This window comes from Panulirus ornatus, chromosome 4 (assembly GCF_036320965.1).
Source record: "Panulirus ornatus isolate Po-2019 chromosome 4, ASM3632096v1, whole genome shotgun sequence".
Classification (NCBI taxonomy): domain Eukaryota; kingdom Metazoa; phylum Arthropoda; class Malacostraca; order Decapoda; family Palinuridae; genus Panulirus; species Panulirus ornatus.
The window spans coordinates 10576180-10705513 of NC_092227.1; the positions used below are offsets into that span (position 1 = coordinate 10576180).

At 40.5% G+C, this 129334-nt stretch overlaps 4 protein-coding genes across 9 annotated transcripts; all 4 read right to left on the reverse strand.

Moving 5' to 3' along the window:
• Positions 1–18352: 18352 nt before the first annotated feature.
• LOC139765804 (uncharacterized) lies at positions 18353–53669 on the reverse strand. Its single transcript, XM_071693601.1, has 6 exons — positions 53462–53669; positions 41334–41479; positions 40977–41120; positions 36057–36271; positions 30894–31019; positions 18353–19262 (listed from the first exon to the last, which is right to left on the reverse strand). Exons 1-6 carry the CDS (start codon positions 53613–53615, stop codon positions 19103–19105), a joined length of 945 nt encoding a protein of 314 aa, XP_071549702.1. The 5' UTR covers positions 53616–53669; the 3' UTR covers positions 18353–19102.
• A 4592-nt stretch (positions 53670–58261) lies between these two features.
• On the reverse strand, positions 58262–83993 carry Rab19 (RAS oncogene family member Rab19). 4 transcript variants are annotated; one of them, XM_071693631.1, is made up of 6 exons: positions 83888–83993; positions 78607–78862; positions 73827–73911; positions 71486–71584; positions 70771–70928; positions 58262–65754 (listed from the first exon to the last, which is right to left on the reverse strand). In XM_071693631.1, the coding sequence occupies exons 2-6, from the start codon at positions 78817–78819 to the stop codon at positions 65647–65649; spliced, it is 663 nt and encodes a 220-aa protein (XP_071549732.1). In that variant the 5' UTR covers positions 78820–78862; positions 83888–83993; the 3' UTR covers positions 58262–65646. The 4 variants fall into 4 exon arrangements, with proteins under 4 accessions (XP_071549732.1, XP_071549713.1, XP_071549724.1 ...); XM_071693612.1 differs by lacking the exon at positions 83888–83993 and adding an exon at positions 83014–83246; XM_071693623.1 differs by lacking the exon at positions 83888–83993 and adding an exon at positions 82977–83102.
• A 4853-nt stretch (positions 83994–88846) lies between these two features.
• Spase25 (Signal peptidase complex subunit Spase25) lies at positions 88847–103359 on the reverse strand. 2 transcript variants are annotated; one of them, XM_071693676.1, is made up of 5 exons: positions 103206–103359; positions 98716–98810; positions 97516–97649; positions 95338–95499; positions 88847–89984 (listed from the first exon to the last, which is right to left on the reverse strand). In XM_071693676.1, exons 2-5 carry the CDS (start codon positions 98791–98793, stop codon positions 89804–89806), a joined length of 555 nt encoding a protein of 184 aa, XP_071549777.1. In that variant the 5' UTR covers positions 98794–98810; positions 103206–103359; the 3' UTR covers positions 88847–89803. The 2 variants fall into 2 exon arrangements, with proteins under 2 accessions (XP_071549777.1, XP_071549785.1); XM_071693684.1 differs by lacking the exon at positions 103206–103359 and adding an exon at positions 102919–103060.
• Positions 103360–109463: 6104 nt separating this feature from the next.
• On the reverse strand, positions 109464–118098 carry LOC139765832 (uncharacterized). Of its 2 annotated transcripts, XM_071693653.1 has the most exons (3): positions 118034–118098; positions 113713–113843; positions 109464–112396 (listed from the first exon to the last, which is right to left on the reverse strand). In XM_071693653.1, exons 1-3 carry the CDS (start codon positions 118040–118042, stop codon positions 111286–111288), a joined length of 1251 nt encoding a protein of 416 aa, XP_071549754.1. In that variant the 5' UTR covers positions 118043–118098; the 3' UTR covers positions 109464–111285. The 2 variants fall into 2 exon arrangements, with proteins under 2 accessions (XP_071549754.1, XP_071549763.1); XM_071693662.1 differs by lacking the exon at positions 118034–118098 and having other exon boundaries at positions 109464–112443.
• Positions 118099–129334: the final 11236 nt, after the last annotated feature.

The window sequence follows — 129334 nt, forward strand, 5'->3', positions numbered from 1 at the left end:
AAAATGACACTGAACCTTATCTTTATGACCCCCCCCCCCCTTTTACACTGAGGTGTCTCCAGGGGAATACATTTGACTCATGGAAGTGGTGGAGTTATTTTCATCCACTGACTCCACTTACCTCGATTGAGAGAGATTTGGTCAAGATACTCTTCTTCACCGGAGCCACAGGAACGATGGAGTGCGATTTTTTGTTTCATGTTTCATTAAGTTATTCATTATCTTAGGGCAAACACAGGAGGTGGCTTTGGACTCGTCCCTGCCGGAAGACATTCCGAGTTAGTCTCATTGCGTTTAGTTAAGGATTCGCCTGGAGTTTGCGTGTTAGTCGTCACCTACATAGTTTTAATTTTGTGTTGTAGTATATATTTCACTCTGTTTGGAAAGTCTTGTAAGTCTCCTCCCCTCCTCCTCTGCAATCGCATTTGGTAATTTCGACTTCCCAAAAGTTAGATTAATTCGCGGGGTTCTACGTCTGAATTTAGGGATGAATTTGGTGATGACTCGAGCCGTGATCACCTCTTCGTCAATAAGTCCCTTTGCGATGTCGTCTTTACATTTGTATATAGCTTTCTACCCTGCATGAATTCAAGATCACATGAATGGGAGACACAACATTATATGAAGAAAACTTCAGTTACTTTTTATTAGCAGGTCCGAAATATGATTCGACAACTTAAGTATTGACAAGCTACCAATTGCTACTTTTCGTCATTTCAATGACCAACCTGGTTGACTGCAATCAAAGGAAGCAAAAGTCGTTGAACCTGTTGCATACTTATGAGTAAACACTTCAGCATTTCTCGATTTATTATTTCACCTCTTCGTCAATAAGTCCCTTTGCGATGTTGTGGGGATAGGTCCCAGCAGATTCTTGAAGAAATGCATTGACACGCTGAGAGCGATGAGATTAATGTGAAAAAGGGGAAACCCTTCTTCACCACACTTTCCGACATATCACGCCAAAAGTGACCAGATCATGTAGTACCTCTGACGCAGCAGAGAACGCAAGGGGAAGGGTAAAGGGAGGTAGTGGATGGCGAGCAGCGAAGTGGTAGTGAGGATGGTGCTTGTGGAAACATCTTGGAGGACCTGTGGCAGTCGCTGGAGGAGGTAGGTATATTCGGCGTTGAGGATATATTTGAATGTTTATTAATACTCAGCGACAGTTTTATTATAGTAGGAGGTTGCTATAAGAAATTTAGCCTTATATTTGCTTTATCGAAGCCACTCTTGGTATAACTCGTTCCTATACACGCTTTTCTAACTTTAACTGGCTTTCACAAACACCCTAACTTTATTCTGAAATGGTCGCGCTGGTCACGTGAATTACCCTCCACGTTTTTCCTGTTATATATTTACTTAGCATACCTCTTCATTTAACACCCAGAACCCCTTCCTTCTCCAGAGATTCTTGCAGTTTCAAGGCGCCGTTGGAGTGAGACCTGTGATGGGTTGAGTTCGATGACATAACCTCGCCTTCGGTAATATCGCTGAGGGTGACTCACTTGTGGCAGTTCTGGTTCCAGAACGTGTCTGTTACGTACAGTACATTTTGCTGCAACCACAAGGTGTAACGTATACACTTGCACTCTTCTTCTTCATTGGTGCCTCTGGCTCTTCAGATGATTTTCTTGATTATTATGCTTGCTTGGCTGATTACCTGTATGTTGTGTACCTTAAGTCCTTCATGTGAGAGGGTGACCTGAGGCATATTAAAAAACGTAAAATATTTTCAAGGTTTAAATGAGAATATTATCAATAAACTTGTATTTTTGAAAAATCATTACTGAAGTTGTTAAAGTCTGAGATAATGTGTATGTAATATTGTTAATTAATGCCTACAAATTTGTCGCCATTTACAAATGATAACATTGTAATGCACCTGACCGTATTGTGGATGGTGCCCCTTTTCTTTCGAGTATAAAGTTTTGAAATCTGATTTAAAGCTTTCTCAGGGATGGGCTTAAGCACGAAGGAACTACCAAGATGCAGGAAAAGTCTGGGGTTTTAGGTGATGAGATTCGTGAACGAGGATTGATTTCTCGAGGTATAACCTTTCTGGACTTGAGTAAGTCATCCGAGTCATACGCCTTACTCACCTGGAGCTGGAAAAGTACTTCGAAGTCTCTCTGCAGGGAAATAAAAGGGAAATAATAGGTTCAGTGGGAGGAGATACGAGAGGTGGTCTAGACAATGAATCATCTAAAAGATGAATTACAGGTATGTGAGGTACCATGTGGCTTTATCAGTTGGAGAATCAGCAATAGACATCACACTGGAAGAGGGCAGATTAAGTTTCAGAATTTTTTTTATTTTCCTTTTGGCTAAGGAACAATGTAGACTAGAGCTAAAGAAACTTTTGTGAAATCTACAATAAAGGGGACAGGACACTGGTACCTCTGGAGACCAATAGAGGAAGGATCAAATTGGAGAGAGCTTTGGCTCAACAAGAGGGCTCAGGTATGCACTATAGAGGAGATATACGCCAACCAACATTTAAAAGATACACAACAGTAAAGAATGAATACTGCTAAGTACAGAGAACAGAAATTTTTTGAAAAAGGCATTGTGCAAAAAGCAAAATATTTCCATAAATTTATCAGGAACAAACTTTCAGTTAAGGAGCAGCTAATCAGTCTATGGGACTCAAAGGGAAGAATTTATCAGGATGATGAAAGAGGTGAGGAATTGAATGTCAAATTCTTTGAGTTAAATGACAAAGTCAAGTATATTCACTGGGGAGGATGGTGTACCAGCATTATCAAGATAGAGGGGGTTGAAGTCTTGGAATTATAGTATTTGACTGTAGTGATATACTCTGGCGGGAAAATAACTTGCCTCATATAAGGATATAAGGCCCATGGTCCTAAGGAAGTCTCTGTATCCATGAATTGTGTGCAGTGGTATTTCCTACACCACTATAAATATTCAGTAAGGCATAGGTGGAAGTGGTAGTTCCAAAGATGTGGAAGAGGGTTAAAGCCTGCATTCACGAAAGGTATCATGAAACTGCGTGGAACTTGAGGGCAGTTCAGTAACAACTGCAGTTTGCGAGTGGGATAATCAGAAAGCAAATGTCAGTCACAAGTGTGGTTTGTAAAACACTGGTAAAGATTATCAGAAAGCAGTTATTACTTTCAGAGGAAATACTTTCTAACTAGAAGGTCATACTATACATATATGACAGGGAAAGTGCCATTCTAAAGCAAAGAAAGGGATCAGTAGACTGTGTGTCCTTGGACTGTCAGAAAGCCTCTGGCACTGTTTGACATCATTGTTTGATTAAAATGCTACATCTACAGGAAGCTTAAGGGGAAGGTTCCTTCATTGGAAAATAGATGACTGTTAAAAGTGAGCAAAGAACTTGGGTAAAAGGTGTATCCCTTAAGTGGGCTTGGGCTGAGGTAAGAAATGGTGTGCTAGAGGGTCTGCTCTTGAGCCCACTGCATTCTTGGTGTATTAAATGACTTGCCCTGCCCAGTGGACTGGAATATTATCTAAACATGTTCGTGGTCAATGCCAAGGTCATTAAAGAAATTATTTCCAATATACGTGAGGTCCCACATAAACACCAAAACTGGTCGGATAAGTGGATCGAGAGATTCAGTCCAAGTAAGTGAAAGGTAATTGAGGATGGAATGAACCATCAAAAGGCCTCTGTGCAATTATTACATTGCAGGAAATAACTTACAGGAATCTGCATGTGAGGACCTGGAAAAGGAAAGAAGTGAATGAAAAAGTGGAAATGTAAATGTGAGAAGTATAGGGAAGTTTTTGAATCAAACGGATGAAGTAAAGGGAAGCTGGAAAGAGTACTTTGAAGAACTGACGAATGTGATAGAAGGTGAGACAGCAGCTGTTACATGCATGGGTACGAAGAGTGGAAACAGAAGAATACTATAGGATTATAGCTGAAATGTTGAAGTATGGGGGAGAAAGAGCAATATGCAGTTAAGTATGGAAGCAGAAGGTTAAGCCCGGAGATAAGGTAAAAGCTATTATTGTTCCTTTAATCAAAGGAAAAGGTGCTAAACATGTACATAGCAATTATAGGGGAACACACTTGTTAAATATACAAAGAAAAGTGTATACAAAGATGTTGATTGATAAGAGTAATAGAAGTGAGTGAATGCAGAAGTAGTGAGGAGCAAGGGTGTTTTAAGAAAATTAGGGGATGTGTGGACCAGAATCTTGCAGAGAATTGACTGTGAAGTATACATCAGAAAGTTAGAAGTGTATGCAGCTTTTACGGACCTGGAAAAAGCATCTGATGGAGTCAAATGGAATGCTTTAAGGGATGTGTTATGGATATATCAAGTATGGGGACAACTGTTGGATAGTGTGAAAGCCTTCTATAGAGGAGCAAATGGACATGTAAGAGTGAATAGAGAGTCGAGTGAAAGTTTCTGTATACACATGGGTGTGAGGCAGGGCTGTGATGTCAGCGTGGACAGAGTGATAATAGATATGAAATCAAAACTAGGGAAAAAGGGTGTAGAGATAGATTAAGGAGGCAAGGTATGATGGCTTTTGACAAGCCTGTTTGAGGATGATATTGTGTTGTTTGCAGAGAGTGAAGAGTTGTAGAAGGTTGTTGTGTGATTTATGTGTGATAGGGTATGCAACTGAGGGTAAATTTGAGTTAAAGTAAAGTAATGGTATTTGAAAGGAAAGGGAGTGAAAGGATAGATCCTGCAAAGTCTTTTAGAGTGAGGGAAGAAAGTGTACTATATTGTGTTATAGATATGAGGGGAGAAAGACTGGAAGAGGAGACAGAATTTAAGTATTTGGTTGCTATTTTGGATAAGTTTGCTGATATGGAAGAAAAGGAAGAAAGCAGTACAGGGTGGAGGTGTATGTAAGTGAAGAAAGAATTAAGGGACAGCACAGTCTTTCCAACCCCAACTTATGTAGCGGAACATTCACATGGTGTAGTCACAAAGGTCAAGAATCCAGGCTGTGGAAATGAGTTACCTGAGAGGAGTGTGTGTTATGACTAATGGAATGAAGAAAGTAATGCAGGGCTGTATGAGATTTGGTATGGCAAGGAATGCAAAAGGAATGAAGTGTAGATTGGTAGGGTGGGAGAAATGCAATACTTTGAAGTGGCTTGGACATGGAAAGAATTTGGGCATGTGAAAAGAATGCAAGATGGGAAGTTTACCACAAGAATGTATGATAGTCCAATTTAAGGAGTTGGTGTGAGAGGAAGACAACCTGTGATATGGGGAAAGAGAGTGGAAGAGAACTGGAGAAAGAAAAATGGGAGAAAGTGAGGAATAGTGTCTGAGGGAACCATGTAAAAACAGGGCTAAGTGGAGAGACTTTTGCTGTGGCTTTCCCTTTGGCAGGAGTTCCCAAATGGAATAGGCATCAATGCACAAAAACCTAAGGATAGATATTGTGCCTAATCTATTACCACAGTTCCACATTAGGAGGTTTGTGAAAAGGCAAACTGTCTGCTGGTAAATATAAGAAGCACATTCAAGTGTATGGACAAGGATCTATCCATCTATCTGATGCCCGTTTCCTCCGGGAACTCCAATCAAAGGGTGGCCACGGCAAGAGTGTCTCCACTTATCCCTGTTCTTAAATGCCTCCCTTGCATACATCATTCCACGTGTTCTTCCAATATTTCTCTCCCTCTTGTAAACTATTCACTCAGTATATCGGATCAAAACTGGGTTATGCTTTCCAAGTCTGGTCATTGCACCAAAAGAATAAAAAATATCTGACAAAGGGTACAGAGGAAAGCAACTGAGATGGTACCAGAATTAAGAAGATTGAGTGATAATGAGTCCATGATGAAGAGGAGAGAGAAGAGAGGACCTGATAACAGCCTTAAAGTTTCCAAATCAGTTGGACAGTAATGATCATGAACCTTTGGAAAAGATATTCAGCACCAGAGTAACCAGAGGTCATGACAAAAATTTTGCAAAAGGCTAGTTAGAAAAGATGTTACTAAGTACTGATTTAGTGTTATGGCATTGAGTGGTTGGAATAAACTAACCAATAAGACAGTGAATGCTTTTAGTTTTTACAAAGGTTTCAAAGGCTACCTGATGTGTCCTCACGAGTGCCAAATAAAACTCTTCCCATACTGTACAAATAAGGTAATTTTATCCATCCATCTATCTACTTATATCTGACACTTGTTCCCTTCAGGAACCCCCGCAAGGGAGTGACCATGGCAAAAGATTCTCTATTACTGGTGAACTCCAGTGTCGCTTCTTACCCTCAATACCTCAACCGTAACAGGCCACAGGCAGAGGACTACTCTGGCACAGTGTTTTCAGAGGCTACTTGTTCCTACCAAATACTTCTATCTGATGTTTCTTCCTAATATACCAACCTACTACTCCTACCCAATGTTCCTACTTACTGTTTCTACCCAATGCTCCTGTCTAATGTTCCAAATTTCTACTTCTATATACTGCTCCTACCATTTTGCCAAACAGCAGGGATAGTGCATTGCACACATTGCAGAAAAACCTAGTTACAAGAATAAGTTGTACAAGGTCAGTGTTGTCAAATGTGTGTGACAAGGAAATATTGTATGTTTGTGCAAGCGAGGCAGAAAAAAATACACCTATATGGGGCCAGAGGAGTGCAACTTTACAACCACTAAAGTGCTAGCTCACTACACAGCCATCACTAACCATCCCGAAATCCAGGCAGGTAGCAGCAGTAATAGTACCTGGCTGATGGCTGCCTACAAATTAATTACAAAGCTTTTTTTCTTTTAAGTCAGAGAGTTTATGAAAAACAGCCTCAATTGCTTATATGCAATCTCTAGCTAACATACACCATGCACACAAAACCAGAGCCTCCATCCACAGATCTTTCCATGGTTTCCCCATATCCTGGTTCAGCCCACTGACAGTACATCACCCCTTTTACACCACAGTGCTCCAGTCTACTTTTATCCCATACATGCCTCATACCCTCCTTCATGTTCAGGCCTGATAAAGCATCTCTCACTACATCCTTCCATCTCATCCTCAATCCTCTACTCCTTATTCCCTGTGCTTTTGACATGTATACCCTCTTAGTCAGTCACTCCTCTTTCCTTCCCTCCATATGTTCTCACCATTCAACACATGTTCTTCAGCTACTCTTTTTACTATCACATTTCTCACTGTTAGTTATCACTTGATCAACCCTTCTCACATAAAACATTGGAAAAAAGAATCAACTGTGCTGAAACACTGGTTGTGATGGTTGGAAACTTATCTTGGATGTTTTATTTTTGTTACACATTATGGAGAGAAAAGAAAGGGTTTTGCCTCCACCAAGATCATCCCAAGAAGAGCATAACCAATCTCTGTGGCATACAATGCACTATCACCAACATAGAGAATTCCAACACTTAGTTGTATAGAGAATAATGCTTTATGACAGAGAGTCAAGTATTTCCCTATAATCAAATCTATCTTTCTATTTATGTCTCTGATGCCCTTTCCCTTTGGGAACTCCCTTAAAAGGGTGGCCATGGCAAAGGAGTCTCCATAACTACTGCATTCCTGAAACCCTATTAATTTCCCCGAATAGCTGAGTATGGTAATACAATATAAAGTAACCTCATTTAGACTTCAATCACAATGCAAAACTTTTTCCCTAACTTGAGTGAGCTTTGTAGGTTACCATAACACTTTATACACAATCATGCAAATATGAACTCTGCATTGTAGCAACAACTAGTATGAAAATCAAATGGTAATGTTCATTGTGCTGCATTTGAATATCCAGGATAAACATGCACATTAAATAACAAAATATAGTTTATTTTATTCACAACAGATGTCCATCACCTACAATGGAATGTGCAAAATCTAAATACAAAAAGTAATACTAATATCACTCACTTCAGATCACACGGCTGTTTATATTTTGTTTCCTTTGTCTTTTATGTGTGATGTGAATTCATATATGAATTCATATAATATCCATATATCCTTACTGCAAGCTATTTCATACAACATTTCACAGAGGGCAAGCATAAATATGTAATATATTTAGGCCTTCAAAAAGGTGAAAACTTAGCTGTAATCATCAACTCTGTTCCTTTATACATCTGGGAAGATTAATGGCATTCAACATACACTTTTTAAGTGAATTAATTTTGCAGACGTCCCAAACTCCACAAGCTGCAAAGGGTAGGAAGACCCTATTCCCCTGGGTAGACTATATCCTGCTACCCACCATGGGTTACAGAAACAAAATGATCTTTTGCAGAAAAATAAATATAAAATATAACACACTATTAGCAAGCATATATATATATATATATATATATATATATATATATATATATATATAGACAGCGACAAAGCAAAAAAAAAAAAAAAAAAAAAAATATATATATATATATATATATATATATATATATATATATATATATATATATATATATATATATATATATATTTTTGCTTTGTCGCTGTCTCCCGCGTTTGTGAGGTAGCGCTAGGAAACAGACGAAAGAAATGGCCCAACCTACCCCCATACACATGTATATACATACGTCCACACACGCAAATATACATACCTACACAGCTTTCCAAGGTTTACCCCAGATGCTTCACATGCCCTGATTCAATCCACTGACAGCACGTCAACCCCGGTATACCACATCGATCCAATTCACTCTATTCCTTACCCTCCTTTCACCCTCCTGCATGTTCAGGCCCCGATCACACAAAATCTTTTTCACTCCATCTTTCCACCTCCAATTTGGTCTCCCACTTCTCCTCGTTCCCTCCACCTCCGACACATATATCCTCTTAGTCAATCTTTCCTCACTCATTCTCTCCATGTGCCCAAACCATTTCAAAACACCCTCTTCTGCTCTCTCAACCACGCTCTTTTTATTTCCACACATCTCTCTTACCCTTACGTTACTTACTCGATCAAACCACCTCACACCACACATTGTCCTCAAACATCTCATTTCCAGCACATCCATCCTCCTGCGCACAACTCTATCCATAGCCCATGCCTCGCAACCATACAACATTGTTGGAACCACTATTCCTTCAAACATATATATATATATATATATATATATATATATATATATATATATATATATATATATATATATATATATATCCCTGGGGATAGGGGAGAAAGAATACTTCCCACGTATTCCCTGCATGTCGTAGAAGGTGACTAAAAGGGGAGGGAGCGGGGGGGCTGGAAATCCTCCCCTCTCGTTTTTTTTCTAATTTTCCAAAAGAAGGAACAGAGAACGAGGCCAGGTGAGGATATTCCCTCAGAGGCCCAGTCCTCTGTTCTTAATGCTACCTTGCTAATGCGGGAAATGGTGAATAGTTTGAAAGAAAGATATATATAAAAAATATATATATTTGCTTTGTTGCTGCCTCCCACATTAGCGAGGTAGCACAAGGAAACAAACGAAAGAATGGCCCAATCCATCCACATACACATGTATATACATACACATCCACACATGCAAATATACATACCTATACATCTCAACGTATACATATATATACACACACACAGACATATACATATACACATATGTACATAATTCATGCTGTCTACCCTTATTCATTCCCGTTGCCACCCCGCCACACATGAAATGAAAACCCCCTCCCCCGCATGTGGGTGAGGTAGCACTAGGAAAAGACAACAAAGGCCACATTCATTCACACTCAGTCTCTAGCTGTCATGTATAATGCACCGAAACCACAGCTCGATTTCCACATCTAGGCCCCACAGAACTTTCCATGGTTTACCCCAGACACTTCACATACCCTGATTCAATCCACCGACAGCACGTCGACCCCAGTATACCACATCGTTCCAATTCACTATATTCCTTGCACGCCTTTCACCCTCCTGCATGTTCAGGCCCCGATCACTCAAAATCTTTTTCACTCCATCTTTCCGCCTTCAATTTGGTCTCCCACTTCTCCTTGTTCCCTCCACCTCTTGACACATATATCCTCTTTGTCAATCTTTCCTCACTCATTCTCTCCATGTAACCAAACCATTTCAAAACACCCTCTTCTGCTCTCTCAACCACACTTTTTATTACCACACATCTCTCTTACCCTTTCATTACTTACTCAATCAAACCACCTCACACCACATATTGTCCTAAAACATCTCATTTCCAGCACATCCACCCTCCTCCACACAACTCTATCAATAGCCCATGCCTCGCAACCATATAACATTGTTGGAACCACTATTCCTTCAAACATACCCATTTTTGCTTTCCAAGATAACGTTCTCGACTTCCACACATTATTAAATGCTCCCAGAACTTTCGCCCCCTCCCCCACCCTATGATTCACTTCTGCTTCCATGGTTCCATCCGCTGCCAAATCCACTCCCAGATATCGAAAACACTTCACTTCTTCCAGTTTTTCTCCATTCAAACTTACCTCCCAATTGACTTGTCCCTCAACCCTACTGTACCTTGCTCTTATTCACATTTACTCTCAGCTTTGTTCTTTCACACACTTTACCAAACTCAGTCACCAACTTCTGCAGTTTCTCACCCGAATCAGTCACCAGCGCTGTGTCATCAGGGAACAACAACTGACTCATTTCCCAAGCTCTCTCGTCCACAACATACTGCATACTTGCCCCTCTTTCCAAAACTCTTGCATTCACCTCCCTAACAACCCCATCCATAAACAAATTAAACAACCATGGAAACATCATATATCCCTGCCGCAAACCTACATTCACCGAAAACCAATCACTATCCTCTCTTCCTACACATACACATGCCTTACATCCTCAATAAAACTTTTCACTGCTTCTAACAACTTGCCTCCCACACCATATATTCTTAATACCTTTCACAGAGCATCTCTATCAACTCTATCACATGCAGTCTCCAGATCCATAAATGCTACATACAAATCCATTTGCTTTTCTAAGTATTTCTCACATACATTCTTCAAAGCAAACATCTGATCCACACATCCTCTACCTCTTCTGAAACCACACTGCTCTTCCCCAATCTTATGCTCTGTACATGCCTTCACCCTCTCAATCAATACCCTTCCATATAATTTACCAGGAATACTCAACAAAATTATACCTCTGTAATTTGAGCACTCACTTTTATCCCCTTTGCCTTTGTACAATGACACTATGCAAGCATTCTGCCAATCCTCAGGCACCTCACCATGAGTCATACATACATTAAATAATCTTACCAACCAGTCAACAATAGTCACCCCCTTTTTAATAAATTCCACTGCAATACCATTCAAACCCGCTGCCTTGACAGCTTTCATCTTCTGCAAAGCTTTTACTACCTCTTCTCTGTTTACCAAATCATTCTCCCTAACCCTCTCACTTTGCACACCACCTCGACCAAAACACCCTATTTCTGCCACTCTATCATCAAACACATTCAACAAACCTTCAAAATACTCACTCCATCTCCTTCTCACATCATCACTACTTGGTATCACCTCCCCATTAGCCCCCTTCACTGATGTTCCCATTTGTTCCCTTGTCTTACACACTTTATTTACCTCCTTCCAAAACATCTTTTTATTCTCCCTAAAATTTAATTTGCATTATTTCCCTGCAAAAATTGTCCAAATGCCTCTCTCTTCTCTTTCACTAATAATCTTCCTTCTTCATCCCACCACTCACTACCCTTTCTAATCTGCCCACCTCCCACACTCCTATTGCCACATGCATCTTCTGCACATGCCATCACTGCTTCCCTAAATACATCCCAGATATATATATATATATATATATATATATATATATATATATATATCCGACACATATATCCTCTTGGTCAATCTCTCCTCACTCATTCTCTCCATGTGCCCAAACCATTTCAAAACACCCTCTTCTGCTCTCTCAACCACGCTCTTTTTATTTCCACACATCTCTCTTACCCTTACGTTACTTACTCGATCAAACCACCTCACACCACACATTGTCCTCAAACATCTCATTTCCAGCACATCCATCCTCCTGCGCACATCTCTATCCATAGCCCACGCCTCGCAACCATACAGCATTGTTGGAACCACTATTCCCTCAAACATACCCATTTTTGCTTTCCGAGATAATGTTCTCGACTTCCACACATTTTTCAAGGCTCCCAAAATTTTCGCCCCCTCCCCCACCCTATGATCCACTTCCGCTTCCATGGTTCCATCCGCTGCCAGATCCACTCCCAGATATCTAAAACACTTCACTTCCTCCAGTTTTTCTCCATTCAAACTCACCTCCCAATTGACTTGACCCTCACCCCTACTGTACCTAATAACCTTGCTCTTATTCACATTTACTCTCAACTTTCTTCTTCCACACACTTTACCAAACTCAGTCACCAGCTTCTGCAGTTTCTCACATGAATCAGCCACCAGCGCTGTATCATCAGCGAACAACAATTGACTCACTTCCCAAGCTCTCTCATCCCCAACAGACTTCATACTTGCCCCTCTTTCCAGGACTCTTGCATTTACCTCCTTTACAACCCCATCCATAAACAAATTAAACAACCATGGAGACATCACACACCCCTGCCGCAAACCTACATTCACTGAGAACCAATCACTTTCCTCTCTTCCTACACGTACACATGCCTTACATCCTCGATAAAAACTTTTCACTGCTTCTAACAACTTGCCTCCCACACCATATATTCTTAATACCTTCCACAGAGCATCTCTATCAACTCTATCATATGCCTTCTCCAGATCCATAAATGCTACATACAAATCCATTTGCTTTTCTAAGTATTTCTCACATACATTCTTCAAAGCAAACACCTGATCCACACATCCTCTACCACTTCTGAAACCGCACTGCTCTTCCCCAATCTGATGCTCTGTACATGCCTTCACCCTCTCAATCAATACCCTCCCATATATATATATATATATATATATATATATATATATATATATATATATATATATATATATATATATTTTTTTTTTTTTTTTTTTTTTTTTTTATACTTTGTCGGTCTCCCGCGTCTGCGAGGTAGCGCAAGGAAACAGACGAAAGAAATGGCCCAACCCCCCCCCCCATACACATGTACATACACACGTCCACACACGCAAATATACATACCTACACAGCTTTCCATGGTTTACCCCGGACGCTTCACATGCCTTGATTCAATCCACTGACAGCACGTCAACCCCTGTATACCACATCGCTCCAATTCACTCTATTCCTTGCCCTCCTTTCACCCTCCTGCATGTTCAGGCCCCGATCACACAAAATCTTTTTCACTCCATCTTTCCACCTCCAATTTGGTCTCCCTCTTCTCCTCGTTCCCTCCACCTCCGACACATATATCCTCTTGGTCAATCTTTCCTCACTCATTCTCTCCATGTGCCCAAACCATTTCAAAACACCCTCTTCTGCTCTCTCAACCACGCTCTTTTTATTTCCACACATCTCTCTTACCCTTACGTTACTTACTCGATCAAACCACCTCACACCACACATTGTCCTCAAACATCTCATTTCCAGCACATCCATCCTCCTGCGCACAACTCTATCCATAGCCCACGCCTCGCAACCATACAACATTGTTGGAACCACTATTCCTTCAAACATACCCATTTTTGCTTTCCGAGATAATGTTCTCGACTTCCACACATTTTTCAAGGCTCCCAAAATTTTCGCCCCCTCCCCCACCCTATGATCCACTTCCGCTTCCATGGTTCCATCCGCTGACAGATCCACTCCCAGATATCTAAAACACTTCACTTCCTCCAGTTTTTCTCCATTCAAACTCACCTCCCAATATATATATATATATATCATATATATATATATATATATGCAGTCTATTCGGGATGAGAGAGCTTGGGAAGTGAGACAGTTGTTGTTCGCTGATGATACAGCGCTGGTGGCTGATTCATGTGAGAAACTGCATTAGCTGGTGACTGAGTTTGGTAAAGTGTGTGAAAGAAGAAAGTTAAGAGTAAATGTGAATAAGAGCAAGGTTATTAGGTACAGTAGGGTTGAGGGTCAAGTCAACTGGGAGGTAAGTTTGAATGGAGAAAAACTGGAGGAAGTAAAGTGTTTTCGATATCTGATGGTGGATCTGGCAGCGGATGGAACCATGGAAGCAGAAGTGAATCATAGGGTGGGGGAGGGGGCGAAAATCCTGGGAGCCTTGAAGAATGTGTGGAAGTCGAGAACATTATCTCGGAAAGCAAAAATGGGTATGTTTGAAGGAATAGTGGTTCCAACAATGTTGTATGGTTGCGAGGCGTGGGCTATGGATAGAGTTGTGCGCAGGAGGGTGGATGTGCTGGAAATGAGATGTTTGAGGACAATAAGTGGTGTGAGGTGGTTTGATAGAATAAGTAATGTAAGGGTAAGAGAGATGTGTGGAAATAAAAAGAGCGTGGTTGAGAGAGCAGAAGAGGGTGTTTTGAAATGGTTTGGGCACATGGAGAGAATGAGTGAGGAAAGATTGACCAAGAGGATATATGTGTCGGAGGTGGAGGGAACGAGGAGAAGTGGGAGACCAAATTGGAGGTGGAAAGATGGAGTGAAAAAGATTTTGAATGACTGGGGCCTGAACATGCAGGAGGGTGAAAGGTGGGCAAGGAATAGAGTGAATTGGATCGATGTGGTATACCGGGGTCGACGTGCTGTCAATGGATTGAATCAGGGCATGTGGAGCGTCTGGGGTAAACCATGGAAAGTTATGTGGGGCCTGGATGTGGAAAGGGAGTTGTGGTTTCGGGCATTATTGCATGACAGCTGGAGACTGAGTGTGAGCGAATGGGGCCTTTGTTGTCTTTTCCTGGCGGTCTCGCACACATGAGGGGGGAGGGGGATGTTATTCCGGGGTGGCGATGGGGGTGGGTAGGAGCAGACAGTGTGAACTGTGTGCATGTGTGTATATGTGTGTGTCTGTGTGTGTATATATGTGTGTACGTTGGGATGTGTGGGTGTGTATGTTTGCATGTGTGGACGTGTGTGTGTGTGCATGTGTGTGGGGGTGGGTTGGGCCATTTCTTTGGTCTGTTTCCTTGCGCTACCTCGCAAACGCGGGAGACAAAAAAAAAAAAAATATATATATATATATATATATATATATATATATATATATATATATATATTATCCCTGGGGATAGGGGAGAAAGAATACTTCCCACGTATTCCCTGCGTGTCGTAGAAGGCGACTAAAAGGGGAGGGAGCGGGGGGCTGGAAATCCTCCCCTCTCACTTTTTTTTTAATTTTCCAAAAGAGGGAACAAAGAAGGGGCCCAGGTAAGGATATTCCCTCAAGGGCCCAGTCCTCTGTTCTCAACGCTACCTCACTAATGCAGGAAATGGCGAATAGTATGAAAGAAAGAAAAAGAATATATATATATATATATATATATATATATATATATATATATATATATATATATATATATATATATACACACACACACACATGGGGATGGGGAGAAAGAATAGTTCCCACGTATTCCCTGCGTGTCGTAGAAGGCAACTAAAAGGGGAGGGAGCGGGGGGCTGGAAATCCTCCCCTCTCGTTTTTTTTTAATTTTCCCGGGGAATAAATGTGATTTTGTATTTTATTGTTCCTGTGGGCGAGATGACGTGCACTACACCACCAGCCCCAAGCAACGGATGCCATGACTGAATCTCTCTCTCTCTCTCGAAGGAACAAAGTGGGGCCAGGTGAGGATATTCCAAAAAAGGCCCAGTCCTCTGTTTTTAATGCTCCCACGCTAATGCGGGAAATGGCGAATAGTTTAAAAGAAAGAAAGATAATATGCATGGGGATAGGGGAGAACGAATACTTCCCATGTATTCCCTGCATGTCGTAGATGACTAAAAGAGGAGATGGCAGGCTCGAAATCCTTCCCTCCTGTTTTTCACTTAAAAAAAAAAAAAAAACAGGAACAGAGAGCAGGGCCAAGTAAGGATATTCCCTCTAAGGCTCAGTCCTCTGTTCTCAATGCTACCTCGCACATGTGGGGAATGGAGAATGTGTATGGAAAAAAGAATATACATACAATTTATTGATTTACTTATGTATTTATTTATTATACTTTGTTGCTGTCTCCCGTGTTAGCGAGATAGCGCAAGGAAACAGACAAAAGAATGGCCCAACCTACCCATATACACATGTATATACATACACGCCCACACACGCACATATACATACTTATACATTTCAAAGTATACATACACAGACATATACATATATACACACGTACATATTCATACCTGCTGCCTTCATCCATTCCAATCTCCACCCCGCCACACATGAAATGACACCCCTGGAGGTAGGGGATGGGGGAGAAAGAATACTTTCCACATATTTCCTGCATGTCATAGAAGGCAAGTAAAAGGGGAGGGAGCAGGCGTTGGAAATTCTTCCTTCCCGTTTTTAACTTCCCAAAAAAAGGAACAGAGAAGGGTGCCAAGTAAGAATATTACCCCTAAGGCTCAGTCCTCAGTTCTTAACACTACCTCGCTAACTCAGGATATGGTGAATATGTATGAAAAAAAAAAATCTTCTATACCTGTTCATTATTTCTCATGTTAACAAGGTTGTGCCAGGAACAGATGAAAAATGAACACACCCACTCGTCCATTTTCTAGCTGTCGTTTGCAATGCACCAAAACCACAGTTCCGTATCCACAACCAGGCCCTACAGACCTTTCCATGGTTTACCCTGGACACTAAACTTATCCTGGTTCAGTCCACTGACAGCACGTCAATCCCAGTATACCACATCCTCCAATTCACCCTAACCCATGCAAGCCTTTCACCCTCCTGCATGTTCAAGCTCCGATCACTTAAAATCACTAATGGCAGATTTGAATGAGAAATTACAGAAGTTGGTAACTGAGTTTGGAAGAGTGTGAGAAAAAAAGTTGAGAGTGAGTGTGAATAAAAGCAATGTTATAATGTTTGGTACAGTTGAGGACAAGTTATTTGAGGTGCAAGTTTAAATGGATGTAAATTAGTGGAAGTGAGTCATAAGGTAGAGATGGGGTAAAGTTTCTGGAAGCAATGAAGACTGTGTGAAGAGAGAACATTATCTTGGAGGGCAAAAAATGGGTGTGTTTGGAGGAATAGTAGTTCCAACAATATTACAAAGTTGTGAGGCATGGGCTATAGACAGGTATGTGCAGAGGTAGGGGGATGCATTGGAAATGAATTGTTTGAGAATTTGTGGCATGAAGTGGTTTCATTGAGTTCAGTAATGAAAGAGTAAGAGAGATGTGTTGAATTAAAAAGAGAGTGGTTGAGAGAGCAGAAAATGGTGTGTTGATATGGTTTGGACATATGGAGAGAATGAGAGAGGAAAGGTTGACAAAGACAATGTGTGTCAAAAGTGGAGGGAACAAAGAAAACTAGGAGACCAAATTGGAGATGATAGGATGGAGTGAAAAAGATTTTGAGCGATCAGGGCCTGAACATGCAGGGGGGTGAAAGGTGTGCACGGAACAGAATGAAGTGGAACGATTTGGTATACTGGAGTAGATGTGCTGCCAATGGACTGAACCAAGGCATGTGAAACATCTGGGGTAAATGATGCTGTTTCCTGTGGGGCAGGGTGGTACCACGAATGGATGAAGGCAAGCAAGTATGAATATGTACATGTGTATATATATATCTGTGTATGTGTATTTATATGCTGATATGTATATAAGCGTGTATGGGCATTTATTACATGACAGCTAGAGACCGAATGTGAACAAATGGGGCCTTTGTTGTCTTTTCCTAGCGCTACCCCGCACACGAGGAGGGAGGAGGTTGTTATACCATGTGTGGCGAGGTGGCGATGGGAATAAATAAAGGCAGACAGTATGAATTATGTAAATGTGTATATATGTATATGTCTGTGTTTGTATATATATGTATACAGTGAGATGTATAGGTATGTATATTTGCGTGTGTGGACGCGCATGTATATACATGTGTATGTGGGTGGGGAGGGCCATTCTTTCGTCTGTTTCCTTGCGCTACCTTGCTAATGCGGGAGACAGCGACAAAGCAAATAGATAAATATATGTGTATATGAGTGGATAGGCCATTCTTCGTCTGTTTCCTGTTGCTACCTTACTGACATGGGAAACAGCAATTAAGAATAATAAAAAAATAAAATAAAATATATATATACACATATATGAGAGAAAGAATACTACCCATGCATCTCCTGTGTGCTGTAAAAGATGACTAACAGGGGCAGGAACTGGGGCTGGAAATCCTTCACTCTTGTAAAAAAAAAAAAAAAAAAAAAAAAAAAAAAAAAAAAAAAAAGACTAAAGATCCTGCATCTGTTCCAAATCTTCCTTTACTCAAAAGGGCAACTGCAGACACATATGAAGGAAAAACAAAAGAACATTTATATTGTTTTCATAAAAAAATACACATATACATACAAAATTTGTCATTTTCTTGTTATAAATAGACTCCAAATATCCATTAAGTAATGATGAAACCTTGCCATTCCCAAATATTTATTATTTGGCAGAAACCCAGTTAAATAAATATAAATGTTAGTTTCCTCATTAATCAAAAACTATGTCCTTTCAAAAATAATACCTGAAACTGAATCTATAGAAGGTGACATGGCCAAAAATCTAGTGTATCTTATAATCAAGAATAAGAGATAGATACCAATAGATTACCAATCAAAATTTATGAACAGAAACTAAAGCATCTTTCTATCACACTAATTTTCTTACAAAAAATCTGAAAAACAATACAATGTACATACATTTCATAAGCATATACAATTTACATATTTTATAGGCAATACTATCAAAAGCTGAACATTCTTGGTTTACACTTCAAAAAGTATGGGACATTTATATAGTAAAATCTAAATATGAATACTTAGAAAATCTAAAGCCTTAGCTATACTTCTAAGACGAAGAAAAGTTTACATTACTTCCATACATTCTGATGAAATTATATGCAATGTGATGAAATATTAAGCACCTACAAAAATTTCCTTTAAAGTGATCAAACAGTATCAAAATCTGTTAAAAAAATTTTGGTGTTCTTTTCAATTTACAATACTCAAGTTCAAGACTTGACAGAACATGAGATACAGAGTTTCCTTCAATGTTACTGTCTCTTCTTGGTCAGCTTTTTGGTATTGGCTTTTGATGACCACATGAGCAACCCACCTATTGTTAGAATGCCCACTACACACACAGCAGTGCCAGTATACACAACATTTGGATTTTCTCGTAACCAGTCAGCTATACATTCAGTGTAGTCATCACTGAGGAAGAAAAAATAAATCTGCGTGTTATTATAGATTGTCGGTGCACAGCATTACCATAATTCAACATACAATTTACATTGATACATATAAAACACTGCTCCACACCAATGATACATTGTTTATTCTCAACATTTTTATGACATACCATTTAAAAGTGAAGATCCTTCACAATCTTACCTAAATATTCCAGTAAACACACACCTCATGAGCTGTTTAAAATTACTCCAATTTTTTCATGTACAATAATCCTCTGGCGTTATGCTACATACCTACTCTCCAATTTCATACGAGTCTCCTGTGTCATTTTTCACGTTACCCTTACTTTATCATCATTCTTTTCCTATCCTACTTGCAAACCTCATACACTGTACTTTAATGACTCATGGGAACATACTGCTGGAAGTTGGCATGAATAAGCACATTGTACTATAAAGTAACTACTTCATTTATTTATGTACCCAAACTACACTGCAGTGTTTGAGGACCAGTAATACCTTCTTCATATGTATATATACCCAACACCTAAGCAGTGTTTTAGGACCAGTAATATCAGCAAAAACACAATCTCAGTGTTGATCAATGGCTATGGGAGTTCTTGAATCTATGGGGATTTTTACCACAAACTTCTAAGAATTTTCCTATGAACCCTAATATTTCCTTAACTGTAAAAAGAAAAAAAAGAGCTCAAAGTACCATGGGAAAATTTCTCTGTTTTTACACTACATCTCTTAAACCAAAAAAAAATATACTAATAAGCCTAATATATAACAACTTTGGTTCAGCTCACAGATATTCCTGGCCATCCTGTCAACACATATCTTTACAAACTCAAAAGATGTAGTTTTGTAATAGTGTACAGAAGCTAACACTGATTCCAGTTCTTTCTTTTTTTTTTTTTTTGCCGCTGTCTCCTGCGTTTGCGAGGTAGCGCAAGGAAACAGACGAAAGAAATGGCCCAACCCACCCCCATACACATGTATATACATACGTCCATACACGCAAATATACATACCTACACAGCTTTCCATGGTTTACCCCAGACGCTTCACATGCCTTGATTCAATCCACTGACAGCACGTCAACCCCGGTATACCACATCGATCCAATTCACTCTATTCCTTGCCCTCCTTTCACCCTCCTGCATGTTCAGGCCCCGATCACACAAAATCTTTTTCACTCCATCTTTCCACCTCCAATTTGGTCTCCCACTTCTCCTCATTCCCTCCACCTCCGACACATATATCCTCTTGGTCAATCTTTCCTCACTCATTCTCTCCATGTGCCCAAACCATTTCAAAACACCCTCTTCTGCTCTCTCAACCACGTTCTTTTTATTTCCACACATCTCTCTTACCCTTACATTACTTACTCGATCAAACCACCTCACACCACACATTGTCCTCAAACATCTCATTTCCAGCACATCCATCCTCCTGCGCACAACTCTATCCATAGCCCACGCCTCGCACTATTCCTTCAAACATACCCATTTTTGCTTTCCGAGATAATGTTCTCGACTTCCACACATTCTTCAAGGCTCCCAGGATTTTCGCCCCCTCCCCCACCCTATGATCCACTTCCACTTCCATGGTTCCATCCGCTGCCATATCCACTCCCAGATATCTAAAACACTTTACTTCCTCCAGTTTTTCTCCATTCAAACTTACCTCCCAATTGACTTGACCCTCAACCCTACTGTACCTAATTACCTTGCTCTTATTCACATTTACTCTTAACTTTCTTCTTTCACACACTTTACCAAACTCAGTCACCAGCTTCTGCAGTTTCTCACATGAATCAGCCACTAGCGCTGTATCATCAGCGAATAACAACTGACTCACTTCCCAAGCTCTCTCATCCCCAACAGACTTCATACTTGCCCCTCTTTCCAAAACTCTTGCATTCACCTCGCTAACAACCCCATCCATAAACAAATTAAACAACCATGGAGACATCACACACCCCTGCCGCAAACCTACATTCACTGAGAACCAATCACTTTCCTCTCTTCCTACACGTACACATGCCTTACATCCTCGATAAAAACTTTTCACTGCTTCTAACAACTTGTCTCCCACACCATATATTCTTAATACCTTCCACAGAGCATCATGTGCTTATAAAATCACTGTACAAATATTTTTCTAACAAAGGGTCAAGTTTTCTCTAACTGAATGCTTATTTTCTATTCCCAACTATAGGCATGAGCTTAAAAACATACAGTCCAGTTTTCTAGTTAGCAGGTACATGCTCAACTTAGCAGACATTTAATTTTTTTTTTTTTTTCAATTCTGTGCAGTACAGAGCAGCATCATTCAAGAGAAAATAGTTAGATGATTTAAGGATATGCGAGGAACTGAAGAGCAGTTCAAAAGTGTTTTCACAGTGAAAGACACTACAGCCCCGACACCAGAGAAGGATTTTTATTCATTTATTTTACTTTTAGAAATTTATGAGATATCTAGAAAAGATATACAGACAATACTAATTGAAGGCTATTGGCAACTCAAGGGTGGGCCACTCTGATAAGTGTGTCGTTCCTGAAATCACAAAGTTCTGGAACTCAACCTTCTCATGTCTTTGCCAACAAACAATGACTTGGCACATTTTAAGAGGTTTTTCACTTCCTCCAAAATTCGTAAGTACTTCCCCTTATCTCTTCTTTTTTTCCTTTCATTAATCTCTATATTTCAATGATGGCCCAGCCTTGAAGTAGACTCTTTCTGTGACTAGAGCCTCCAATATAAAAATAAGAGAAAATTTAAGTATTTAAAGACTGTGATCAATCACTTTGTAATTATTCAGTACTTATTAGTGCGCTTAAGGGAGCATTATTAGATACTTTTCATGATTATTTCAAGGGTTGGAGGGTTTCACTATGTTACAATTCAAATTTAAATAAAAAATGTATTTGGGATGAAAATATATCCTTAGCTATCTACCTGCAATTTTTCATATTCATCTCAGGATAATAGATTTGTTTGAATGCCTCCAAGTATGGGCAGTTTTTCATGGTAATCATGAATTTTGGGTTGAAATACTGTTTGAGGGTCATTAAGGCCAGTAATTAACAATATAAAAAACTGTGATTATTTGCTCTGTATTCAATGAGAATCTATTGGCTTGGGGAAAACACTATGAGATATTTTCCATGATTTTTCAAGTACAAAGGTGTTCCATTGTCATATTTTAATTCTACGACAAAAAGTTTTTGAGCCAAAAAAATACCGAACTATTTATTACCTGCAATTTTTTGTACTAGTCTCCGGAAAATAGATTTAATTGAAAACTGCAGTAAACAGACTAATTTTCATGATGAATACGAATCTGGAGTTGAAATATTGGTTGATAGTTGCTAAAGCTTGTAACTGAACAGTTAAAGATTGTGCAATTAATTGCTTCTTATTCAATGAGTATCTGTCAGATTGGAGAAAGTCGGAGATATTTTCCATGATAATTTCAAGTACAGAAGGGTTTCACTGTCATAATCCAATTCTAAAACCAAGTTTTTTGGGCTAAATAATACACTGAGCAACAAATAATACTGAGCAATATTTTGTATTCTCTCAAGGTTATAGATTTCTTTGAAAGCCTCAATAAAAGGACTATTTTTCATAATGAATTCAAATCTGTGGCTGAAATACTGTTTGGGGGTCTTTAATGCCATGAATTAAGAATACAAAGAGTCTGTGATTATTCATTTCATAAGTATTTAGTATCATTGGGCTTAAGGAACCATCACCAGATATTTTCCTGATTATTTGAAGTACAGAATGGTTTCATTAAGGTATAATTCAATTTTAAAACAAAACGTTTTTGTGATAAGAAATACCTTGCAATTTCCGATATGTATTCATAAGGGTAATAAATATCTTTGAAAGCCTCATTTTATGGACTTTTTTTGTAATTACATATCTGGGGTTGAAATACTGTTTGGGGTCATTAAAGCCTGTAATTATGAATTTAAATATTCTGTTATTATTCACTTCATATCTAATGGGTATCTATCAGCTTGGGGAAACAGTCTGATATTTTCCAAAAATTTTCTCAAGTATAAGAAGCATTTCATTGTCATATTTTAACTAAAACAATAGTTTTTTGGGCTAAAGCATACCCTGAGCTATTTATTACCTGCAATTTTTCATACTATTCTCAGGGAAATAGAATTAATTGAAAACCTCAGTATACAGACTATTATTCATGCTGCATATGAATTTGGGGCTGAATTATTAAAGATTGTGTAATTATTCGCTTCATGTTTAATGGGTATCCGTTAGATCAAGGAAACAGTCTCAGATATATTACATGATAATTTCAAGTACAGAAGAATTTTAATATGTCATCATTCATTTCTTAATCAAAAAGTTTTTTGTCTAAAAAATTCCAAGCTTTATCCTGCAATTTTTTTGTACTTTTCTCAAGGTAATGGATTTCCTTCAAAATCTCATATATGGAAAATTTTTCATGCTCAATAAGAATCTGGGGTTGAAGTATTGGTTGGGGGTCACTAGGCCTGTAATTAATTATTTAAAGATTGTGTAGTTATTCACTTCGTATTTAATGGGTATCTGTCTGATTCGGTAACCCATCCGAGATACATTCCAGGATTATTTCAAGTACAGGAGCATTTCATTATTTCATAAATCAATTTCAAAACAAAAAGTTTTTTTGGGCTAAATAACACCTAGAGCTATTACCTACAATTTTTTGTATTCTTCTCAATGAAAGAGATTTGTTTGAAAGCATCAGTATAAGGATTTTTTTGTGGTTATTACAAGACTTGTTAAAATACTGTTTTGGGGTCTTCAATGCCTGTAATTAATCATTTGAAAGATTCTGTGACTTCGCTTTGTAATTATTTGGTATCAGTGGGCTCAAGGAAACATTACCAGATTTTTTCCACGACTACTTCAAGTACAGGAGGAGTTCATCATAATTCAATTTTAAAACAAAAGTTTTTTGGGCTAAAAAATACCCTGCAATTTTTCATATTTTCCTAAGGGTAAGAGATTTCTTTACAAGCTTCATTGTATGGGCTGTTTTTCATGGTAATTACAAATCTGGAGTTGAAATGCTGTTTAGGGGTCATTATGGCAAGTAATTAAAAATGTAACAAATTAAGTGATTATTCACTTTGGAATTAATGGGTATCTATCAGCCTGGGGAAACAATGAGATATTTTCCATAATTTTTTTCAAGTACAGATGCATTTCATTATGTCATATCTTAATTTTAAAACAAGTCTTTTGAGCTCAAAAATACAGAGCTATTTATTACCTGCAATTTTTCATATAATTCTCAGAGAGACAGAATTAATTGTAACCCTCAGTATACATACCATTTTTCATGCTCAATACAAATGTGGGGTAGAAATATTGGTTGGTGGTCACTAAGGCCTGCAATTAAGTTTTCAAAGATTGTGTAAATATTTCCTTTGTATTTAATGGGTATCTGGTGGATTGGGGAAAAAGTAAGAGATCTTTACATGATACTTTCAAGTACAAAAGCATTTCACTGTCATTTATAATTATCAAAACAAAACTTTTTCTTAGTCTAAAAAATTCACAGGAATTTCTTGTTCTTCTTAGGGTGATTGATTTCTATGAAAGCCTCATTATATGGACTTTTTCATGGTAATGACAAATCTGGGATTGAAATACTGGGATTATTCACTTCATATTTAATCAGCTTGGGGAAACAGTTTAAGATAATTTCCATGATTTTTTTCAAGTACAGAAGTGCTTCAATATGCTAATTTGATTTCAAAACAAAAAAGTTCTTGGGCTAAAGACACCCTGGGCTATTACATACCCACAATTTTTTATTTTACTCAGGGATACAGATTTGCTTGAAAACCTCATTGTATGGACTATTTTTCAGGCTGAATATGAATCTGAGGTTGAGATATTGGTTGAGGGTCACTAAAGGCTGTAATTAGACATTTAAAGATTATACATTTAAAGATTATGCTAGTATTCACATGGCATTTAATGAGTATCTGTCGGCTTGGAGAAATAGTCCAAGATATCTTGCATGATTTTTATCATGTAAAAAAACATTAATTATGTCATAATCCAATTTAAAAAAAAAAGCAAAACAATGTAAAAAAAAATTGTATTTTTCTCAGTCTGACAGATTTGCTCTGAAAAGCTCAGTAAACAAAATATATCTTATGTTCAGTACAAATCTGGGATAGAAATATTTGCTGGGGGTCACTAAGGCTGTAATCAGACATTCAATGATTGTGCAATTATTCATTTTGTATTAACTCGGAAAGCAAAAATGGGTATGTTTGAAGGAACAGTGGTTCCAATAATGTTATATGATTGCGAGGCATGGGCTATGGATAGAGTTGTGTGGAGGAGGGTGGATGTGCTGGAAATGAGATGTTTGAGGACAATATGGGGTGTGAGGTGGTTTGATCGAGTGAGTAAGTAATAATAGGGTAAGAGAGATGTGTGGTAATAAAAAGAGAGTGGTTGAGAGAGCAGAAGAGGGTGTTTTGATATGGTTTGGTCACATGGAGAGAATGAGTGAGGAAAGATTGACCAAGAGGATATACGTGTCAGAGGTGGAGGGAGCGAGGAGAAGTGGGAGACCAAAATGGGGGTGGAAAGACGGAGTAAAAAAGATTTTGATTGATCGGGGCCTGAACATGCAGGAAGGTGAAAGGTGTGCGTGGAATAGAGTGAATGGGAACGATGTAGTATACCGGGGTCGATGTGCTGTCAATGGATTGAACCAGGGCATGTGAAGCGTCTGGGGTAAACCATGGAAAGTTCTGTGGGGCCTGGATGTGGAAAGGGAGCTGTGGTTTCGGTGCATTATTACATGACAGCTAGAGACTGAGTGTGAATGAATGGGGCCTTTGTTGTCTTTTCCCAGCGCTGCCTCGCACACGTGAGGGGGAGGGGGTTGTTATTTCATGTGTGGCGAGGTGGCGATGGGAATGAATAAAGGCAGACAGTATGAATTTATGTACATGTGTATATATGTATATGTCTGTGTGTGTATATATATGTATACGTTGAGATGTATATGTATGTATATTTGCGTGTGTGGACGTGTATGTATATACATGTCTACGTGGGTGGGTTGGGCCATTCTTTCGTCTGTTTCCTTGCGCTACCTCGCTAATGCGGGAGACTGCAACAAAGCAAAATAAATAAATAAATAATTTAATTGGTATCTGTTGGCCTGAGGATACAGTCTTGGATGTTTCCCATACTAATTTCAAGAATAGAAGCATTTCATTGTCACAATTCAATTTTAAAACAAAAAGTTTTTTGGGCGAATCATTCGTATTTTTCTCAGCGTACTATATTTTCTTGAAAACTTTAGAATACAGACTATTTTTCATGCACAGTATGAATCAGGTTGAAGAGAGAGAGAGAGAGAGAGAGAGAGAGAGAGAGAGAGAGAGAGAGAGAGAGAGGAAAAAAAGCCCCTTACTAGGCTAATAAAATTTCATCTTTGTGCTCAAGAGATGTGCAGTTACACTTTGTAATCCACTTGTATTACTGTCCAGATTTCATTGGAGAGAAGCATAATGCTATGGGAATGGAAAAAGGCAAACATCAAACCTATATATAAGAAAGGAGACTGGAAACAGGTGTTGAACAAAAGACTGGTATCACTAACAAGTATAGTGTGTAAGGTTCTGGAAAAGACTATAAGGAGAAACTTCCAAAGTGAAAGCATTGTTTTAGGGAGTTCATGTGTAATTAACCTCTTAAAGTTTACGAAAAACTGTGAGATCAGTCATGTACAGAAGGGAAGGCTGGGAGGACAGTCTGTATCTGGACTGCCAGAAGGTATCTGACACTGTACAACATAGGAAGCTAATTAAGAACCTGGATCACCAAGCAGGAGTCAGGGGGAAATTCCTTTATTGGATATAAGATTAACTCGGTGGGAAGGAACAAAAGGACACATCTCAAAGAAGCCTTTTACAAATGGATTGAGGTAACCAGCTGAGGGCCAAAGGTTTCAGTCATGGGACCATTACTTTTCTTGATCAATTTAAATGACTTACCTGAAGGCATGGATTCCTACCTGAATATATTTTGCATGAGGGAAGTGCAAAACAAAGATAATTGCGTCAGCTTACAAGGAAACCTAAACAAACTTCAAAATTGGTCTGAAACATAGTTCATGAAATTCAACCTAAGCAAATGTAAAGTAATAAGGATGGGACAGAGTGAAAGACAGCCTCAATATGACTATTACCTAGGAAACACGCTGCAGGATTCTGCACATGAGAGAGGTTTGGGAGCAAATGCCGTCCTTAACCTGTGGCCATAGTCCCATACTAGAAGAATAGGTAAGGAGATTTATGTATCAGCAGGCAAATATCAAAACAGTTTTCATGCATATGGATAATGATATACCTAGCAACATACATAAATGTATGAAAGAAACAAAGTCAAGAGATGGGGCCCTTTAAGTATAAAACTCCCTCCCTGTATAGTACAAAGAGGTATTTACTAAATTCTGACATTGCCACTCTCCACTAACATACCAGTGGCCAACTTCCTACAGTTGTTCCAAAGGAACTTGATAACTGTACTGTTTCCTTTTCTCTAGCTACTAACATTGAATGGATAAAGCTTTGTGTTAAGGACTACAATCTTGTTGTTTATGACGAGTGCTATCGGCAGAGATTCAGCAAGGCGACAGAAAATCCCTTTTCTGCTGGGTTGTGTAATTCCACCATTACACCCATAAGAACCAAATGGTTTCACCATGTAGATGATGTCATTTGCATATGGCTGAGCAATAAAAACATCAGCAAATTTCTCCCTAAACTAAAGAGCATACTCTCTTCCATAAATATTCCTGTTTAGAGGAAAATGAAGATACCTTGATTTTCTTGGATGACACAAGGTGCAACAGACATGAGAACGAGTTCAAGGTCAACATTTTTAGAAAACATACAAGCATTTGCTCAAATAGACACCAGGATAAAGTAAAACAATGTGTATACCTCAATGTTACTCCATGTGTACAGCTTTAATAGTCCAGAATTTTTTGATGGTGAAATCAGCAAAATTAATGAATATTTTGTTCACAAAGTACCCCAAAGACCTTCACTGACAAATCTTTGTATTCAGCCAGAAAAATATTTTTCAACTCAAAAGCCAAGGAAGCTTATAGCACTCGAACCTCCTAGTACTACTATATCAAAACTTCCTTGGTCTGCCCAAACTACATAAGGAATTCATGATCAATATTGCATTCAGTAACACCAATGCTGAGATGAACTTGCTCATAAAATAATAGTCTGAAAATTTATAAGTTATGTTTATCAGATAATATGCAAAGAGCACAAAGTTTACTTGGGACAAAGGGGAAAAATGAAAATTCAAATGTTTTAAGTTTATTAGATAACAGGCAAAAAGTGCAATAAAGTTTACTTGGGATGGGGAAAAGAACTGAATAAAAGAATAAACCAACTCCAGTGTATTGCTCATATGGGACAAGAATCCACAGTTTTATTCCTGCACAGGAGACTGTCAGCCACCCTACTGATTGGAAAAATGCTCAAAAAAGAGTACCTGGTCTTTCAATTGTAGATAGAAATATCACAGAATCTATGCATGTAATAATCAGATCCATTCATGATAAAAAGAATTCTCATCATGTACAAGTTTATGATCTGACTCTTGCCTTTGGTCACCAGTCATTTGCCTTGCCAAGGTGAGAGTAAATAAAGCAAGAGGAGTGGGTGAGGAATGAAAGTTACATAAGGAAGCAGTGCTGGCACGTGTAAGAGAGGTGTGTAGGATGAAGAAGGTGGAAGTGGGTAAGTGAGAAAGGGTAGTGTGAGATGAGATGATGAAGTGAAGCTGATAATCAAAGAGAAAAGAAAGGTGTATAGACAATACCTACAGGGAAGGAATGCATACGATAAGAAGACATGCCAGAGGAAGCAGCAGGAAGTCCAGAGGAAAGTGCAGGGGTTGAAGAAGAGAGAAAATGAGAACTGGGGTGAGCAATTACCTGTAAATTTCTGAGAGAACAAGATCTTTCAGGAGGAGGATATTACTGTGAGAAAAACATGAAAAGGGACAAATGGTGAAGTAGTAACAGGTATTGATGTGGCGAGGAGATAGAATTACTATTTTGAAGGATTCTTGAATGCCTTTGATGACAGGGTGACAGATGTAGGGTATTTGGGTTGGGGAAGTAGGCAAAGTGAATGAGTCTAGGAATGTGGTTTACTGAAAAAGATGCAGTGAAAGCAGCAATTAGGTTGATTTGAATGGTACTACAATTATATTTCTTAAGAAAGAGGGTGACAGTGGTGCTCAATTATTAGTTAGGATTTTCAATTTATGTATGAATCATGGTGATGTGCCTGAGGACAAGCAGAATGCATGTATAGTGCCATTAAATAAAGGGGGAACAAAGGTAAGTGTTCAAACTACATAGATATAATTCTATTCAGTGTACCAATGAAAGTGTAGATTTTGCAAAGGCCTTCAGAGAAAGAAGAAAGTGGACTAAACTGTGTTACAGATATGGGAAGAGAAACACTAAGTGAGCGGATACAATTTAAGTATTTGAGAACTATCTCGGTGAAAGGTAAAGGTTCTGGGAGCATTTGAGGAATAAGTGGAGAGTGGAAGATATCTGGGAGGACAAAAAAGATTTGTCTGATCTTTGTATGGATGTGAGGCATGGGGTACAGATGATGAGGGGAAAAGGGTAGATGTACTGGAAATGAAATGTTTAAGGTCAATACGTGGCATGAGGTGAGCTGAGTAAGTAATAAAAGGGTAAAAGGAAGGTGTGGTAATAAGAAGAATGTGGTAAACAGAGCTGAAGAGTGTGTGTGCTGAAATAGTTTGGAAATATGGAGAGTTAGAGTGAGGAGAGAGCGACAAATATGATGCAAGTGTCAGAAATGAAGGGAAAAAGAGGGGGAGACCAAACTGGAGATAGAGGGATGGAAAGAATAAAATTTTGATTGCTTGAGGTCTGAACACGTAGGAGGAAGAAATGTGTGCATGGGATAGAGTTAACTGGAGTGACATGGTATACAGAAGGCAACGTGCTGTCAATGAACAGAACAGCATATGAAGCAGCTGAGGACGATATGTGATGTGAAGTGGTTTGATTGACTAAGTAGTTAAAGGGTAAGAGAGAGGTTTGGTAATAAAAAGAGTGTAGATGACAGAGCTGAAGAGGATGTGCTGAAATGGTTTAGACATGTGGACAGAAAGAGTGAGGAAAGAACAACAAAGAGAATACATGTATCAGAAGTGAAGGGGAAAAAGGATGGAGAGACCAAACTGGAGATGGAAAGATGGAGTGTAAAAGATTTTGAGTGCTGAGGACCTGAAAATGCTAAGGGTGAAAGGCATTCATGGGTTGGAGTGAACTGGAATGAGGGGATATACAGGGGAAGACATTAAATCAATGGATAGAACCAAGGCTTATGAAGAAGCTGGGGAAGCCCCAGAAAAGTGTAGGGGTCCTCATTGTGGATGGGGGCTGTGGTTTTAGTGGATTGCATATGACAGCTGCAAAATGAATTTCAGTGAATTAGGCCACTTTATTTATTCCTGGTAATATCCCACTCATCCAGGAAATGGTGAACAAGTATGAAAAAATATTACTCACAAAGGTGCCTTTGGGTGTGGAATATCTTCTGCTCGAACATTTCTGAAGCCTTCTAAAGCAAATGATTTCAGGGTCTTATCATCAATCACAGGCAAGTTGTAGCGGTACATTCGACCTTGACGGAATCTGAAAAAAAAAGAAAGGAAAGATGTTAAGATATAAAATGTTGTTCAAACACATTTTGGTAATATATCTTTCTCTTCCTGCTTCTACTCCTTGGGTCTCACAGCACTCAAGAAGCCAGCCACATCTACTGGATGGGACCACAAGTAAAGAAGTTTGGCAATTATATGTGTGTTTTTGTCGAGTGAACACAGATAACTGAAGAAGTGTTCAGTGTCTTCTGTGGAGAAACTGCATCCTGGACATGACAGGTCTTGTGATATGCTGAATTAGTGTTTGATATGCCAGAGAAATGAGAGGTGTCCAGACTGCAGATGAAAAAAAATAACTCATTCATGTTTGGGAGGTACAGTTTCAGATGGTACAGGTCTGGTGAAGTACTGAAGACTAGGTTGGATAAGCAGTTATTTTGTGCTTGTCAAGACATTTCAGTTTGTGCGTGTTTTGTCAGTCATGCCTGTTGGGGAAATGGGGAATCAGCAGGTACAGGAGGAAGTGTGAGGCATTGTAAGCTTCTTATTTTTTACTTGGGGGTTAGTGGATGGTTATGGAGTGCTTTAGATGGGAAGGGTCAAGTGCTGGAATAAAGAAATAAGTGCCAAACATAATGAAGTTAGACTATATTGGAAGTATTTTTGTTTCACTGTGCAGGGATTGAATGTTTGAGGATGTTAAACAACCAATGATTGTTTTGAGTTCTCTGGTTTGAGTGCTTTCCAGCTTCACTGTATTTACTTCAGACGGGATGGACAAAGGAGCAGGTAATGCTTAGTTTTGTGTAAGTGCATGAATTGTTTCTAGAGGAAAAGATAGTAAGGGATTCCTTCTCTTGCTTTAATGTAGTACCAAAAGTGTTCTGAGGGAAGTTAGTTTGTCTAAGGTTAAGGGCATGACAAGATTTCTACAGCAATGCAGTTATTCTGTTTCAAGTGAACCATACATAGATATTTATTTTATTTATCATACTTAGTTGCTGTCTACTGCGTTAGCAAGGTAGCACAAGGAAACAGACAAAAGAATGGCCCAACCCACCCACATACACACGTATATACATAAACTCCCACACACACACACATATACATACCAATACATTTCAACGTACACACACATATACATACACAGACATACACATATACACACGTTCTATCCATACTTGCTGCCTTCATCCATTCCCGTTGCCACCCCGCCACACATGAAATAACACCTCCTTCCCCTGTGCACACAGGAAGTAGCACTAGGAAAAGACAACAAAGGCCACATTCGTTCACAATCAGTCTCTAGCTATCATGTGAAATGCACCGAAACCACAGCTCCCTTTCCACATCCAGGCCCCACAAAACTTTCCATGGTTTACCCCAGCCGCTTCACATGCCCTGGTTCAATCCATTGACAGCACATCGACCCCAGTATACCACATCGTTCCAATTCACTCTATTCTTTGTACGCCTTTCACCCTCCTGTATGTTTAGACCCCGATCGTTCAAAATCTTTTTCACTCCATCGTTCCACCTCCAATTTGGTCTCCTACTTCCCCTCGTTCCCTCCACCTCTGACACATATATCTTTGTCAATCTTTCCTCACTCATTCCCTCCATGTGACCAAACCATTTCAATACACCCTCTTCTGCTCTCTCAACCACACTCATTTTATTACAACACATCTCTCTCACCCTTTCATTACTTAATCGATCAAACCACCTCACACCACATATTGTCCTTAAACATCTCATTTCCAACACATCCACCCTCCTCTACACAACCCTATCTATAGCCCACACCTCACAACCATACAACATTGTTGGAACCACTATTCCTTCAAACATACCCATTTTTGCTCTCTGGGATAACATTCTCGCCTTCCACACATTCTTCAATGCTCCTAGAACCTTCGCCCCCTCCCCCACCCTGTGACTCACTTCCGCTTCCATGGTTCCATCCACTGCCAAATCCACTCCCAGATATCTAAAACACTTCACTTCCTTCAGTTTTTCTTCATTCAAACTTACCTCCCAATTTACTTGTCCCTCAACCCTACTGAACCTAATAACCTTGCTCTTATTTACATTTACTCTCAGCTTCCTTCTTTCACACACTTTACCAAACTCAGTCACCAACTTCTGCAGTTTCTCACCAGAATCTGCCACCAGCGCTGAATCATCAGCGAACAATAACTGACTCACTTCCCAAGCCCTCTCATCCACAACAGACTGCATACTTGCCCCTCTTTCCAAAACTCTTGCATTCACCTCCCTAACATATATATTTTTCTTCTTTCTTTCAAACTATTCGCCATTTCCCGCATTAGCGAGGTAGCGTTAAGAACAGAGGACTGGGACTTGAGGGAATACCCTCACCTGGCCCAATTCTCTGTTCCTTCTTTTGGAAAATTAAAAAAAAAAACGAGAGGGGAGGATTTCCAGCCCCCCGCTCCCTCCCCTTTTAGTCGCCTTCTACGACACGCAGGGAATATATATATATATATATATATTATTATATTATATTTATTATACTTTGTCGCTGTCTCCCGCATTTGCGAGGTAGCGCAAGGAAACAGACGAAAGAAATGCCCCAACCCACCCCCATACACATGTATATACATACGTCCACACACGCAAATATACATACCTACACAGCTTTCCATGGTTTACCCCAGACGCTTCACATGCCTTGATTCAATCCACTGACAGCACGTCAACCCCGGTATACCACATCGCTCCAATTCACTCTATTCCTTGCCCTCCTTTCACCCTCCTGCATGTTCAGGCCCCGATCACACAAAATCTTTTTCACTCCATCTTTCCACCTCCAATTTGGTCTCCCACTTCTCCTCGTTCCCTCCACCTCTGACACATATATCCTCTTGGTCAATCTTTCCTCACTCATTCTCTCCATGTGACCAAACCATTTCAGAACACCCTCTTCTGCTCTCTCAACCATACTCTTTTTATTTCCACACATCTCTCTTACGCTATTATTACTTACTTGATCAAACCACCTCACACCTCATATTGTCCTCAAACATCTCACTTACAGCACATCCACCCTCCTGCACACAACTCTATCCATAGCCCACGCCTCGCAACCATACAACATTGTTGGAACCACTATTCCTTCAAACATACCCATTTTTGCTTTCCGAGATAATGTTTTCGACTTCCAAACATTCTTCAAGGCTCCCAAAATTTTCGCCCCTTCCCCCACCCTATGATTCACTTCCGCTTCCATGGCTCCATCCGCTGCCAGATCCACTCCCAGATATCTAAAACACTTTAATTCCTCCACTTTTTCTCCATTCAAACTTACCTCCCAATTGACTTGACCCTCAACCCTACTGTACCTAATAACCTTGCTCTTATTTACATTTACTTTAAATTTCTTCTTTCACACACTTTACCAAACTCAGTCACCAGCTTCTGCAGTTTCTCACATGAATCAGCCACCAGTGCTGTATCATCAGCGAACAACAACTGACTCACTTCCCAAGCTCTCTCATCCACAACAGACTGCATACTTGCCCCTCTTTCCAAAACTCTTGCATTCACCTCCCTAACAACCCCACCCATAAACAAATTAAACAACCATGGAGACATCACACACCCCTGCCGCAAACCTACATTCACTGAGAACCAATCACTTTCCTCTCTTCCTACATGTACACATGCCTTACATCCTTGATAAAAACTTTTCACTGCTTCTAACAACTTGCCTCCCACACCATATATTCTTAGTACCTTCCATATAGCATCTCTATCAACTCTATCATATGCCTTCTCCAGATCCATAAATGCTACATACAAATCCATTTGCTAAGTATTTCTCACATACATTCTTCAAAGCAAACACCTGATCCACACATCCTCTACCACTTCTGAAACCACACTGCTCTTCCCCAATCTGATGCTCGGTACATGCCTTCACCCTCTCAATCATTAGCCTCCCATATAATTTACCAGGAATACTCAACAAACTCATACCTCTGTAATTTGAGCTCTCACTCTTATCCCCTTTGCCTTTGTACAGTGGCACTATGCAAGCATTCCGCCAATCCTCAGGCACCTCACCATGATTCATATATACTTTAAATAACCCTACCAACCAGTCAACAATACAGTCATCCCCTTTTTTAATAAATTCCCATACATGCACAGACATATACAAGTATGGATATGTACATGTGTATATACACATGTACATATCCATGCTTGCTTGCCTTCATCCATTCATACATGCTTGCCATTACCCACATGAGTGAGGTAGCATCAAGAACTTACAAGTCTTAAAAGGTAAAGTCCTCACTTGGCTCCTTGCTCTGTTCCTTCTTTTGGAAAGTAATACAGAAAAGAGGATTTCCAGGCACCCACTCCCATCCCTCTTAGTTGTCTTTTACAACACATAAGGGACACATGGGCAGCATTCTTTGTACCCTATCTCCAGGGATACCATAAGAAATTTCTCACATTCCTTCCATTGTTATTTTATAATTCATGTACGACTCTGAAACTCCTACATTTCTGGCATTTCATTAGGATATGTCCTACAGCTACACTGTACTTGGAGGTGTCATATGTAGGGGCAGGTCTTCTCTCCATATAGTGACAATAGGTCATCATTATATGAACACGCCTCAGTCGACAAGTGCATGAACAATCCTGAGTAGATGAAGAATTGTCTTATAATGGTAATTCTTGAAGGAGGAGGGATGCCATACTTCAACAACTTTCTTTATTCTCTGTAGTTTGTTATTCTTTCTGTATTCTAAATTCCGGCTTGCATACCACATACATCTAACATGATTATTAATTTTCCTAATAAAATCATTGTAAGGTACATAAAAAACACTCTTAAAGAATCACATGCAAGGATGTAAAGGGTCTGGGTTGTAATGCCTATCAACACTAGTTTGGCTCAATTTCAAAAGTATCACCCAAATACCAAGCTAGAATCCCCATCCTACCACCCACAGAACATGCCCATTTGGGATTTATGCCCCCATGCACTGAGATTGAAAAGCCTACCAAAGGAAAAAAGCATTATACTTACAGTATGAATGAAGGGAAAGTCTTTACACCAAATCTTCTTGTTGTCTGACCACCATCATTATCACGATCAATAATTGCTACATTTTTCTGGTTTTGCAAGTTAACAGCAACAGCCTCAATTGTGGCACGCAGCTGAGTACAGGTGTCACACCCTGAACGACTGAACATCACCAGCCAATCTCCAGTTGTAGCTCCAGTTGCTGCTTGAGTTAAATGCTGTGAAAGAGGAAGAAATAGAATTGCAGATCAAAATTGAACAAAATAAAGCCAAGAATTATATGTAAAAGAGCAATATAACAATAATCTCATAAGTCATGAAAGGCAAGACCTGTTGTACAATGGCTTATGTCCAGATTCCCATATGTAATAGAATGACACAAATCCTGCAACTGCAAAACCTCACTCAACTTTATATTCAAGCAAATATATTTAAATGCAAGGAACTAATCCACAGACAATAAACAATACTTTGGGATTTGCACATGGAATCACGTTCTTTTCCATACTTTCTTGCAATTTCCCACATGGTTAGAAAGAACTAGGCAGTGCTCTCTGTTTTTTCAAAACTTTGGAGGGTCTACATCTCATGAAGCCTATTATGTACAAATAAGGTCCCTAAGCTTGATTAAATGCTCCTTAACTGGAGGAATTTAAGAAAACATTCAGGGAGTTCAGCTACTTTATCCACAATATTCTTTTCCAAAGATTCACTGTTCCTCTTTTCTTACCCTGCTACACTAGTTCTATGTTTTCTTATAGCTTGCAAATGCTTGCTTCCTTGAGCGCCATCTGTATCTTCACCAATGCACACCTCATTTGCTTTGTGACATCTTTCATTAAACCATTCCTTCCTCTTTCTTATCAATCCTCTGTATTCAAAGGCTTGAGGTACCCATGCCTCTACACCTTAACTTGTAAATTTCACACAGCCTCTCAACACAACATCATGGCTCCTGAATTCTATTTACAAATGCATATTCCCATTGAAATTTCTGAAGTTTGTGTAGTTTTCATAGTTATATCTCCCCTTTAATTCCTGTCTCACCCGTTCTTTTAATGCCATCATTAACCTTATATTCAAACTTAAGCATTACATGAACACTTCTTCCAAATGGTGTATCACATGTGATGGTCTGAGTGCCAATGCCAGTACAACTGAAGGTAAGATCCAATAATGATGGTGCATCAGTTCCCCTTATCTTAGTAAGTCCCTCTCATCCTATTAAGTTCCATGACATGTTGGTGCAAGAAATTTCCCTCTTTGCACTTCAGTAACAGTGACCTATATTGGTTCCTCTGTGTATCTCTTTAAATTAAGACCATTCATTTATATATCTTTATTTATTTATTCATTTTACTTTGTCACTGTCCCCCGTGTTAGCGAGGTAGTGCAAGGAAACAGACGAAAGAATGGCCCAACCCACCCACATACACATGTATATACATACACGTCCACACACGCAAATATACAGACATATACATCTCAACGTATACATATATACATATATATATACACACACAGACATATACATATATACAAATGTACATAATTCATACTATCTGCCTTTATTCATTCCCATTGCCACCCTGCAACACATGAAATAACAACCCCCTCCCCACGCATGTGCACAAGGTAGCGCTAGGAAAATACAACAAAGGCCACATTTGTTCACACTCAATCTCTAGCTGTCATGTATAATGCACCGAAACCACAGCTCCCTTTCCACATCCAGGCCCCACAGAACTTTCTCTGGTTTACCCCAGCTGCTTCACATGCCATGGTTCAATCCACTGACCACACGTCGACCCTGGGATACCACATCGTTCCAATTCACTCTATTCCTTGCACGCCTTTCACCCTTCTGCATGTTCAGGCCCCGATCACTCAAAATCTTTTTCACTCCATCTTTCCACCTCCAATTTGGTCTCCCACTTCTCCTCGTTCCCTCCACCTCTTACCCATATATCCTCTTGGTCAATCTTTCCTCACTCATTCTCTCCATGTGACCAAACCATTTCAAAACACCCTCTTCTGCTCTCTCAACCACACTCTTTTATTACCACACATCTCTCTTACCCTATTATTACTTACTCGATCAAACCACCTCACACCACATTGTCCTCAAACATCTCATTTCCAGTACATCCACCCTCCTCCGCACAACTCTATCTATAGCATACGCCTTGCAACCACATAACATTGTTGGAACCACTATTCCTTCATACATACTCATTTTTGCTTTTCGAGACAATGTTCTCAACTTCCACCCATTCTTCAACGCTCCCAGAACTTTCGCCCCCTCCCCCACCCTATGATTCACTTCCGCTTCCATGGTTCCATCCGCTGTCAAATCCACTCCCAGATATCTAAAACACTTTTCTTCCTCCAGTTTTTCTCCATTCAAACTTACCTCCCAATTGCCTAGTCCCTCAACCCAACTGTACCTAATAACCTTGCTCTTATTCACATTTACTCTCAACTTTCTTCTTTCACACACTCTACCAAACTCAGTCACCAGCTTCTGCAGTTTCTCACACGAATCAGCCACCAGCGCTGTATCATCAGTGAACAACAACTGACTCACTTCACAAGCTCTCTCATCCGCAACAGACTGCATACTTGCCCCTCTTTCCAAAACTCTTGCATTCACCTCCCTAACAATCCCATCTATAAACAAATTAAACAACCATGGAGACGCCACAGACCCCTGCCATAAACCAACATTCACTGAGAACCAATCACTTTCCTCTCTTCCTACACGTACATATGCCTTACATCCTCGATAAAAACTTTTCATTGCTTCTAACAACTTGCCTCCCACACCATATATTCTTAATACCTTCCACAGAGCATCTCTATCAACTCTATCATATGCCTTCTCCAGATCCATAAATGCTACATACAAATCCATGTGCTTTTCTAAGTATTTCTCACATACATTCTTCAAAGCAATCACCTGATCCAAGCATCCTCTACCATTTCTGAAACCACAATGCTCTTCCCCAATCTGATGTTCTGTACATGCCTTCAACCTCTCAATCAATACCCTCCCACATACTTTACCAGGAATACTCAAAAAACTTATACCTCTGTAATTTGAGCACTCACTTTTACCCCCTTTGCTTTTGTACAATGGCACTATGCAAGCATTCCGCCTATCCTCAGGCACCTCACCACGAGTCATACATACATTAAATAACCTTACCAGCCAGTCAATAATACAGTCACCCCCTTTTTTAATAAATTCCACTGCAATACCATCGAAACCCACGGCCTTGCCGGCTTTCATCATCCGCAAAGCTTTTACTACCTCTTCTCTGTTTACCAAATCATTCTCCCTAACCCTCTCACTTTGCAAACCACCTTGACCAAAACACCCTATATCTGCCACTCTATCATCAAACACATCTCCTTCTCACATCCCCACTACTTGTTATCACCTTCCTATTAGCCCCCTTCACTGAAGTTCCCATTTGCTCCCTTGTCTTACACACTTTATTTACCTCCTTCCAAAACATCTTTTTATTCTCCCTAACATTTAATCATAATCTCACCCCAACTCACATTTGCCCTCTTTTTCACCTCTTGCACCTTTCTCTTGACCTCCTGCCTCTTTCATTTATACATCTCCCACTCATTTGCATTATTTCCCTGCAAAAATCGTCCAAATGCCTCTCTCTTCTCTTTCACTAATAATCTTACTTCTTCATCCCACCACTCACTACCCTTCCTAATCTGTCCACCTCCCATGCTTCTCATGCCACAAGCATCTTTTGCGCAAGCCATCACTACTTCCCTAAATACATCCCATTCCTCCCCCACTCCCCTTACCTCCTTTGTTCTCACCTTTTTCCATTCTGTACTCAGTCTCTCCTGGTACTTCCTCACACAGGTCTCCTTCCCAAGCTCACTTACTCTCACCACTCTCTTCAACCCAACATTCTCTCTTCTTTTCTGAAAACCTCTACAAATCTTCACCTTCTCCTCCACAAGATAATGATCAGACATCCCTCCAGTTGCACCTCTCAGCACATTAATATCCACAAGTCTCTCTTTCGCGCGCATATCAATTAACACGTAATCCAATAATGCTCTCTGGCCATCTCTCCTACTTACATACGTATACTTATGTATTACTCTCTTTTTAAACCAGGTATTCCCAATCACCAGTCCTTTTCAGCACATAAATCTACAAGTTCTTCTCTATTTCCATTTACACCACTGAACACCCCGTGTACACCAATTATTCCATCAACTGCCACCTTACTCACCTTTGCATTCAAATCACCCATCACTATAACCCGGTCTCGTACATCAAAAACTACTAACACACTCACTCAGCTGCTCCCAAAACACTTGCCTCTCATGATCTTTCTTCTCATGCTCAGGTGCATATGCACCAATAATCACCCATCTCTCTCCATCCACTTTCAGTTTTACCCACATCAATCTAGAGTTTACTTTCTTACACTCTATCACATACTCCCACCAGTCCTGTTTCAGGAGTAGTGCTACTCCTTCCCTTGCTCTTGTCCTCTCACTAACCCCTGACTTTACTCCCAAGACATTCCCAAACCACTCTTCCCCTTTACCCTTGAGCCAAAACATCTAGGTTCCTTTCCTCAAACATACTACCTATCTCTCCTTTTTTCTCATCTTGGTTACATCCACACACATTTAGACACCCCAATCTGAGCCTTCGAAGAGGATGAGCACTCCCCGCATGACTCCTTCTTCTTTTTCCCCTTTTAGAAAGTTAAAATACAAGGAGGGGAGGGTTTCCAGCCCCCCACTCCCGTCCCCTTTAGTCGTGTGGGAAGTAAGTACGGTAAATATGGTAAATTAAACTTTCCACCCTGCATATAAGCGGTCTGAAAAAAAAAAAATCACTACCTTTGTTCTTTAAAAGTATCATCTTACCTCAAAGTTGACATCACTAAGACTGTGAACTTTTGACTCTGTGTTAGTAACCAAGTAATGCAACATGAAGTCATCATCAGAGGCATGGCCAGTGTACAGCAGGGGGATCCCTTTTCGTATGAAAACAACTTCAGAGCCCACTTTCTGTAAGAATTAACCATAAAATTTAAACAAATTTAATACATGTACTTTGAGTGAGATCTATTAGCTCTGACATATTTTGAAATTAAAAGCTCATATATTACTAAATTCACCATAAAGGTCAAAGGTAAGACAATATAATTCCTAATTAAAAGTCCATCAAACCAGCTACTAATGAGTGATCATCAAAAACTATGCAACATTAGTGAAGCCCACCTTGTTGTTCAGTCCATACTCTTCAGCAAGCGCTGGAGAGTGTGTGCGTACCACCCAAGCATTAAGTGCTTCTACAACATCTTCTCTTATTAATGCCAGAGTATCCTCAAGATCTTCACATCTTCCAGTGCATTCAACTTTATTACCTACCACACATAATAATAAATTATCTTCATGCTTGATTCATGCAAAACCAATGATATGAAGAATTCTAAAAATTTCTAAATATTCTGATGATAAAAGGATTAATTTGCCTGCCAATGTTCTACTAACACAAAAATTTTACATACTTTTATCATCATCCCTAAATAGTGGTGGTTACTAAAAAAAACTGTCTATCAGATACAGTGTACTTTGACTTAAATCAATATGTAACTTCTTTAATATTGATAATGTCCAAACTGTCCATAAACACTAAAATAAGAATAAAATCATAGTAGCAAGTGGTTAAAGCTGATAAATGTGATGACTAAAACAAAAGTAAAGGCTGTGAGACTTGTAATAATAATAGTAGTACTAACAATAATAATAATAATAATTATAATAATAATAATAATTGTGATCACTGAAACTACTAGGATGTCTGTGATGCTTGTAACAACATTACTTGTGATGACCAAAATAGCAACAAAGGCCATGAGGTTGGTAAAGGTAAAAGTGGAGGAAATCACATTTTACTGGTGTATGCTCATCTCATTATTCAATCCCTTAAGAAGCTCACAGCAAATGAATCCATATGACCTTAGAGAAATAGTGCCTATCCAAAGCAGGGCCTGTAAATGAACTTTCCCGAAAGAACTGATGCCCAATCACACACACTTCAACAGATGTCAAAAACTAAAAGGTGAATGTACTGAGGAAAATATATAAGCAAAATAACAGCCAAACAACATGACAAAGGTATACAGGAGCATGAAAGGAGCAACATAAAATGAAATTAAAAAAAAAAAAAAAATCTGGGGGAAAAAGAAAGGAAAGCAATTAACCTATCGATATTCTAGAAACTCATCAGCAGCAAATTATTAACCGAATTTCAAATAATCAAACAGAACTCAGGGAATGGGTTCTTGAAGCCAGAATTATATGAGGAGCTGAATGCAAAGTTCCAAAGTGTACTCAGTTGAGAACAGGTTACCCTCAGCACTTATGAAAAAGATGGGTAAGAAACCATTAGGACTGTTACATACAGCTCTAAATCCAGATCAGGCATATGAACTTAACGAAATATCTCAAGTACTGAAGGAGCTACCTAAAATGACATTCTCGAAATCAATGGAAGAGTATCAGTGCAACATGAGAGGACGAGAGCAAATACACCCATTTTCAAGAGTTGAGATACAAGCATAGTCAGTATAATAGTGAACTGATGATTAGAAAGCAAATGGATGTTCACTAGTATGGTTACTCAGAAATACAAATGATGCTATTTTGTTGTGATGGTAGGGCTAACAGTCACAGTCTGTCTTGCTTACTAGATTTTGCTATTTCTCTTGACTGTCAGTCCTTAGCTCACAGCATGCATTGCTTTTTAGACTCCTGGAAATAAGGGGCTTCATATGAAGACCTTAGTAAAGATGTAGGCAATACCTGAGGGGATTCTTATATAACACTATCTTTTATGCAGCTTCTTTGATATTGTTATCTATCTGGAGTTCATCCAATTTTGTCTTCACCACTGGTCTAATCTTCTTTTGAATGCTTCTGTAGTCACTACATGCATATTTCCTGGTTCTGGTACTTATCAAATAAGGGTTCTAGTTTCCTCACCAGTTTCATGATACTACATTCCCAGGTATTACACGTGATATAATCATTTTGTATCTTCCTTGCTCATATGCTTTCATATCTAAAACAATTCTCTTTATAATTCTTATTTGCTGCTAAACATGTATCATCATGTACCTCTTTCTTCTTCAATTTTGCTGGTATAACCTTTTGTAAATTTTCTCAAATCTGTGTACTTCCACCAGCTTAACTGGTAGCATTATCAGAGCAGAATTCAGTTCTATCTTTTATAAACAAATTTGTCATCATTTTCTGCCTCTTGTTGAAAAAGTTCTCAACAGCATACCATTTAATATTTGACTTAAAAGTGTTATCAATGTAATCTTGAAATTCAAGATTTTCATCTATAATAATTCCCAAATCCTTAACATTCACTTCACACGCTATTTCTACTTCTGTAGACCCCTTGTAATTACCTACTTGCACTGAAAAGGGAGCAAGATTTACACTCGTATGGCCCATCTCTTGAATGGTCTCAACCATCTTAAACCTCTTAAATCTCTGTATGATGTGTGCATTAACCACATCCACAGTCAGTCTGTTCCATTCATTCACTACTCATACTATAAAAATATTTCTCAATATCTTTTTTCACTCATATTTTTTTCATACATATTTGCCATTTCCTGCCTTAGCGAAGTAGCATCAAGAACAGACGACTGAGCTTTAGAGGGGAAATCCTCACTTGGCCCCCTTCTCTTATGTCCTCTGGTTGCTTTATCACCATCTGTCAATACTGTCACTGTCCACATCACTGATCTATTTTAAAAACGTTTGTTAGAGATCACATCATTCCTCACTTCTCTATTCCAAGGTAGGTAAACTGAAAGCCTCTAGCCTTTCCCTGCAACTTGGCTCTCTTAATTCTGGTACCATTTTTGTAGTATTCCTGTGGACCTTCTGTATTAGCTCTTGGTGCTGCTTTACGAGCTTGGCCAACCTGAGAAGCATATTCTAAATCTGGCCTTCTGTAAGATATATGAATGGCTTGCTAAATATTCCCTTAGAAGACTATTCTCATATATGCCAGAAGACAGTTTGTCTCCTTAACTATTTTCCCCATATGGGACTCCAAGGACAGGTTAGAGATGATGTCTACTACAAAGCTCTTCTCTCACACACACAATCCTGAACCTTATTTCCTGCTTGACAATAATCGTAAAGGGGTCAACTTTTGTTTAGTCCCATCATCAAGACTACATGAACTCAGGTTGAATTTTATCAACCATGTTTCAGACCAACTTTACATCTGTCTATGTCCCTTTGTAAGCTGATCTAATCATCCTCACTTTTCACTTCCCTTATGACCTATGCATCATCTGCAAGCATATATATGAGCCCATACCACAGTCAATTCAATGCTGAATGAGAAGAGTAATTGTCCCAGAACCAAACCCACTGGCACTACCCTAATCACCTCCACTCATTTGGAAAAGGCTCATCCAATATGCATCCTTTGCTCCTTCCTAATGATAAGCTTCTATCCATTCAAAGATTTTCCTCATTATCTCTGTCAGGTGATCCAACTTAATCAGCCTACCAGACATAAACAGTCTACCCAGCCTTCTCTTTTGTCCAGGACTGAACTCTCTCAAAGAACCCTAGTAGGATATTTACTTAAGACCTCCTTTTCCTAAAACCATGCTGTCTCTCACCTACTTCATTTTACCTCTTTAGAAAGTCACCTGCTTGCTTTCTAATAGTCTTTTCCAGAATCTTACCCACCACACTCATTAGTGAAACCAGTCCATAATTCTGCGCATTCCTTTCTTAAGTAATAGGTATTATGTTTGCCCTTTTCCATTCACTAACATTTTGCCTCTCTACAGTAAAATGTTGAACAATAATACAAGTGGTATATCTAGGGTATCTGGCATTTGCCTCTCCATTAACATCTTGAACAGTAATAAAAGTGGTTTACCTAATGAATCTGCAAACATCTTCAGCACAGAGAAATTTTTACAGCACTTTGAGCCTCATATGGGTCAAGTTCTTCTAACAGTCCATTAAAATCTTTTCTAGATATCTCAATGATTTCAAAAACCTATCTTCATCCCATCCCTCTGGTTTTCAAGCTATGGTGTCTTCCCCTGTAAACATTTCTGAACAAATTCATTTCCTCATGTATCCTTATAACCTCGACAATTGTTTCCATGATCCCTTGGCCCATTTAGCCATTCTGTAACAAACAAATGACTCCTGATGAATTACAATCTTTATTGGGGGGATTTCCAGTTGCTTTTCTGCATTATTCTTAGTAGTTTCTTTATTCCTTCTTCCTTATCCTGTCATACTCATTCCTTGCAATTGCTGACTGGCTCCATTACTTTTTTGACATCTTTTATTAATCCTTTCTTTTCTCCGCATTTGAGGCTTTAGTTACCCATGTCCATACACATTCATTATAAATTTCACGGAACCTCACCAGAAATCCCTGGTTCTTGGCAAATGAACTCCATTTCCCATGTTACCACAGAAATTTTTGAGGTCTGTGTAGTTTCCACAATTATATCTCAGCTTTATGTCCTGTCTTACATCTGCTCATTTAATGTCCTTGTTTACCACAAAGTCAAACTTGAGCATCACATCATCCAATACGTGTATTTTGCATACTACTCTCAACATCCATGCTAGTATGTGTGAAGAGATCAAACAATGATGGCATTCAGTCCTCATCCTAGTATGTTCCCTGACATGTTGGTATAGGAAATTCTTCAGTATACATTCTTAAAAACTTGTCTCTCCATGACTTCCACCACCAAGAGAATCCAAATTCCCTGTCTATCTCTTTATAACTGAAATCCCTCATCATCAGTACTTTACCATTAATCTCTAAAAAATGAGTCTTTCTCTGCTCCATGTACCATCTTGGATGTTCCTTCATTTTTATCACTGTATAACTGTTCTAGGTTATTGCAGTTATTTGGAGGATTATATAAATACCACTGTACATTTCCTCTTTATGTTTACTCTTCCCATTATGTACTACCTAAATAGGCAACCCTCTACAACTTCTTGAAACTCAAGGCTATCTTTTATCAAGAGGGTTAATCCTCCCCATTATTTATCTTTTCTTTCCTTCCTTGTTATTATCTACCCCTCTGGGCACGAGAGATGAGACTTTTACCTCTCGTAAGCTTAATTTCCGTGACTTCAACCATGACAGGAGCTCTTTCCCCACATAGTTCTTGAATTTCAACATTTTTCCATAAACTATTAATCCATCAACATTTTAATATACTACCTTCTGTCTGATACCACCATCTTTTAAGACTCCTGCCCATTCTGCAATGCAACCAGAGCTGCTCCATCCTCTTGGCATGTAAGTTTTCATCTTATGACTATACTTTTTTTTCATGTTGCAAGACTCCAGGCACAGAGAGAAGTCCACATTAAGGCTGGCCCTTAATCAAAATAGAGAGAGAATTATGAAGAGCAAAAAGAATAGACACGGGGAAAGTATTCATGAATTTTTGAGGACATGAAAGACCTGTCTTTTGAAATGTGCCAGGTCACAGGTATTGGGAAAGACATGAGAAGGTAGAGAGTTCCAAAGCTTTTCTCCCTCTCTTTCTTTGACTTAACACATATGATGAATATTCCACCGAATTTCACCTTGCCTTTAAGTTTCTTAGCTTTTCTAAGTACTTCCTGGCTTGATGAATCTGTGTCAAATTTAACCGTAACTGGTTGCCCCCTTATATCTTTGTTATAACCACCTATATTTCTTTCCTCTATCATCAAAATTGCACTTGGCAATAACATAACACCTTCAAATTTCAAAAATGCATTTCCTGCTCCTCTATTCTTGCTTCTTGATCTGGTGTATGATCTTCCAAGTCAAAATTTATCAGTAATGCATGTCTATCACCTTCCCACTTTACTAATCTTTCTAACTATGGTGCCACTCACTTTTCGGTTAGATGTATGAAGGTGTGAAACTATTGTAAACAGTTTCATTATTCAAATGCTCAAATTTTTTCCTCAATAAATTCCATGAAGTTCTCTTCCCTCCATTTTTTTTTTAAAGTTAAAGAGAAAGGAGAAATCAATCAGGGCTCTGCAAGTGTTTGTACACCTGATTTGGTAAGAATGAAAAGTTAAATGAACAGTGACACAGTAGTGAATTCCAAAGCTTAGCAGTTTGAGTGAAGGAGGAGGCATCCTAAGAGCCAATCCTCGAAGGCTGGTCTCCACACAGAAGCTGTGGGAAGGGGCCACCAAAATCTTGCTACAGTTCCAAACATTGGGGATGGGGTCACATGCAGAGAGTTAACAAGAACAATGGACAAAATAACTACAAAGTAGAGACGCAGACAAACATCATGGTGTATGGAATGAGAAGGTTGAAGAAAGTTGGCACCAGGAAAAATATTGAAATGGAAGGCTCCTGATTCCACTCTTTAATAGTAGACAGCATCCTATATCTCTGCATTTTTTCTTGGTCTTCTTCATCTCCCACTGTTATACTTTCATGTCATCTGTAATACACCTAACTCTGTCTAAACTATACCGAAAACTTCTCCTTCAGCAGAAGTGCTAGTCCTCCCTTCGATATCACCTTCACATTAACCCAAATTCATCCCACCATCATCAACTCAGAGCAGAAACATCCAGGTTCCTCTCCTCAAACTTTTTACCAGTTTTCCTCCTTTTCATCTTGGTTAAATCCACAGAAATTCCATAAGTATCATTTCCATGCTCCTATTTTTACACATATTCTTATATACCATACAAATTAGTTACACACACACAAACACAGATCATTCAAATGAATCAATGAAAATTACAGTCTGGTTTTCATAATCTATAACAAGTAATACAGGAGAAATTAATTCATTAAATTGAATATAACAGTTGCTGTATAAATCTGGCTTCCCAGCACTCAAGATGCAATCACACCAAGTATCTATGGGTAACTCAAATGTGTGAAAATTTTTTCTAGTTATGTCTTGAAGTTGCTAGTGACATGTTTGAATGAGAGAGGGAATCATACATCAGTTGGAAATTTAAACCATTGCTGCAAAAATCTGTGGCAGTCTTGTGGTATGTTGCAAGCTGAAGAATGGATCATTTATCTCTAAGGAGGGTAAGACTAAAGTTGGTATGACCTGAAATCAACTAAGCAAAGCTCAGCATATGGCTGCTGAGATATACCCTTAAAAATGTCTCTATTGGGGCAATACATTATTGCTACCTAAGTTTGGTGACTAAAAGCCTGATGCTACAATCTCCAAAGTGACTTACAAACTCCTTTTGTACATTATGTTTTGGAAGTAATATAGTAACTCAGTTTAAGGTGTTAAACGGTGCTTTTAGCTCTGCATGTACTTGTAACTTAGTGTTTCTTATATGGTGTACATTGCACAAAGATTGTAATCTGTATAATCTGTATAGGGCTTTTCTTAATTCAAAGTTAATATCTCATGTACAGCATGATTGCATATACTTATCAGGTCATACTTTATGATCCACTTTATAAATGAAGAATGTAAAAGACTTTTCTTGAGATCCAAAGGCTACAGGAAGCTAATCATGGTTCTCATTCTCTATTCACCTTAATAGGTGTATGAAACCAGACATTCCATGTATATAATACATCCTTTTTGCATAAATGTATATCCTGTACATTATATATATATATATATATATATATATATATATATATATATATATATATATATATAATGTACGCGGGAGACAGCGACAAAGCAAAAAAAAAAAAAAAAAAAAAAAAAAAAAATCATCCCTGGGATAGGGGAGAAAGAATACTTCCCACGTATTCCCTGCATGTCGTAGAAGGCGACTAAAAGGGGAGGGAGCAGGGGGCTGGAAATCCTCCCCTCTTGTTTTTTTTTTTAAATTTTCCAAAAGAAGGAACAGAGAAGGGGGCCAGGTGAGGATATTCCCTCAGAGGCCCAGTCCTCTGTTCTTAATGCTACCTTGCTAATGCGGGAAATGGCGAATAGTTTGAAAGAAAAAGAAAGAAAAGTTTGGTTACATTATTAAGTTAGTCTGATTAGGTTAGGTAACGTCAAGTTTCATTATATTACATTGCTCCTATGTTACATCAAATGAGGTTACTCCAATGTTAGGTCATATGAGGTAAAGTTAACCCTATGTTAGGTTAATTTTGGATTGTGGTGTAATTCTAAGTTTCATATACAGTGTTTTTACCCCACTACTTCCCTGTTTCAAACCCCAGCCCACTCTAAGGAGACTCAAACTTCTAGTAATTAGCCAATTTTGAATGCCATTTCTAAACCTAAAAATAAGCTTCATTAACAAAAGTAGCACTAATGGCTGAATGTCCTTCTTCATGTCTGCAATGAAACAAATTTTTTCTTGTATGAAATGATAAAAAGCATTAAAAAAAAAAAAAAAAACTCAAGTTATATGAATACCTTATATAAGCTCTGGCCTGGTACACATCTAACTTAGCAGTGGTCCTGTCCACTGGTGAGCAAGGGGTGGAGGATATTTCTGCCTTTCTGTTCATCTTTATTTCACACTCTACTCTTATTTCCTACACAAGTGCAATATCTATGATCAATAGCAGTTACATACAAGTGCAATGTTTATGATCAATAGCAGTTACGTACATCATGAAATATTACACATAATACACTAAAAATGACTGTGATGAGAGAATGGCTAACAGTTCCGAGAAGGTTATTGTAGGTTTTGTTTCTTTCTTGAGTTTGGTTTTAAATCTTCTTCTGACTTCATACACAAACACAGCACTGGTGACATAAGACAATTTATTTTTTGTGTTTCATATACCTTTACTTTAATTAACCTTATATTCTTACACTAATTAACCTTATAGTTTCCGATATTCATGACCCTCTCCACTATCATTTTTATCTAATATCACAAGATAAACCAAAAATTCTCAAAAACATTTCTCTCCACATCTGTTATTCTTCATTTTCCTTGCAAACTAATAAATAAAAGTGTTCCTTCTCATTATTTAGGTAATTTAACAAGTTTAACAAGCTTGGGAAGTGAGTCAGTTGTTGTTCGCTGATGATACAGCGCTGGTGGCTGATTCATGTGAGAAACTGCAGAAGCTGGTGACTGAGTTTGGTAAAGTGTGTGGAAGAAGAAAGTTAAGAGTAAATGTGAATAAGAGCAAGGTTATTAGGTACAGTAGGGTTGAGGGTCAAGTCAATTGGGAGGTGAGTTTGAATGGAGAAAAACTGGGGGAAGTGAAGTGTTTTAGATATCTGGGAGTGGATCTGTCAGCGGATGGAACCATGGAAGCGGAAGTGGATCATAGGGTGGGGGAGGGGGCGAAAATTTTGGGAGCCTTGAAAAATGTGTGGAAGTCGAGAACATTATCTCGGAAAGCAAAAATGGGTATGTTTGAAGGAATAGTGGTTCCAACAATGTTGTATGGTTGCGAGGCGTGGGCTATGGATAGAGTTGTGCGCAGGAGGATGGATGTGCTGGAAATGAGATGTTTGAGGACAATGTGTGGTGTGAGGTGGTTTGATCGAGTAAGTAACGTAAGGGTAAGAGAGATGTGTGGAAATAAAAAGAGCGTGGTTGAGAGAGCAGAAGAGGGTGTTTTGAAATGGTTTGGGCACATGGAGAGAATGAGTGAGGAAAGATTGACCAAGAGGATATATGTGTCGGAGGTGGAGGGAACGAGGAGAAGAGGGAGACCAAATTGGAGGTGGAAAGATGGAGTGAAAAAGATTTTGTGTGATCGGGGCCTGAACATGCAGGAGGGTGTAAGGAGGGCAAGGAATAGAGTGAATTGGAGCGATGTGGTATACAGGGGTTGACGTGCTGTCAGTGGAGTGAATCAAGGCATGTGAAGCGTCTGGGGTAAACCATGGAAAGCTGTGTAGGTATGTATATTTGCGTGTGTGGACGTGTGTATGTACATGTGTATGGGGGGGGGGCATTTCTTTCGTCTGTTTCCTTGCGCTACCTCGCAAACGCGGGAGACAGCGACAAAGTATAAAAAAAAAAAAAAAAAAAAAAAACAAGTTTTTCCACTTTCACTAAGTACTTGTGACTTCCAAGTTGATAGCCATGAACCTAAAATGAGCAAAGTATATTTCCCTACAACTTCACAGCAATAGAATACACCTCTATTGGCTACTAAAGACAAATGAAGAGGCCAGATATTTAGAAGCATAAAGGTAATATAAAACTATGACAATGTAGGACCTTTATGGATAAGATGTTGACAGGTGCATTTTAAGGATTGTCTTGAGTCTCCTCACTTTAGCATGTTTGGCCAGATATAATGATACACAGCTATACTGAAAAATCATCCTGTCCTTGAGCTTCATAATCATCCCACTTTCCTTATAAAAAAACTGCAGAATAAGAAATAATAACACCCCAAATCATGCAATGCCAGTATAATTTATCAGTACTAAGCCAAACTGAATTCACTGACATGCAATGTTTCTCAACTGTTAAGTCATTTCCAAGCTGTCACTTAAGTAATATTTTACCCAACTCTCCTTCATAATAAAATTAATAAACTGGTAATTTGCAAGTTCATCCTTGCATCAGAACGAGCTATGGGAAGTGAGTAGTTTTGTTCTGCAATGCAACTGTAGTTTTGGAGAATACGTTAGGAGTTGCTGAGAACAATTCTGAGCAATATTCTGTAACCTATAATGTGGCATTAGATGTGAAAACAGTGGTGAGGGTTACTAATATTAGGGCAAATACTGTTAAGCAATGTAGAGTATGAGAACTACACATAAAAAGATCAACATACAAAAATCAACTTAATCTCCCTGGTATTTTAGACTCAATATTCAACATTCTTTGTCAAAGTACATAAATCATGCCCATGCACAACTTAACAGCCAACAAGGTCAACAAACAAAAAGTAACAGACTAAGCAGGCAGCTGTGCCACCACCCTATCTCCTCAATTAGCCATTTAAAACAACCTCCAGCAATAAACCATATCTAAAATTGGTATATTTCTCCTTTCAGTGCATTATACACAGCAGCTAGAGAGTAAATGTGAGCAACTGAGGTCACTGTTTCTTGTATGTTTCTGGTGCTACTTTGCTAAAGTGGAGAACAGTGAAGTATGAAGAAAATTCTACAATATATCTCAGCTACAAATGGGGGTTACGTGAAGTTTTCACGAGTTGTATATTCTTTTTTACCTGTGATTTACTAAACTCTACAATTGTTGCCAATAAGGCAACTGTCTAGAATAGCTAACAACTTTGAATACTTTGTGTAATGTCTAAAGAATACAATAACAATGACAGAGCATAATTTGGAGAACTAAAATATGTTTACCAATATCTAACAGGAGTTGTGTATTAGGGAAAAAATGCAGTTAACTTATGTGCGAGTAGGTAATACACTTGTTCAATATTAAGAGAACTTATAAAAACCTAACAAGCTCACTTTGTAGCCAACATGACAACAGAAATATACTAACTTTGTATCTATTTCCTGCTAAGGATCACATGGCCATTTGCCGTACTGACTACAAGCTGCCATCTGGTGATTTCACGAGTCTGACTGGTATATCTCGCGAGTATATTACAATAATTCTTGACTGCTAGGATGAGGCTTTCTTAGGTTTTGTTGATTTTTTTTCGAAATCACCTTGTACTTTACCATTAATAAACCACAGCTTCAATGCTAAACTTTTAAGTTTTGTCCTTAAAAGTTGTTCAATATGAAAGATGAGACATATCGATGCACCACACATTTTTATTATCACAAACATTATAAAACACCTAAAACATACAAAGCCATTTCCTAAAGATGGTTTCACTATAGAGCTAAACCAGATTTACCCCCACCCACGTTTTCTCAAGTATACATAGCCCTCACCACTGACACCTATGTGGAAAAAAATCGAAATGTAATGCTTCAAATCACATTCCTATCTCTTACTATATATCTAAGCAATACACTACCAATGAAAAACAATATGTAAGGCTAGTATCGATGGAAAGGATGAATAATCAAGTATATAGAGGCACAAAAAGGGAAATTCTAAACCCAGTCTAATATCAAATCGCTTGCTCTGTGACATATTTCAAAATCTAATTAATAAGTTGGCATAAAAAGTAATCATTTTCGCTAAATATTGAATAAGTGCCAGCTAGATGCTTTTTCCTCAATATATAATTGTCAATTTAGCTACGAAAGCTGTTTTAGTACAAGCAAGTCCAAATTGTCTGTACATTCCACTGCTCACTCAATTTTAGCCTAATGATCTTAAATACTTCTGAGTAACCTCGTCTGAAACAAAGTGGTGTATCACAGATGTCAAATTTGACATATTAGTTTCTAAAATATTGCCTAAAGCTCTCATGAAACATTCAAGCGACTTACTAAATAGTACGACCACATCATTTCCGTCCGAGATGAGTTGCTTTACTTCCTCCTCGCTCAGGATTTCCAAGGGGCTGGCCCAAATGAAAGGACAGGTTAGCATCAAGAGGAAAACGAAGGGAGAAGAGACCAGCTTAATTGCAGCCGACGCCATGGTTGACGTGTATCAGCTCAGCTGTAGACACCAGCGCCAGCGATCCAGCATGGGAATACAACATACACACTAAGACGGTAATTCGACCCATTGTGAACATGTTAGCTGGAAGTGTCTGGAACTTATTCACCTTAAATTGCAATAACTAGATGTCGTTGCATTCGCAAATACTAGTCTGCTATATTGATTACATACCGTTGCATTTGAACATTCAAATTGATAATATATACATATATCAAGATTTTGCAGGGTATATGAATTGGCAATTGACCATCCCATTTGTAACATAGAAACTGTCAGGATAAGATAAATGCTACGTTATGTCTAGCCATTAATAATGCAGCGGGTAAAATTCTTATGCATTAATGTGTACAAAGGAGTTAGTCTCTAGTTTACTATTTAATTCATTATGTATTAATTTTGCCGACTAATAATCGTCGTTGGGTCTAACATTATTTTACCGACTAATTTATTTTAGTCAACTTTATGAAAAGGTACAGTAATTACTTACGTCCAGTTATTTCTTGTAAAACCATAATTGCCTATTTTACACACGCGTAGAATAAGGGCCCTTGTCCCTCCCTTAGTGTCACTACAGCTATATAATCTAGTTTAATTTGTATCACCCATGTTCCTGAACATTGTCTTTCTCAAGCTGCATTTTCACTGGGATCTTCAACACTTGATACCATTAAACTGTTTCTTCTATTTTTCATCTTACTTTGATAACTAATGTACCATCTATCTGTCATTTGTCTACCCATTTCTAGATTTATGAAAAATCAAACTTTCTTGATTAAGCCCACTGTAACCGAGAACTTGTTTATATTCTGAACGTGTTTCTACAAAAATCTCAGACATGTGACCCAGCTGTCATCATCTTGTCCCTTTTGTCTTCGTTTTGATATGCATCACCCGGGTAAAGAAAACACTACAGGGATTTTTCTCTCAACCCACTGTTGATGACATGCCACCTTTCCTCTTTCTGACATCCCAGATATTTACTTTTACAATTATTTCATTCCATCTGTTAACACTCCAAGCATCCTTCAAACAACTCATTACACCTCCATTGTTTTCTTTTTTTTTGTTTTTATCAATAGGTTAGGAAAGACAGACTTAAGCTGTGACTCAATTCTTTTTAACTCATCCAGCCAAAAGTTATGTAAGCTCTTATTATTACCTGGGATCCATTGTCTGTCTGTTGACTTTTGACATTTCAGTTTCTCTGAAATTTCAGGGCCAATACGAATCGAAATTTGGAGGGATGTGGCCCTTTTAAAATCAATGTTCAGTAACCTCAACCACCACACAGGATGGCCTCTTACTGACAATAATCCATGGATTCACCTTTCACAGAAGTCTTCTCTTCTAAAACTGCCAAGCCAAGATGAACCAACCTTAGCAGTAATGGTTTTTGGATGGTCCCTCTTCAAACTGTCTGTTGAACATGACCACCATCCAAGATGGCAGCTGTTTAAAATAAATTGTCCCACCATTATTTCTCTTATATCAATCACGTTTAGCGAAACTAATGGCCAGTCAGAATTTTTTTTTCAAAATAGCTGTTGTTAATGAATTTTTTCCAAAATGCTTCAGCTTTGTTTTAACACGAGATACAGCAATACTAGTTTGCAATGCAGTTCCCCAAATGGTGTTATTTTACTCCTTGAATGAGTGTTAATTTTTTGTATTCTTTTCAACATATGACCATGGGGTTTATGTTACTGATAAAAAGATGAAAAAAAAAATAGATACATATATTACCTCAAATCCTGATATTTTCCCTTCAGAAAATTTTTTCATTAGTTTTAAATTATAAGCTAAAACTGAGAAAACACTTCAAAATGATGCCTAATGTGTCCCAACATTATAAAATTCTATCATATACATGAAATTTTGATGTAATTTAGGTGAAACTCTGCATTGTACAAATACTTAAATACCTTACTGTGAAAATTACACTGGTCAGTAGTTTTTATCAGTGGACTCCATCAAAGCATGACAGGATCTTGGGACTCATTTCAAACTCAGAGATCATGGATATTGATGTCCTGATGAAAATTAAATTTTCAAATCCCAGTAAATAAAGTCAAAATATGACCTACGGGCACTGAAAGACCAATTCGACCATAGATGCATAATATGTTAAAGGGTTAGGGCAAAATTGGCTCAAAATTCAACTGAAGCTAAAGAATCATCAGTTATCTTTCAAGATATAGGTTTGTACTATATGTTTAATCTGTAAAATTTTGTTGAATATATCTCTGAAACTACTGAGAAGGTCCCTATTCAAAATTGGCCCTAGGAACCTCAGTCACAATCCAAGACAGTTATAGTTACAAAGAATGTTTTCTTCTTCAAATAAGCAAACTTTATTTTAAAGCAGATTTCTCTCAAATTTGATCTCTAACTTCAACATTTTAAGTTGCTTAACGTATTTCTTCTGAGAAATATAAAGTTTTGACCAACTTTCTCAATACTCAAATTAGTCAATCATTGACTGTAAAGATTTTGTCATATCAAAGGTCGGGGAGCAACATAAGCTTATATGAGCCTCTAGTTTAACTTGATTGACAATATTTTTCTTTTTTCATAATTTTCCCTTAGAAAATGATCATCTTTCTCTCTTAGGCAGTTCTTTCTCTCTTTTCTTTCCAATGCACCAGATGCACATGATAAGGAACCTAAATACTTCACTTCTTAAATCTTTCCTGAACCTTGCATTTCACCTTACATTTATTCATAGTGTATGACACAGCCAAGTCTACTGCTTCACTCTTCCTCCTTTCAAAAAACCTTAACCTACCAGTGTAAAATTCTTTTACTGCCTTCATACTTTGCCCTCATAGCAACATTGAGTCAACCAACCTTTTCATTCACTTCAAGCCTTGCTTCCTTCTTTCTACTCTTATTTTCATTTCTCTCACAGCCACATCTATGAATATAATGGAGAGCCAAAGTGTCATCTTACCCTTGTCTCTCCTATGCTTATTGCAAAATTTCATCCAATCTACCATCCACTTTCACCCATGCTTTACTACTTTTGCAGTATGACACTGCATCCAGATATACAGGTACATCACCAATTATCCGGCACTCTTTGTTCCAAAGCCTTGCTGGATTACCCATTTTGCCAGACCAACCATGGTGACGTAATAATAATTTATCAACACACCTCTAACCTACTAATTATACATTTCCCATGTGTCTAAAGAATACCATGGACTGCTAGAAATTTAAATTAAACAAATATTAGATGTAAATTAAACGAATAAAGGAAATACAGGTGCTTGTGCAATAGTACATTAGTGAAACAATTGCTATCTGCAGAGAATTTCAATATTTTCTCCCTTTACTTCTTTATATCATAAACAGTTGATGAACCAATACTGTAAGATGTCACACAGCTTATGCATCAAAACACTAAAGTCCATTTTTGCAACAGTTCTACTTCATCTTGGATCGATATGGACTGATGTTTACGTTTGACACCACGACTGACACTCTCACATGTCTTAGAAGCCATAGCTAGGGTTAAATTTAAGCAAAATAAGCTAAAAATCTCACAGAATTGCAGTACCACCAACAACAAGTGCAGTGTAAAGAATGTAAATATGTGTGCCATCTGTGGCTGCCCAGTAAACTAGTCTGGTGGCCACAGTAATTTCAAGTTCCCTCACGTAATTTTGTCCTGACTAAAGAAGGTGCCGAACCATCAGTTGCAGGAAATTCGGTGGTGTACCTGTACTCCTAAGCAACAGAATCTCACTACCTCCAACACATTCCCATCCACTTTATCTCATGGTTTTTTTAAGGTCCATGACTGCTACATATAATTTTCTCTTCTGCTAAATATTTTTCTGCTACTTTTTCTTTTTTCTTTCAAACTATTCGCCATTTCCCGCATTAGCGAGGTAGCGTTAAGAACAGAGGACTGGGCCTTTGAGGGAATACCCTCACCTGGCCCAATTCTCTGTTCCCTCTTTTGGAAAATTAAAAAAAACGAGAGGGGAGGATTTCCAGCCCCCCGCTCCCTCCCCTTTTAGTCGCCTTCTACGACACGCAGGGAATACGTGGGAAGTATTCTTTCTCCCCTATCCCCAGGGATAATTTTTCTGCTACTATCTTCACAAAGAAAATTTGATCTGCACATCCCTTACCTTCCCTATAGCACTTATTGATCTAGCCATCCTATTTTCTTTGCCCTCTCAGTAACAATCCTCCCTGACACCTTCCCTGGTATGATCAATAACAAGATTCAGGTGTATATGTTGCACTCATCCTTACCACCATTTCTTTAGTCTAAGGGCAATTTCACTGCTCCTGGCCACTCATCTGGCACCATCCTACTTTCCACACACACACACACACACAAACTTTTTCATAAAATACATGGAGCTTTTCCATCTTTAATCTGCTTATGCACTACACTAAAGTATAAAACTTTTCAATAATGCTTATGCCTTCAGTATTTCCATCATTTGCCAACTTGAAAGTAGAGATTTAAATTCAATGCCCAAAAATACATCTAAAATACATTGCATGTCACTTTCAGCATATAAGTATAAAATAACATAAAAATTGACATTGGAAATTATTCATGATACACAGATTTGGGTTGTAGAGGATAATAAGATCAGAGGAACATCAAAGTATTTATTTACATGTCCTCAGAAAAATATATTGAAATTATAAGCAAAGATATACATTATATCTTTAAAAATATACTTACTCTTAGTGTTTCTACATTGTAATAAGTATGAAAAGATCTAGAATGGGCGGAACAATTGCTGAACATGCTGAGATTCCTAAATTTGGCCTAAAACTAACCTTAATACAGAACTGATGTAAATGCAAGTACAGAGCTTTTACCACTAGTATTACCTCTTTAATACAAAATTTTGAAATTCATGATGGTATCTCACCATTTGTACTTGAGGAATGTGCAGATGGTCCTAGACTGGTGATGTTTTAGATCTCTCTAGATGATAGGTTTCTCAAAATGCTTAAGAAAGTGCAGTGCAGGGCCAATATCTGAGAAAAATAAGGTAAGTAGTCTGGAATTACAGACCAGTGTCACAGATAAGTGTGGTCTCTAGGAGCTAGAAAAAGTATTCAGATTATAGATAAGGATTAGCTAGAATACAAAGGTGACAGGAATGGATGAAGGAAAGCAAGTGTGAATATGTACATGTGTATATATGTATATGTCTGTGTATGTGTATGAATATGTGATGTGTATGTGTGTATATGGGTGTTTATGTATATATACGTGCTTATGAGTGGATGGACCATTCTTCGTCTGTTTCCCGGCATTACTCACTGATGCAGGAAACAGCGATTCTGTATATGTTTAATATATAAGGTATAATGTATAATGCACTGAAACCACAGCTCCCTTTCCATATCCAGGCCCCACAAAACTTTCCATGGTTTACCCCAGACGGTTCACGTGCCCTGGCTCAATCCATTGACAGCACGTCGACCCCGGTATACCACATCATTCCAATTCACTCTATTCTTTGCACGCTTTCACCCTCCTACATGTTCAGGCCCTGATCGCTCAAAATCTTTTTCACTCCATCCTTCCACCTCCAATTTGGTCTCTCACTTCTCGTTCCCTCCACCTCTGACACATATATCCTCTTTGTCAATCTTTCCTCACTCATTCTCTCCATGTGACCAAATCATTTCAATACACCCTCTTCTGCTCTCTCAACCACACTCTTTTTATTACCACTCGACATATATAGATATATATATACTTTTATTTATTTATCTATTTTGCTTTGTCGCTGTCTCCCGCGTTAGCGAGGTAGCGCAAGGAAACAGATGAAAGAATGGCCCAACCCACCCACATACACATGTATATACATACACGTCCACACACACAAATATACATACCTATACATCTCAATGTACACATATATATACACACACAGACATATACATGTACATAATTCATACTGTCTGCCTTTATTTATTCCCATCGCCACCTCACCACACATGGAATAACAACCCCCTCCCCCCTCGTGTGTGCGAGGTAGCGCTAGGAAAAAACAACAAAGGCCCCATTCGTTCACACTCAGTCTCTAGCTGTCATGTAATAATGCACCGAAACCACAGCTCCCCATCCATATCCAGACCCCACAGACCTTTCCAGGTTCCAGTCCTATCATCAACTTTCTTCTCTCCATAAATTACCTTTCTTTGATTTAACTTCTAAACCCTACTCACTTTCATGCCAATGATTCCATTCAATGTACTTCAACTCACTTTCTCTCCCCCTCCTGTAAACAGCATTCATTCTTTTTTTATGCAATGAACTTATCTCCTCACTTAATTCGGACCTGTGCAAATTCTAAACTGGGGAGGCAGTAACCTGGTTAAAATCAACAGTACAAAAATGCAATTTCTACCTAAAATTCTCTAAATCTTACTTATTTCCTAATGTGTGTCTGCAATGTAACAGAGGTGGGGTGCTTAGGAAGTGAGTCAACTGTTTGTAGATGACATGGTTCTAGTGAGATTAGAGGGTTTGAGTTTGGGGGAGTATGTGACAGAAAGAAGCTGAGACTTCCGGTGATTAAAAGTAAGGTTATGAGGTTTATCAAGGGGTTTTAATGCAAATTTAAATGGCAAGAACCTGGATGAAATGGATTGTATTAGGTAACAAAGAGTGGATATGGCAGTAGATGGACCTATGGGAGCCAAGTAAACCTTAGGATTAGGGAGAGGGCAAAGGTCCTGGATGCACTGAAAAGTGTTTGGAAAGAGAGGGCCCTATCTGTAGGAATGATGATGATTATGTCTGATAGTATAAGGATCCTGACAGAGCTGTATGGAAATGAGTTGTGGGCTCTACATACAAAAGTATGGAAGATGGCAGAATTATTGGAAATGAAATGTTTGAGAACAATACATGATGTGACAAGGGCTGATTGAACAAGGAATGACAGGGTAGCTGTGAGGTGTGGAAGTAAAAGGAGTAAGTCTGAAAGAGGTGTACAAAGTGTACTAAAATGGTTTGGCCATGTGAGTAGGATGCATGAGGAAAGACTGACTAAGAAGTTATGTGTCAGAAGTGGATGGAACAAGGAGGGGTGGACCGAGAATGAGATATCTCAGAGGTATCTGGGAATGAGCATGCAGAAAGGTGTAAAGCATGCATGACAAGTGGGATAACTGGAGCAATGTTGTATACAAGGAGCCAAATACTGTTAACCATCAACTGCTGCTAGTACATATGTGGTCTCTCAGAAGAATATGGGGTCACTGCAGCTGGTACATTTCTTTTTTCTATGTTGAAGGCTCCATTCAGGGACAAAAGTCCACATCAAGGCAGGGTCTTAATTGAAATATAGAGAATTATGAAGCATAGAAAGAAAAGATAAGGGAAAGAATTAATGAATTTTTGACAAAGTGAAAGTCGTGTCTTATGAAATGTCCCAGGTCACAGTTACTAGGAAAGATATGAGAAGGTAGATAGTTCCAATGCTTCGACGTGAAGGGAAAGAAGTAGGTATCAAAATAGCTCACCCTTGAGTTGCCAATGGCAACACAATAATCATGGTTTCTGCATTCAAAACTCCCAGGCAAAAGCGTTGCAGGCAAGTACTGGTAGTAGAAGACCTAACTGGCATCATTCATAATGTTGCCATATGATATGGGCATTTTTTCTCCCAGACCATGGGGGAGAAGATAGTGCAACAACTAAAGGCTGCAGCCACACCATTCAATTTCATTAACTATGCTGATATTCTTGGTGGATAGGACTCACATCAACTGTGTTAATGAGGGAAGATGACTGTCCATTAAGTGAAGATGAGAGGTATAGTGACTCAGAGGGAGACAGTGAGGTTGGACATGATTTACACACACCACCACCAAAATGGACATGGTGTGTACTTAATGGGGATTGAGCAGGCAGCGGTATATGGGGCTGGCAGGCTTCACACCATTTATGTCAAAAGACTTTTTGTTTCATTCCTCAAATTCAGGAATAGAAAATGCTTTTTAAAAGGAACTTTATTTTTTTCTGTAGGTTACTGGCACAGGCATAATAGAAAAGATTGTGGAGGTAACAAACAGGTATTATCAGTATCTCAGGGAAACATTTCCTCCATTTTCACCTCGCTGCAGACTGGCTAGTGGGACAAACACAACCAAGGATGAGATGTACATTTTCCTTTGTGTATGATTCTAATGTTAACTGTAAAAAGAAATGATGAATGACTACTGCACAATGGATAACATGAATGAGATGAAGATCTTGGAAAGCTAATGCCTTATGCCCACTTTCTTAAACTCTTGCAACTTATTCACTTTGTTGACAATAAACAACTTCAGTGAAGAGGTAATAAGCTGCAGAAAATCCAGCAAATTCTTGAACATACACTCAGTCTTGCTTAATGTAGGATCACTACAAGTAATTTTGCTATTACAAGAGGAACCTACTTCTACCACTACCACTTTTTACATCATCAGAATTAGCTACTATGTGGGTGTGTGCAGTAGAAAGTGAGACATACTTCAGTAAGTGTGCATTCTAAATGGAATCTACCACAATCTTGGCAACAGGTGGGTCTTAGTTATTGCTGTTGTGTGGATCTGCACTACTTGTACCATTTGGTTATACCTGCTAATGTGATTTTCCTGCAAGCCACTATATTTGTGTTTGCAAATATGGCATCCAAACTTCCAGCAACATCCCAGAACCAAGTTACACTGAAGAGAACCTCTATTACCTTAAAAATGGAGCTATTAATCTTACAATGCACAGATGCAAGTGAGGGAGCATCTGCATCAACACTAGGGCGTGCTTACAACCTGGATAAATTTACAATCTGTAACATAAAGAAAAAATGCAAAGAAAGTTTGAAGTACAATGGTCCACTCTACTCTCTGCCAAGATAACCACAAGGGTTAGGAATCCACTTATAAAGAACATGGGTAAAATGCTCTGGTTATACACAAAGCATGAGACAAAGAAGAAAAGTAGCCTTTGTAAACTTTAGCTCAGGTCTGAAACTCTGGAGATTTATGTGAAGAAGAGAATGTAGCCAAGACAGAGCCATTTCAAGCGAGCAAAGTTTAGCTAGTTAAGTTTCTACGATGTCAGATGCTAGACAGCTTGAAAGTAATGGGGGAATCCACCAGTGCTGACCAAGAACCTGTATATGCAAAAAATTCCTAACAAATATCATGTCTTTACAAAATCTATGAATAGCAGAGAGTTTAATGCTGTAGAGGAGTCATCTGGCATGTGCTATCCCAAATGCAACACTGTGTTAGAATACGTAGGGTAAATAACATTTATCATGATGATTACTTTTCACAAAAATATTTTCATATTATGTAAAAGCAGTTATCCAAATAAAGCTAATACTACACTTTCACAAGAAAATTATGAGTGGCAGTAAAAACCCCACTCATAAATGAAGCATCTGACAGTGCTTAAAGAGCTGTACAATCATGAAAATACATAAATGTTGACAGAGTAAGGACAGCCAAATTCAGTTGAGTCTTACATTGTTGCCATCAAGAGACGTTACCCTGTTCATTTTCATTACTGAATATGTTTAATATTCTTTTTTCAATTTTCGTAATTACTGCTGCACTGGAGAGGGAGACCATAAATTAACCAGCTGCAGTGAATGGGTTAATAAGCTGAAAGTGGGAATGAAAAGTTATGTGGGGCTTGATTGTAGATAACAGGCTTTGGTTTTGGCATGTCATACATGATGTCGACTTGCTATCAGTTGACTGAAGCAGGGCACATGAAGCATCCACAGTAAACAATGGAAAGGTTTGTAAGGCCTGGTTGTAGATAGGGAGCTGTCATTTTGGGGCATTACATATAACATTTAGAGAATGGATGTGAGCGGATGTGGCCTTTCTTTGTTCCCAGCACTACCTTGCTAATGCAGGATAAGAAAGAGAGATGCAAGTGATGTATGTTGACCATGGAAGAAGAGAAAATTAAAGATGGGCCCTGAGCATGCTGCAGAGAGAGGTTCTAAATCACGGTCAGGTAAGCTTGGCCACCACCTGATCTCAAGACATCAATGTCTCAGAAGAGAATCTGTGTGGCATGAATTTTCGTATCTTTAGCCTTGAAACAATATGTCTGCTTCTTATTCTATCATATTTGTTCTGTAATTCTGCATAATTCTTCTATCAAACTTGTGTGCAGCATCTGTAATTCACTGTGCTTTTGGAAATACAAATTGCATTCAGCAAATCATGTTATCAAAGATTAAAATTAAAGAGATAGAGACAATCCCCTTCAAAACTTCAATTCTTAAAGTGCTGAACTTTATAATAAAACAGGTAACATATCTTGGAATGTAGTTAAAATGTAAGTAGCTTCTGAAGCTGAGTAATTTCAATAATTAATACTATGTTATGTTAGGATACCAAGTAGGGATTAAGAACATACTTTAAATTACATGTTTAGATTATCAATAAATTTAAAAAAAATAAAGTTTTCACTGTTCAATTCATCACCAAAGGACATGAAATCCCTAAATAAGAGACAGCATGGACTGATACCATGATGACTAAATACAACAAATATACTGATCTGTTATGAGGGATTAAGCAAAATCTAAACAAAAGGGATAAGTAGGTGGTCTTTTATAATGTCCCCCACAGGAGTAGGTCTAGAAGAATTATACTCAGCTGGAGTTAAAGGTAGACTACTTATAAGAACTGATAACTGTCCAAGAGAGGAGAAGTGACACTGGGGAAGCCTTTTCTGATGGATGATTGTCGTAATTGGAGTTCATCCCGACTCCATGTTGGAACTACTACTATTTCTAATTTACGTAAACAAGTTACCAGATGAAATCAAATCATGCCTTGATATGTTTGCTGATAATACCAAAATTATGAGAAGTATGATATGACAAGCAATGTGATCTTCTGCAAAGAGACAATAATAATGAAAAAGATATGAGTTAATATCATGCCAAACTTGTCATCTGATGATCACATACGGGGAATAGTGAGGGTGACAAACTAGATTTTGGTCAAAGTCAAAAAGTAAGTTAAAATTGTTTATGTGCATGGTGAGGAAGCTGGAAGTGATTGAGCACTCTGAACTCACCAAACAAAAGAGAGAGAAAGGTTCAAATAAATGCAATATGAGGATAGTAACAGAAATGAGGGGTACAAGGTATAAGTGGTGAACAAATGAGATAAGGTAATAACAGACGATGTGCGTGCAAATGCCCCAGGATAAGTCACAAAGATGTATGAAATATGAGAGACTTACTGATTGGGGTCCAAATGGGTTAAACATCCTTCCTAATACATATACAGGTGTTTGCTTTCACTGTTCATCTTTTCATCATACATACTTAAAGAAAGTGATTTTAAATAACAATCATCCCTTTCTCATTATTTGATATTGCTGTTTTTAGAAAGCAATGTGCAATAATTTCACTAAGTTTTTCAGAAAGAACTGATGACCATGAACAATAAAAAATACAGACAGTCACATTATGCAACAATGTGGCTATTTGTAGAGGCTAAATTATGGTTATCTAAGGGGAAAATATGAGGAATTGTGAGAAGGGTTGACTCAAATTTCAACATGGTCCAAGAGCTCATGACATTTAAAACCATATTTCCCCAAATATGGACAGACAGAATACCAACAAATAAAGGTATAAAAAAATCAAAACTTAAAAAATATATTAAAAATTAATAAAATGTTAAGAAACCAATAAATATTACCTCAAATAACTTGTACCAGTTTCAGGGGTACATCTCTACCTCTATGGTTCAGTGTGAACCAATAAAATTATCACTATAAAGAAAATACTCTAATTCTACTGTGATTCCAGTGTAAAACCTCATTCCTCAAATTTCTGAGAATGCAGCTGTTTGATATAAGAAAGTTCTAGTTCAACTAATACATGAAAAAGTAAACTGATGACAAATAAGATATTGATGACTATAAAAATCACAAAATTCAAACTATTAACAATCACAACACATATACTGAATTGACACTGAGCTGTCACTGTGAACAAGGCAATGTGCAGCGTGGCCATTGTCTTAAAGATTCTGTGTTCCCAAGCTTGATGAGGTCTGGTCGAATCAGATCACGCAATGATTCATGACGACTCTGAGGGAAACACAAATTGACATGATTCACGATCTAATGTAATATATGATTTTTTTCAGTAATATATGAGGAAATGCCATTAGTCACAAGCAACCATACATATATATGTAAAGAATATAAAGACTTTCAATTGTATATATTAAATTACTTAACTATGGACACAGAATTCAAGTGATATATGCGAGCAGTTTTCCCATCATCTTATCAGTGCTTAAATTATCCAATGAAAGCATGCTATCTAGAATGGATAAAATAAGGCCCAGGGACTGTATGCTGATTTAAATGAATTTCTTCTTCAAAAGTATATGAAATTACAGGAGGGTAAATATCTAAGGTTGGAAACTATTTACACAATAATTAACTTCAGACAAATGATGTATCTACATTTCTTTTTTCAATTCTGTTAAAAAAATTTCAAGTGGGACTAATTTCTGCAATATGACATTAAGAGCCTCGAAGTATATATACTTGGTTTTCCCCAACTTACATATCTGAACTCTGACACAGAGACAATCTTGATAAATACTTGCACTTCTAACAGCTGTCTCCCATATACCAGATAACCATGGCTTTCAGATAATGAGTCAAATTCATGAAATTTGATACAAAAAAGCTTAAATGATACTTGTTAAGACGTTCCAACAAATAAAGGTAGTGGAATCCTGAGACACAAAAAGACTACCCTAATTAGTAATAAGATTTCCCACAACTCTCAAAAACATTTTTTTTTTTTTTTTTTTTTTTATACTTTGTCGCTGTCTCCCGCGTTTGCGAGGTAGCGCAAGGAAACAGACGAAAGAAATGGCCCAACCCCCCCCCCATACACATGTACATACACACGTCCACACACGCAAATATACATACCTACACAGCTTTCCATGGTTTACCCCAGACGCTTCACATGCCTTGCTTCAATCCACTGACAGCACGTCAACCCCTGTATACCACATGACTCCAATTCACTCTATTTCTTGCCCTCCTTTCACCCTCCTGCATGTTCAGGCCCCGATCACACAAAATCTTTTTCACTCCATCTTTCCACCTCCAATTTGGTCTCCCTCTTCTCCTCGTTCCCTCCACCTCCGACACATATATCCTCTTGGTCAATCTCTCCTCACTCATTCTCTCCATGTGCCCAAACCATTTCAAAACACCCTCTTCTGCTCTCTCAACCACGCTCTTTTTATTTCCACACATCTCTCTCACCCTTACGTTACTTACTCGATCAAACCACCTCAAACCACACATTGTCCTCAAACATCTCATTTCCAGCACATCCATCCTCCTGCGCACATCTCTATCCATAGCCCACGCCTCGCAACCATACAACATTGTTGGAACCACTATTCCCTCAAACATACCCATTTTTGCTTTCCGAGATAATGTTCTCGACTTCCACACATTTTTCAAGGCTCCCAAAATTTTCGCCCCCTCCCCCACCCTATGATCCACTTCCGCTTCCATGGTTCCATCCGCTGACAGATCCACTCCCAGATATCTAAAACACTTCACTTCCTCCAGTTTTTCTCCATTCAAACTCACCTCCCAATTGACTTGACCCTCACCCCTACTGTACCTAATAACCTTGCTCTTATTCACATTTACTCTCAACTTTCTTCTTCCACACACTTTACCAAACTCAGTCACCAGCTTCTGCAGTTTCTCACATGAATCAGCCACCAGCGCTGTATCATCAGCGAACAACAACTGACTCACTTCCCAAGCTCTCTCATCCCCAACAGACTTCATATGAAATAGAAATAAAATCATTATCCCAACTTAATTCACTGATATGCCTCCCTTGCATACATGATTCCATGCATTTTCCCCCATTCTTCTCCCTCCAGTATTCTTCCACACCTCTTTTCCCCATGTCACAGGTGGTCTTCCCCTGACACCAGCCCCTTAAAACATACTATTATAGTTTCCTTGTAAACTTTCCAGCTTGCATTCTTTCCACATGCCTTAACCACTTGAAAGTATTACATTTCATCCACTCTTCTATTCCACAATTCATTCCTTTTACATTTTATGCCATGCCAAATCTCTCATACACCCTCTCATTTAGTTTTTCATTCCATCTCGTCATGCTGCATGCTCCACTTAACTTATTTACACAGCCTAGATTCTTGACCTCTGTGGCTTATCCCATGTCTATGTTTCAGCTGCATAGGGCAGGGATGGGAGGGATATGTTGTCCCTTAATCCTTTCTTCATTCCATACTTATGCCCCTACCCTTCATTAATGCATCAAGGAACTCAACGATGCTTCTATCCTATACTACTCTCTCCCTTATCTTTCCTTCCATATCATCAAACTTACTCAAAACAACCCCTAAATAATTAAATTCTGTCATGTCTTCCAATCTTTCTCACCCAATATCTATAATGCAATTTAGTACACTTTCTTCTCTTACTCTAGAGGGCTTTGCAAAATCTGCACTTTCATTGTTTCCTTTAAAATAACATTACTTTTACATACCTATGCTTACACACATCATAAAATACATTAACAACCTTCTGCAACTCCTCTTCACTCTCAGCAAACAACATAGTATCATCTGTAAACAGGCTTGTCACTAGCCACCATACCTCATCACCACACTCCTCTACACCCCTTATCACTCCATCCATATATATGTTATACAGCCACAGTGACATCATACACCCAAACCTCACACCCACATATAAACTGAAACTTTCACATAACTCTCCATCCACTCTTGCACATGCATTTGCCCCTCAACAGAAGGCTTCATACAATATAACAGTTTTCCCCTACCCCATATATCAGTAACACATCTAATAAGGCATTCCACGTGACTGTCATACACTTTCTCCATATCCATAAAAAATTGCATGTAGCTTCTTACTTTTCATAAGATACTTTTCCAAAGTTATTCTCTACACAGAAATCTGATCCATATATCCCCTAAATTTCCTGAAACCCCCTTATTCATCACTTAAGTCTGCATTCAGTTGTTTCCATTACACTATCAATCAATGCTCCTGCATGCACTTTTCCTGGTATACATAACAAGACTCTTTCCCCTATAATTGCTATATATATCAATTTATGGCATATTGACCCCTGTATGCTAAACTGTTCCAATTCACTCTATCCAATACACACCTTTCACCCTCCTTCAAATTCAGGCCCTGGTTACTCAAAATGTTTTCTGCTCCATCCTTCCATCTCCAATTTGCTCTCCCCTTCTCCTCGTCCCTTCAACTTCTGATATATATATCCTCTTTGTAAACCTCTCCCACTCATTCTCTTAATATGTCCAAACCATTTTAGCACTACCTCCTTAGCTCTTTCAATCACACTCTTCTCACTGCCACACCTCTCTTATCCTTTTATTACTTAATCAAACCACCTCACATCACATACTGTCCTTAAACATTTCATTTCCAACATATACACCCTTCTCCACACATCCTTGTCTACAGCCCAAACCTTGCAACCATACAACATGGTTGGGATTACTATACCTTAAAACACACTCACTTTGCCCCCCCAGGTTAATTACCTCTTTCCATACATTCATCAATGCTCCCAGAATTCACCCCTCACCCATCCTATGACTTACATATCATACATTAGATAGAGCAGATACTAGAAAAATATGGTGCTGTGCAATCTTTTTTTCAATGTTGTTCATATAAGTACACACAATCCTAAGAAACTAACAGGGAGACACTCATGCAACCTTTTGTCACAAACAGAAAAAAATCCCTGATGTTACATGTGCCACCATATTAGTAAAAGACTGGTGAAAGAGAGACCTTAATCACTGTAATGATGTAGATCTGTGTTTTGTAGTTTTGTGTTCTAAGAATCGAAACTACAAATGAATATAATCATATGAAAATTCTGTTTAGTGTGTATTGTATAAGGAATGGATGCAAATGAGAAGAATGAAAAATTTAACAATCAACTTATCAATATAGTGCAAATGGAAGGACTAGGTGCTTCATATCTTTTCTATGTACGTTTTATTAAAAGTTATTCCAAAGACCATCACAGATAAAATATAGAAATGAAAAAGAACCAGTAAAGTCTTTGGATATAATCAAACTTTACCATGTAGCAAATAAATAATATACTCAATGCCTCATACTGGGAATACTTGTAATTGTGCTGAGTTAATGAAGTTTCAAGAACAAATAAATTCACATTATAAAACAATGCCAAAAAGACAGAGCAGTCCTAACGAGAGTACATCTATGGAAATTTATGGAACTCCATCTGCTAACCACGATTTGGTGTTTCTTTTTTGGTGTTCAAATAGGCTGTATGATAATTTCAATTATATTTGAAGTCTAGCATCCATATATTAGAAATAAAGGGCTCATCTCTGCTTCACATTTCGGCAACTTGTATTTATTTATCCATCCACCCCCTGCATACACTACTGACAAACATATTTACACTGTAGTAACTTGGCAGACACTGAACAACTAATCTAGAACTCAACTACAATAATCATCCATCCATGTGGACCTATCCTTCCCAGAAACGTGCAAATCACACTTTTTTCACGTGCACTCTTAACAACATCCACCTCTTCAAAATCACAAACATCAGTTCTGCATAATCTTTAGCTAACCTGCACTTACCCTACCAAAACAATCATAATATCATCACACTTTTTGACTTGTGGTGGCCCAGCCAGTGAATGTGGCTAGTTTCACAAGTGCTGCAAAAGCCCCATATAACACAGGAACCTGCGGTACGAGTAAGCAAATAATTAAAGACAGCAGGTACTCTGTAAGAACAGCAACAGAGAACTAAGTTTGCAAATGAGGTAAAAGTGGTTATGTGGTACTACTGTCAGCTGCCTGCATTTCATTTCTCACTGGCTAATAACTTGGCCTGTTTAGTAGTATATGACGAGTCACATATATAACTTTCCAATATTTTAACTTATGTTTGGAGAATTCTAGATAGACTCTTGGATGCAAAGCGTAAATCTACACCTTTTCTGACACCAAAAGCTGGAATATACTAACCTTAAGCTCTGCAGCTAAATGGAAGAATGTGTCATCCACATTAGTGTTGTCCTTTGCAGAGACTTCCATTACCGTCATAATTTCAGGCACAGTCTCACAAAGTGCCTCTGCCTCTTCAAACTCAACTTCACGCAAGGTTTCCAAATCACACTTATTACCTGTGTAATGTACAATTCAGTATGTGACAACAACTGAACATACAGTGAATCCATTTTCATAATGGATATATGTGTAAGTCTACACCAAACACCATAGTCAACAAGACATCTATCAAGTTCACTGGTCTGTCATAAATAATAATTTAGTGTCTAATGAAAATATGAGAAATAAATTCACGAAATGAATTCACATAACTTTACTCCAAATTTGACAGTTTGTTTTTTCACACACAATCAAGTAATTATAAATCTAAGCTTCATGTGGATAAGCAACAAAGGAAAAAAAATAGTGGTGAATATTCATAAGTGTTACAATGAATTTTTCAGTTTACAAATGTAACTAACACCTGTTTATAATCTATATGTAATATATAAACCACCACTTTGTGGATGAAAAGAACTGATTTACACTAATGACCGGACATGACAGTGATGTAGTGTCCATTTCTAACCTCTGCACCATGATTAGACATAAGTTGCATTCAAAGTTCAATTCCCTAGCATTTTATATAACTAGGATCTGAAACAGTAACACATGAGCCAGAGCAAATACTTACCAATAAGGACAATGGCTACTTGAGGGTGTGTGTATCTACGCACCTCATCCATCCATCTCAGAACACTAATAAAGGAAGATCGCTTGGTGATGTCATAAACTATGGACAAAACACAGCAACTTAGACATAAAGAAAACAAAAGCATCTGCAAAACATCTTCAATCTCCCTACATAATCATATAACCAAGAATCAAAATCAATAAAATCCTGAAAATGAAAAAAATCTTATCAACTAAAGGTTACTGTCTGTAACAATCTATCAATTTTGCAAAATGAAATGCTTTACAGATCAAGTACGTTATTCTCATTTAACTAGGAGCTGATCAACTGCTCTTCCATTACAATGAAAAGGAAAAACAAACTGTATGGGACTTTTCTAAATTTCACAACATACTGTTGGGACACGTATGATCTAGTATAGTTTAAAAACCAATCAAATGGTCAACTAAAAGACTGGAATATCCCAGCCTTAAATAACTGGCTACCAAGAGATCACAAATTATAATTTGTGACCACTTGAACCTTTCCGTGTATGTATTCCACTGCCTTGGTTAACAAACAGTTTGCCCCCAAACAGAGGGTTACCTTTCTAGAGTTCTAAGACTAATCAATTAGCTCTTCAGTTAGACCTGTCCTTGAGTTCATGTGCTGACTAAGAAGCCTCCTACCTCAATACATATGTCAGCACATCTTTGTGAATCATTTCTACAAACTATCCAGTTTGTATTACAATGCATAATTTTTTTTTTCAAAATTTTTACCAACTCAAGGAAACTTCATAATCAACAAAACTTAAAACTTCAGATTCTTATAAGCTGTACTGATTTCTAGGGAACTATAATGTAAGATACTAAAACTATGTGTTCCAATCACTGTGTTGCTCATGAAGATTTTTGATTGAAAGACTGTATTTGTGTTACACAAAATAACATAGTCAGCAGATTGAATGGTTTTAAAATAAACTAAAAATTAAGCTCATCAAGCTTTGGGTGTTTCTCATTGATCAGAAGTGAGCCAATTTTCAATTTCTAACAATCATTATAATAGTATGAGTTTAAGTATGCTACATAAAAATAAGCAAACCTAGCAAGTCTTCCTAAAGTTTTGCCGTGGCATTTGCTATTTTTTTCTTTCCTTTAACTTGGAGGCTCCAGTCACAGATAAAAGTCTGGGATGGGCCTTAATTGTAATATAGAAAGGTTAATGAAAAGAAAAAGAAAAGACAAGGGAAGGTATTTACAAATTTTGGATGAGTGAAAAACCTGCCTTTTAAAATGTGCCAGGTCACAGTCATTGGGGACACACAAGCAGCCAGCTCTTGGAAGCAAGAACCAAAGTAATACCTATAGAAGGGAGAAAGTGGACTAACAATATGGCGTAAAGCATGCAGGTCAAGTTTTGAAGTTTGCCTGGGAGAATTTATAAGTCATACTGCTTTCGATTCAACTTTGTTAAGTGTGGACACAGGGCTAGAACCATCCCGGGGGTGAGAGAGAGAGAGAGAGAGAGAGAGAGAGAGAGAGAGAGAGAGAGAGAGAGAGAGAGAGAGAGAGAGAGAGAGAGAGAGAGAGAGAGAGAGAGAGAGAGAGAGGGGGGGGGGGCAGAGGTTCTGGGAGTGCTGAAGATTGTGTAGAAAGTGAGACTGTTATCAAAGACTGCAAAAATGAGTATGTCTGAAGGAATAGCAATCCCAACAATAGCATATGGATGTGAGACATGAGCTTTGGATAAGACAGCAGAGGAGGGTGGTTGTGTTAGAAATCAAATGTTTGAGGATAATATGTGGTCTGAGGTGGTTTGATTGAATGAGTAATGAAAGAGTAAGAGAGAGGTGTGGTAATAAAAAGAGTGTGGTTGAGTGAGCTAAAGAGTGTATGCTGAAATGAAGAAAATGAGTAAGAGAAGGTTGACAAGAGAGAATATACTCGTGTCAGAAGTGGAGAGAACAAGGAGAAGGGGGAACCAAACTGGAGACTGAAGGAAGGAGTGAGAAAGATTTTGAGCCATCAGGATCTGAATATGCAAGAGAGTGAAAGGTAAATTGGAATATTGTGGCATACAGGGGTCATCATGTTATCAAGTGACTAAACCAAGGCATGAGAAGCATCTGAGGTAAAGTATGGAAAGATCTGCAGGGCTTGGTTGTGGATATGGAGCTGTGGTTTTGGTGCATTACACATGAAAACTAAAGAATGGATGTGACCAGAATTGGCCTTTCTTTGCCTGCTCCTGGCACTACCTTGCTAACGCTGAAAACAGTAATCAAGTATGAAAATATAAATCAGATTTACCATCCACCAAAAAATGAAAGATAAGCCTCATATTCTGTAATTAACCTTACCAATTATGACACCATTGGCTGATCGATAGTAACTCTGGGTTATGGTGCGGAAACGTTCTTGTCCAGCAGTATCCCAAATCTGTAACTGAAAGCAGAAATGAATAAATTATGGCACCAAGAAATACTGGAAGATGGCCCATTCAAACAAAATATAATGAGAAGAGTAACTGCAGAAAAAACTGCATAGTGGTACTGATAATTCATAAACCTCTAAAGAATATAATGAGAAGAGTAACTGCAGAAAAAACTGCATAGTGGTACTGATAATTCATAAACCTCTAAAGAATATAAATGAGTCAGAAGAAATATACAAAGATAACAAAGAAGGAACAATCATGATGGGTACACTTTTCAGATATGGTAAACTCCTAATAATGGAGGATTTAAATTATAAAAAGAGAGGCTGGGAGAATTGGTTTCTCATGGAGACACATATATCCTCTTTGTCAATCTATCCTTACTCATTCTCTCAATGTGACCAAACCATTTCAACACACCCTCTTCTGCTATTTCAACCACACTCTTTTTATTACCACACATCTCTCTTACCCTTTCATTACTTACTCAATCAAACCACCTAACACCACATATTGTCCCCAAACATCTCATTTCCAACACATCCACCCTCCTCCACACATCCCTATCTATCGCCCATGCCTCAAAACCATATAACATTGTTTGAACCACTATTCCTTCAAACACCCATTTTTGCTCTTGAGATAACGTTCTCGCCTTCCACACATTCTTCAACGCTCCCAGAACCTTTGCCCCCTCCCCACCCTGTGACTCATTTCTGTTTCCATGGTTCCATCTACTGCTAAATCCACTCCCAGATCTCTAAAACACTTCACTTCCACTAGTTTTTTCTCCATTCAGGCTTACCTCCCAATTAACTTGTCCCTCAACCCTACTGAACCTAACAACCTTGCTCTTATTCACATTTACTCTCAACTTTCTTCTTTCACACACTTTACTAAACTCAGTCACCAACTTCTGCAGTTTCTCTCCCAAATCAGCCACCAGCGGTGTATCATCAGCAAACAACAACTGACACTTCCCAAGCCCTCTCATTCACAACAGACTGCATACTTGCCCCTCTCTCCAAAACTCTTGCATTCACCTCCCTAATCACCCCATCCATAAACAAATTAAACAACCATGGATACATCATGCACCCCTGTCGCAAACCAACATTCACTGGGAACCAATCACTTTCCTCTCTTCCTACTTGTACACAAGCCTTACATCCTTGGGAAAAACTTTTCACTGCTTCTAGCAACTTACCTCCCACACCATATTCTCTCAATACCTTCCACAAAGCATCTCTATCAACCCTATCACATGCCTTATGTTTATATAGTAAAATATTTATAATCCAACAGTCAAATAAATGAAAAGCTCTTGTAACAAATTTCCAATATTATTCAGTATAAATGCATATTGTAGTTGCCAGTATCAATATCATTTGATCTTAAATTTTTTGGCATGTACTTTGATGGTTATAGAAAATTTTCTTTTAGATGTATAAAAATCAGGTAATGCTCTTGCTAAATGAAAGACTTGCAAAACGTAGATTAGAACTGTAAGGCATAATGCAATATGAGTGGTTCACACTGAAATCATCAAATGTACCAGTTTCATGTCCAGTGTTGGTTGATTTATAAATTTATGGTTTTTCTGCTTGTATTTGTTAATCAACTAATTTATTTTCTGTTATTATAGACAGCACAGTAATATGGTACCAAAGAACATTGGTTTATTTGTTATTATAGACAAAACATTGATATGGTGTCAACAATGCAATAAAATTTGTAAAGGAAACACTCACATAACTGGCACATTCTCATATCCAGCAACACTTAGGAGCAATAAATATGATGATAAAGATTTCCTGTACATGTATTAGAACAGTTTGACCCTTTTTAACACAAAAAAGCATTTCTTTATCACTTTCTGATTTGAAAAAATTCACATCACTGTACTAAACTTCTAAAGTTTAGTACATTTATAGATACATCTCTTTAAACTAAATCAATTGTAGAGCAGAAGAAGTGATCTATCCAGATTAAGTTCCACAAACATCTGCTTATACATTTAGGCAAGTTAAGGGAATATTTTTTCATCATTGTTCACTTTTCTTGCAGTAGCAAGGTAGTGCCAGGAATATGTGAAGAAAGACATGACACATCCACTCTGTAGCTGACATGTATAATGCACTGAAACCAGAGCCCCTATCAACAACCAAACCCCACAGACCTTTCTTTGATTTCTCCTGACTATTTCAATGTCCAACTTCAGCCTACTGACAGCATCTCCCCTGTATACCACTTTACTGCAATTGCCTTTGTACAGAGGAATAGTAGGGAGAGTGGTAAGGTTAATATACAAAATTACAGAGGACTTAGATTTCTGAGCATTCCAGAAACAATATTTTGGAAAATTGTTTTTGACAGGGTGAAGAAGATAACAAAGTGCAGGATATGTGAAGAGCAGAAGTGCTTTAGGAAATGTAAAGGATGTGTAACTCAGACTCTTTCTAGTATACAGAGTAGATAAGAATAATGAGCTAAAATGTAAGGTTAGGATGAGTGGTGAGCTATTGGAAGAGGTTAGAGAACTGTAAGTATATGGATTCACTTCTGTGCAGGTGGTCTAAAGTAGGAGAAATAAAGGAGAGAACTGTCCAAGGAAAGAAGATAACTGGATATTTGGGAAGAATTACGAATAGGAAAAATGTCATAAATGTTAAAAAAAAATGTTGGAAGCATTGCACGAGCATGACATGGAGAGATAGTTTTAGGATTCTTTAGGATACCACATCACTCCAATTCACTCTATTCCTTGCCCTCCTTTCACCCTCCTGCATGTTCAGGCCCTGATCACACAATCTTTTTCACTCCATCTTTCCACCTCCAATTTGGTCTCCCTCTTCTCCTTGTTCCCTCCACCTCCGACACATATATCCTCTTGGTCAATCTTTCCTCACTCATCCTCTCCATGTGCCCAAACCACTTCAAAACACCCTCTTCTGCTCTCTCAACCACGCTCTTTTTATTTCCACACATCTCTCTTACCCTTACGTTACTCACTCGATCAAACCACCTCACACCACACATTGTCCTCAAACATCTCATTTCCAGCACATCCATCCTCCTGCGCACAACTCTATCCATAGCCCACGCCTCGCAACCATACAACATTGTTGGAACCACTATTCCTTCAAACATACCCATTTTTGCTTTCCGAGATAATGTTCTCGACTTCCACACATTCTTCAAGGCCCCCAGGATTTTCGCCCTATGATCCAATTCCGCTTCCATGGTTCCATCCACTGCCAGATCCACTCCCAGATATCTAAAACACTTCACTTCCTCCAGTTTTTCTCCATTCAAACTCACCTCCCAATTGACTTGACCCTCAACCCTACTGTACCTAATAACCTTGCTCTTATTCACATTTACTCTTAACTTTCTTCTTCCACACACTTTTCCAAACTCAGTCACCAGCTTCTGCAGTTTCTCACATGAATCAGCCACCAGCGCTGTATCATCAGCGAACAACAACTGACTCACTTCCCAAGCTCTCTCATCCCCAACAGACCTCATACTTGCCCCTCTTTCCAAAACTCTTGCATTTACCTCCCTAACAACCCCATCCATAAACAAATTAAACAACCATGGAGACATCACACACCCCTGCCGCAAACCTACATTCACTGAGAACCAATCACTTTCCTCTCTTCCTACACGTACACATGCCTTACATCCTCGATAATAACTTTTCACTGCTTCTAACAACTTTCCTCCCACACCATATATTCTTAATACCTTCCACAGAGCATCTCTATCAACTCTATCATATGCCTTCTCCAGATCCATAAATGCTACATACAAATCCATTTGCTTTTCAAAGTATTTCTCACATACATTCTTCAAAGGAAACACCTGATCCACACATCCTCTACCACTTCTGAAACCACACTGCTCTTCCCCAATCTGATGCTCTGTACATGCCTTCACCCTCTCAATCAATACTCTCCCATATAATTTACCAGGAATACTCAACAAACTTATACCTCTGTAATTTGAGCACTCACTCTTATCCCCTTTGCCTTTGTACAATGGCACTATGCACGCATTCCGCCAATCCTCAGGCACCTCACCATGAGTCATACATACATTAAATAACCTTACCAACCAGTCAACAATACAGTCACCCCCTTTTTTAATAAATTCCACTGCAATACCATCCAAACCTGCTGCCTTGCCAGCTTTCATCTTCCGCAAAGCTTTCACTACCTCTTCTCTGTTTACCAAATCATTTTCCCTAACCCTCTCACTTTGCACACCACCTCGACCAAAACACCCTATATCTGCCACTCTATCATCAAACACATTCAACAAACCTTCAAAATACTCACTCCATCTCCTTCTCACATCACCACTACTTGTTATCACCTCCCCACTTGCGCCCTTCACCGAAGTTCCCATTTGCTCCCTTGTCTTACGCACTTTATTTACCTCCTTCCAGAACATCTTTTTATTCTCCCTAAAATTATATATATATATATATATATATATATATATATATATATATATATATATATATATGAGTATATTAGTGGATGGATAATTCTTTATCTATTTCCTGGCACCAATATATCAGATAATCTTTGCTATAATACCCTTAAAAATCTTCTACACAAAAACAGCAGAAAATAATCACATACTACAAGCATCATCAATAGAGAAATATTCACTCAAGTCAAATCCAAATTTACCTTAACTTTCTTAGCATCTACAGAAACTGTCTTCATGGAGAAATCAACACCAATTGTATTACCATGGCGCTCAATGTACATGCCAGACTTGAATCTTTGAACAACACAAGTCTTTCCAACACCACAATCACCAATCACAACAATTTTGAAAAGGAAGTCAAACTGGTCATCAGCAGCATTATTTGTTGTGGCTTGTGCAGGTGAGGAGGTCATTTTGAGTATTTCTTGCTGTAAGATACTACTAAATTCAGGCTACCTGTGGAATGTAAAAAAAGTTGGTTTAACATCCAAGTGCTGCAAGGTATAGAGAACAAAGTACCATACTGGCTCACAAAAAGGACAGGTTCAATAAGCCAACATAATCAACACTATATAAGGATCTTTTTACAACTGCCATTTGTTCAGTTTAAGTAAAAAAAAGTAGATCTGTAATCTATATGATTCCTGTATGCCTATAAAAATATATGTCCAATAAGCTATCAGCAAGATCTAGTGCATGACAGTTCACATAAAATTTTCACTATACAGTGTAGTCACTGCAACATTCTACATAATGTATTAGCTCCTTTAGCCAGCCACAAGCCTTGAACCTAGCTTAGATTATTCTGGGTGTTAGGTCAAAGATCATCATCACTACACCCTCATCAGTACCTTTCACCTATATTGCTATTCTGCTAGGACCATCATCAGTACACCTACAAGTCCACCTTAGGGTTTATGGAACTTTATTGGCAATGGCTCTTCCAAAGAGAGATAAACTACAAAAAATTACAATAACTATTATACAGACACAAAAATGCTTGTGAATTTCCTATATTGCCCATTTACTGTGCACTTGCATATCTCACCAGCAACTCCATTCACTCAGTCTGTCCTAATATATTCTCTAAGTCATTATTTTGTATCAGCTTTTATTTGTAATTACTTAACACAGAAACATCCCTTTTGATTTCTTTATAGCTCTTTTTCAAACATATATATATTATACTTTGTCGCTGTCACCCGCGTTAGTGAGGTAGCGCAAGGAAACAGCCCAACCCACCCACATACACATGTATATACATACACGTCCACACACGCAAATATACATACCAATAAATCTCAACGTATACATATATATATATATATATATACACACACTGACATATATGTATATACACATGTAACAATTCATACTTTCTGCCCTTATTCATTCCCGTCGCCACCCTGCCAAACATGAAATAACAACCCCCTCCCCCCGCATAAGTGCGAGGTAGCGCTAGGAAGAGACAACAAAGGCCACATTCGTTCACAGTCTCTAGCTGTCATGTATAATGCACTGAAAACACAGCTCCCTTTCCACATCCAGGCCCCACAAAACTTTCCATGGTTTACCCCAGACGCTTCACATGCCCTGGTTCAATCCATTGACATCACGTCGACCCCAGTATACCACATCGTTCCAATTCACTCTATTCCTTGCATGTCTTTCACCCTCCTGCATGTTCAGGCCCCTATCACTCAAAATCTTTTTCACTCTATCTTTCCACCTCCAATTTGGTCTCCCACTTCTCTTGAACACATATATCCTCTTTGTCAATTTTTCCTTATTCATTCTCTCCATGAGACCAAACCATTTCAAAACATTCTCCTCTGCTCTCTCAACCACACTCTTTTTATTACCACACATCTCTCTTACCCTTTCATTACTTACTCGATCAAACCACCTCACACCACATATTGTCCTCAAACATCTCATTTCTAGCACATCCACCCTCCTCCGCACAACTCTATCAATAGCCCACGCCTCGCAACCATATAACATTGTTGGAACCACTATTCCTTCAATCATACTCACTTTTGCTTTCCAAGATAACGTTCTCGACTTCCACACATTTTTCAATGCTCCCAGAACTTTCGCCCCCTCCCCCACCCTATGATTCACTTCTGCTTCCATGGTTCCATCTGCTGCCAAATCCACTCCCAGATATCTAAAACACTTCACTTCCTCCAGTTTTTCTCCATTCAAACTAACCTCCCAATTGACTTGTCCCTAAACCCTACTGTACCTAATAACCTTGCTCTTATTCACATTCACTCAGCTCTCTTCTTTCACACACTTTACCAAACTCAGTCACTAGCTTCTACAGCTTCTCACCCGAATCAGCCACCAGCGCTGTATCATCAGAGAACAACAACTGACTCACTTCCCAAGCCCTCTCATCCACAACAGACTGCATACTTGCCCCTTTCTCCAAACCTTATGCATTCACCTCCCTAACAACCCCATCCATAAACAAATTAAACAACCATGGAGACATCACGCACCCCAGCCACAAACCGACATTTAATGGGAACCAATCACTTTCTTCCTACTCATACACATGCCTTACATCCTCGATTAAAACTTTTCACTGCTTTTAGCAACTTGCCTCCCACATTATATACTCTTAATACCTTCCACAGAGCATCTCTATCAACTCTGTCATATGCCTTCTCCAGATCCATAAATGCTACATACAAATCAATTTGTTTTTCTAAGTATTTCTCACATACATTCTTCAAAGCAAACACCTGATCCACACATCCTCTACCACTTCTGAAACCACATTGCTCTTCCCCAATCTGATGCTCTGTACATGCCTTCACCTTCTCAATCAATACCCTCCCATATAATTTCCCAGGAATACTCAACAAACTTATACCTCTGTAATTTGAACACTCACCTTTATTCCCTTTGCCTTTGTGAAAGAAGAAAGCTGAGAGTAAATGTTAATAAGAGCAAGGTTATTAAGTACATTAGGGTTGAGGGACAAGTCAATTGGGAGGTAAATCTGAATGGAGAAAAACTGGAGGAAGTGTGTTTTAAATGTCTGGGAGTGGATTTGGCAGCAGATGGAACCATGGAGGGGGAATTGAGTCACAGGGTGGGGGAGGGGGGCAAAAGTTCTGAGAGTGTTGAAAAATGTGTGGAAGGCAAGAACATTATCTCGGAAAGCAAAAATAGGTATGTTTGAAGGAATAGTGGTTTCAACAATGTTATATGGTTGCGAGGCATGGGGTATAGATAGGGTTGTGCAGAGGAGGGTGAATGTGTTGGGTTTTACGTTATTTATATATAAGAATGCTATACTTTGAGATAGATGTCTTAGCATGCCCTAATTTATTTCATCCTTCTCAAATCCAACAGATTTAATGTCTCATAGACTTGATATCATCTTCATATATACTCACTTATTAATGTCCTTTTCATCATCATGGGAGACGAGAAGGGGAAAAGTCTCTGTTTTATTCCTTGCAACTCCCTAGTATATCTGCTGACACTGAATACTGATGGGAAACTTTCAGCAATAATGTTAGCCAACATATTTTTCCATTCACTGCAACATACACTACAGTTTTAATTCCTCTATCAGCATCCTCTACCATGGGGTGAAATGTATGGCCTTAAATTCTTGCAGTGGCATCTCACATAACTTTTCCAGATGCTATCACCTAAACTTTTTCCCTTAATGGCCATATCTGTCCATGACAATAACCCTTACAAAAATGCCACGAATCTAATTCAATAAGCTTAAAAATAACCCTGGCTGTGGAACACCATAAACCAAAGAATGTGTAGTAGACATAAAGATATATCACATTGTGTAAAAATGTAATTAGAGGGTTATATTGTAGCTATTCTTGGAATCACAATTAAGAAGATTTTGCAAAACTTGTAAATGTCCCACACAGTGTCTCAGGATATTACGGTTGCCACAGTGTAAGGGTTTAACATTACACTAACTTACACAACAATATCAGCCAATATCTAAAGGAATGAGCTCTGCATGGCTAAAGTATTACTCTACCATGTGTAAAAGTGTTCCACTTACTTTTCCCCACATTTTTCCTGATCTTTACCGCCATCCCTGTTACTCTTTATCACATGATTACTTAGTCTTTCTAGTTAATCAGCATCCATCCAAACCATTTCTGCTAAATATCACGAATCCATTCATATGAATATCCTCCACTTTTGTACGTTTGTGGTGATCAAAATTAATGATTTAAGCTACAAGATTCGCTAAGATATATGTTTTGAACAGAGAGATGCTACGACTGAAAACCAAATTCATCTCCCTAATATAACATACTGAATGTAAACTCTTCTCTTCTGTAAAATAAGGACACAAACACTTCCTTTTCAAATAACGGAAAACCCACTGAAGCTGAAATTAAAGAAAAAAAAAAGAAATGTTTGTTTAGTTCATATCTAGTTCGCACATCTGCAGTGTAAACAAAAATCGCCTCCTCAAACTTGGGACATGACATACCATGTTACTGTTGCCTCTCAAAACCAATATTCCTTTCGAATTACTACTAGTTTTCAAAACCTTAGCTACACTTACGGTCTACGTAAAATCTGTGAGGGGGAAAAATTCCTACCTGAATGTTCAACAGGTGGAGGAAGGTGGAGGAACTGAACAACACATTTACAGCCTTGGATAAAAACACTTACATTCACTGCAGAGACAAAATGTAATATAAACAAAAATAATGATTCAATCACCAGAACAAACAAGAGCAATTCAGACTATTGATCTGTTAGTTTTCTTTATATGGAGTTAGCTTTAATGTCCAGTTAGCTTTAATATTCTTGATATGCGCATATTTTTCCTATTGTGAATTAGACGGTGTTTTCAACGGCATGAGCGACCTATCTCTCGATTAAAAATGATTTTCCTTTCTTGGGTTTTGGGGAATTCTTATTCCATTCTTGTGTCTGTTTATAGTCCAGTATAACAAAGAAAGACGCTCTCATTGCTCCTGGTATACCAAGTCCTCTTGTGAGTGCAATCATATACTTAGTCACAGTAGCCCTGTTATGTCTGTAATTAAATACTATTTCAGCAGGTCCTGGTGTGATTATGTAACCATCTACTGTCCCAAGAGATGTCCTTTTGCGAGTTTGGCCATCTACTGCCTCACCTGAAGTCCTGCTGTGACCCTTGTAAACATCTACTGACTTAAAAGTGTTGTTGCATGTAGCCATCTGCTGTCCACAAACATAAGTCCTCATGAGAGTGTGGCTCTATTAACTCTATCTAAAATCCTTCTGTGAGTCTATAACCATCCACTGCCTCAACATAAGTCCTGTCGCGAATCTGTAGTCATCCCTTGACTCAACATAAGGCCTGTCTCCTGTCGTGTGTCTGTGTAGTCATCTACTGTCTCAACAGAAGTCGTCTCCTGTTGTGTGAGTCTGTGTAGTCATCTGTTGTCTTAACAGAAGTCCTGTTGTGAGTGTTTGACCACTTACTGTCTCAACAGTTCCATGAATGGGAACTATGAGTCCCAGGGTCTGTCAGTAGTGAGACATTGTGTGCTCTGGGGAACACCACAAGTAACTGAAACAGACAGTCCAGCCCGTCCATGACAAATACGGAGATATACAATGAACAAGATTATATAGCATTGCTTCAGTTTCAGTCTTTTTAACAATACTATATATCAAAAAAGGCTTGGCAAAGTCAAGCAAATACAGCGTCAACCTATACAATATCTTGTCTGTTTTAAGTGCTTGGGAGACGAGTGATTATCATCAGCTGGTGAGGAATTCGTGTTGGTTGAGGAAGACATATTGTGTGACCTGACGCTACTTTCGTACAACAAAGTATTTATAATTTACGTGGGACTGATACGACTAAAAGTGCTCAATCAGATGGGTCAAGCACATCAATTGTCTTGATAAATGTGTTGATAGCCAGTCTTGGGAAAGAGAGTGGGACTGCATGATATAGATGAAATACAATTCGTGGGACATGAACAATGGCTTTGAGTCTAATGTTTGAGTGTATGATGGAATGTTATTAGGAGAGGTTGGGGTAGTCACGTCCAGGTTAGTCTGGAATTTGATGACGGATGTGGAGAAAGTTGGAGGCGACCATAAGAGCAGATGGTTGTGTGTGTGTGTGTGTGTGGAAAGGGAAGTGGGGGGATAATCATCTTATTTGCGTAAAAAAAAAATGATTGGATTAGTGATGGAGTATCTGTGATTTACAGTTTTGTGTGACTTTGTAGTGTCCCCGTAAGTGCGGCTGGCTGGCAGCAATATTCAGCCTTAGCATTTCAAAAATGGTAGAATTTGGTGGCATTGATCATACTATTTTAAGTGTGGTATGTGGCAATAAGGTGTCTAGTTGATTATGTGTTTTGGCCGGTTTTTCATCTATGTTTTAAGGGTATTCGGTCCTTTTTTTGGGTGACAAACTTGGTTAAACTTTTCTTAATTTGGGTGTTCATTCTGTAAAGGATTCCATTTCCAAATTGTTCCAGTTGTCAACGAGGGGTTTGTCACGGGGTGTCCCAAAAGAAATCATTAGTAAAAGCAGTTTACGATAGTTTGAATGCCTATCATGCGTTAAACATAGTAATGAGTAGAATACTTGTACTTACTGATATTTGCCAAGTATGGGAGAGGAAGGTTTATGAGTTAGGGAGTGTGTCGATGAGGCCAGAAGTTTTATTAAGGCGTAATCCTGCTGGTGCAGACTTGGAAGATGGCGTTGTCAGCTTCCTCGACAAGAAGTTTCCATTTAGGACAGGCTGGAGTTGGTAACTTGTTCATTAGCGATATGTATAGTGTGATTTAATCGTATTGGAAAGGATTATAGCTGTTCGAGGTATTGTAGGATTGTGTTAATCTAGAAGGGAGAAATGAGAGTGAGTTTACTTAAGTAGTCATACTTTCGATTATATGATTTTACAAACCACGTTGAGGTTTGTGTAATTTCCTCTTTGTCCTGTGCGAGGAGGGGGTTCTACACTTGGGAGCAGAATTAGATACAAAATAGGGATCTACGATTTGTCACAAACGATAGGTACTTTAAGAAACCTACATCGAAAATACCGAACATGGTTTAGAAATTATATCAGTTGGGTCAGACTTACTGGAAGCAGCAGAGAAGGTATGACAAAGGCTAGAAGGCAAGAGTGAGACCTCAATAGCACCACAATCATGAAACAACCATTGCTTCCCACAGAACCCCAAAGCACCACGTGAAAACTCAAGCCTGGGCCAGCCATCATCCATCTGTGCATACAATGACAATATTTGAATTACCTTAGCTCAGCTAATTTCCTCCCATTACCTAACACGAAATACCATTACATACACCCCCCTAAGCCTGTCGGGTAATGTAAAAAGGCAGCAAAAATACGTTTCCAGAATACTTCCCCAAACACTAAACAAGACTTACACTGATATATACTCTCACTTTATTTCAAAACTTCCCTTTCGCTGTTTAGTTTCCTTCCTAATGTGACCATCCCCCCCAAAAAAATAACAAGTGTAGGCAGCAGTGTCGAGAATTTGGGTTGAGAATGTTTAATCTTTTAGTGGTAGGTTTTGTAAAACAAGATGTATCTTGAGATGATAAAGTCTCTCTGACTTGGTACCGAGAATAGATACTTTTCAAACTTATTCAGTGTTATGGATGTTGGTAATCTGACATGAATAGGAATGAGGACAGCGATGTGGACCACCAAAGTATCCTTTGCATGAAAGTATTTTTGTTGGCTATCATTTCCTATGTTGTTAGGATGATACTGTGCTTGATATTTATGAGATTTTTGGGTGTCTTGGTGGAGGTGCATGTTCTTGACATACTTGTGTGGTGGTTAGGTCTTCCATGTATTCTTTGTCAATAGAGACTGCATTAGCATATGGAAAGGGTGGATAGCAGGAGACATGACTGTCCATTGTAAAGTTATCTGTTTTGGTGGCCTAGAAGTAGTAGCTGAAATAGAATAGCAAAGCAGAAGACACCATCCCACCGACCTCTCCCTCCAAATCAACTGCCAGCAGCACTGTATGCATTGGTGCACAGAGAGGTCATGGTAGAATGAAAGTTTAAAGTATTTCGTTTAGAAGAGCCCAGTACTCTAGAAAATAACAATGAATGTATGTAAAAGGCCTTGAAATATAAAGTTGTAAGTAGAAAGCTTAAAACAATGGTGCATGTGATGAGAAAAGCAAATGAAGATCTACGACAGAAATTAGTAGAATTCAAAGGAGAATAATTATAGATGAAAAGAAGCAGAAGAAAGGTTTGTGCATGTTAGAACACTTGCTCATCCAACATAATCTGTCTGCATCACCACGAAAGTTTTCAGTCACCTTTTTAACCTCAGACACATTTGTAACCATCCTGGCACCTACAGATGTGATCGTGTTAATGATGACGTTCTGAGCTGGCATCCTTCTTCGGGGTGTCTGTAAAGGGTGAGACCTAGTGTTGTGATAAATGTTGACTTGGCAATACTTGCTGTATGGAGTCAGTTGGACTTTTGGGGCAAATAGTGTGAAAGGAATTTCATAGTTGGAAGCTGACATTTTGTTTCCTTAACGAGTTCTGGTTTCTAATGGAACCTAGAGCGAAACTGTGGGGTTTCTTGTAGTACTTCTGCAACAGGACATCAGCATGAGAAGAGTCATGCAGGGCATAACCAGCCCACGGAGGACTGGCCACTCAGGCATTTTCTCGCTGCAGCTCCATTTGAGAATGTTCCTTGCGATGTTTCCATCAAGTTGCTCTGCATTTTGGTCTAGCAGGCCTCGTCAGAGTGATGGAGACAATCAACCACTCCCATTCAACAAAACTCCAACCATACTAGGAACCACATGACATACTCATAAAAATTTACTCCCTACACCAAAAACATAAACACCATTAGAATACCTACTGAAACCTGATCTAGACAAAGAAAAAAATCTTCATTGTATACTTTACAAACACTTAATCCTCTCCAACCTAGATGATCTACATTTCACAATCTTGGACATCCACCTAGTCACAAAAGGAATCAGTAAAGCTATAAACCACACATAACAGCATTGAGAACAGTCACTGGCTGCCTTACAAACACATACATTCAGCACCTGCACAACCGCAACAAAAATAATTTTAAGACAGACTCACCTCAGTAGGCTCCAAACTCAGTTCTTCCCATTCAAACCCCTATAACTAACCATCAGTCCCCAAACAGGGATACAAAATTTACCTTTACCTCAAACTTCATTCTTTACTCAGAGATTCTTCCTTCTCCAACAAACCAAGCAATGATAATTCATGACCCAGTTGCACTAAGCCACTGTCCTCCCACTTCTATCTTAAAACACACCCCAACAAGACTATCCATCTAAAACTACACTCCCCAACACACGAGTTATCTTTTTCCATGTGCATTATAGGCAACACTCATCTCCCCAACACTACAAACACTTTCAGTGTATAACAAAAACTTACCAGTTTTCATCAGTACGGGGGACGACATGCACCAGTTATACCCTCAGTTGTTACATAACCCACTCTTTCATTCAGACACTTAACACCACAATTTCATCCCTTGCATGGAAACTGCCAAAACACTAATTTAGCTCCTCCCAAAAAGGACTCCTTTCTTCACTCCTCACTACCAGGTGCATAATCATGGACAATCACCCACCTCTCATTACCAACTTGCTTCTAACCTACACCAGTCTTAAAATCACTCTTATATTAGTTATTTTTTCATATGCACCATTACTTTTGCTCTTCCCCATCACTGAACTTAAAATTTACCCTCTGAACATTCTTGAACTATTCTATCCCTTTTATCAAATTATCTCAGTTTAGAACAGAACATCAATGTTTCTCTTATCAAACTTAATACATATCTTTCCCTTTTCTTCCTGGTTACATCCAAGCACATTCAGACACCGTTATGATCCTTAAAGAGATCTAATTTACACTTGGCTCCTCTGCTTCCATATTTGGAAAGTGAAAATTCGAGAGAGGAAGGTTTCCAGACCCTTGCTGCTGCTAGTTAGTCATCTCTAGCAACCCACAGCATATCCAAGGGCAGAAATTGTACTCCGCTACCTTGAAGGATAAATTTAGTAACATAAATAATATTAATTACTAGTCCAGAAATAGACATGGGTGATGCAGGTGAGGTTGTCTGGTCCCATAACACTGAGAGGTTACAACAGTTTAATGGTTGTCCACCTACATACATCAACCTGGCTGCTTTGAAAAAAAAAAAATAAATTTGTTGTGGTAAAATAAAAGGGCACATATTAGTTACTTTTGCAAATGGATATTAATATTTCCGCCCTCATTAAAGCCTATATAAGGCTTCTTTCCAAATTAACTATAGCTGCACATAAACTCTTTTTTGCACAAATACATCCTCTTATTTCAGCCAAATTCATTCAAGGTTTTGAACTAAAACAAGATTTCCAAAGATTTTTTTTATAGATTAAGACAATCAACACCAGTTCAAACATTCAACATTATTCACTAATCTAACAAAATCAACATGAAAGTGAATTACCCACTGGGCCTCAGCCAATACCAAATTCCAAGTAAAAAAATAAATCCTTCGGATGTCAGTAACCACTTACAACTCTTACATTTCAGAACAGGAGCAGATATAATACTGTAATGAACAAATTCAACTAAATTCACATAATCATTGACAAGATGTGCACTAAAGAAGTACACTAGATGTAGGTGATCAAGTACACTTGTCATCATCAGATCTTAAATGAATCATGAAATAAACTAGCTTTGTCATTTACTTTTATGTCACATGGATATAGCTAATCTTAGATGTGCAGTTTTGAAGATATGAACCAGGAAAAAAAAATTTCATCCTTAACAATTTACAAGTTAATAAATCCCCCAGAAAAACTAAATATTCTCCTCAATACATTATTACTAAGGAAGAAAGAGGCAATGTGCTTATATTTTCTATCAGTAATACTGGGAGCTGAAGTCATGACAATTCCTAAAGACATGAAATCCAAATGCAAACCCAAATTACTGCTTTTGACTGATTTCTAAAGTTGAATCACCAAAAATACGGGTGTCATACTCTAAATAATATGCAAGACCTTAAGAGTTTTGGAAAATCTAATTACAATTACAAATATATATATAAATAAACCACCTATGGTAATTGACTTAATAATTACAATTCCTGCAGGATCCTTGCAACAAAATAGGTACCTAGTAAGTACCTTGTTAATAGGATTTTTTTTTCTATGTTTACTCATGATGACCTGCTTAGAGTTTCAAGCTACTATAACTGGGAATTAAATTTTCAAGTAATGCACACAGAGAAAAAGATAGTGCTGATGTAAACATTTCACCAGATACACTCCTAATTATTCTGATTTTGAAAGCCTGAGCTAATTCTTCTTATGCTCTACATCAGAATGTAAACGAAGAACTTCTTTGGCCACAGACCCATACAAAAGTTTGCCAGTTTCATCAAAAAAGTTCTCAATGGTGAGAACAACACGGGCCTCTTTGGCCTTCCCTGTCTTACCAGTTTTCTGGGTAAGACGAAGGTGGTACTTGTTGTCAAACCTGCAAATATATATATATATATATTAATTTTAAGTTAAAAACCGGAAAATACATATAATAATTTTAAGTTACAATCCATATTCACAACCTTGAGCCTTTTATGAATGAAGGGTTAACATTCTCTTATCTTTGGTAACATACAAATTACTTTTTTTTATGCAAGCTAATATGGCAAAGGGAAATCAGTAACCTAATCAAGGACATCATATTAACGCTGCACATATAAATACCCTAGCCTAATCCAGGTACCTAATTTACCAACCAACCCTAAGGGAAGGAGAAACAGCTGGGTTGCCTACAGACCGACTGCCACAACCAGGATTCTAACGTGCACAACCTCACGTGGCCTCTGAATGTATGTCATTTGGTCTACCAAGTTGCACTCTTTTATTGTACTTAAACATTTTCTCACCCAGTTTAGCAGCAATTTCACTGTATTTTGGGAATGAAAGAAAATGTATAAAATACTAAAAAGTGTAGGATATCAGTCCCATGAGCAAAGAGACACAAGGTATCTAGGGGTTAGATCCTTCTAACTACTTATCTAACAGGTGAAGCAGTAGTTTTCCCTATTTGTTGCTAACCGCTATACAATGATTATGGCAGATCACTCATTTTAAGGCCTGTCTTCAACCAATCAGTCTATTTTAGTTATGTCACCAACTCAACTCAATCCATGGGACTAATCCCCCAGGCAGCTCATTACCTGCAAGTTATGTGTGTCAACACAAAAGCTACAATCATCAGTAACAGGTCTAGGCAAGAAAACAAAAAATGCTCACAGAAAGCAAAAGTTTTCAAACTTTAAAATCCACTTTTCCCCTCTGATGTTTTTCCTGCAAGCAATTATATCATACCTGCATAAAAGTATGCAAGAATCCACACAAATAGGTGTTGGATGCACTGGTAAGGATCTGCAGTTGAAGAAAGTATCTGGGAGGGCAAGTGGTAAAGCCAGCAACTGTTGAGCAGTTTTAAGGACACAATGTTTGTCATATTTCATATATTTCAGTGTCCATAAATGTACGGTATATGTGTTATAAGTCCTCCTTTGAAGCCAAGTTGTCTGTCTTGGCTTTGGAGTATGTAACTAACGAAGGATTTGTGGGATTTGTAAAATGTTGGAACCTAACGTTTAACAAGTGCTTTTTACCATAAGAATAAATCCAAAAACTCAAAATTACCTATATGGAATTATATATTTTGGCTTCCCTCTAAAAAGCTGATCAATCTGTTTACATTAACATCTTTCTTTCAAACTATTCGCCATTTCCCGCGTTAGCAAGGTAGCGTTAAGAACAGAGGACTGGGCCTCGGAGGGAATATCCTCACCCGGCCTCGTTCTCTGTTCCTTCTTTTGGAAAATTAAAAAAAAAAAAAAAAAGAGAGGGGAGGATTTCCAGCCGCCCGCTCCCTCCCCTTTTAGTCGCCTTCTACGACACGCAGGGAATACATGGGAAGTATTAACATAACTAGCTAAATTTTCTCTTAAGCCTTTATCTCTAACATTCATATAATTCATTGTCGACCCCTTAATTTTTTGGCATTTTTTGGGTCATATTGCAGTTGCAGGTGTCACATGTTGGGGTAGATCTACTCTTCAAGTGATATGGGTTAACATATTGTACGGCTTTGTCAACCATCAACGAATTGTCTAAAAAGGCTTTTCCTGTTGAAGAAGGAATGCCAAACTTTAAACACCTTTCTTTATGGTTTCCAAATACCAACTAGCTTGCCATTTCCAGCTAACATTCTCTTCATTGTTTACTTTGTCCATAAAAGCATTGTGAAGTATAACTCTCATATATACCTTACCTTACATTCTTGGCCAAGGAATTTCTTTGATCTATGGGGCTCTTGCAGTATTCAAGAAGCCTATCACATCCACCAAGTGGGTTGTGTGTGTGTGTGTCTATGTGGGGCAAATGTGCAGCAAGATGTGTTACCTTACTGTACCTTCTTGCCCTAGGAGTCCTATCCTATGAGGCTCCTGCAGCACTCACTCAGGAAGCTGGCCACATCCACCATTTGCGACAAAAGATCATAAAATGTGATTTGTGAGCATCTATCTGCAAAAAGTGCAAAGCAATTGAGTAGCAAGTCCTTGAAGTCAATGGACTGAGCCACAGCATATGAAGCAGCCACGGGAATTGACGGCAAAGGTCTGTGGTGGCCAAGTTGTGGAGAGGAGCCTCTGGTTTTACTGCAATACACAAGACAACTAAAGAATGGATGTGAGCAAATGAGGCCTTTACCTCATACATGGTCAGCTTCCTCAGCAACATGGGAGCCCAATATCGAAGACAAAAGGAACTCCTGGGACAGCAGGATTACACTAAGGTGTACATACATATATGCACATATCTGGCACCCAGTGTTTCCAGGCCTCACCTACAAGTGATAATAAAACACACGAGAAGTCACCTTCAACAAACCTGTACGACTATCAGAGGATGGAAGGAACTATAGAATTTCTGAGGGCCTTCTCAGCCCCAAAAGAGCCAATCTTACCCAAATCCCATATCGAGTACAAACATGAAGTTTTGCAGCAGCCCTAAAAAAAAAAGTCCTAGCACTGTATGACTGAACTACTTAGTCACAATTATCCACCACAAAGCTTCATAGATTGACCAGATGTGATGAACCTTGAATTCACAACTGAAAGATGGCACAGAGGAGAAAAGCTAGACATGTGGTGAGCAATGTGTGCTAACCCTTACATTTTGACAAAATCTCATAGGTATAAAATCATGAACAGGCAAGAACTGTAGTATTTTTTCACAAGAATTTACTACATCTTTCCAGCTTTGTATACCCTGGTATGTTTCACAAGACTTTACACCTTCCTTTTAAGCTTTGTATATCTAAGTATTTTTTCCTTAAAATACAAAAGTATAAATAATATACAGGAGGTCAAGAGAAAGGTGCAAGAGGTGAAAAAAAGGGCAAATGAGAGTTGGGGTGAGAGACTATCAGTAAATTTTAGGGAGAATAAAAAGATGTTCTGGAAGGAGGTAAATAGGGTGCGTAAGACAAGGGAGCAAATGGGAACTTCAGTGAAGGGCGTAAATGGGGAGGTGATAACAAGTAGTGGTGATGTGAGAAGGAGATGGAATGAGTATTTTGAAGGTTTGTTGAATGTGTCTGATGACAGAGTGGCAGATATAGGGTGTTTTGGTCGAGGTGGTGTGCAAAGTGAGAGGGTTAGGGAAAATGATTTGGTAAACAGAGAAGAGGTAGTAAAAGCTTTGCGGAAGATGAAAGCCGGCAAGGCAGCAGGTTTGGATGGTATTGCAGTGGAATTTATTAAAAAAGGGGGTGACTGTATTGTTGACTGGTTGGTAAGGTTATTTAATGTATGTATGACTCATGGTGAGGTGCCTGAGGATTGGCGGAATGCGTGCATAGTGCCATTGTACAAAGGCAAAGGGGATAAGAGTGAGTGCTCAAATTACAGAGGTATAAGTTTGTTGAGTATTCCTGGTAAATTATATGGGAGGGTATTGATTGAGAGGGTGAAGGCATGTACAGAGCATCAGATTGGGGAAGAGCAGTGCGGTTTCAGAAGTGGTAGAGGATGTGTGGATCAGGTGTTTGCTTTGAAGAATGTATGTGAGAAATACTTAGAAAAGCAAATGGATTTGTATGTAGCATTTATGGATCTGGAGAAGGCATATGATAGAGTTGATAGAGATGCTCTGTGGAAGGTATTAAGAATATATGGTGTGGGAGGCAAGTTGTTAGAAGCAGTGAAAAGTTTTTATCGAGGATGTAAGGCATGTGTACGTGTAGGAAGAGAGGAAAGTGATTGGTTCTCAGTGAATGTAGGTTTGCGGCAGGGGTGTGTGATGTCTCCATGGTTGTTTAATTTGTTTATGGATGGGGTTGTTAGGGAGGTAAATGCAAGAGTCCTGGAAAGAGGGGCAAGTATGAAGTCTGTTGGGGATGAGAGAGCTTGGGAAGTGAGTCAGTTGTTGTTCGCTGATGATACAGCGCTGGTGGCTGATTCATGTGAGAAACTGCAGAAGCTGGTGACTGAGTTTGGTAAAGTGTGTGGAAGAAGAAAGTTAAGAGTAAATGTGAATAAGAGCAAGGTTATTAGGTACAGTAGGGTTGAGGGTCAAGTCAATTGGGAGGTGAGTTTGAATGGAGAAAAACTGGAGGAAGTGAGGTGTTTTAGATATCTGGGAGTGGATCTGTCAGCGGATGGAACCATGGAAGCGGAAGTGGATCATAGGGTGGGGGAGGGGGCGAAAATTTTGGGAGCCTTGAAAAATGTGTGGAAGTCGAGAACAGTATCTCGGAAAGCAAAAATGGGTATGTTTGAAGGAATAGTGGTTCCAACAATGTTGTATGGTTGCGAGGCGTGGGCTATGGATAGAGTTGTGCGCAGGAGGATGGATGTGCTGGAAATGAGATGTTTGAGGACAATGTGTGGTGTGAGGTGGTTTGATCGAGTAAGTAACGTAAGGGTAAGAGAGATGTGTGGAAATAAAAAGAGCGTGGTTGAGAGAGCAGAAGAGGGTGTTTTGAAATGGTTTGGTCACATGGAGAGAATGAGTGAGGAAAGATTGACCAAGAGGATATATGTGTCGGAGGTGGAGGGAACGAGGAGAAGAGGGAGACCAAATTGGAGGTGGAAAGATGGAGTGAAAAAGATTTTGTGTGATCGGGGCCTGAACATGCAGGAGGGTGTAAGGAGGGCAAGGAATAGAGTGAATTGGAGCGATGTGGTATACAGGGGTTGACGTGCTGTCAGTGGAGTGAATCAGGGCATGTGAAGCGTCTGGGGTAAACCATGGAAAGGTGTGTAGGTATGTATATTTGCGTGTGTGGACGTGTGTATGTACATGTGTATGGGGGGGGGGGGGGGTTGGGCCATTTCTTTCGTCTGTTTCCTTGCGCTACCTCGCAAACGCGGGAGACAGCGACAAAGTATAAAAAAAAAAAAAAATAAAAAAAATAAATAATATGTGGTAAATCTATACAATCAGGAAAATTTGGGTAAAACCTTCCAGTTACAGAAATTCCATTACCTTGGAAGGGGACTACTTTACATCACTTAGTCCATCAAGGGTGTTCTACAGCATATTTAATTCCTTTCCTAAACAAATCCTGTCATTTTCATGTTACCGTATCATTCTTGTTTTTCATCAAGCAATATTACAATTCATGCATACAAAAAACTGTACCTACATTTTTTCTGTTTCATCCAACCTCCAAAAGCTTTTCCAGAATATCCATAACACTAACTTCAATGCATTTTTCCTTTCAATCTTATTGAGCTTTTCACTACCAGTCACAATGCCATTTTTATAATAAAATTAAGAAATTTCACAAAACCAAAGTTTACCTCTTAAGAGAAGAGGAGGCATTCCACACATCATCTGGATCTATCCCCGCAGCATCTTTGTTTAGGGCTGTGCAGAAGATTCCACGTTCAAGGTAGGTAGTGTACCAAGTCAGGACTCCCATCATGATGAAGTATGCCACCACACACACACACATTACTGTCCTAACAAGCCATCAATAGTAAATAAAAATATATTAATCCAATTCACTCACATCAGGCAACAAAGTTTTCATAGCAAGATTCTCTTCATGCCACAATGCTCAAAATGAAGAAAATGGCATACGAGTCAAATGAGATGGAAAAACTGAGGCATCTTTTGGTCTTCTAATGAGACAGACTTAGAAGGCAACTGGATATACAGTAAACCCTTGATTCAACAGATTTTGGATTTAACAGACCGGGCAAACAATATTACATTAATTACTAATAAAAAAAAAACTCAAATGCAGCCCTATACCCATTTGGCAGTGTAGGGTATAATCGTTCTGTTTTGGTCTCAGTCTGCCTCAAGCTACCATGCAGTCAGGTTGTATAGAGAATTGTGACTATGTTAAATAATTTTGCAATTCTTTTAATTCAAAATGCCATCAAGTAATTGAGGAGTTGAAAGAAAGTGTATGATCTGTACACTGTATTACTGTACATTGTATGAGAAAAAATGGCCCATAGGTTACATTCTCAATTTAACAGAGTTTCGACATCAACAGACCCCCCTACTCGATTAGTCTGTTAAATCGAGGGTTTACTGTACTGATGTTAATGGAAAAATGCCAATTTTTCACAGGTAAATACCATGTCACTGTGTTATCCAATGTTTGCTGCTGAACTTTATTCTGATAACACCAACCATCCTTTTCCAAGGAATAATTCTGTCATTTTTGTATTTTACTTTCCTTTATAAATTTTTCTTCACTATACCTTTCAAACCACAAAGGAAAAGATTTAGAGTCTGCAAGACTTTTTGAGCACTGGTTGATGAGTAAAAGAGTATAAACCATTAACATTAATCCTAACTCAGAAAAAATATAGTTTTTCATTAACATCTGTGCTAAAAATTACATTTGATTTTTTGTTTTAATAATATTTCAATAACAGTGGTACTAAAAGCACCACCATCATCACAAATGACTTCAAGCTACAATTAATAACTCAGTGTCAATATGATATTAATAACCAAACCTATCACTAAGTTGGGGTTTTAGAAGTAATAGAGAGATAGTGCAGGGTGGAGGTAAAACAGCTGTGGAGGGAATCTAAAAAGTATGACAGTATGTCACCTCCACATGTATGAAGTCACTTCAATCTACTTTATCCCATCCATGTTTCTCAACAAACTGAAAGATTAGGCACCTGCAACTCAAAGCCTCTTTCACTCCATCCTTTCAATTCTTTCTCAGTCTTCTGCTCTCACTCACCCCCTCCACTTCTATGTCATTCTAAGTTAGTTTTCCTCTCATTCTCTCCATACATCCATACCACTTCACCACACCCTGGTCAGCTCTCTCAACCAGACCGTACTTGCAACCACACCTTGCTTTTGTACAGTCATTCTTTACATGATCAACTTTCCTTACCCCATGCTGTCTGTTGGAATATAATTTCAAACACATCCATCCTCTTCCTTTCTTGTCCATTCAAATTCCTGGACTCACATCCACCCAAAACAAGCATGACTATTATGCCTTCAAACATATCCATCTACAGCACTAAAAACAATTCCTTCGTCTTCCACACAGTATTCAATGCACACAGGAATTCTGCTCCATCTCCCACCCTGTGACTTATTTTGGCTCCTATGTCCACTCTCAGATACTTAAAGCACATCAACTCCACCATGTTCCCTCCCTTCAAATTCATACTCAGCCCATCCTATCTTGCCCCATTTTTACACATTATCACTTGCTCCTATTAAATACTCTCCCTAATTCACACACCAAACATATAACCTTAAAGTGTACAAAAAATACCACTTTTTAAATCAGGTGACCAATGTTCACAAACATTAGCCATTGCACAAAAGCCTAAACTTAAGTCAGTTTTCAACATTTCCTAATAATAAACTGGCAGTCTTATAAGTGATTTTTTATTAGTTTTTACCAAATGTTTCAAAATGATGTATAGCAAACTGTGTGATTTTTAAATGGTCAAACAGTTTATGAACCATGATAAACTTCTTACCTGGACTGAGGGAAAGGATAAAGCCAGTCCCAAACAAGAGCAAAGAAAGAGAATCCCACAGCCACAGATGATATCATAAGTCGTCCATCAAGTAGTTTATGGCTCTCAACATAGCTGAACCGTGACAGCAATACCTGGAAAGAAGGTAAGGAAAACATTACTCTTTTAAGATAATTCCCTTCCACGTTCTCTGTTTTATACCATATTCAGACCTGGATAGTATGAGAAGAATTTTGCCCACATACTTTGTCCACTGACCATTTTCATACTTTCAAGAGGAAAAGCCCAACAAAAACATGTATTTTTAATCAAGCAATGAAAATATTACAATCTTTTGCATATGTCAAACAAGATCATTTTAAATCTGGTATAAAAGAGACATTACTGTCTCCAACAATTAAATGATGTGATTCCTATTACGTAATACCATTCTTATATTATGGGAAGATTACAAAATTCACATTAATATTCACTATGCCCATTGCATTCAATGGGTTACATTATAACAAGTGCCATAATGTAATGCACTCAAAGGGTTACAAAGGAGGAAAAATTCATTAACCTCTATTCATTACTCAAAGCTTCTAACTAGAAAATCTAACTACCGACTGAATCAGAGGTAAAATTTGATAACGCTTGTGAATGAAAGGGTGTATCGTTAACTATTAATAATACAAATTAATGGTTTGGTCAATCTAACTTGTAATGCAACTACAAGTTCTGAATTTTGTAGAACCATTATCACCAATACTGCCAAGAAGACAGCTGTAAATAAAGTTTTTAAACTTTTGAGAATGTTTGTGTGTTAGCACTAACACCAGTATTAAAACGCTTTTTTAAATTTTTATCAGTTTCATCCTAATTTCATACTTATGAATTACTTCAACACTTTCAAGATGTTTGTGTTTTAGTACTAACATCAATAATCAAAATATGTCTATAAAAGCTTAATGTTTCAACTTAATTCTATATTTCTTAATTAATTCAACTTATCTAAACAGTTAAGCTAGTTTACATTATCTAAAGCTTAAATATTTTTCATACTGCTTTATAACCACTGATGTGCATAAAAATGATTTCATTAAGTAAAAACACAATAAATGCGAAGAAAAAGTTTACATATAATAGAACTAAAAGAAATTCTACATAATTATACTAATGATCAATCCTGATGTTTTCAAAAAGATGAAATATACTTACATCTTTCACTGCATCATCCAGTGCATTTTTGAGGGCATTTCCATCCCATTTGTTCACTTTTGGTGGGTTTTCCTCCATTATCTCAAGGTATTTGTCTATAAAATAGAAACGTACATTGTAAAACAACAACATTACAAGATATTTCAGGTTTCTCAATACAAATTTGTAGCTGAAGGCCTGCATAAATACTTAGCAAGAATATAAAAGCAATGCTACCTTCCTCAAAACATTGTTCCTCTTCATACAAAATTATCCAAAGCTTTGCTTTTTCTAACGGCATTCTTACCAAGAGTACGAGTTTTAAAACAAAATATAAATTAAGGAGTATAAACCTCATGAATACATACACACAAAACACTTCTTAGAATTTATACAATAAAATACACTTAGTCAATCACAACAAATACTCTCTGATGCCCATTCCTTCCTGGAATTCCCATCAAGAGGGTGGCGATGGCAAGAGTCTCTGCTTATCCCTATCCTTATGTGCTTTCCTTGAATGCAATGAATACTCTCCAATCTTTAAAACCAATAGATGGGGATGAAATGGGAGCAACCAGTGTACATACCATGGTGTGGATGGAGACATCTGATGAATTAAATAACTGTGCAATGTGAAAAAATAAAGTAGCTTTTTTTTTATTAGATTGGATGTCTATGTTTCACTTTAACACACTAGGGATATGCATGAAAGATTTTAAAGTTTGCACCTGAAACAACCCATGGAATCAGGAATGGAGGTACTTTTGATATACATACATTGAATGCTAATGATCACAAGAAGGCATTATGTAAAACAAGCTATTTTTGAAAATTAAAAAGTTTACTCCTGTTTTGGTTTTGTTTTACTGGTCATCACTAACATTATTACTACCATGAACCAGGAGTTCCTCTTTAGACACTGCATGACACCATAAGGTGTTACCCAAACGACAAAACAACCTAATGTAGAGCATTATGTTGTCCATTTCCCTTGATATCAGTTCACTCACTGAACTTAATCACAATTCAGAATCATGCCAAGAGATTGTATACTATCAAGAATGTGAATATTTGTTTGAAGTTTAGACTTTCTTCCCCAACTAAAACAAAAAATGTACATTTTCACAGGGCAGTTAATGTAAAAAAAAATGTTGGTCAGACTGCAATGTGAAGTTGTGCATTTCCAGTACTAAACAACTGTTTTAGTCGAAACCAACCAATAATTAGTTCTGCCTCATAGTGATACTTTGGATGCCAAAAAGATATTGCATTTACAAGTGCCCTCTACTGTTGCCTGTTATTGAGCATTTTGGACCAATTTCTAAATCTGTACTGCCTTATTCAGAACAGACAATGTATCGTGAGGTGTAACATATTAACTAGTTTGAGATAAGCTACTTATTTTGACTGACAAACCCACCCAATGATTATATTACATGAAGATGCCAATTTATGTCTGCTTTTGAAAAGGATGCTTAAACTTTAAGATATGTTTATGCCCCATTACAATTTACAGTTTGGCTTAACTAGAGCAATGAAGTACTAATTTCATACCACCACTATAAATTTTAGACTTTCAGATTTCTGCTATAGTTGAGGATTTGTCTACCAGCAAGTTTGACACTACTTCTATTTTCATGTCAACTTATGCATCCATTAAATAAAACAGCTACATAAACCAGCTGACATAATTAAATTTTTGATTGTTTCATTGGAAGTACATTCAGTTATAGCTGTTGCTTGTTTTTGCAAAACATGCAGACCATTGTCATGATGGTAAAATTGTAATCTTTAGTTTGTTCATGACACCTTTAATATTACTATGGGTTTCCTTCTTGTGATACAAGCAAACTCTTACACAGGAACAAAATCTGAAGACTGAAGGAATATTCTGCCATTACCATGCAACTCAATAAATGAAAAGGCTTACTAAAGAAAATAAAGTTATGTAGTGTTTATATTCACCCACCAATTTGAGCAAAGCATATGGATGTCACAATTCATATACTTTACATATAAAGGAAATTACACAGTAATTTCAAATGATTTCTGCTATGTCTGGTATTATACATGTATTGTTTCACATTAACATAATTTTCACGGATGAATGGATTATTTTTAATGGTCCTTTGCAGAAAATTTTTTCTGATAATGAATATGCAAATCATACGTACTTAAATGTAATGCTGTAAATAAAAATGCAACACTGGAGAGGTGTTATTAACTCTCTCCAATACTGATGTTCTAAAGCACTATTAACTTTGATACTGATGTTCCAAAACATGGTTTACAAGTAGTGGAATATTTTCATAAAATAGGGTTGTAATCCCAAATTTAGTGGAACACTTTCATACAATCAGGTTGTAGTTTGAAGTTCTTTTCCATACTATAACAATAAAGAACTTGAAGGTACGTAGGGCTTTGAGGATGTGAAAATATGATGCTAAATAATGTAAAATAAAGAAAAACATGAAAATCAACAGATGCAAGGATAATATAACCAAATTTTCTCATGGTGCCAAGATCTATCTTTACTTTCAGTGCTACATCAGAATTACATTAAATATTGATGCTGTCATCTGCCTTAATCTACTAAGTGATGCTGCTAAAAAAAAATGCATTCAAAGCAACTTTCTTCAGCATTCTTATTTGAAAACTCATGAGCTCATCCTTTAAAACTACATTTTCACAAAGCAAGTGAGAACAGTACACCGGGAGATGATCAAACATTTCAGGTGAATTGACTGTCTTCAGTCTCAGGATACCAAATTTGAGAATTTTCAGCTAGAACTGAAGTTGAACTAATATGATGTATCACTCAGATTTCCCTGATCTTCATTTCTAACATCAATATTGCCCTATTTAACTAATTCACAAATGCCGATATGTACATATTTCATTCTCAGTTCGCTGCGGCTATGGCATACACAGTGAAAATTCCTGAATTAACTCATCTACCTCAAGGCAAAATATGAAACCAATAATGCTTGTTGTGGAACTCTTCCACTTTCACCTAAAGTCATAGCCTAATTTTTTCCATATATTGGTTGTTTTAAGGGGAAAGGTCAACAAGGCCAGTGTGAGATACGTGCCCTCATTCAAACCACTTAGTGGACAAGTTTTGTAACAAAAACAATTAAAAAATACCATGCAACTCAATACATATGCCTGGCAGCACACTCCTAGTATAACTCATATGATTCACAGATAAAGGAAGTGTAGTAAATTTCAACCGTTTCACAAGTTTTGAGTTGTGTATTGTTGTGCATCAACATAAGAACTGAATGAAGCAGTGCAGAATCCAAACAAACAACAGCTGAATGTTCTGGTCATCTGTTCACATGATGGTCGCTTTTCTTATGTCCTCATGCACAGCACGAGGATATCAAAAAATGACAGGACGCCATAGCATCCCTCCTGTTCATACATTATTTGCAAAATTTCAACAAGTGTTACAAATGCATCACTTGAACCTAACAGCCTTGGCCAAACCTAATATGTTGGGGTAGAAGAGCCCTAAAGACCGCACAAGGTTTAAGTGTCCGATTTTTTTTCCGATCTTTTTTCCAAGTGCTTTACTCCACAATTTCCCTCTGCTTCAAATGCCCAACCAGCTTTATGAAAACTTATAATTGATGGACTGCAGGTGCTACATCTAAAATCCTACACCGTGTATCACCTATAATCATAACAATACCAGAAAATTACCCTCATATGCTTTGATTTTTTTACGTATTACCCAGTTTTACTTAATCCAAAATATTCCCTAATATTATACTAATACCTATATCGCTTAATGTAACAATGATTCAGATCATGCTCTCCAAGTGCCATCGTAATTTCTAAAAACTACACCAGCATAGAATAAAACAACTCAATAATTAAAGCAAAGATTCATAACTAAACGAGACAGACAGACCTAATCTCGACCAAACTACGAGCTGCACATCCAAACTAAACATTCAGACCTGTAAATCCAGTAATGAACATGATCTAATTACCAAATCTGAAACATTCAAAGAACTTTGAGTCCAGTAATGAATATTATCTAATTACAAAAAGACTATTTGTTCCACCTGTGCTGACTAACTGGCAAAACGAGTCACAGCATTAACTCCATTAACTTGTGGGGTAATGAACCATCACCATTTAAAGATCAGGAAGGTGGGTGTTCTCGAGTGTGGGGGGGGGTCGAAGTAAACATCCCACCTAACAACATACCATCCACTTAATGGACAATAACAGCTAGTTTACAGTAGCCAGCCTTTCTAGCTGCAATGCTGCGCTGGTGCTGGTTCCAGTCATCTAAAACATATCGCCAGGTGGACAGAAATGCATGTGGGATCCAAGCTGGTAGCATGACACTCTCTGACCATACCATTTACAGGTAAACGTGACCGTCTGAGAGCGACTGGAAAGCACACCATAACCCAAAGTTAAAGGATACTCTCATTACAATTCTCAACAACACATATCTAAGTGTTAAACAGTGGGAGAGGAATACTTACAGCTGTCAGGTCGGTAGCGGTGTTGTTGTGCTCAGTGCGCCGAGTTACTTTCCGGCGTTTTGATTGGATGGTCGACAAACGAACGGCCAATGAAAAGCGCCTACGTATCTTCCTCCATCACAGTCATAGCCACAGTGTACCACACACTACAAGCCTAAGACACACAACTATTATAACTAAAGTATTTCATATATATGTGTATATATATATATATATATATATATATATATATATATATATATATATATATAACCTAAATTCCAGTCAATATTCCAGTAAATATAAAAGTTGAACTGTCAAATATATATATTCCATGGTTTATGATGAAAAATCATACATATCGGAGATGAAATTGACTTACACATCAACTTAATAAAATCCCCTTTTGAGAATAGTTCGAGGTGTATAACGTGAATTTCAAGGATGTTTTTGCTTACGGATTACCACCTTTGGAACCGTGAACGATATCCGATAACTAAAAGCAGAGGGACTGAAAGTCGAGTATACACGAGGTATAACGAAGATTTAAGGTTAGGTTGAAGGAAAAAGAAGAAAAAAAAAAGTGTGAACTACTCCGTTCCGGCGGAACGAAGGAATTGCATATATACATCAAGTCGGGAGATCTCGCGTGACACCTGTTTCCATCCCCAAACAGTAAAAATCAGGGATTTCTCTCCCGGTCGTGGAGTCAATCTCATTTGTATGACTTTTCGTAGTGGTGAGGAGGTGAAGATACGCGGGTAACATAATAATGTGAGCTCCTGCTGCTGGTATAGGAGCAGGGGAAGAGATCAGGAAGAAATCCCATGGTAAACTGGAGAAATGAGAGGGTGCCTTTGCACGTGGATATACCCCACGGAGGAAGCGTTGCAAAGGTTGCTTGCTTGTCCTGCATGCATGGACGCCATGAGAAATACTCTCAAGGAAAAAACAAAACATGTACGTAGCAAACTACCTTGAACGGTGCAGGTCAACTGAAAAGAAAAAAAAAAAGAAATGTGCGTTCTGTCTCTTGAAACGCTAGCACAAATTTAGTTTGAATAAAAGTTACTGAAGTTATTCACTTTAATTGCATTTCAGGACTAAATAACCTCTTTTTTCTCTCTTCAAATGTGAGGTAGTAAGGGGGAAGGGGAATGCCTACTTTTACCCCTTCCTGCAGGGTCTCGTGACTGCAGGAGGGCGAAAAAAAACTTTGCAGAAGGCCCTCAGCTGCCCTACGTGAGGGAGGAGGCGTTACCAAGGTGCCGTTATTATGCTGCAAGAGGAGGAGGGTATGGCATAAGCCCCATGGCTGTGCTGCATGGGAGAGAAGGTGTTGCCGAGGTCCTGTGACTGGTGTGTGTGTGTGTGTGTGTGTGTAGCTGAACGGCTGACTTGACTGAGTCTTAGAGATGGTAACGCATGAGTTAGAGGTTTTGAGGAGATTATTTCCCTAGTTCAAACCATGCTTGCTTGCGAGATAGGATGATGAAGCGGTTGAGAGGGATGCACAGCAAACCTCAGGTTGCTAAAGATGTCGAGGCTGTTCACCCCATCCCATCTGGGATGAGAATCATGACTGCACATCAGCGAAGCACGGAAGTGTGGTGGATTCACAAGACACCCAAGTTGATGGTATGGCTAGAGTTCTACTGCCGAAGGAATAGGATGGACTGTCGTAGGGATGCAAGGAGTGCGGTTATAGGTTCAGCATTTAAGAGCTTTTATGTAATTTGTATCATACGTGAGTGATGAATACATTTCTGTTGTAGGTTTAGCATTTAAGAGCTTTTATGTCAATTTGTATCATACGTGAGTGATGAATACATTTCTGTTATAGGTTCAGCATTTAAGAGCTTTTATGTCAATTTGTATCATACGTGAGTGATGAATACATTTCTGTTCCTAAAGCAAAGACACAAAACTATCAACAGCTTATTGTATCGAATGTTCTTTTTAGCTGGCATTCGACATTATTTACAATAGTAAGGACTGTAGGGTGGGAACCTACTAAAGTGTAGCTTCGCTTTTGTTCTCGTTAGAGAGGTTGAACACCTTTTTTTTTTTTTAGAATTAATTGATCCTACAGTAGCAAGATTCCTTCGCCATCCAACACTGATGGTGTAGTAGATGATGACAAAATTGTAGAAATGTAAATGAAAATTTTTTGAAGACCAAAATAAAACTACCAGGGCAAATTACCACATCCTTACACGCACTATACAATTATCCTGCACATGTTTTACCTTCAGCCAGTATAATCTTCCCATTGCGATCATCCATTACTTCCTTATAAACCTTTTAGATATAAATCGGGAAGTCCAACAATCTTAAGTACCCAAGTTTCCGTTCTTCTGGGGATTGAAGAATGTATGGAGTCCCGTCGACTGCTTCTGCTGCCTATGAGGAGGGCAGCTTGCAGTGCTGACCCCTCCAATGAGTAGATGTGATTCTAGTAGATGTGATTTTTTTCGCATTCCTTCATTGTTTTTTTTTATCCTGTCTTTTAAGGAACCTTTCTTATGTTGAACGCCATCTGCATAGAGTGTCTCTTCTAACACCTTACTCTTTATTGAAGACAACTATCATACGATGTTTTCCCTAATTCTTTTAATGTTTATGAGCATAATTTGTATTCCGCCTCAGAGGACTCTGTGCCTATTTCAACACCACCACACCTGTTCCATGCCTGCTGGTCTCTTGAATCCCCAAACTTCGTTCCTCTTACGATTTGTATGTTATTCCCTGCTTTGTTAATTTCCTGCTATGAGGCTATGACACCACCGCCCTTCATCACCAAGCTGAGGTTCTCTACTTCCGAGATTTCAACATACACCACACTCTGAAAACCTTCCAAACAGATGATGAGAGCTGAAAGGCATCATGTTTACCCCGCTCTTCATTACTTCATCTAACCTGACCTCGCGTAAATGTCTCCTAGCCGCACCTCCTCCTCTAACGGCCTCCTATAAATGTCACTACGGGAAGATGAAGCGATGACTGAACTTACAAAAAACTAAAAAAGAAAAAGAAAAAAAATGCTTATCTTGGGGAAGATCACTGCCTTCGTCGGGTGGTGTTTTAAATCTCTTCTGTGCGCACAATTCTTCTTCCTGCAAAACTCTCTTCTTCCAGTCCGTTGTGTAGACATTCCTGATCTGAGGCCATTTGGACAAGAGACCTTACATAGCGGACTTGCAAACTTCCTCCTGTGACTCACGATCATGTTTCATATCAGCACAAAACCACTGCAGGTGTGTGTCGTCGTTATTCGTGAGGCAAAGCGTTCCTTGGGCCCGGCCACACCCACGACCCTAACTGATTAGAACCACACGTAACCACATCATGTCTAATAATATACTTAAAGTCTGTCGAGTGTTTGCAACGTATTGACCCCACCATAGCATGTGGGATCATGTGGGATCCTGCAAAGAAAAAAATTAACTGGGGGAAGAAAAAAAACTACGTTTGACAAGATTTATAGACGTGAAATAAATACTTTCTTCTTAAAGTAGAAAAAACTTTGGCTCCAGTAGACATGAGATACTTTGGTAAAAGTAGTAAGGAAAAAAGACTACGTTTGACAAGATTTATAGACGTGAAATAAACACTTTCTTCTTAAAGTAGAAAAAAAAAACTTTGGCTTAAGTAGACATGAGATGCTTTGGTAAAAGTAGTAAACCTTTTCATTTGGTCCTTGTGGCTTCATGTATTTGATCAACTGCATGGAGATAGATGTGGATACTCCAAGGCAAGTTAGAATATGTACCATCCCCTTAGTAGAGCTTGGGGTCCATATGTGTCCAAGACACACATATATCTTAACGGTCTGAATATACTTATTCATAGGTTGTATCATGGGGATAAACAACAACAACAACAACAACAACAACAACTAAAGGCTGTGTCTTGGGGATTACAATAAAAAAAAGACTAAAGATTGCGTCATGGGAATAAAAAGAAAAGAAAAAAGATAAATAAAACGACTAAGACTATTCTTCCTACATTGCAATATTGATGACAGGGACTTCACCAGAATGTTGCTCGTGCAAGGATGGCTTGTCACGAACGCTAATCACTAATGATGTAACAGAAGTGACATTTCTCACCGTGAAAGCGGGTGTGCACCGTGAACAGAGTTCTATCACCCAACCAATATCCCTACACTCGATTAAGCAAATAGAATTATCGGGAAAAAAGAGATATTAACTCAGTGAATGAAATGGAGGATAAGTGATATATTATATTTACGAGTTTTAGCCACATCTTTAACAACAGACATCACTTTTATCTTAAAGTGATAAGTGTGTTAAGAAGATGAGGAATGACGACCCACATATGCATTTGTTACGTCACTTCCTGCTGGCAATGAAGTATTTCTTCATTGCGCTGTAATTTGAAGATTCCGTGATGATATATCTAAACTAGATTGGTAACAAATTCTAAACTAGACTCGAGGAATTCCTGTGGAGTTTGTTGGAATGAGAGCGAGACAGTTTGTGTCTGTACAGCAACTGAAGCCGTCTCATAGTCGACCAAATAAAATCTGTAGATATGATGGCAATATATATATATATATATATATATATATATATATATATATATATATATATATATATATATATATGAAGGTTAAAACCACACTTCATGGAGATGTCATAAACAAAAGATAAATCACAGTGTCTATGAAGCGTGGTTTTAACCTTCATATATATATATATATATATATATATATATATATATATATATATATATATATATATATATATATTATATTATCCCTGGGGATAGGGGAGAAAGAATACTTCCCACGTATTCCCTGCGTGTCATAGAAGGCGACTAAAAGGGAAGGGAGCGGGGGGCTGGAAATCCTTCCCTCTCTTTTTTTTTTTTTTTAACTTTCCAAAAGAAGGAACAGAGGAGGGGGCCAGGTGAGGATATTCCCTCTAAGGCCCAGTCCTCTGTTCTTAACGCTACCTCGCTAATGCGGGAAATGGCGAATAGTATGAAAGAAAAAAAAAAATATATATATATATATATATATATATATATATATATATATATATATATATATATATATATATATATATATATATGTGTGTGTGTGTGTGTGTGTGTGTGTGTGTGTGTGTGTGTGACACTCGATCGCAGTTTCCCGTATTAGCAAGGTTAGCGCCAGGAACAGACCAAGAACTACCTCATTCGCTCACATCCGCTATCCTGTCGCCATGTATAATAGACTGACACCAGAGGCAAGGGATAGAGATAAGTGAATGCTCGAATTACGCTGGTATGTTTGATGACGTATCATTTTGAGCTGTTTGGACGAGTGGTGACTGGTAGGATGATAGTGGCATATTCAGAGTATATGATCGAGAACCAAGTGATTCCAAGAGTGGTACAGGGTGTGTGGATCATCATTTGTTTACTTTGAAGAATCTGCGTGAGATATATGTAAAGAAACAAGGATTTGTATATGGACCAGGGGAAAGAATTGGATACGGTTGATAGAAATGCTTTTTGGAAGGTGCTACAAAGTTAGTAACGTATGGTGTAGGAGGAATGCTCCACTTGGAAGCAGTGATATGAGCAAGGTGAGTGTGCGAGCAGATAGAGAGGATGCGTGAGATGTTCCTGGTGAAACTGGGTCAAGGGTGTGTTATGTCACCATGGCTGTTTAATCTGCTTATTAGATTGGATAGTGAGGGAAATAAAAGAGAGTTTTCGTTTACTTACAAATCCTCTTGACAAAGTAAGAAAGATAAGATGTCTAGTTCATATTTAACAGAATTCTTTCACTCGCAACAGAGGCGAATGTTCCTCAGTCTATTTTTACCCATCTAAACTAAGCATAGTTTATATTTTTTACGTGGATACGTGTCTTACATAAAAGACCTATTTTTTGTTGATATTCTAGATGACAATGATTCTCATTGATTACGTCTGTAGGCTTACGAGCCATGAGAAATATAAACGAATACAGCTTAATATAAGTAGATTTATTAATGTTTAAATATAAAAATACATAAGATATATCAAATACTAGGTTCACGTACTAAAGCTAAGACATTTGTGGAGACAAAAATGATGATAGCCTATATCGACATTTGCGGAAAAGAAATGTTGATAGCTTATCCATCTACTAGTGCAGTATCAATAACATGATATTACACTGTCGTCGTTCGCTCACAATCTTAAAAATCCTATACCATTGCCCATGTCCAGGCAGGGGATAACTGTGGACTAGATTTACAGCTATTTTCTGAGAGAGAGAGAGAGAGAAAAAAAAAAAACTTAGGATGTATAAACTGCGGAGATTACAAGGTGGTGTCGCAGTGAACGTTTATAAGTTCAAAACCAAAACAACCGATTCTGCCGCTATAGCGTTACGACCGTTGGCTTAAAAAATCCACAGCTCCCATATCAGGTTGATGATCATCATCATGTGAGGAGCATCCATGGTGTGGATGGGTGATGTGGCACAGCTGACCTATCTCGCTGGTGCTGTCGTGACGCTGAAATGTGGCTAGTGAATGCTAACCCAGCCAGGAATGCTTGGAAGGAGCGTTTCCTTCGTATTACGTCAGTAAGACTGAGGGTTTCATGAGGGGAGGAAGGAGTGGCGGGTGTGCTAGTTTCCCCCTGAACTTCTTCCGAGCAGCTGGGATGGAGGTATGAGCCTGCTGGCGCCTCCATGACGGACACTAACGCCACTTTGTTCTTACGGACACCGAGACCAGAAGTGATATCAGAAAGCGAAGAGGGATTATATCCTGCAGTAGGTGAGGCAGCCGGAGTTCGGGACTTTTCCTGAGGAACTTCACCTACAGAAGCTCGGGTGAAGTCTGTTCCTGAAGGGTGAGGAGCAGCTGAAAGTTCAGGGCCGTGTTTAACGGCGACGCGGACTTCACGCGCAGGAAATGCCTCCGACGCCTTGTCACTTATCTCGGAGGCCGGGGGGATGAAAACAGCTGCGTTCCGACGTGCCGATGTTCTCGAGCCGTCAGGTGAGACTAAGTTCACGGACTCTGAAATTCGGTCAGCTGAAACTGACTGGCGACCATCTATTTCAGCTGGTACAGTTAAGAAGAGAAGCGGGTCCGAATGGGATGTGACGATATTGCTTTTTGTGGTGCTAATTCCGCCTGGGGCAGGTGGTGTGAGGAATTTTGTAATAAATATCAGACGTTCCTCGTTATCTGGAGCCTCGTCTTTTTGGATGATTACTTTTTGAGGTTTTGAATCAACAAGTTGGACTAATCTCGTACCAGGAGAGAGTGAGCTGGAAGGGCTCGCGATGGCACTGTCCTTGGAATGGCCGAAGTCTGGCGAAGCCTTAGGAACGAGGAAGGTGTCTTGCAGGTACTGTCGCAGAGCCATCCTGTTGTCCTGGTGCTTGCGCATTCTGAGCCATTCCCTTGAAAAATACGCTCGATGGATTTCGGTTTCGAAGGGGTAAAGGCTTCAAGACAACTTCCACAGGGCGTTGTGGTGGTATGAGTTTGTGTGTGACCTGGGACATGTGAAGATGAGAGAAGAGCCGAGGGTCGGGACGCTCTGTCGGAAGTGATTTCGGAAACTTCCGCGAAACGTGAAGGTCTTGGCAAGTCCACCAACTTACCAGGTGACGTTTCGGGAACCGTTTCAGCGAGTGTGAGGAGGGACACAGGTTGTGGCAGCTTGCTTTTGGTGACGAGAGATTCCGAAGGAAACAGATCATCTGTGGCTTGAACCCTATCGACAGATGGGTCAGCCGGGGCGTGTTCAACTGGAGTCAAAGGAAGGAAGTATGGCGAGGATGCTACTCCCTTCACGTAATCGGCCGAGAGCAAAGATGTATCTTCCTTGTTACTCACTGCCGAACGCTCTTTGGTGTTGAGGTTTGAGGGAACGGATTTCGAGAACCGATTCGAAGGAATTCTGGATTCTCTCGGCCCAACATTAGCACCTGGAGATTGTCTATCAACCGGCCTGGGAAAAATTGTCTTGGTGTCCCGAGCGTATTGAGATGGTGGGGCAAATAATGGCTGGGAGTTAGGAGGGGAACCACTAGCCACAGCAACATCCCGACGAGGAGTACCAGTCAGGTATCTGTTGGTCAGGCGCACGCACACCCCTGGCGGCTACACCCGGCCCAGACTGCACAAGAGGAGGATGTCACAATGACAGGGTCGCGCAGAACGGTGGCTCTTGTGGACGTCCGAGCCACTCCATCTGCTCTGGGTGCCACCAGGTACCGTAGTAACGGCGGAGGTGCTGCCCGTGTTCTGGCTTGGGCCGTGCCCTGGCTGACGCGCTCCCCTGGGATTGCATTTCCCGTTCTTTCCTCTCCCTCGTTATCCCTCTTATCTTTCCCGGTTTGTTGCTGTTGAGGATCGCGAGAGAGACTCTTCCCCTCGTTCTCCACCGCCTGAGGATCTTCCGGCTCTCCTTCAGGTTCCCCCTGGTAAGTCCTCTCCGTTGCTTCTTCTTCCTCTTCCTCTTCTATTCCCCCTTCTTCCTCCTCTTCCTCCTTTATCCCTGCTGACTTCTTGTCTCCCTCCTCCTCTTCCCCTTCCTTCTCCTCCTCTTCCCCTTCCTCCTCCTCCTCCTCTTCCCCTTCCTCCTCCTCCTCCTCCTCTTCCCCTTCCTCCTCCTCCTCTTCCCCTTCCTCCTCCTCCTCTTCCCCTTCCTCCTCCTCCTCCTCTTCCCCTTCCTCCTCCTCCTCTATCCCCGCTGACTTCTTTTCTCCCTCCTCCTCTTCACCTTCCTCCTCCTCCTCTATCCCTGCTGACTTCTTTTCTTCCTCCTCCTCTTCCTCCTCTATCCCTGCTGATTTCTTGTCTCCCTCCCCCTCTTCATCTTCTTCCTTCCCCATATCCTTCACCTCATCATTTTCCTCCTCTTCCTCTTCCTCCTCCTCCTCTTCTTCTTCTTCATCTTCATCACTATCTTCTTCACTGCTCTCTTCTTCTTCTTCCTCTTCTTCTTCTTCTTCTTCTTCTTCTTCTTCTTCTTCTTCCCCCTCCTCCTCTTCCTCCGCTCCTGTCTCTTCGTCCTCCGTCTGGCTCTCCTCTTCGTTGTCTCCATCCCCGGCGTGGGCTGGGTCAGGCCGCCAGCCGGAGTCGTAGCGTGCAGGCTGCGTCGTCTCCATTTCCTCCACGAGTCTGAAGCCCATGTGGTCGGCCACGTAGGACACCTCCACTACCTCGCCGTTCGGGGACTTCCACCTGCCAACACCACAACGCGTTAAGGAACGTCCTCCAGTGCCCTGACCCTACGGATACACAGGTCCTCAACTGAACACTGACAGGCTGCCCTCCGACGTTCGTATATATCACACACACACACAACACACACACACACACAGACATATATATATTACAGACCTCTATACTGTAACAGCCGTCGTACTCACTACACTTGCTATACTAGGCTGGAAATCATGTTACATCTCATATATGACCTAAACTATTCTGTACGTACATCATCATCTGCCTCAGTATAATAATCTGTACCATTCATTTTCATCTGTCACATTCTGACGTGCTATACATTTTCATCTGTCACATTCTGACATGCTATTCATTTTCATCTGTCACATTCTGACGTGCTACTCATTTTCATCTGTCACATTCTGACGTTACCATTCCCTTTCATCTGTCACATTCTGAGGTGCTATTCATTTTCATGTCACTTTCTGACGTTACCATTCCCTTTCATCTGTCACATTCTGACGTGCTATTCATTTTCATCTGTCACATTCTGACGTACTATTCATTTTCATCTGTCACATTCCGACGTTACCATTCCTTTTCATCTGTCACATTCCGACGCTATCATTTCTTTTTTTCTTTTTTTTTTTTTTACGTAGATAGAACTTCTGATGTTGATCTCACTATATCTTAAGCCAACATCCCGGGTCCACTCCAGCTGCCAGAAAACGACAAGACAAGGAAGAGCGAGTGTGGCAGGGGGTCATGACCTCCTTCAGTTGATGATTGATTCCTCCACTTAATTTCAACTCTCGAGACACCTGGCGCTGCAACACCTCAGGAACCACAACTTACTGGTGTGGGGCAACACCTCAGGAACCACAACTTACTGGTGTGGGGCAACACCTCAGGAACCACAGCTTACTGGTGTGGGGCAACACATCAGGAACCACAACTTACTGGTGTGGGGCAACACCTCAGGAACCACAACTTACTGGTGTGGGGCAACACCTCAGGAACCACAACTTACTGGTGTGGGGCAACACCTCAGGAACCACAACTTACTGGTGTGGGGCAACACCTCAGGAACCACAGCTTACTGGTGTGGGGCAACACATCAGGAACCACAACTTACTGGTGTGGGGCAACACCTCAGGAACCACAACTTACTGGTGTGGGGCAACACCTCAGGAACCACAACTTACTGGTGTGGGGCAACACCTCAGGAACCACAACTTACTGGTGTGGGGCAACACCTCAGGAACCACAACTTACTGGTGTGGGGCAACACCTCAGGAACCACAACTTACTGGTGTGGAACCACAACTTACTCGTAGTGTCCGCTGACTGCTCGTCCTGGCTCGCCCTCCTGCTCGTTCTCCAGCCCATCCTTCTCGTACTCAAAGACGGTGCGGGCTGTAGCCAGGCCCAGCACACAGCTCGCCACAGTCAGCGCTACCACCTGGGGAGAGAACAAGACAACCGCTAAGAATGCTATAGTTTAGCGAACAAAGCTGGATCGTAACAGATAAAATGAGGTACTGGCATATGTGGACCGGATGAAATCAATGTTTGGGACAATTGCGAGCACACACACACACACACACACACACACACACACACACACACACACATAAATGCGAGACAAAACTCATAGAATTCTACAAAAGAGGGAAGGCTGGGTAGACTGTATTTGTCTGGAAAGTGAGAAGAAAACAAAAGAACCTTGACACTGCGAGAAAGGTTGATTAAGGAGCTGAAATATCTAGTAGGAATACGGGCCAGACTCTTATGAAGGATATAAGATTATCTAAGTGGCAGGGAACAAGGAACACATGACAGAGAAACCTTCTCCAAATGGTCCTGTTCTGCGACTGCTACACTTGTTCTAAATGACTTACCTGAAGGTATGGACTCCTATCTGCATACATTTGCCAAATTTGTCGATGATGCAAAGGTCAAGAGGGAAGTGGAACACACGAATAGGGTGGCTCATACTCACAAGAGAACCTAGACTGACACCGAAGAATGAGGATATTCAACTTGAGCAAATGTAAAGTAACGAAGATGGGACAGAATGAAAGACAGCCTTCAAATATGATTATCATCCGGCAGGTGATAAGCTTCAGGATCCTGTGTGTGTGTGTGTGTGTGTGTGTGTGTGTGTGTGTGTGTGTGTGTGTGTGTGAGAAGGACGCGGTCAACATCCTCATCAAAACGTCGCTAGAATCCTACACCAGGAGAATAGTTCAGGAGACGAAATGTATTCTGACAAATATCAGAATAGCTTTCCAGACTATGGATAAGGAAAGTTCCTACGTAAGGACAAAAGTAGAATGTGCTTTTCAAGCTTGGTCGTCTCACCTAAAGATGCATAAATGAGTAAATGCACAGGGTCCAAAGGAGAGCAGCAGAGATGGTGCCAGACGTAAGAGTTACAGAGAAAGGCTATAAGTTTTAAACTTGTCCACCTTGGAAGAGAGAAGAGTGAGGGGGTGACCTAATCATAACATTTAAGTTTTCAAAACAGATCGATAACGCACACAGAAAACAGTTCTTCGAGGGATGACTTGAAAATAAGCAAAAAAAATTGTTCAAAGACATGGAAAGAGGTGGTTTTACAGTATAAATATAACCGATGAATGAGACAGAACGAGTGAGGACATGGTTAATTCAGACATCCCACACTAAATTAATTTGAGGGACAACAATATACGAATCAGGTAAACTGAGTGATCAGAAATGTAGATAAAAAAAAAAGGAGTGAGGAAAGTCATGGTAACAGTGAGTTACTGCGACGACCAGAAAATATTTACGAATATAAATAGCAAGACACAACGTATTTCCCAGCAGACGCGACCTTCATGACGGCACCAATGCCTGTAACCGCTGAGACATAGCAGAACACACACACACACACACACACACACACACACACACACATATATATATATATATATATATATATATATATATATATATATATATATATATATATATATATATATTTTTTTTTTTTTTTCAAACTATTCGCCATTTCCCGCATCAGCAAGGTAGCGTTAAGAACAGAGGACTGGGCCTCTGAGGGAATATCCTCACCTGGCCCCCTTCTCTGTTCCTTCTTTTGGAAAAAATTAAAAAAAACAAACAAGAGGGGAGGATTTCCAGCCCCCCGCTCCCTCCCCTTTTAGTCGCCTTCTACGACACGCAGGGAATACGTGGGAAGCATTCTTTCTCCCCTATCCCCATATGTTGATATACATATCAACATATAAATATATACACATGTACATGTGTACTTGCTTGCCTTCATCCATTCCCGGCCCACATGAAAAAGCAGTGCTACACCCTGCTTCAGCGAGGTATATATATATATATATATATATATATATATATATATATATATATATATATATATATATATACATATATGACTTACGACAGCTGGATTCGAAAATCTACCATTGTGTTTTATGAAAGTGCGCGCTCATTTCACTATATTCGTATATATATATATATATATATATATATATATATATATATATATATATATATATATATATATATATATACGTGAATCAATGATATGAGTAAACTCGCTGCTGAGATAAGCTCAGGAGCCACAAGGTCGCGACAGTCGTCCTAGCCATCGTCAACATGAACACTGGCCTGGACGACAGTGGACGGCTTGAGGTTCCCTGAGGTTATCCTCCTCCATGCGAGTTGACTCATGTACACTGCTGACGCAGAAGGAACCCAAACCAGGAATGATAAAGATACAGATTAAGAGAGAAAAATCGTAAGTGAATAAGAATACAAGTGAGGGGAAACGGTAACTGGAGCGAGGAATGGTGACTGAAGAAGGAAAATGGAGAGGACAAAATATAAAAGCGTCATCAATAATAACTTACGAATGAGAGATGAAAGTATAACAAAAGAATGATATACACACATGATGGAATACGGGTTAACTGGTACGGTAGACAACTACAGCGTGAGTGATGATAAAATACGGTCATATATATCAACTCAAGCGCGCGGGTCAGTGCAAAACACTGGTTACCCCGTCTCACAACGTAGGGCTCCGGCCGGCTCCACCTCCCTCTAGCTACGACGCTATGTTAAATGCCTCTCCAGCTCGCTTGCAGAGAACTTCGTCGTCGCTGGGACACGTGTGGTAAACTCGCGGTCATGCCTACAGTAGGAGGGGTTGAAAAGGTGAGGATGTCGTGCGTCAGGTGAGGGCGTCGTGTGTCGGGTGAGGGCGTCGCAGGTCAGTTTGCGGGTGCCGTGCGTCAGATGAGGGTGTCGTGCGTCAGTTGCGGGTGCCGTGCGTCAGTTGAGGGGTGCCGTGCGTCAGGAGAGAGTGTTGTGGCGTGCGTCGGTTGAAAGCGCCATAATGCGTCAGGTGAGGTCGTCTTGCGTCAGGTCTGGTGGGAACGGGACGACGCGACTGCCAGGGTCACGAGGAAGTAACCCACTCAGGCCACACGCGTCACTCTGCGTTACACGAATGATGTCATGTGACATCTACCATTAATCCATTTCCTACCGATGTGATCACATGATCTAATATAATCATCAAGAGATGATGTCATGAGCGGGTTACCAGCGGTGTGAGGAAATAACTGCGTTGGGCAGCAAACTGCTCCGCAAAACATCATGATTCCCGTTTTCTTCACCTCTCGGTCAATGGGTGTCTTAGTAACGCAGTGGGGAGCTGCTTGGTAACGCTAAGGGGGGTTACTCTACATAAGGGTAACTGAGGTATATGGGTTACCCTGGTGATGAGGTTAAGTACTAACTCTCATACATGATGCTGGATCTGCTATTTATTGGTCTCTTCATGTGACTTAAGAATTAAAACAATGTCTTTAAACATGAACTTCAAACATATACAGCAGTTTTTTGAGGTGAGGACTGGGCTCCATATCTTTCCAAACCTCAAACACGAACTTTGTGAACTTTTCATTAGAACCTTCCCATTTTTTCTCGGGAGTGGAGCTTAGTTTTCTTCTTTTTTTTTTTTTTACATTAATTTTTCGTTTTCTTTATCGCTGCCGAAATTAAAGAGCAGATTCAAATTGTCTCGAAAACATTCAAATCCTGTGAGAGTATTCTACGTGACGAGATACCGTTAAAAAACACTGCTGTAATCCCAAAATACAGGATTACCCTGCCACTGCTGACACAGTACTATCCTGCCACTGCTAACACAGGACTACCCTACCACTGCTGACACAGGACTACCCTGCCACTGGCTGACACAGGACTACCCTACCACTGCTGACACAGGACTACCCTACCACTGCTGACACAGGACTACACTACCACTGCTGACACAGGATTACCCTACCACTACTGGATTACCCTGCCACTGCTGACTTACTCTACCACTACTGACACAACACTACCCTGCCACTGCTGGCACAACACTACCCTGCCACTACTGACACCGCGCAGGGAGGGGACGAGGGTTCGTATCCAGCGCGGTTGGGTCACTACGACCTGTCACCTCCTCCTCGCGTCACAAGTCGGCGTCACATCGCCACACCATTTCCACCTGTATACGTGTCCGTCACACCGCACACAACGTATGTCCACGTAAAACACACACAGGAGGAGGATCATCTCCTCCGGCGCCGAACTCACCCACTGCATATCCACACTGGGTGCGGGTCGCCTTCACACTGCCTCAACACCCCCGGGATAATCCCACCCCCTTTATATACACTCCCTGACCACGCCCACGGAGTCCCTCTCGCGCCCGACCGTGGCAACACTTACTTCCCGTCCGCCGTTTTTGTCGCGCGCGCGCGCGCTTGGGAGGAGGAGGAGGGGAAGGGGAGGGAGGAGTGTGGTGGACACCCGCTCTTTTTCTCCCGGCACACTTCTCTTGTGGCCTGAAGAAGTTGGGATGGTATTTCATCCCAATGATATTTACTGGTCCCGAACCAGTGATCAGGGTAAACTAGGATTGCCGTTGTCGCCACCACCAGGCAGCGGCGGCGACGTTGTGGCTAGGCGACCGAACGAAGAGGGGAAAGTCTTCCTCCCTCAGCACCATTCGACCCGTGCGCGAGTGTTCAGGATGGCTGTGGTCAGTGCCCCAGAGACAGAGACCGGAGGGACGGTATCTGCTGCTCTCGAAGTAAAGATATTCACACGACGTCGCTGTTTGAAAGACCTTGCAAAAGGGGCCCGGAATATTTTACTCTCCTTTTTTTCATAGATATTTTAGTATTCCAACGGTGCAAAATATTTAGTTTCCTTGTTTTTTTTTTTCCTTCCAGGATTTCTATATTCTTGATCTTCGTTAGCATTCATGGTGGGGGGTGGCGGCGAGGAATATCGTCAAAGTGAATGAGTTTTTCGAACGTGTTTGCAGCACTGACTGAACCCACCGAGTGTCGCAAGACACCGAAACGAGGTCTCGTTCTTCCCTCGTGTGATATTCGCTTCCAGAAGCACCATGAACGCACTTCGTTTCTCTCTCTCTCTCTCATGAGAGAGAGAGAGAGAGAGAGAGAGAGAGAGAGAGAGAGAGAGAGAGAGAGAGAGAGAGAGAGAGAGAGGAAAGGGGCCAAATGCTTCAGTGCCTCTGTCTTCACGGTTCACAGCGAGACGCGACCAATACTTTATCGAAGCTTCGGAACATACTCTTGAATCTGTCCTTCACATCATGTTTTTTTTTACAACCCACCCCTCTTCCCCCATCCTTCATACCTCATTTCTACTCGAGCCAAACTTCCCCTCCACCTCGCCTCGTGCCCTGGTGTTTTACATACGTACTGACCACTATAGTCTGTAAAAAGGGAGAGGGTGGGTCACCAGTGTGGGGGGAAAAAACTCGGTCGACCTCGGGTTGTGGCGCGTACCCACCACTGGTGGAGTACTGGTACACCTGGTGGGAATATACTGCACTACCGGCTGACTTTGGTGACGTGTTCATGAGCAGCAGGTGACCCTGGTGACGTGTTCATGGTCAGCAGGTGACCCTGGCGACGTGTTCATGGTCAGCAGGTGACCCTGCCGACGTGTTCATGGTCAGCAGGTGACCCTGGTGGCGTGTTCTTGGTCAGCAGGTGACCCTGGTGACGTGTTCATGGGCAGCAGGTGACCCTGGTGACGTGTTTATGGTAGCAAGCGACCTTGGCGACGTGTTTATGGCAGCAGGTGACCCTGGCAACATGTTCATGGCAGCGGGTGACGCTGCCGACGTGTTCATGGCAGCAGGTGACCCTGGCGACGTGTTTATGGACAGCAAGTGACCCTGCCGACGTGTTTATGGACAGCAGGTGACCCTGGCGACGTGTTTATGACAGCAGGGAGGGTAACATGATCCCGGAAGTTCCACAATTACAGTGGTAGGAAAAGAAATATCCCCAAGCATGACATTGTTGTGTTGGTAACAAGGTGTGTGTGTGTGTGTGTGTGTGTGTGTGTGTGTGTTGCGTCCAGGGTCACGGTACACACCTGCGGTAACGAAAAAAAAAAAAGTATAGCAATTTGCAAATATCGAGATTCATAAAAAAAAAAAGATAATCAGGGATGAGAGAAAATCCGTTTCCTTTTAAAAACAACGTTTATTTGGGATGGCCGGAGTGGTGGGTAGGTGAACATATCAGCGAACTTAACCTAACTCGTAACTAAGGGACGTCAGACCACAGTGGCCCTAGTCCTTGCCTGCCTACCTCAAAGCTGAACCCTAACCCACCTCAACGTAATCCCCAAGTGACGCAAAGCGGGAGTCAGAAACAACGTCGAAAGTAAACTGGTCATTTGACCTCTGTCGGCAAAATAATAACCGCTACTTTTCTTTTTAACTGAATCGCTCGTCATATACTGAGCAAGAGACACATCGCTTGTGTATCAGATGTCAACACCTCGACAACGGACTTACAGCGGCAGCAGCAAGGCAGGAAACATCGCGCCAAACCCTGGGTCAGTTTGAATTTAAATGGGGAGCCCCGGCCACTAAATGACTTACGGGGCTCATCACTTCTGGAAACTTAAAAAAAAAGAAAAAAGAATAAAAGAATTAATCAGGACACATCTATTGCTGTAAATAGGAATACTACAGAAGCAAGACCCTGGCTGACGGCATAGCACGCTGGGTACGGCGTCGTAGTTCATATCCAGTAACGGTTACGATTCGAAATATTTTGCCGCCACTCTCCTTAACAACCCTGCTCCCTGTTGGCAACAAGTATGGCAACATCACGGCAACAGGAAATAGCAATGACAACAACAGGAATAGCAACATCATAACAGGCATGGCAACAGGAAATCGCTATATGACAGAAACAGGAATAGCAACATCATACAGGCATGGCAACATACAACAGGTATGGCAACATACAACAGGCTTGGCAACATACAACAGGTATAGCAACATACAACAGGTATGGCAACATAAAACAGGTATGGCAACATACAACAGGCATGGCAACATACAACAGGTATGGCAACATACAACAGGTATGGCAACATACAACAGGTATGGCGACATACAACAGGTATGGCAACATACAATAGGTATGGCAACATACAACATGCATGGCAACATACAACAGGTATGGTAACATACAACAGATATGGCAACATACAACAGGTATGGCAACATAAAACAGGCATGGCAATATAGAACAGGTATGGAAAGATATAACAGGCATGGCAACATACGACAGGCATGGCAACATGCAACAGGCATGGCACCATACAACAGGCATGGCACCATACAACAGGTATGGCAACATCATCACTACATCTGGCAGGACAACACGACCATGGCAACCCGGCCTATATAACTCCCAGGAGAGGTAATTGCAGTCCAGACAGCCCCACACCACAGCGGCCCTCTAGTGGAAGGACAACAAAATAATACATTGCCTGACAGAAGGTCAGAAATCTACAATATATTGTTATTGTTTGGGAGGTTTTGTAAGTTTTGGAGACACCGCAACATTTCTGACCTTTGGAGAGGCTTCATGGAGCAATGTGCTGTACCTTCACGAAGAGAAGGTGTTGTTGCTAATATATTATGAGGGACGAAAGCTGCAAGAATTAGTGATTAAGTTTTTATCAAGTGGGTGTGGTGTGCGAGTAGGAAGTGAGGAGAGAAAGTGGTGCTAGGTGAAGGTTGGTCTGCGGCAGAGGTGTGTGTGTGTGTGTGTGTGTGTGTGTGTGTGTGATGTCACCAGACGCACTAATGAATACTTAACAAAGGTCATTCATATATTTTTCTTTTTCCTCATTTGATCAAAGGTCAGACCTTCATGTTGCTAGGATGAGCAGTCAGCCTGGGGATGATGCTGGTGAACTCACAGTGTGGAGGTTTACGTGGGTGGGTTAGTCCTGGTGAGGTGAGGCAGTTCTACCAGTCACCAAGCCCACCACATCCCTGTACCAGTCACCAAGCCCACCACATCCCTGTGCCAGTCACCAAGCCCACCACATCCCTGTGCCAGTCACCCAGCCCACCACATCCCTGTACCAGCCCACCACATCCCTGTGCCAGTCACCCAGCCCACCACATCCCTGTACCAGTCACCAAGCCCACCACATCCCTGTACCAGTCACCCAGCCCACCACATCCCTGTGCCAGTCACCAAGCCCACCACATCCCTGTGCCAGTCACCAAGCCCACCACATCCCTGTACCAGTCACCAAGCCCACCACATCCCTGTGCCAGTCACCAAGCCCACCACATCCCTGTACCAGTCACCAAGCCCACCACATCCCTGTACCAGTCACCAAGCCCACCACATCCCTGTACCAGTCACCCAGCCCACCACATCCCTGTACCAGTCACCAAGCCCACCACATCCCTGTACCAGTCACCCAGCCCACCACATCCTGTACCAGTCACCAGCCCACCACATCCCTGTACCAGTCACCAAGCCAACCATATCCCTGTACCAGTCACCCAGCCCACCACATCCCTGTACCAGTCACCAGCCCACCACATCCTGTACCAGTCACCCAGCCCACACATCCCTGTACCAGTCACCAAGCCACCACATCCCTGTACCATCACCAAGCCCACCACATCCCTGTACCATCACCAAGCCCACCACATCCCTGTGCCAGTCACCAGCCCACCACATCCCTGTGCCAGTCACCAAGCCCACCACATCCTGTACCAGTCACCAAGCCACCACATCCCTGTGCCAGTCACCAAGCCACCACATCCCTGTACCAGTCACCAGCCCACCACATCCCTGTGCCAGTCACCCAGCCCACCACATCCCTGTGCCAGTCACCAAGCCACCACATCCCTGTACCAGTCACCAAGCCACCACATCCCTGTACCATCACCAAGCCCACCACATCCCTGTGCCAGTCACCCAGCCCACCACATCCCTGTGCCAGTCACCCAGCCCACCACATCCCTGTACCATCACCAAGCCCACCACATCCCTGTGCCAGTCACCCAGCCCACACATCCCTGTACCAGTCACCAAGCCACCACATCCCTGTGCCAGTCACCAAGCCACCACATCCCTGTGCCAGTCACCAAGCCCACCACATCCTGTACCAGTCACCAAGCCCACCACATCCCTGTGCCAGTCACCAGCCCACCACATCCTGTACCAGTCACCCAGCCCACCACATCCCTGTACCAGTCACCAAGCCCACCACATCCCTGTACCATCACCAAGCCCACCACATCCCTGTGCCAGTCACCAGCCCACCACATCCTGTACCAGTCACCAAGCCCACCACATCCTGTACCAGTCACCCAGCCCACCACATCCCTGTACCAGTCACCAAGCCACCACATCCCTGTGCCAGTCACCAAGCCACCACATCCCTGTACCATCACCAAGCCCACCACATCCTGTACCAGTCACCAAGCCACCACATCCCTGTACCATCACCAAGCCCACCACATCCTGTACCAGTCACCAAGCCACCACATCCCTGTACCAGTCACCAAGCCACCACATCCCTGTGCCAGTCACCCAGCCCACCACATCCTGTACCAGTCACCAAGCCCACCACATCCTGTACCAGTCACCAAGCCACCACATCCCTGTACCAGTCACCAAGCCACCACATCCCTGTACAGTCACCAAGCCCACCACATCCCTGTGCCAGTCACCCAGCCCACCACATCCCTGTACCATCACCAAGCCCACCACATCCTGTACCAGTCACCCAGCCCACACATCCCTGTACCAGTCACCCAGCCCACCACATCCCTGTACCATCACCAAGCCCACCACATCCCTGTGCCAGTCACCAAGCCCACCACATCCCTGTACCATCACCAAGCCCACCACATCCCTGTACCATCACCAAGCCCACCACATCCTGTACCAGTCACCAGCCCACCACATCCCTGTACCATCACCAAGCCCACCACATCCCTGTACCATCACCAAGCCCACCACATCCCTGTACCATCACCAAGCCCACCACATCCCTGTACCATCACCAAGCCCACCACATCCCTGTGCCAGTCACCAAGCCACCACATCCCTGTACCATCACCAAGCCCACCACATCCCTGTACCATCACCAAGCCCACCACATCCCTGTACCATCACCAAGCCCACCACATCCCTGTACCATCACCAAGCCCACCACATCCCTGTACCAGTCACCAGCCCACCACATCCCTGTACCATCACCAAGCCCACCACATCCCTGTACCATCACCAAGCCCACCACATCCCTGTGCCAGTCACCCAGCCCACCACATCCTGTACCAGTCACCAAGCCCACCACATCCCTGTGCCAGTCACCAAGCCACCACATCCCTGTGCCAGTCACCAAGCCCACCACATCCTGTACCAGTCACCAAGCCACCACATCCCTGTACCAGTCACCAGCCCACCACATCCTGTACCAGTCACCAGCCCACCACATCCCTGTGCCAGTCACCCAGCCCACCACATCCCTGTGCCAGTCACCAAGCCACCACATCCCTGTACCAGTCACCAAGCCACCACATCCCTGTGCCAGTCACCAAGCCACCACATCCCTGTACCAGTCACCAGCCCACCACATCCCTGTACCATCACCAAGCCCACCACATCCTGTACCAGTCACCAGCCCACCACATCCTGTACCAGTCACCAAGCCACCACATCCCTGTGCCAGTCACCCAGCCCACCACATCCCTGTACCATCACCAAGCCCACCACATCCCTGTACCAGTCACCAAGCCACCACATCCCTGTGCCAGTCACCAAGCCACCACATCCCTGTACCATCACCAAGCCCACCACATCCCTGTGCCAGTCACCAAGCCACCACATCCCTGTACCAGTCACCAAGCCACCACATCCCTGTGCCAGTCACCAGCCCACCACATCCCTGTGCCAGTCACCAGCCCACCACATCCTGTACCAGTCACCAGCCCACCACATCCCTGTGCCAGTCACCAGCCCACCACATCCTGTACCAGTCACCAGCCCACCACATCCTGTACCAGTCACCAGCCCACCACATCCCTGTGCCAGTCACCAGCCCACCACATCCCTGTGCCAGTCACCAAGCCACCACATCCCTGTGCCAGTCACCAGCCCACCACATCCCTGTGCCAGTCACCAAGCCACCACATCCCTGTACCATCACCAAGCCCACCACATCCCTGTGCCAGTCACCAAGCCACCACATCCCTGTGCCAGTCACCAAGCCACCACATCCCTGTACCATCACCAAGCCCACCACATCCCTGTACCAGTCACCCAGCCCACCACATCCTGTACCAGTCACCAGCCCACCACATCCTGTACCAGTCACCAGCCCACCACATCCTGTACCAGTCACCCAGCCCACCACATCCTGTACCAGTCACCAGCCCACCACATCCCTGTACCATCACCAAGCCCACCACATCCCTGTACAGTCACCAAGCCCACCACATCCCTGTGCCAGTCACCAAGCCACCACATCCCTGTACCAGTCACCAGCCCACCACATCCCTGTGCCAGTCACCAAGCCACCACATCCCTGTGCCAGTCACCAAGCCACCACATCCCTGTGCCAGTCACCAAGCCACCACATCCCTGTGCCAGTCACCAAGCCACCACATCCCTGTGCCAGTCACCAAGCCACCACATCCCTGTGCCAGTCACCAAGCCACCACATCCCTGTGCCAGTCACCAAGCCACCACATCCCTGTACCAGTCACCAGCCCACCACATCCCGTACCAGTCACCAAGCCCACCACATCCTGTACCAGTCACCAAGCCACCACATCCCTGTGCCAGTCACCCAGCCCACCACATCCTGTACCAGTCACCCAGCCCACCACATCCCTGTGCCAGTCACCAAGCCACCACATCCCTGTACCAGTCACCCAGCCCACCACATCCTGTACCAGTCACCAGCCCACCACATCCTGTACCAGTCACCAAGCCACCACATCCCTGTACCAGTCACCAGCCCACCACATCCCTGTGCCAGTCACCCAGCCCACCACATCCCTGTACCATCACCAAGCCCACCACATCCCTGTGCCAGTCACCAAGCCACCACATCCCTGTGCCAGTCACCAGCCCACCACATCCTGTACCAGTCACCAAGCCACCACATCCCTGTACCAGTCACCAAGCCACCACATCCCTGTACCATCACCAAGCCCACCACATCCTGTACCAGTCACCAGCCCACCACATCCTGTACCAGTCACCCAGCCCACACATCCCTGTACCATCACCAAGCCCACCACATCCCTGTGCCAGTCACCCAGCCCACCACATCCTGTACCAGTCACCAGCCCACCACATCCCTGTACCAGTCACCCAGCCCACCACATCCTGTACCAGTCACCAGCCCACCACATCCCTGTGCCAGTCACCCAGCCCACCACATCCCTGTGCCAGTCACCCAGCCCACCACATCCCTGTACCATCACCAAGCCCACCACATCCCTGTGCCAGTCACCCAGCCCACCACATCCCTGTACCATCACCAAGCCCACCACATCCTGTACCAGTCACCCAGCCCACCACATCCCTGTGCCAGTCACCCAGCCCACCACATCCTGTACCAGTCACCCAGCCCACCACATCCTGTACCAGTCACCCAGCCCACCACATCCTGTACCAGTCACCAGCCCACCACATCCCTGTGCCAGTCACCCAGCCCACCACATCCTGTACCAGTCACCAAGCCACCACATCCCTGTGCCAGTCACCCAGCCCACCACATCCTGTACCAGTCACCAGCCCACCACATCCTGTACCAGTCACCCAGCCCACCACATCCCTGTGCCAGTCACCCAGCCCACCACATCCCTGTGCCAGTCACCAAGCCACCACATCCCTGTGCCAGTCACCAAGCCACCACATCCCTGTACCAGTCACCAGCCCACCACATCCTGTACCAGTCACCAAGCCACCACATCCCTGTGCCAGTCACCAAGCCACCACATCCCTGTGCCAGTCACCCAGCCCACCACATCCCTGTGCCAGTCACCCAGCCCACCACATCCCTGTACCAGTCACCAGCCCACCACATCCCTGTGCCAGTCACCAAGCCACCACATCCCTGTACAGTCACCAAGCCCACCACATCCCTGTGCCAGTCACCAAGCCCACCACATCCCTGTGCCAGTCACCAGCCCACCACATCCTGTACCAGTCACCAGCCCACCACATCCTGTACCAGTCACCAGCCCACCACATCCTGTACCAGTCACCAAGCCACCACATCCCTGTACCAGTCACCAGCCCACCACATCCTGTACCAGTCACCAGCCCACCACATCCTGTACCAGTCACCAAGCCACCACATCCCTGTACCATCACCAAGCCCACCACATCCTGTACCAGTCACCCAGCCCACCACATCCCTGTGCCAGTCACCAAGCCACCACATCCCTGTACCAGTCACCAAGCCACCACATCCCTGTACCAGTCACCAAGCCACCACATCCCTGTACCATCACCAAGCCCACCACATCCCTGTGCCAGTCACCAAGCCCACCACATCCCTGTGCCAGTCACCAAGCCACCACATCCCTGTACCATCACCAAGCCCACCACATCCTGTACCAGTCACCAAGCCACCACATCCCTGTGCCAGTCACCAAGCCCACCACATCCTGTACCAGTCACCAAGCCACCACATCCCTGTACCAGTCACCAAGCCACCACATCCCTGTGCCAGTCACCAAGCCACCACATCCCTGTGCCAGTCACCAAGCCACCACATCCCTGTGCCAGTCACCAAGCCACCACATCCCTGTACCATCACCAAGCCCACCACATCCTGTACCAGTCACCAAGCCACCACATCCCTGTGCCAGTCACCAAGCCACCACATCCCTGTGCCAGTCACCAGCCCACCACATCCTGTACCAGTCACCAGCCCACCACATCCCTGTACCATCACCAAGCCCACCACATCCTGTACCAGTCACCCAGCCCACCACATCCCTGTACCATCACCAAGCCCACCACATCCCTGTACAGTCACCAAGCCCACCACATCCCTGTACCATCACCAAGCCCACCACATCCCTGTACCATCACCAAGCCCACCACATCCTGTACCAGTCACCAAGCCCACCACATCCCTGTACCAGTCACCAAGCCACCACATCCCTGTACCATCACCAAGCCCACCACATCCTGTACCAGTCACCAAGCCACCACATCCCTGTACCATCACCAAGCCCACCACATCCTGTACCAGTCACCCAGCCCACCACATCCTGTACCAGTCACCAAGCCACCACATCCCTGTACCAGTCACCAAGCCACCACATCCCTGTGCCAGTCACCAAGCCACCACATCCCTGTGCCAGTCACCAAGCCACCACATCCCTGTGCCATCACCAAGCCCACCACATCCCTGTACCATCACCAAGCCCACCACATCCCTGTACCATCACCAAGCCCACCACATCCCTGTACAGTCACCAAGCCCACCACATCCCTGTACCATCACCAAGCCCACCACATCCTGTACCAGTCACCAAGCCCACCACATCCTGTACCAGTCACCAAGCCACCACATCCCTGTACCAGTCACCAAGCCACCACATCCCTGTACCATCACCAAGCCCACCACATCCTGTACCAGTCACCAAGCCACCACATCCCTGTACCATCACCAAGCCCACCACATCCCTGTACCATCACCAAGCCCACCACATCCCTGTACCATCACCAAGCCCACCACATCCTGTACCAGTCACCAAGCCACCACATCCCTGTACCAGTCACCAGCCCACCACATCCCTGTACCAGTCACCCAGCCCACCACATCCCTGTACAGTCACCAAGCCCACCACATCCTGTACCAGTCACCAAGCCACCACATCCCTGTACAGTCACCAAGCCCACCACATCCCTGTACAGTCACCAAGCCCACCACATCCTGTACCAGTCACCAGCCCACCACATCCCTGTGCCAGTCACCAAGCCACCACATCCCTGTACCAGTCACCAAGCCACCACATCCCTGTACCAGTCACCAAGCCCACCACATCCTGTACCAGTCACCAAGCCACCACATCCCTGTACCATCACCAAGCCCACCACATCCTGTACCAGTCACCAGCCCACCACATCCTGTACCAGTCACCAAGCCACCACATCCCTGTGCCAGTCACCAAGCCCACCACATCCTGTACCAGTCACCAAGCCCACCACATCCTGTACCAGTCACCAGCCCACCACATCCTGTACCAGTCACCAGCCCACCACATCCTGTACCAGTCACCAAGCCACCACATCCCTGTACCAGTCACCAAGCCACCACATCCCTGTACAGTCACCAAGCCCACCACATCCCTGTGCCAGTCACCAGCCCACCACATCCCTGTGCCAGTCACCAAGCCCACCACATCCTGTACCAGTCACCAAGCCACCACATCCCTGTACCAGTCACCAAGCCACCACATCCCTGTACCATCACCAAGCCCACCACATCCCTGTACCAGTCACCAGCCCACCACATCCTGTACCAGTCACCAAGCCAACCATA

What these genes read in the sequence shown, in the direction of transcription:
- Rab19 (XM_071693631.1), bottom strand. Translation starts at nt 78,819, where the DNA reads ATGACCTCCTCACCTGCACAAGCCACAACAAATAATGCTGCTGATGAC. An exon ending in AGTAGCCATTGTCCTTATTG is followed by an intron (nt 70,929 to 71,485) that starts GTAAGTATTTGC and finishes TACATTACACAG; the next exon opens with GTAATAAGTGTGATTTGGAA. An exon ending in ATTTAGCTGCAGAGCTTAAG is followed by an intron (nt 65,755 to 70,770) that starts GTTAGTATATTC and finishes TGTTTCCCTCAG; the next exon opens with AGTCGTCATGAATCATTGCG.
- LOC139765832 (XM_071693653.1), bottom strand. An exon ending in GCAGTCAGCGGACACTACGA is followed by an intron (nt 112,397 to 113,712) that starts GTAAGTTGTGGT and finishes TGGTGTTGGCAG; the next exon opens with GTGGAAGTCCCCGAACGGCG.
- LOC139765804 (XM_071693601.1), bottom strand. Translation starts at nt 53,615, where the DNA reads ATGGCGTCGGCTGCAATTAAGCTGGTCTCTTCTCCCTTCGTTTTCCTC. An exon ending in TGATGTGGTCGTACTATTTA is followed by an intron (nt 41,480 to 53,461) that starts GTAAGTCGCTTG and finishes TATGTGTGGTAG; the next exon opens with GTAATAAAGTTGAATGCACT. An exon ending in AGTATGGACTGAACAACAAG is followed by an intron (nt 41,121 to 41,333) that starts GTGGGCTTCACT and finishes TAATTCTTACAG; the next exon opens with AAAGTGGGCTCTGAAGTTGT.
- Spase25 (XM_071693676.1), bottom strand. Translation starts at nt 98,793, where the DNA reads ATGGAGGAAAACCCACCAAAAGTGAACAAATGGGATGGAAATGCCCTC. An exon ending in TGGATGATGCAGTGAAAGAT is followed by an intron (nt 97,650 to 98,715) that starts GTAAGTATATTT and finishes CCTTCTTTCCAG; the next exon opens with GTATTGCTGTCACGGTTCAG. An exon ending in TATCCTTTCCCTCAGTCCAG is followed by an intron (nt 95,500 to 97,515) that starts GTAAGAAGTTTA and finishes ATGGCTTGTTAG; the next exon opens with GACAGTAATGTGTGTGTGTG.